Source organism: Leucopleurus acutus, assembly GCF_964270905.1.
Source record: "Leucopleurus acutus genome assembly, chromosome: 7".
Lineage (NCBI taxonomy): Eukaryota > Metazoa > Chordata > Mammalia > Artiodactyla > Delphinidae > Leucopleurus > Leucopleurus acutus.
The window spans coordinates 36,414,150-36,558,328 of record NC_139150.1 but is presented as its reverse complement, the minus strand read 5'-3'; the positions used below and the strand labels follow the sequence as shown (position 1 = coordinate 36,558,328).

At 43.3% G+C, this 144,179-nt stretch overlaps 4 protein-coding genes across 6 annotated transcripts; all 4 read left to right on the top strand.

Moving 5' to 3' along the window:
• Positions 1-12,058: 12,058 nt before the first annotated feature.
• On the top strand, positions 12,059-12,778 carry LOC309963787 (olfactory receptor 2S2-like; the record flags this gene model as incomplete). The annotated part of the gene is made up of 2 exons (XM_082842331.1): positions 12,059-12,301; positions 12,362-12,778. 2 exons carry the CDS (start codon positions 12,059-12,061, stop codon positions 12,776-12,778), a joined length of 660 nt encoding a protein of 219 aa, XP_082698457.1.
• A 10,094-nt stretch (positions 12,779-22,872) lies between these two features.
• On the top strand, positions 22,873-95,824 carry RECK (reversion inducing cysteine rich protein with kazal motifs). Of its 3 annotated transcripts, XM_082843205.1 has the most exons (22): positions 22,873-23,023; positions 32,724-32,782; positions 33,932-34,006; positions 34,927-34,963; positions 37,519-37,604; positions 39,173-39,220; positions 53,230-53,263; positions 55,024-55,113; positions 55,472-55,669; positions 65,130-65,397; positions 68,229-68,408; positions 72,631-72,843; positions 74,518-74,654; positions 77,774-77,914; positions 79,076-79,264; positions 80,777-80,899; positions 82,911-83,082; positions 88,735-88,927; positions 90,188-90,398; positions 91,594-91,667; positions 92,734-92,889; positions 93,721-95,824. In XM_082843205.1, the coding sequence occupies exons 1-22, from the start codon at positions 22,924-22,926 to the stop codon at positions 93,940-93,942; spliced, it is 3,006 nt and encodes a 1,001-aa protein (XP_082699331.1). In that variant the 5' UTR covers positions 22,873-22,923; the 3' UTR covers positions 93,943-95,824. The 3 variants fall into 3 exon arrangements, with proteins under 3 accessions (XP_082699331.1, XP_082699332.1, XP_082699333.1); XM_082843206.1 differs by lacking the exon at positions 55,024-55,113; XM_082843207.1 differs by lacking the exons at positions 55,024-55,113; positions 55,472-55,669.
• Positions 95,825-110,007: 14,183 nt separating this feature from the next.
• GLIPR2 (GLI pathogenesis related 2) lies at positions 110,008-130,006 on the top strand. Its single transcript, XM_082842392.1, has 5 exons — positions 110,008-110,076; positions 119,755-119,863; positions 120,220-120,323; positions 122,173-122,250; positions 129,419-130,006. Exons 1-5 carry the CDS (start codon positions 110,064-110,066, stop codon positions 129,577-129,579), a joined length of 465 nt encoding a protein of 154 aa, XP_082698518.1. The 5' UTR covers positions 110,008-110,063; the 3' UTR covers positions 129,580-130,006.
• Positions 130,007-134,780: 4,774 nt separating this feature from the next.
• On the top strand, positions 134,781-136,547 carry CCIN (calicin; the record flags this gene model as incomplete). The annotated part of the gene is made up of 1 exon (XM_082842242.1): positions 134,781-136,547. One exon carries the CDS (start codon positions 134,781-134,783, stop codon positions 136,545-136,547), a length of 1,767 nt encoding a protein of 588 aa, XP_082698368.1.
• Between the last annotated feature and the right edge of the window lie 7,632 nt (positions 136,548-144,179).

The window sequence follows — 144,179 nt, the reverse complement described above, 5'->3', positions numbered from 1 at the left end:
ATGATACTATACATAGAGAATCCTAAAGATGCTACCTGAAAACTACTAGAGCTAATCAATGAATTTGGTAGAGTAGCAGGATACAAAATTAATGCACAGGAATTTCTTGCATTCCTGTACATTAATGATTAAAAATCTGAAAGAGAAATTAAGGAAACTGCCATTTACCATTGTAACAAAAATAATAAAATACCTAGGAATAAAGCTACCTAAGGAGACAGAAGACCTGTATGCAGAAAGCTATAAGACACTGATGAAAGAAATTAAAGATGATACAAACAGATGGAGAGATTCCATGTTCTTGGATTGGAAGAATCAACATTGTGAAAATGACTGTACTCCCCAAAGCAATCTACAGATTCAGTGCAATCTCTATCAAACTACCAATGGCATTTTTCACTTAACTAGAACAAAAAATTTCACAATTTGTATGGAAACACAAAAGACCCCGAATAGCCAAAGCAATCTTGAGAAAGAGAAACAGAGCTGGAGGAATCAGGCTCCTGGACTTCAGACTAAACTACAAAGCTACAGTAATCAAGACAGTATGGTACTGGCACAAAGACAGAAATATAGATCAACGGAACAGGATAGAAAGCCCAGAGATAAACCCACACACATATGGTCACCTTATTTTTGATAAAGGAGGCAAGAATATACAATGGAGAAAAGACAGCTTCTTCAATAAGTGGTGCTGGGAAAACTGGACAGCTACATGTAAAAGAATGAAATTAGAACACTCCCTAACACCAAACACAAATATAAACTCAAAATGGATTAAAAACCTAAATGTAAGGCCATACACTATAAAACTCTTAGAGGAAAACATGGGCAGAACACTCTATGACATAAATCACAGCAAGATCCTTTTTGACCCACCTCCTAGAGAAATGGAGATTAAAAACAAAATAAACAAATGGGACCTAATGAAACTTAAAAGCTTTTGCACAGCAAAGGAAACCATAAACAAGACCAAAAGACAACCCTCAGAATGGGAGAAACTATTTGCAAATGAAGCAACTGACAAAGGATTAATCTCCAGAATTTACAAGCAGCTTGTGCAGCTCAATATCAGAAAAACAAACAACCCAATCCAAAAATGGGCAGAAGACCTAAACAGACATTTCTCCAAAGAAGATATACAGGTTGCCAACAAACACGTGAAAGGATGCTCAACATCACTAATCATTAGAGAAATGCAAATCACAACTACAATGAGGTATCTCCTCACACCAGTCAGAATGGCCATCATCAAAAAATCTAGAAACAATAAATGCTGGAGAGGGTGTGGAGGAAAGGGAACCCTCCTACACTGTTGGTGGGAATGTAACTTGGTATAGCCACTATGGAGAACAGTATGGAGATTCCTTAAAAAACTACAAATAGAGTTGCTATATGATCCAGCAATCCCACTCCTGGGCATAAATCTGGAAAAGATGAAAACTGTAATTTGAAAAGATTCATGCACCCCAGTGTTCATAGGAGCATTATTTACAATAGCCAAGACATGGAAGCAACCCAGGTGTTCATCAACAGATGAATGGGTAAAGAAGATGTGGTACATATATAGAATGGAATATTACTCAGCCATAAAAAAGAATGAAGTATTGCCATTTGCAACAACATGGATGGACCTAGAGATTTTCATACTAAGTGAAGTATGTCAGACAGAGAAAAACAAATATTATATGATATCACTTATATGTGGAATCTAAAAATAATACAAATGAACTTATTTACAAAACAGAAACAGACTCACAGACATAGAAAACAAACTATGGTTACCAAAGGGGAAAAGTGGGGGAGGGGGAGCGATAGATTAGGAATATGAGATTAACAGATATACACTACTATATATAAAACAGATAAATAACAAGGATTTACTGTATAGCAGAGGGAACTATATTCAGTATCTTGTAATAATCTATAACAGTAAAGAATCTGAAAAAGAATATATATATATACACATACACAACACATATATATTCATAGACATATATATACATATATATATATCTGAATCACTTTTCTATACACCTGAAACTAACACAATATTGTAAATCTACTATAGTTCAGTAAAAAAAAAAAAAGAGAAAAAGAATTAGAGGAAGAAATTGTAAACCAAAAAAATTGAAAATATAGTGTAAGAAAATGAAAGAAAGGTCAGATTGCTGGGTCCTACCTTTGCAGATGGCCTTAAAGATCAGTGTTTTGGTTTTCTCTTTTAAATAAATGCTCTCCATGTACCTCTGATGTACACCAGTCTTGGGAATCACTGATGCCATTAAACCATCTCTGGTTTAAAGGTAGAGAAACTGAGGCCAAGAGAAGTTTGTGAATTGCATGTGGACCTGAAGAAGGGGTGCTTGTTTTCTACTTGGTAATGATACAGTGTCCAAAAGAGGTTATCTCAGGATGTCAGGAATTAAGGGACGCAGAATCAGTTTTAGAGAAAGGCTGCTTTACTGTCAGGGAGTACAGAATTTAAAGCTTGGCAGAATCTTCAGATATTAAACCCATCAGGTCCTCTTCTCTAACCCACCTGTTGTTACAGGGGTCCTGTCTTCAGGAGGTGATTTCTTGGCTTCTGTTTGAACATTTTGAATAATGGTGCGAGTGCTCACGGCCTCCAGTGTTGTTGTCGGGAAGTCTGGGCTGTTAATTAGAGTTCTTCAGGGACCTGATATGTGCCCTTTTCTAACTTATCCCTTCCTCCACTGGTCCTAAGTCAGCCTCCTGGGCTCATGCAAAACACATCTGCTCCCTTGCTACAACAGCAACCTTCAGAGCTTTTGGAAACAGTTGCCTTGTTCCCCCACCCCTCCTCCCTGCCTCCTCTATGCTCAGCCCTCTTTGCATCAGACTCTTTTTTCCTCCCAGCTGGTGAAGAACTAGCTGTAGAGGTCACCCGGCAGTACCCAGGGTCCCATGTAGGCTGGGTCTGTTGCTTGCCAGTTTACCAGGGGCCAGGAGAAGTGACTGTCTTCTGGGTGTAGAGGGCTCCAAAGTGCAGCCACAGCTTGCAGTGCACAGAAGCTACAGCTACTCACAGTGTCCTTGCCTGCCCTTGGGGCTCAATGAGACAAGGAGACGAGGGCTGACTCTCAAGGCTGAGACTCAGCCCGGTACCCCAGCCCGGAGGAGATGGCGCTGCAGGGTGGGCGGGCAAGCCTTGCCCAAGCCCTGGGCCAGTACCCCCTTCTCTGTGCTCCATACTGCTCTCCAGAGGGTCCCACGATGACTCTCTCAGGAGTTTAGAGCTGGGTTGCTTTGGGGCCAGGCCCTATCCCAGAAGCAATTTAAAGTTTGGTGAGAGGCTCGGAATTTAGACTTCACCTCATAGATCCAATTAGACAATGTTGTGAAGTCTACCCAAAACTCCCCTCTCACTAGGAATGGAAACCTCAGCTTAGAATGTTCTCTAGCCAGGTAATCAGAGTTCTCCCGGGCTTTGATCACAATTGGTCCAAGAGCCAACAGTTGGCTCTGTCATTGGCCCTAAAAAGAGCCTCGAAGGGAAAAAGAGCTGGGCCTCAGTGAATTCAAACATTCCTGGGAACTTTGGACAGATTCCTGGCCACCTAGGCATCTCCTCCCCTCCACTGGGTGACCCAGGGTGCGCTCTCTCTCTCTCTCTCTCTCTCTCTCTCTCTCTCTCTCTCTCTCTCTCTCTCTCTCTCTCTCTTTCTTCCCCCCGCCTCCCTCACCCTCTCTCTCCCCCAACAGCCTGCCCTCCACTCTGAACAATCCCTATGCTACAAACATGTCATGTGTGCCAGGCCTTGTGCCAGGTACCAAAGGGTAGGGGTGAGTGGGCGACACGATGGCCAGAAGTGAGTCTTTGCCTTCAGAGAATGTCCAGCAGAGTGGGAACATCCAGAGACTGAGGCAAGACTGAGAATGTCACAAAGCTGTCCAGGGGGCTGGTCATGGGAGGAGCAGGCAGAACTAGCCCAGGGTGACAGTAACAGGGATGGAGGAGAGAGTGGCCCTGGGAGACGTTTAGGAGGAAGAAATGATAGGATTTAGAGATAGATCTGGGTGGGGACATGCAGAAGAGAGGAAAATGAACAATGGGTAAATTCCCAGATCTTGTGAACGGGAAGAAAGACCTGGAGGAAGTTAGGAGGAGAGCCTGTCTGGGCTGGTGGAGGTAGGGTGGCTACAGCGTTGTCTCTGACATTTCTGTGTACAGTTTCTCTACATCTTTGTGCCCAGCTCCAGGCTGGTTACTAGAAATAGAGATATGACTAAGAGATAGTTTCTGTGATTGAGGGAGTTTATGGCCAGTTTGATTTGTTGTATTTGAGATAATGGTGAGGTATTAATATTAATATGGGTTGCCATTAATTTACAACTGTTTTCTTAATCTTATCTAATGCTCCCCAAGCCCCATGAAGTAGGTACGAGGGATACTTGGATGTAAGCGGGTGGAAGGACCCTCCTTCGCTGGGCTGCAGTGACTCGTATTTGGGATGTCTAGCATCTTTGACCTCTGCTCTCTAAATGCCAGGAGCCTCCCCCTCCTTCACGCTTGGGCTCCCTCAAGGGTTAGGGGATGTCTTGGGGTTCATGGGGGACAGTGGCACAGTCGGTCCTCATGGTTGAACAGGCACTGGACTGTCAATCAGGATCTGAGTGGCTCCTGCTGGTCCCTCTGTGGCAGAACTCTCTGTCCCCCAACTCCAGGGGCGACTGCCCCAGGTGTGTCACAGGGACTGTCCCTGTGACTCAGCTTCAGCTCCCACAGGCCAGGCCTCTCTTCACTACCCGCTTTCTTTGTGTTACTCTGGTTTCTTCTTCCTGTTCTTCCTTCCTTACACCAGCTGCTGACTCTGTCCTGGTGTTTTGAGTTCAAGCTCGTAAGAGACAGAACTAAGGGGTTTGGTTACTCATCATCCAGTATCAGCCACCAGACAGCCCATATGCTGACTGCCCCTGGGACAGGGGTCCACTGGTCAGTCAGGTGAGTCCTGTGGCCAGGGCGCCTCGTGGTACAGAGCATGGAAACAATGTAAGGGAGCTCAGAAAGAGACTGTGATGCTTCCTGGAACGAAGCAGCGAATCAGGCAAATATTGTCTAGACGATCCAGTGTTCAGACATGAGAAATTATACACTTACCTCTCCCCTGAGTGCTTGCTGCATGAGTGGGCTCCCCTCCATGAAGGGGCAGTGCTTTGGTCCCTCTCCCTTCCACCCCTTCCCTTCTCCCTCTTCAGGGAAGTTCTGTCTCTCTGACCTTTATAGCACCTGATTCCAGCCCTGGTATTATCTCAAAATGGTGGTGGTTCTTTTCCACCTTTACAGAGAATGTGCTGTTACTCATGACTCCCAACAGAATCTCAAAGTGTTTTGATCAGGGATCTGGTTACAGACCTTATGAATCTCGTGGGGTGTCACATCCACATTTGTCCTTAGAAAGCCACAATAAACAGATGCCTCCCAGGAAATGCTGGGGTTGGTGGAGTGCAGACTACCCCTTTGGTCCAATTGTCTATGGCAAACTCACATTTACACACATACACACAAACACACTCGTAGAAAGGAGATTTCTGACACACAAAGCTTTCTCTTGGCCAGTTAAAACCCAGTATTCCCTTGGCTGGTCTGTCCAAGCCTTCCCTAGACAATGAGGAATAATGAGGAGAAGCATCTTCTGCAATACCTCAAATTTCAATGCCCTGAGACCCTACACACTGAGTTAGTAAGAAGCCTAACCCTGGGCTACTCAGTGTGACCGAGGGCAGCGTCGGCATCACCTGGGAACTTGCTAATGCAGATTCCTGGGCCTTTCCCAGGACCTACTAAATCAATCTCTGTGGGTGGGGCCCAGCAGCCTGCACGTGCACCTATATGTGTGTGCGTGTGTGCCTATGTGTTTCCAGTCTGTGTTTTAACAATTCCTCTAGGTGATTCTGATGCATGCTACTGTCTGAGAAGCACTGGTCTATCTAGACTTTTCCTAGGATTGGGGTCCCAGTTATTCCTTCTAAGGAATCCAGGAGGAAGGAGGGTGTTTTTTTATGCAGGATCAGAACAGCTGCCTGTAATTCCTCTGCTCTGGAGACAACTGCTCTTCCAGTCCTTGCTTTCCCCTAACTCTTGACTTTTGACCCTTGACTGTCCACACCCCTCCTGACCTCCTCTGGGTCAATGGTCTCTGTGGACTTACTCTCTCCTCTGCAAGCAGCGAACCTTGTTCCTATCCTCAGAATCCACTTGCTCAGAGGGTTCTCACGACAGAGTGGATGGGTCCCTAGTGGCCCAGAGGTCAAGGAAACCATGTAGATGTTATGAATTTGCATTTCAGGGGGCCCCCAACAATCTTCCGTGGCAGTACAGTTAGACTTGTATCTACAGACAGCAGAGCAGTGCTAGCATCTCCAGGGTTCCAGCCACTCTCCCTAAGTGATGGATAAGTTGATGAGTCTCCAGCTCAGACATCTCCCCCATCTCTAGCTGGAAGTTCCTCAAACACACTATACTCCAAAATGAATCCATCTTCTCCCCCAAAACCAAAAACTTGGTTGATATTCTCCACTTTGGTGGTGTCACCATCACCCAGCCATCACTTGAGCTAGAAATATTGATTCTATCCTCTTTCCCCCCTGCTATATCCAACCAAAATCTACTATTATATTTTGTACTTACCAAACCTTTCTTGAATCTCCCCATCTTCACCACGCAGTCACTCCCCAGTCAATGTTCTTATCTTTGTTTGCCTGAAGTGCTTCCCTGTCTCTTTAGACCTTGTCCTCCTGCCCCCAGTCTTGCCTCGACATTGTGCCCAGAAGGATCAACCTAAGATGCAAATTTCATCATGTCGGACCTTTACTTAAAATTTCTAAGTGCCTTCTCATCCCCTACAGGAGAAAGTCCTAACTCCTCAGGATGTCCCAAAAGATGAACTTGGGTCCAGCCCTGCCTTCCTCCCCATCAGCAACCCCTTTGTGCTCCAGCAACACTGCACTGCTGGTCACTCCTCACTCCTGGGGCTCTTTCTCATTTCTGTGTCTTTGGTTATGCAGCCCCCTCTGCCTGGGATGATTACCCACTCCCCTTCATTGGGCAGATTGACATTCCTCCATTCCAGTGGTGTGCTGGTGAATATTTAACGACTGCCATCTCCAAGTCAAAAAAAGCCCTGATCTGGAGCATTTGATGATTTCTGTGATATAAACACTCCCAGGATGGCCCATTTCTTTTTTTTTTTTTAACATCTTTATTGGGGTATAATTGCTTTACAATGGTGTGTTAGTTTCTGCTTTATAACAAAGTGAATCAGTTATACATATACATATGTTCCCATATCTCTTCCCTCTTGCGTCTCCCTCCCTCCCACCCTCCCTATCCCACCCCTCCAGGCGGTCACAAAGCATGGAGCCGATATCCCTGTGCCATGCGGCTGCTTCCCACTAGCTATCTACCTTACGTTTGTTAGTGTATATATGTCCATGCCTCTCTCTCGCCCTGTCACAGCTCACCCTTCCCCTTCCCCATATCCTCAAGTCCGTTCTCCAGTAGGTCTGTGTCTTTATTCCTGTCTTACCCCTAGGTTTTTCATGACATTTTTTTTCTTAAATTCCATATATATGTGTTAGCATACGATATTTGTCTTTTTCTTTCTGACTTACTTCACTCTGTATGACAGACTCTAGGTCTAATCCACCTCATTACAAATAGCTCAATTTCGTTTCTTTTTATGGCTGAGTAATATTCCATTGTATATATGTGCCACATCTTCTTTATCCATTCATCCGATGATGGGCACTTAGGTTGTTTCCATCTCCAGGCTATTGTAAATAGAGCTGCAATGAACATTTTGGTACATGACTCTTTCTGAATTTTGGTTTTCTCAGGGTATATGCCCAGTAGTGGGATTGCTGGGTCGTATGGTAGTTCTATTTGTAGTTTTTTAAGGAACCTCCATACTGTTCTCCATAGTGGCTGAACCAATTCACATTCCCACCAGCAGTGCAGGAGGGTTCCCTTTTCTCCACACCCTCTCCAGCATTTATTATTTCTAGATTTTTTGATGATGGCAGGATGGCCCATTTCAAGCTACCAACAAAGTCACTGAATCGGAGTTGGGAAGAGATGTGCACAATTGCGAGCCAGCGCCAGCACACCACGGACCTTGGCTCACCTCCTCCAGGAGGTCTGGCCCCTGCCTCCTCTGGGCTGCCACATCAGCGTGGGCATTCTCCCTGGCCTGCACTTCCTTCCTTGTTTGGTAGCTTTCTTTTCACATTCCTGTCTCTAGATCGTGGTTCTCGGCACATTTCTGCCTTCTACGTAGTACACACTTAATAATCGTTTGCTGGATAAAGGAGGGTACCCATTTTCTGGACCCATCCCTGTTCTGGGTCACATTCTGTCCGTGACTACCGTAAGGTCTGGGAGCACGTGTGCAGATGATAGGTTGCTGAAAGAACAGTGACTTAGATGGATGCCAAGTGAGGATTCAGGAAGAACACGGCAGGTTATTTCAAGGGCCCTAATCCAACAAGTTGAAAATCCAGAGGACAATATAGACCCCTAAAAACCACTGCGTAAGCACAGACTTGGGGTAATGAGGCTTGACTACAGCACAGGAGAAAAGACTTGGCGTCTGAGTGAGTCATGTTCTGACCAGCAGGCTACTGGACTCTGTTAATGGGATTATGATGTTCAGAGAGAAGGAAGGGAGGGAGGGAGAAAAGGAGGGAGGGAGAAAGGAAGCAGGCAGTAAACTTCCTCCAGTGCCTTCAACACAATTGGATCTTGGAGATGCAATCCCAGAAGGATACAAAGTTTCTAAACTGAGTCAACTCACTTTCCAAACTTTAAATGACTTCAGGGACTAAAATGGTCCCGAAGAACAGACTGGAATTTAAATGATCTTCTAAGGGCGATGGCCAGTTCTTTGGAGATTGCACCCTGAACACAGGAGACAGGTGGAGGGCAGAGGACTGGCTGGACCCTTCACCTGTCACACATTCCGAGCCCTCACCCTGATGTTTCCCACTTGGTAGCGCTATTTCTGACATGTGACCTCTTCCCAACTCTTAGGAAGCAGATCCTTCTTGCTCACCATGTCTCTTATAAAGGTAAGCACAGGATTTGATCACACCAAAAGTTTCGTTCATGCAGCTGCATTTTGGCCGTCAGACTTGATTGTAATGGAATGGAGTTGAAAAGGGGAGGTGGAAAGCCCTTTCACTGATATGATGTTATTCTCACAGAGTCAGATAGACCCATCAAACCTCAAATGTCTCTGAGGTCCTCTGCCCTCACCCCACTTTGTGCCGAGGGGAAAGGTCTTGCCTGGGACCCCGCAGTCCTAACCTTCTTCTCACACAGTTGTCTCTTCTTGATTGAGACTGGCGTGTGGGGTGGTGCTGTTTCTTGTTTTGTGGTTAAGAATCCAAAGTCCAGCGACAATAACGAGCCACGATTCTGGATCTCGTGGTGATGACATGGCGGGAATATCTTCTTCACAGGATCTAGGTTTTGGGGAGAGGTTGGAGGGCTGGCTGACGTAGAGTGAAACCCCAGCCTGGGACTCATTTACTGCCCCAGCACACACATCCACCTAGCAGGGCGGCACGTGAGCCATCCTCAAGCTGGGGGCCGTTGTCAGTGCTGACCAGCCTTTGTAGTCAGTTCCTGGCTGGCACATTTGCCCAAGTGAGAGATATATCTGTTTTAAGGCCCTGGGAGAAAAAGGGAGATGGACTCTTGTTTATCTTCATGCTGAAGCCAAGCTATTTCTAGACACTTGGAGGGCTGTCTGTGGAAGAGGGATTAATGTTGCAAAGGAGCAGATTTTGGCTCAGTATCAAAGGGGAACTACTTCAAAGTGCAGTGAGCCTTGCCAGGAAGTACAGCACCCCACGTCATTCAGGGAGCCAAATGCAGGCCAGAGGACTCTGAGGAATGCAGCAAGGGGCTTTCCACATTGGAAAGAGAGCAGATTGTGAAATAGATCCTACGGCCTGTTGTCAGTAGCATCAGAGCGATCGTTTGGGTTGGTAAGGATGAGGATGATATAATCACGTGTGTGTGTGTGACTATTTGCATGACTATTTCCTCTACTAGATTTTGAGCTCTTTGAGGTTACGGGCTGTGACTGTCTTTGCTGTGATCCCAGCACCTAGAATTATGCCTGGCTCAGCACAGATGCTCAATAAATATGTCCACCTGAATTGAATTATTGTGGCACTGACTTGGTCACAACTACAGTGCTGAGCACCGCCAGAGGAGCGTCTCAGCGCTCCCCAGGCAGGAAGTGCCCCCGTATAATTGAGGCAGGGGCTGGATGACTGAGAGCAGTTGAACAGATGGAGATCTGGGAAGTTCATGAATATTTTCGATACAGAGCAAATAAAACCAAATGCCCAACATCCTCAGTGTCACCTACAGTTTTTCACTGGTCCAGAATAAATCCTAGTTTGGGGAGCTCTTAGAAGTCTGAGGAGAGATTCAAGCTTCCCAGAAAGAAGGCCTGACGGAGCAGGACTCAGGGCTCTGTGAACAGTCTTAGGGAGAAGCCAGTGCCTCTGGTGAGGCAGATGGAGAATGAAGAAAAGAAGGGACATTCAGTCAAACTCTCCTTCAACTTGGCCACAGTGCACAAGAGGCTCACTTGAACCCCAAATGTACAAAAGGATCAACCGGAGGTTAAGACCTTGGCGCTGTGTCTGGGTTAATTCTCTCAACAGGCAACACCAGGGAAGAGGAACTGCAGGCTCCCACCTCCCCCTAAGAGAAGAGGCTTGATTTTCTTTTTTTTCCTCTTGGTTTTCATTTATGTCGTCTTGTCTCCTGTGTGTCTTATTCTTTTTCAGTGTGTGCCGGATGTTGTATTTGCAAAATTACTTGTAGACATGATTTAGAGACTGGGTGATATTGCCTTCCTTCAAGGTAGATTTATGTTTTGTTTTGTTTTTTGTTTTTATTTTTTCCGCACACGGGTTTCTCACTGTCGTGGCCTCTCCCATTGTGGAGCACAGGCTCCGGACGCGCAGGCTCAGCGGCCATGGCTTACGGGCCCAGCCGCTCCGTGTCACGTGGGATATTCCCGGACCGGGGCACGAACCCGCGTCCCCTGCATTGGCAGGCAGACTCTCAACCACTGTGCCTTCCTTCAAGGTAGATTTATGTTTGCTTCTGTTAGGTATTTGGGAGCATCAAAAATTTGGGACCACCTCAATCCAATTTCAGGTCTTGATTTGAAGCTGAGCTATAGCACTTGTAAATGCATGTTTCTTTCTGATTCACTCATTCCTGTGGTGCTGCCCTTTGGGTTCCCTACCAAAGGGAGGAGATTTAGTTAGGAGCCATTCACAGTGGGCCTTGCACTTCAAAACCTGTTCCCACCTCCAGGAGGCTATGCATAGTGCTTCTTGGCCTCTCAGTGGCCACCTCCAGAAGCTGCAAATGCCCTAGTTGAAACATAACCTCAAATGCTGGATATACTTCTTTGAATTCCTTTTTTCCCCCAGAGTTATGACCCTATGATTCTTTGTTGTATTATTTACCTCGCCAGTGCTTTACACAGATATTTTAAATCATTTGCCCAGTTTTCTGTGCTCTAGAGCCTGCGAGCCACAACTGCTGAGCCCGTGTGCCACAACTACTGAAGCCCACGCACCTAAAGCCCATGCTTCGCAGCAAGAGGAGCCACCACAATGAGAAGCCTGCGCACCACAACAAAGAGTAACCCCCACTCGCCGCAACCAGAGGAAGCCTGCGTGCAGCAACGAAGACCCAAGGCAGCCAAAAAAAATTAAAATAAATAAATTTATTTTAAAAAAATCATTTGCCCAGTTTTAAAAATTGTCACCTGCAGATGAGTTAATCCACATTAACTCTTCATTCTTACTGAAAACAAGTTAAATACTGATCTCTACTATATTTTTTCTAGAACCCCTTAGACATGACAGAATTGTCAGAGCTCTTCTCCAGTTGCTCAGCAGGGTGAAGATTTTTGCCCTGCTGCCCAGGCACTTTTGGAGTCAGAGAGTGCTGAGATTGACCTCAGAGACTTCCTTCAGGTGATAGATTGGAGGCACCATGGACAGGTCCAGTCAGCCCTCCCCCCTGGTGGGGTTCATTCTCCTGGGCCTCTCAGCCCACCCAAGGCTGGAGAAAACGTTCTTTGTGCTCATCCTGCTCATGTACCTGGTGACCCTGCTGGGCAACGGCGTCCTCATCCTGGTGACCATCCTGGACTCCCGCCTACACAAGCCCATGTACTTCTTCCTGAGGAACCTCTCCTTCCTGAACATCTGCTACCCAACCTCCTCAGTCTCTCTGGTCCTGGATGGCTTCCTGGCCCCCCAGTAAACCATCTCTTTCTCCACCTGTGCCGTGCAGAAGTTGGCCTGTGCTGACATCTCCATCAATGTGACCAGTCTGAGGATAACAGTTATTATCTTCCTGGGCATCCCAGTTCTGTTCATCTTTTTCTCCTGTGTGTTCATCATTGCTACCATCCTAAGGATCCCCTCAGCAGAGGGGAGGAAAAAGACCTTCTCCACATGCTCTGCCCACCTCACAGTTGTGATCATATTCTATGGGACCATTGTCTTTATGTATGCCAAGCCCAAGTCTAAGGACCCACTGGGGACAGATAAACAGGACCTTTCAGGCAAGCTCATCTGCCTCTTCTGTGGGGTGGTGACTGCCATGCTCAACCCCATCATCTACAGCCTAAGGAACAAAGATGTAAAGGCTTCTGTGAAGACCTTTGTATGTCAGAAACACCTGAGTAATGTTGCCTTGTATATCTAGAAAAATAGTATAGATGATCTTATTTGCAAAGCAGAAATAGAGACACAGATGTAGAGAACAAACGTATGGATACCAAGGGGGAAAGGGGGAAAGGTGGGCTGAATTGGGTGATTGGGATTGACATATATACACTATTGATACCATGTATAAAATAGATAACTAATGAGAACCTACTGTATAGCACAGGGAACTCTATTCAGTGTTCTGCGGTGACCTAAATGGGAAAGAAACCCAAAAAAGAGTGGATATATGTATATGTATAGCTGATTCACTTTGCTGTACAGAAGAAACTAACACAACATTCTAAAGCAACTATACCCCAATAAAAATTAATTTTTTTAAAGAAATTTAAATTAAAAAAAAAAAAAGAAACACCTATCTGAGTGACTGTCATGGAATTCCACGCTGCCAGAACACATGATCTCCAAACTCCTCAGTCCTCCTGGGGAAGTGGGAACCCAGTGTAGAGAAGGGAGTCTCCCAAGATTCATGTTGTGGACTATGTGAGTAAGACTAAAAAGTAAACTGGCCCTCCTCCCCTTGTTACATAGGCAATGGAATCTTCTATCTAAGAATCTAGAAGGAAAGAGCTTTGCATTTCTAGAAATGCTGGCTAGTTGTTGGCTTTGTGTATAACCACGGTGACGTCACATCATAGCTACTTTATGCCAATGAAATCTAAGATCCTCTGCAACCAGAAGCTGACTCTTTGTTCTTATAACTAAAAAAACAAAACTAAATGGGTTGGGATGAAAGTTCATTTAAGAGTCAGTGGCTCATAGCTGGTCCTGGCCATAGACTCAGGGACCATCAAGATTCCCAGGGTGACCGTCTGGGGACCATGGCTTGTCCTGTTTGTTCCCAATTAAGTCTGATGCTTTGTTCCCCTGGGGGTTAAGTCCAGAACCCTCAGTATTGGGAAAAGCCCATTAACATTCCAAATTATTGTATTATTACAACAGCTGCTTCTATCACTCCCAGAGAAAACAAGAGAGCTGTTCAAAGAGCAACTGGGTGGGAGAGGACAGGGAAGGATCAGCCAGGTCAGCGTAGACTGGGGCTGAACCATCCTGCCCTGTCCATCTAGAGGTGCTCTCAGCCCAGGCCAGGCAGCCAGAAACCTGCCTTCCAATTCCACCTCCAACACCATTTGCCACTGCTGAGAGCTTGGCTAAGTTTCTTTCCCTCTCTGGAGCTTAATTTCTTTGTCTGTAAAATAAGAGCTTATGGCCCATCCCTTTCACTAGACAATGAGTGTAAAAACACCTTGGGGAAAGCCCGGAGAGGAGTAGTTCATGGCTCACACCCCACAAACTGCTGCTCATTGATTAGGGATCACCTCTGGGTTCTCTCCCCATCCTTCACAGATCATGAGCAATGGCTCCAAATTTCTAAGGCCACTTAGGGCACTATTTGAAGGAGACTTGGGTGGACTGATTGTGGCTCTGGATACCTGTGTCTGCTGCAAACCCGCCATCTGGTGGACATTTCTGCAAACTCCTGAGATCAGTGCTTCTGGAACTTTAACGTGCTCCTGATTCACCTGGGAATGTTGTGAAAATGCCAATTCGGATTCATTGAGTCTGAGGTGAGGTTGGAGATTCTGCGTCTCTGACAAGTTCCCAGGTGATGCCATCTATGCTGCTGCCCTTCGGACCACACTTTGAGTAGCAGGCTCTGCAAGATGTGCGACTAGGGCCAAGGGTCTGAAGGGAGAGGCAGGGAAGCAACTCCGGCGTGTGCCAGGTCCTCCAGCATCGGCAACCGAGGCTGCTCTCTCCACTCTGGGGGCAGCAGTTTGCCCTGTGACCTCTCTTCTCTTACAGGTCTAAGAAGAATTTTTGGTTTATCAGTTTGTTCAGCTTTTCACTTGTTAGTACAGAGTGGTGTCTTCCAAGCTTCTTCCATGCTAGACCAGAAACCAGCCATTCCCACTTCAAATAGCTCTCAAAGTGCAGTCAAGTGCAAGTGCAAATAGATACAACAGTGTTAAGTGCAAAATTAGAGGCATAAATATAACAGAGAAAGAAACGGATGTAAAATTTTGCGGAAAACAAAATTGTATTTCTAAAAATTAACCAGAAAAATATTATCAGTAATACGAGTTCAGAAAAGTTAAGGAGACAGAAATAACTTCTCAAAAATCAATTGTGTTCCTACATACCATCAGTATAGAACAAAACAGAAATAATATCCTATTTGCAGTAGTAACGAGTACCGAATAATTGGGAAAAAACATAATTCCAGACATGACAGACTGTGTCAAGGAAAAAATGATGCATGTTGTTGGAGTGTAAAGGAAGGCGGAGTGACTGACCAGGGGCTTGAGAGTATAAATACAAAACAATGGCCTTAATTTCTAAGGGGGATGCTCTCAACTTGTAACAAATAGAACTTCTTTCATATGCATATTCCTGGTCTCTACCCCCCACCACAATGATTCAAATTTCACTGTGTCTGCGGTAAGGCCAATAGGAAACCTGGGCTTAGAAACAAAGTTATTTAGTGTTTTAAATTCCCCAGAAGCCAGGACTTCCTTGGTGGTCCAGTGGGTAAGACTCCGTGCTGCAACGCAGGGGGCCTGGGTTTGGTTAGGGGAACTAGGTCCCGCATGCATGCCACAACTAAAAAGTCCACATGCTGCAACTAAAGATCCCAAGTGCCGCAACGATGATCACACATGCTGAAACTAAGACCCGGCACAGCCAAAATAAACAAACAATAAATAAATTCCCCAGAAGACTGTACTCAACTACATAAATTGCTAGTGAAGAATAATTGAACGGGACTTCCCTGGTGGTGCAGTGGTTAAGAACCTGCCTGCCAATGCAGGGGACTCGGGTTCGAGCCCTTGTCTGGGAAGATCCCACATGCCGTGGAGCAACTAAGTCCGTGCGCCACAACTACTGAGCCTGCACTCTAGAGCCTGCGAGCCACAACTACTGAAGCCTGCGCACCTAGAGCCTGTGCTCCACAACAAGAGAAGCCACCGCAATGAGAAGCCTGTGCACCGCAACGGAGAGTAGCCCCTGCTCACCGCAACTAGAAAGACCGCGTGCAGCAACAAAGACCCAATGCAGCCAAAAATAATTTTGAAAATAATGATGTTAGAGTCTTCCTGCCAGATTTGAACTTATTACAAAGTAACAATTACTGAATGTTTTTAAAAGTGGCTATTTTTAAAAGTTTTGTAAAATCAGTGGTTATCAGAGATACCAGAAAATTCCAACTATAAGAATCTAATACATATGTCAGGTCAAAATTAATAGCATGAAGAAGGAAGCACTTTTTAATAAATAGTGGGACAGCAGCAACATTCAATTGAATGAAGGTTTGCCTTTGATCCATACATCACACCACACGCTACCATAAACTTAGGATGGATTAGAATTAAACATAAGACACCATCATGATTACACAAAACAAAAAGAGAACAGCATGACATATTTATTCCAGCTGGGGAAGAGGGCATGATTCACTATTCTGGAAGAGAAAGAGGGTTATCAGAATTAAAAGAGACATATTCGAACATACATCGCACAAAACTCTTGAATAATATGATCTGATCAAACAAGAATCAAACTTCTCCCACATGGAGGTTTGTTGGGTTCTGCAAGTATTTGATTTGAGTTTCTTTTATATATATGTATATATATTCTAAATGACTTTTAATATGTAGTAAGACCATGGACACATGCAAACTTACGTTTTGAGTTTTGGCACACAAGAGGCCACTACCACAATAGCATGTGTATTGTTGAGTTGACTCCTTTGCATAGACCTCAGAATAAATCTTTTCCTGCCATCTCTTCATATTTATTTTATCTTCTTTAAATGTGTCAATTAGAAAAAGTGTAATTCTGCACTGATCTTTTCGCTAATCCAAGCCTATGCTCAACTGCTCATTTATAATTGTACCAGGGAGTACAGATGTGCACTGTTCCCAATTAAGTGTTGGGCAAGGCTCAGAATCATCTGCTTGGTACATGTTCTCATCATGGTGTCATAGCCAATTGCACAATAACAAGGGAACATGTAACTGGTCACACAGTAATAATGTCACATTATAAATAGTATTGGGATTAACCATACATTTGGGGTGTTACTTCTGACTACATTTATGATAAGGAATTTGAGCAGTTATCCAAACTTACTAGTAAATCAATATTTTTTCTTATTTTTAATGTCTAACGGGCATTTAAAAAATCAATACAGTTTGTTTTTTAGAGCAGTTTTAGGTTCACAGCAAAACTGATCAGGAAGTATAGAGAGTTCCCATATACCCAGTCCCCACACACACACAACCTCTCCGACTATCAACATCCAGCAGCAGAAAGGTATCTTTGTTACAATCAGTGAATCTACATTGACACATCATCACCCAGAGTTCATAGTTTAGAGTTCACTCAGTGTACATTTTGTGGATTTGGACAAATGTGTAATGACATGTGTCCAGCATTATAGTTTTGTACAGAATGCTTTAACTGCTCTGAAAATCCTCTGTGCTCTGCCTCTTCATCCCTCCCTCCCCCTCTAACCCCTGGCAACCCCTAATCTTTTTACTGTCTCCATAATTTTGCCTTTTCCAGAATGTCACAGAGTTGGAATCATTTAGTATGTAGCCTTTTCAGATTGGCTTCTTTCACTTAGTAACATGCTTTTAAGTTTCCTCCATGTCTTTTTGTAGCTTAATAGCTCATTTCTTTTTATTGCTGAATAATCTTCCATTGTATGGATGTACCACAGTTTATTTAACCACTTACCTATTAAAGGACATCGTGGTTGCTTCCAAGTTTTGGCAGTTATGAACAAAGCTGTTATAAATATCCGTGTGCAGGTTTTGGTATGGACATGAGTGTTCATTAGTCAATATTGAAATTAAAATCTCTCAGTACTTCATTTTCAAGGTGCCATCTTAATTTGAACAAAGAGTAGTCTGAGATTGCAAGGTGGGCTAGTTCAAAAACCACGACCCTTTGCAAACTACTCATCTGTATCAATCAGGATTTTCTCTTACAGCAGGCAACCAAAACAAAATACAGAAATGGAAGCCCAAACTGTGACTGCAATTATCATACATAATTCCAGATTTCAAGTTTTTGTGTTCATCAAAGTCTCATTTATTATCTTTGAATTCTCATTTATTATCTTGGAACCAGTTAATTATTATTAATTATTATAAATTTGAACTTAGAAAATAAATGTAGCACTAAAACACAGCTTTTTTCTATTCTGTATGGCAGGACTCTAAGATTTTGTTGGAAAAAGGATTCCACTGCTAAAAAATAAAAATAATATTTTTTAAGTTTGAAAATTAATGAAATAAGCAGGCAAGAAAAGTAGAGAATGGGGACAATTTCATACTCACAAGCTCATATTTTTAGAGGGCTCACTGGAGGCTGGCAGGATATTGTACCAGTATCACAGACTAAGGTCACAATGCTAAATTGTATAACGTGTTGGTGTTGGATGCCTTGGCATTAGGGCTTCTCTCCCTCCTGTGAGATCTCAATATAGGGGTCAACGGGGCTTTCAGATACACCGATTCTGCTCCAGGTCATGGGATCCTTTGTTTTCCAAGGCCATATTCACAGTTAGTAAATCAACAGAGAACACGATGGCACTTAGAAAATGCTTGCTCTGGCTGGGCAGTTGCTTCCAAGCGACAATTTCTAGAAGGGCTGCACAAATCTTTGATGGACAGCTACTTGTCTCTGCGAGTCCCCTTCCTGCTGAATGACTAAAACTTAATCTCAGTCAATTCAGTAGGATCTCAGCTTAGTCAAGGCCTCTCCCCAACCCCCTCCCGAGTTTTGAGAGGAAAATACAGAATCAAACCCACCAACTGGGACTGAGGAAGAAGGCAGGACATCTGGTCCTCAGTTGTCATCATCAATCCCTGTTGACACCTGCATTCTCACCTGGTGTCCAGTGTATAGACCATGCAAATACCAGCTACAGCCTCCTCATTCTGATCTTGAGGCGTCTTCAGGCTCTCAGCTCCTGCCTTGCCCCTCTCAAAGGGCATAGAAAACACTCAGCTCCTCTTCTGTGTCACTTTAGGTGGGGAGCGAGGAACAGTACATACCTGCAGCCATTTCTCCTCTACACTCCCATCATGCTCAGTGCAGTGGAACTTTATGAGGTGTGTCACTTCCTTGAGTTCCATGGGAAACGAGGCTCAGATCCTCTCTTATCTCACATTCTCAAGCCTTTCTGGGGTTCTGTGTCCCAGCCCACAGTAGCCTCCCTTCTCCAGTGGCTCTCCTCCTCCCCGATCAGAGGGAGTCAAGTTGTTGGGGGATGATGGGGGTGGAGGGATTGTATTGACTGACCACGGTATTCTCACAAGTCCATTGTTCAGAAAAATATTTTACACCCTCAGCCTTTTGGGCTAGGTTCTGATATCTCAAAAGCTTTTACTCTTAAAACCACTGTCTCTGGGAATTTCAGATGTCTTGTTTTTAAAACCAAAAAGCTAGGAATTATCTTCTTTGTCTACTTCTCTACTCTAATAATCATCCCTGAGGAAATGAATGCCTTGTTCTCATGTCTAGTTTTAGTAAAGAAATTACTGGGAATATACTTAAAATATATTAATATTTCAAAAAATTGGCCCACCATATATATATATGTGTGTGTGTGTGTATACATATATACGTGTGTGTATACATATATATGTGTGTGTATACATATATACGTGTGTGTATGTGTGTGTGTGTGTATATATATATATATGACTTTATAAAGTCTTAAAGAATTCAAAATGGACCTATCCCTTATCAAGATAGGTCAATTTGTGATAAGAAAATGTGTTTAGGCTAAATAAACCCAGAAAAATTATTTCCATTAAAGATTAACTTCAGGAATTTACTATGCATAAATTCCCAAAACCAATGTATGGGGTCCTAGTTAATTAAAATCAGCAAAACTTGCCATGTTCGTAATAAAAATGTTTCTCTTCCTCTAGATACTAGAGAGAAATTTTGAGCTACATAAAGGAATGAAGAGCATTAGAAATGCTTAACATGTGGGTAAATATAAAACACATTGTTGGGACTTCCCTGGTGGTGCAGTGGTTAAGAATCCACCTGCCGATGCAGGGGACATGGGTTTGAGCCCTGGTCTGGGAAGATCCCACATGCTGTGGGAGCAACTAAGCCCAAGAGTCACAACTACTGAGCCCACGTGCTGCAACTACTGAAACCCACGTGCCTAGAGCCTGTGCTCCGCAACAAGAGAAGCCACTGCAATGAGAAGCCCATGCACCACAATGAAGAGTAGCCCCCGCTCCCCACAACTAGAGAGAGCTCGCGTGCAGCAACAAAGACCCAACACAGCCAATAAATAAATAAATTTAAAACACATTGTTTCTCATTTTATAATCTCTTATTTAAATAATTGACTACTTAAAGCAAAATAATAACTGTGTGGAAGCAAAATGTATGATAACATTAGCACAAAAGATGGGAGGGGAAAATGGAAGTATACTGGTGTCACGTTCTTACATTTGACATGAAGTATTATTATTATTTTTTTTTTTCCAGTACGTGAGCCTCTCACCGTTGTGGCCTCTCCCGTTGCGGAGCACAGGCTCCGGACGCGCAGGCTCACCGGCCATGGCTCACGGGCCTAGCCGCTCTGTAGCATGTGGGATCTTCCCAGACCGGGGCACGAACCCGCGTCTCCTGCATCGGCAGGCGGACTCTCAACCACTGCGCCACCAGGGAAGCCCAGTGATTATTATTTGAAGGTGGAGTGTAATAAGTTAAACTGTATACTATAAACCCCAGCGCACCTACTGAAAAATAAAGCAAAGAAGTAGAGCTGATAAGCCAATAGAGGAGATAAAATGAAATCATAAAAACAACACTCCAAACACTTTATTATTCTAAAAGAAGGTAGGAAAAGTGGAAAAAAGGAACAAATGGAGAAAATAGAAAACAAATTGCAAGATAGAGTTAAACTCACCCATATCAATAGTTGTATTAAATCAAAAGGATCTAAAAATTCCAATTAAAAGACAAATTGTCAGATTAAATTAAAAAGAAAAAAAGCAACCAACTATATGATTTCTACAGGAAACTTACTTTAAATATAAAACAAATTAAAAGTAAAATGATGGGGAAATTATACTACACAAAGATGAATCAAAAGATTTGATGGGGTTTATTTATCTAAAATACTGAAAGATGTTCTTGCGCTCAGGACAAAATCATTGGCCAGTAACATTTTTTTAAAGTTCCATTTTAAAGATGACCTCTAAGCATTAACCTTTGTTTAGAATGAAAGATAATTACACCAGCACTGTACAACAGAACTATGTAAACGCCAGAGTGAACCACATATGTAATTGTAAGTTTTCTAAAAGGCACATTAAAAAAGTAAAAAGAATAATGGTGGCTACATGTTGTTATACGTTTGTCCAAACCCACAGAATGTGTTAACACCAAGAATGAACCCTAAGGTAAATTATGGACCTTGGGTGATAATGATGTGTCAATGCAGGTTGATCAGTTGCAACAAACGTACCACTGTGGTGTGGGATGTTGATAGTGGAGGAGTCTGTGCATATGTTGTTATGCTGAGAAAGGGGTGTATGGGAAATCTCTGTACCTTCTGCTTAGTTTTTCTGTGAACCTAAATCTGCTCTAAAAAATAAAGCCTATGTAAAACAAAAACAAGTTTAAAAAAAAGGTGAAATTAATGTTAGTAACATTTTACATTATTGTTTTCATACTAAGTCTTCCAAATCTGGTTCCAGCACATGTCAACTTGGACTTGCCACATCTTAAGTACTCAACAGCCACATGTGGCTAGTGGCTACCATATTAGTGCAACTCTAGGATTTTTGACTCTTCTCTCCTGGGGAGGAGTGGGGAGTAAGGTGGGATGAAGTGGTAAAAGTGACTGGGTCTAAATGCTGAGAACCTCTGACACCACGTCGAATAACTGTACATCATTCTGTCTTGTAAGTAAAGAGGTGGCCTCTCAGAGGAGCAAGAGAATTGTTGCCACAGCAAATGTTTTAGAAAGATTATTGTAACTTATTCATGTTTTCCTTTTGTAAACCTAAAAGAGAGGGAATAGATACCTAAAAGACATACAAACCAATTTCAGTATATGGACATTGGTTGGAACTTGAAAAACTGTAAAAGGAAATTATGAGACAATAACGAAAATGTAAACTTACTGGATATTTAACATTAGGTATTTTAAAATGTAACGGTGGTTATGTTTTTTTTAAAAGGAAGGGGAATGGAAAAAGGTATTAACATAATTCACAAACGGAAAAGAGAGGGAGAGGAGGAGGGAGAGAGGGACCAGGGTGGAAAACGATTTGATAGCAAGTGAATCCTCTCAAACATACCCCACAGGAGCTGTGGGGGTAAGGGGTGGAGTGGGGACCCACCTCCAAATTGTCTTTTAAAAGTCGAAACCCAACCTGACATTCAAGGCTCTCCATATTTAGATACACAAGCATTTCTCTCCCCACATTTTCCTGATAGGAATAGGTACCTAGAACATCAAAGACATATTGAGGCTACACGTGCCAAAGAGCTTCGGTGGCGAATTCGGGCCTCGGGCCCTTGTCAGGGGACCGTGTCCGCGGCAGATTCCCTCCAATTTCAGGAGTTGTCCCGGGTGGCACGCCTTCTTTGGGTGTGAGGCAGCGTCTGGCAGAAAGGATTTTAAGACCATTGAAGGTACGTGAAAGGGACAAGTCCTTTTGGTTCAGCCTTGGCTTATGCCCCAGTTCTCAGGCGAACTTGCAGTGTGACCTGGAGCAGATGGTCTCTTCTCTGAGCCTCAGTGACCACATCTGCAAACCTCGGGAGGACCAGGCGTTCCAAGGGCGGTTCCAGCTCTTAACATCCTCCGACTCCCCTCTTGGAGAACGCTGGCTGCGGTACTCCGCGGCAGAAGCCGACACACAGCTGGGCCTTAACAAAGAGCCCGGGTTTCGGGCAGGTTCCCGCCCCCAGCAGGTTTTGGAAAGTCTGTGCGGCCGAGGGGCGGGGCTTCAGCACGCCGCAGCCAATCACCAAGGCCCCAGGCCGCCGGGGCGGGGCCTCCGCGAGCTGCTGCGGCGGCGGGCAGGCTGGGTCCGAGCATCCCGCGGCTCCGGACCCCCCGGCCCGGACATGGCGACCGTCCGGGCCTCCCCGCGTGGCGCGCTACTGCTTCTCCTGGCCGTGGCAGGGGTCGCGGAGGTGGCAGGGGGCCTGGACCCGGGCAGTGCGGGTGAGTAACTGCTGGAGCAGCGGTTCGGGGCGGTTCGGAGCGGCCGCCTCAGCGCTCCAAGATGGCGCGGGGCAGGGGGCGGGGGTGCCGGCGACCCCCAGACCCGGCCCAAGTCCGGTGACCCGGGGTCCGGAGGTCCCAGCAGGCTGCAGGAGGAGCTGAGGCGGGACGAGCAGGACCCCTCTCCACGCTCGCTCTCCCCTCCCCGATCTGCTGAACTGGGAGCGGTGACCCGGGTTCGAGGCCTTATTCTGTCACCCATCGAGCAGGGGCCCCCAGCTCAGCCCTTATCCCCTCACCCGGCTCGGGTCACTGTACGAAGAGAGTGAATGCCTTTGCCCAGGATCGTCGCGAGGGTCGGATAGGATTTATGAGGTGCCGCCGCCTTACCCCCGCCCTGGCCAGTTATTGTTGCTTGTTCCTTGACCCGCGGTTCAGAAAGGCCGACCTCGGGCAGCGAGCATTGATGGGCCCTGCAGCCTGCCTGACTTCTGAAGTCTCAGAAGAGAATCGATCCAAGCCTCCTAAATCCGATTCTGCTGCCGTTCGCTGTGGGTATGCTGTGTGTCCAAGACAGCGCTGGGCTCTGGCAGGAGACAGATTAAAATTCAGTAAACTGACTCTTCGGGGGCTTACTGGCTTGAGGAAAGTTTAGTTCTTGCTCTAGAGGAATTAGACCACTAGTGGATAGCAAGCTGTTCAGTGCTTATTGAGTGTCTCTCATGTGCTGGGCTTTTAGGAGTTGTTGCCATCTCCTGCTTTCCAGCAGCTCTGGCTAGGAGGTGGGGTGCAACAAGACATGAGCAACTCGAATTCAAGGCAGAAGGGTCCAGAGGAGATGAAGGGCTGTGAGTGCACAGAGGGAGAGAGATGATGGATGATGTCCACCTAGGGCAGGAAGAAAATTGAGTGACGCCCCAACTGCACTAGATATTAAAAGATGGCTGGGATTTATACATGCAAAAGTGGTGGAGAAGTGCATTGCTTACAGGGAGACACACCTAGAAAGAGCAAAATCAGCCTCAAGGTTATAAGGTAGCTTACAATGTTAAAGGTTTTTTTTGTTTTTTTTAAGTCAAGAGTATTTGAAGAAAGGAGAGGATTGTCAGGAACCTGGGGTTAGATAGTTAATTATAATTGGATTCTAACAAGCTGTTAATTAGACAAATCAAAGGAGAGAGAGAGAGAATGCTGTGTATTCGTGGCTAACTAAATCAGCTTACCTTTCTGGGTCCCATTTTTCTCATTAAGTTAAAGAAATTGAACTAAAGCACTTTCAAAGTTATGGTTCATTAGAAAATTAGTCGTCCATTCTTATTCTACAACTAGTCAATTCTGTGGGAGATAGCAGGGTAGAATATAGTTAAGAATATTTGAACAAATTAGTTAGCTTTAGTCTCTTTGTGCTTTAGTATCCACATTTATTGTATACAGAAATTCTCATAGATTTTATTGTGAGAATTGAGGTAATACGTGTATAGCATTTAGAATAGCATATAGTAAGCACTGAAATGTTAGCTCTTAAGGTTGGGAAACACTGTACACTGTACCCCTCTCTTATAAATTCACAAACACGTTAGATTCATAATAATTCGCAAGTATTCCTGTAGTAAAGAAACTTGTTGCTGGGAGAATAGAGAAATGGGGAACTGACTGCTGATGGGTATGGGGTTTCTTTTAGGGTGATGAAAATGTTCAGAATTGGAAAGTGGTGAGCACAGTTCTGTAAATGTACTAAAAACAACTGAATTGTGCACTTCAAAAGGATGAATTTTGTGGTATATGATTGTTAAAAGATAAACTGAGGCATATTAAAATGCTAAGAGTTTGAGCAAAAATTGATTTGAATTGGGCAGTGCCAAATGGGAAGTAACAGGAGCTAGGGGATTATGAAAGAGGTGGAAACAAAGCAAGGAAATATTCGATTGGTTATAGCTTGAGCAGGTGCCTTATTTGGGAAAGTCCAGGTGGCTGTTTGCGATTGATTGTCCTTAGGGTTCTGATTTCTTAACCTTGGGGCACTATAGGCTTAGGTTTTGGCTTGCTTAGGTAGGCTACTGAGGTATTGAAGCTGCCTCAGTCTGATGGCCTCCTTGTTTTATTAATTTAACATGATTTATATCTCAATAAAATTATTATGCAAAGAAAGAAAGAAACTTGCTTGCTTAAAGAACTCTTTTTTTCTTCATAACACCTAATGCACACTTTAGAAAATTCTGGGCTAGATGATTTCTAAAGGCCCTACCGATTCAAAAAGTCCATGACAATATAGAGTTTGCATTGTTTGGTAAGAAGAAAAATTCCAAGTTTGATGTAAAAGTGAGATTTGTCCCTTGTACTAAATTCTTAGGCATATATTGCCTGGTTCCTTACATAAAGGACGTTGAGTAATACAATGGACAAAGGCTTCCACTGTGGATTTGTATAAACTGTGGAAAACGTTCTTCAATCCTAAACAAAAATTAAGAACACAATATTAAATTGTATTTCATTGAAGGCCTGACTTATATTCCTGCTCAGACAGTCTTCTTTCCCATCTCCTTACCCCATCCAAAGTTGGGTACTCCTGTCTCCTCAGGTATAAAGCGTTACACAAGTCTCATCCGTTCTGACTTGGAGATTTTTGTTCCTGTTGGGGGAGAGGGGGTGAGGGAAGGAATCATTTGACTTGCTCAATTATTATTTTCTCCTGTGAAGTTTGGCCACACCCTCCTCATTGGAGTAATGCCACACTTCCTATCCTGTGTACTTTCTGGTCTCCTCAACACCCCCAGCTCTCCTCCCCAGCACCTCTAGTGTTCCCTTTGGAGGATGAGATGGAACCCTATGCTGCAGTCTCAGGATCTGTGTGTCGTGGCACCTGATATTAGCTCTGTTTACATTTAAGATATTTTCTAATAGTACAAAAGAGAGAAAGATGTAACATTAAGGGCTAGGTTTCAATAAGTTGACATTTAAGAAATTATGTAATAGTCAGCCTAGAATCCTGAAAAAGAATGTAATGAATTTTAAGTTAGAAAAAGCAACCGCCTATCTGGAGGAATGTAATAAGAAGCAGATTCTCTTCCCTAAGAACTATCTTGGCCCACACTGTACAAAGAGCTAGAGTTGGTGATAGACCAGATATGACAGTTTATTCTGGTGTGCTACTAAAAGTTTCTATCTTATATCCATAGATTTAAACAGTCTTTCATTAACCATACTTTTCACCATATGCCACTTCTGGAAGAAAGTGGGACAATATCACGGAGGTGGTTTTTATTTATTATAAATGTGTTTTTTTAAAAGAGCAAAACAGATACTACAGGGGTTTGTTTATTCAAAAAATATTTGCATGCTTACTATATGCCAGGCACTGTTCTACGTGCAGGGTTGCTGCTCTCAAGGGGCTTACTCTAGCAGAGGGGAGACAGACAATAAACAGTTAAATAAAATGATTTCTGGTAGGGTTAAATATGCTGTGAAGGAAATACATAGATGGTAGCGTAGAGCAACAGTCCCCAACCTTTTTGGCACCAGGGACCAGTTTCGTGGAAGACAGTTTTTCCACGGGGTGGGGGGCGGGGGGAGGGGGATGGTTGAGTCGGTAATGCTAGCAGTGGGGGAGCAGCAGCTGAAGCTTCACTCGCTCACGCTCCACTCACCTCCTGCTGTGCGGCCCAGTTCCTAACAGGGCCGTTACTAACAGACCATGGGCCACCAGTCCATGGCCAGGGGTTGGGGACCCCTGGCGTTGAGGGGAGTGGTTCTTAACATAGTGATGACAAGAATGGCTTCTTTGAGAAGTTAAGGTTCTGAACTGAAATCTGAAGACCGAAGGTGCTGTCCTTAGAAAAGGCCCGGGTGGAGACCAGGAAGTACAAAGGCCCTAAGGCAAGAAAGAACAGTAGGTCAGTATGGTTGCAACATAGTGAGCAGGAGAGTAAACCAGGGCTAGATGGTGCTGGGCCTTGCAAAAAGCCACGTAAGGACTGTGGATTTTATTCTATATGCAAATAAAAACCAATGGACTTCTAAGTAAGAGATAAGTGCTTTGATTTCTATTTTAGATCACGCGGGCTGCTGAATGAAAAAAAGTGATCGTAATAGGGTAGGAGTAAAAGCAGAGCTACTAGAAGCCCATTTAGTAGTCGAAGCAGGAGATAATGTCTTACCGTAGAGTGGTGGTGGAGACAGAAGAGGAGAGAGTCAAGATATATTGCTGTTGGATTGGATGCGGGAAGTGAGCGAAGGAGGCAGTAAAGATTATTTATAGATTTTTACCTTGAGCAACTTAGTGAAAAGTAATGCTATTTACTGAGGTTGAGAAGATGGGGAGGACCAAGTTGGAGGGTTGGCAGGTGAGTCAGGAAGAGAATCAAAATTTCCATTTTTGTATGTGTTTAAGATGGATATTAGGAATAACTCCCCTTGGTCCATTGCTTTCTAAACTTAATTTCATGCCTGTAAGTATTCCATTCAGCAGATATTTGTTAAGGGGTTAATAGTGCCAGACACTGATAGGCACTAGGTATATAATGTGGTAAGCAAAAACAGACATGGTCTCTGCTTTCATGGGGTTTAAGGTTTAGTGAGAACATCAGACATTAAATATCACCAAAAAGTGTATAATAGCTACACTGCTAATATTTATGTGGTTATATTAGTACATATCCATTTATATTCTAAATCTGAATGTATTTGAGGAAAAATGTGATTTAGTCAAGTAACAGGTGCCGTAGAGCACATAGATTACATGAAGAAGACTTCAAGAAAAGTATTAAGAGAAACATTTTGACCATGGACTATACCATTGGGAGCCAGACATTAATATTTTCAGATCCCTTGTTTTACAGATGGGTGTCCTATGGCATAGAATGGGGAAGGGAATTATCTGAGAGTACTGGGTATTAGCATCTGCAGGGAGGATCTGAGGAGTCATTTGCTTTAGTTGTTTCATAATTATGAATGATAATGTGTTAAGGCTCTTCTGACCCCCAAAAGAACAGAAACCAAGGTTGCTCAGGATTAGGGAGCTAGTTATATAGCATCTAACAGGGAACACATGGAAATCCAAGCATAGGAAATTGAACACAGCACAACCTCAGGAACTGCTGTGGGAACTGGAAAGCTGCCAGCAGCCAAGACTACTTTTAGAGACAGTCTCTCTCTACCTCTCATAGAGTCTGTCTGTACATCTCTTGCATTTCACACTCTCCACCAACCAGCTTCCTCATTTTACTCATGGTTTCTGCACACCATAAAACTTCCTCAGCCCCAGCTCATCTTGACCTTATAGTTGCAGAGCCCACCACCAACTGGCTGTATACCTCTGTGCCTGTGCATATGATTGGGTCCAGCTTATCTTCTGACCTGGGTCAAAAACTCATATGATGTTTGCTAAATCATGGCTTGGTCACCGTGTGAAATATGGTATGGCAGTGGTATAGTGGGAGAAATAAACTTTTTGTACTTTATTTTCTGATTAAAAAGGCATTGTATAAATAGGAAATTATTATTAACCAATGAATAAATACAAATTTTCAAGCTGAGCACTGTGCTAAATGGGTACAGGAAGTTTCTGTTCAATCTGGAGATACCATTAGTACACACATGAAATTATTAGAGTTAAGTGTTAAAGCTTCCAGTTCTGACTGGAATCGTAAGACATTAAATAACCAAAAAAGCAACATAGCCTGGAGTTGTTGGAGAAGAAAGGCTTACTAAGAGTTGAGATGAGATTTCAGCCTTGAAAGATGTTTAGGATTTATGTCAGCAGGAAAGAGGGCACTAAGCACTTCAGGCAGAAGGCTGTGTTCAAGGTGAATGTAGGCTTTCCTTGTTAAAAAGTAATAGAAGATCAGGGAAGGGGAGGTAAGAAGACGACTTGGAAAATTTAGAACTGCAATAGCAGGAAGCCACTGTAGGCCCTTAGATTAGAAGAGTGACATCATGAAAGGTCTATTTAAAAAATTAATCTGGCACTCATTGATAATAGAAGAGAATGAGCATAATTGGCTGTTGTAGCAGTGCAGTATGAGGCAAGCAATGGAGAAGGATATCCATCTGTCTAGATAAATAAAGCGGTATGACAAGATGTTAGCAGTGTTGAATCCAGGTGGTGGGTATATAAATAATCATTTTATTGTTTGGCTCTTCCTTGGCTGATGATATATTTTATGTATATACACAAACATATATATCATTGAAGGGATAAATGTGACAATTGTAAGAATGCATTTATAAGTTAAAGTTGCAGTTGTCATTTAAATGTTTTTAAAGTGATTGTCAATTTCCAGGCCGTTATAGAAAAAAACATTTGATTAGAAGTAAGATGAGATTTTTAAAATTAATGTATCTTTTTTATTTGAAATGACTGTCTTTTTTATTTGAAATGACTGTTTTCTGCTATCAACTTGGATTTAGTTTTTTCCCCTTCCATAGTGCAGGATATATATATTCTGTTCTAGTAATTCTCTAGGAATACATTAATTAGAAGGAATCTTTATTTTCTTTAGAAAAGAAAACAAGACTGGCTTTTCATTAACCAAATTGAATTACAGCTTTTGGGAGGCTTCTGTGGCAAAATCTCTTTTAACTTCAAAAATCCTATAATTCTGTGAATATTTTAGCTTTAGATTAGGGTGTGTATTTGTTTTTTTTAAATGCTGGTTGGTCTTAGAAGTTGCATTTTTCCCTTGTGGCTGGAGCATGTGCTTCCTGCTTACTTGCCTATCTTTAGTAGACATGTGGTCCAAACCAGCAGACAAACCTTGATGTTTCTAATTATTGGATGATTCTACTCGCATATTTCTAGGTTACATTAATACCTTCTTAAACCCAATATACATGGCCTTTAGTAATCAGTTTTTGGTTTTTATTAATTTTATAATTACAGACTTTTGGAATAAGAATGCAAAATATGACGCTCTTCCTTATGTCTCTAATAAGGATAACACCTGTGCTATTTATTTTCATCCTGTCAATATCAAGTGTTATTTTGAACTAATTTACCTTTATCTGCTCAGTTCCATTTTATGAAAATAACCAGAGTTTTAAACTATTCTTGAAGAGCTAGAAATTAGGTTAGAATTAAATTATAAAAACAAAACATTTCTAGAATTCACAATGTCTTCTCTTGTATAAACCATTAGGCTTTGGAGAGTTTTTTTGCACTCTAATAGTTCAGTGACCCAATTAATCCATTTTAAAAGCTCTAAAAAAGACAGAGACCTTTAATTGCCACATTAATTGCGTTTGAATCCTCTGCCCTCATTCTTAATGAAGGCATATGACTTGATATCTATTTGTAGATATTTATTTCTTAAAAAATATGCAGTGTTTAAGATTCTAGTAAGTTTTTGTTGTTTCAAAGAAAGAAAAATGTAACGATGACTAAGGTTAAAAATAAAGTGTGGAAAATGTGATGGAGTGTAGGTCCCCTAGCCTGTTCTAGAAGGGTGGCAGTCCTCTCAAGGGAGGAAATGCACTATTACAGAGGAATGCTTGGTTGGGAGGGGAAAGGGCATTATTACCAGAAGACTTCAGGCTGCTCTCTTTAATCCCATTTTGTCAGAAATTTCAGAAGACTTTTGGAAAGACTAGAAGGAAATATGTCAAAATGTCAACACACGTTCTGGCAGGACAGTGGGAATATTAGGTCATTTTTCTTCTTATTTTCCAAATTTTGGGGTTTCTTAATGAAAAAATGAATTATTTTAAAATTGTAACTTTGGTGGTCACTCCACTATAAATTTGACCTTCACCATTAAATAGGAAAAAAACAGGCCTTTATATTTTTAATAAAACCTTTCATTGTTATTGGAGTTTTAATTATGACATGTTTTATGTTTCTGTTCTAAATAGACCTTTGCTCCAAGAAACTTTTTTCCAAAAATACTTAGGCCCAAGTCAGACTCTTGTCTGCCTGACTGTTTACTTTTTGCTAAGCCTGTGCTTATTGGGACCATATGGTATCCTGAGCTATCTTTGCTCTTGATCAGCTGGATTTTCTGCCCTCGTGTGACCTTTGTTGTTGGAGGATAGTAGAAAGTGGCAACAACTTGAGCACTTCAAAAGAGCACATCAGTATCACACAGGAGACTCCCCCCCTTTTTTTCCTGCCTGTCTTCTCCATTCTAATGAGGCTGGGGACATAACAGAATCTTAGAAGAGGGGGTCGGCATGGTGTGGCATGGCAGGGGAGAAGGGGTGTTGTGAGAAAGTCTCATGAGTGATTGGGCCCTCCCTGGAGTTAGTAGCTTCTAAGAAAGCAACTACAGCCTATAAACAAGGAATTTTAAAAATTTCTGAAACTTAATGGAATTTCTATATGTTTTTCAGAATTTTAAAGTCAAATGTTTAGAACTTTAAGACAGCTTTTCCCACATAGTATTAGAAAGCCAGCCCCACAATAGTCTTTTATGAAACTAAACTATAGTGATATAATGTCACTATAATATCACTATATATCACAGTAATATCATGTACCCTGTCATTGTTTTATGGATTAACAGTGATTGGTTTTGAACTTAAAGGAGTTGGTAAGAGCTAAAGAGAACCTTTTTTATTCATTCATTTCTCCCCAATACTAATCCTACCTTCAATCAAAAAAGCTCTGCTTTCACGTATACTGAAATTATATAGATTTCATTTAAAGAGATTATGTTGCATATATATATATATATATAAAACCATTGTATTGATCTAGCTGCCTGAAATATAATATTTTTATGTCCTTGTCTCTTTTGACTTAGCAGTCTAAACAGGCACTGATCAATGTAGTATCTTTTTTTTCCAGTCAGCATCACTCTAGAATAGTAACATGCCCCTGCTGATTATCTCTATCTCCAATTTGTTAGTTTCTCTGGGCCCATAATGCTGCTTGGCAAATGTTTCCTTTTCTCTGATATTTCTCAAATTGGCATTCTGAAATGTTAATACGTGGCATGAAAAAAAGTATCCTGTGCTCTGAGAAATCTGTCTACTTAGATCCCTTTTTAGGAGATTAATGATGCATATTAACATATTAAAGCCTACATAAAATCCTACAGAAAAGAATTCTCTTTAATTTTTTAATCCTTTGTTTCCCAATTTATTTGAACATGAAACATTTTCTCTTGAGGGATAGATATTAACAATTCATGAAACAGTGTTTCATAGAACAGAAGTTTGAGAAACATTTATAGTTGCCTTCTTTATTCTCTACGATGGCTGTTCCAGACCTCTACAACCTCACCTCAAGCCCAACACCATCTCAATTCTTTTTGTTTTCAGACCTAATCTCTACTTCACTGAGATAATGGAGGCTTACATGTAACATGTCCAAAACAAAATTCACTATCTTTTTATCATTTAACCTTACATTATAGGTATAATAATAGAATATAGCCCATAGGGTAATAATGAGGGTTGAATGAGATAATACATAAAGCAAGCAGTAAAATTCTGGCATGTAGAAAGTACACAGTACCTAGTAACTGCTATTACTAAATGACAGTCTCCCCTATTAGGTTGTAAGCTTCTTGAAGGCAAAAACCACATTTTCCAACACAGCACCGTCCTTGACTTGAAATAGGTACTCAGCAAAGGTTTGTTGAGTTAAAATGGATAGTAATAGTAATAATTGTTGAATAAATGGTTTGTGTAACCATCTGGCTTAGCTTAATCATCATGTTTATTTAACAGTAGGCAACATCAGGTGTTTATTTTTTCTCCCTAGGTGCGCTGTGTTGTAATCATTCAAAGGATAACCAAATGTGCCGCGATGTATGTGAGCAGGTAAGCTTACATAATAATTGTAGAAGATATTATTTAGTATAATTGTTTTGGAGAAATCTGCTGGGCAGCACTTAAAACAAGTGTTCAGAGTTCACATCACCAATAATGGAACAAATTAACGTGTGTCTGCTGTCATGATGGAGCACAGTATCTTAAGTAGGATTCTTGCCCAAAATACATAACCAGAATCATGAGGAAACAATAGGGCAAACCCAGATTGAGGGATATTCCTCAAAACAACTGCCTGTACCCTTCAGAGGTATCAGTGTTATAAAAACAAAGGCTGGGCTTCCCTGGTGGCGCAGTGGTTCAGGGGACACAGGTTCGTGCCCCGGTCCCAGAAGATCCCACATGCTGTGGAGCGGCTGGTCCTGTGAGCCATGGCTGCTGAGCCTGCACGTCCGGAGCCTGTGCTCCGCAACGGGAGAGGCCACAACAGTGAGAGGCCCGTGTATCGCAAAAAAAAAAAAAAAAAGAGAAAGAAAAACTAACTGGAAATAAATCCTTTTTCATTGTCGTTAGCATTCATAGACTTTACAATCTTGACTATTTGCAGGTAATAATATATGTAATGATTTAAATTTACAGAGACATCAAATTACAATTGCATTAATTAAAGTTGTAGTTGGAAGTGAGCCAACTAGCCTGATGAGTGAACTTGTCAACCCCTCAGCAGCTTTATTTAAAAGATGGCTTTGTCTCTATTTTATGGAATTCTGTGGATAAGTTTTTGCTACAGTGCTATTCACAAAGTTGTTCTTCACCAATATAAAGGGTATGGCATAGTCTATTTTTCATTGTGGTCAGTTGACTAAAAGCAGTTTATAGGACAGTTTAGAATAGATTTATTGTTTTTTCTTTTCTGTTTTTTTTTTTTCCTCCCCTGTACCCTAACAGGTTAACAGCTGGTTTTCTCCATTTTTGATCATTAGACTTGCCGTATTTAGACTTTGTTGATTATTTGCCAAGCTAACCAACCTTTCAAGAAATATTACCTCACCTTAATTTAGATCTTTCCAAAGGTTTTCCGTTTATAAAGGGAAATTGGAAAATATTCTAGACAATTCATAAATCTAGAGGATAAGTTTACCTCCTCTATTTTCTTATTGAAAAAATGCCACAAAACTTTTTTTTTTTTTTGTCAAATAGATATTCTCCTCAAAAAGTGAATCCCGACTAAAACATCTGTTGCAGCGAGCCCCAGATTATTGCCCTGAAACAATGGTAGGTCTTATTTAACTGAACTATGGAAGCTTTTGTCTAATGAAGCACTCTAATGAGTTACTTTAGATTTAGCAAATCTTTCAGTGTGATTGGGGTTTGTGGTCAAAGTAAAATGTTAGATTTAACTAGGTACTTTAAAAAGATCTTCACACAAATTGCTAGATAGAATATTGTTTTTCATTGTTTATTTTATACCTATGATGTAGGTATATGACATATTCCAGTCTTTAAATTTCATTATAATAGTTTATCTGGAATTGGGAATTTTACTTATTATCATATTTTGACAATTTTATGAAAACCATAATAACTAAGTCTTACATATATTTTGATTTTTAAAAAGTTGGATTTGGGGTAAGGGAAAATGTGTGACTTCTCATTACTTCTGTCTTCCCATTTTCTGGTATATTATAGATACATTGCATGCCTGTCTGAATGTATTGCATGCATGTAACTTAAAATGCCTCTAATGCATGGGCCATCCTCAGCGTTTGGGATACTCATGAGCCAGGCTAAGAAAGTCTGAGCTGGCATGAGGGAGCCTCCTTAGATAAGGTAGCTTGGGTTAAATGGGGGGGAAGGTTGATGATCAAACAGTTCTGACTGACATATTTTCCTTTAGTCACTCAACAGGCACTTTTATCTCTGTGCTTGGAAACAGTTATCCTAGTAAGCATCCTGAGTAACCATATTTGTCCTTAGTACTCTCAGATGGAAAGATGGGAAAGCAGCAAGCAGCATTTTTACATCTCAGTTCTGTTTTTTCTTCCCTGAATAGCTGGTTGATACTCATATAGTTCTAGATCATTGATTGTGTAGACACAAACATAATCAAATTAGCTATACATAATTTCTGTAGAAATTTTCATATTTAGGAACTGGTTATCTACATAAAAGTCTTTTGGTGATTACAATTTTAGGTTGAAATTTGGAGTTGTATGAATTCATCTTTGCCAGGTAAGCAATAGAACTGCAACATTTAGCGCTTTATTTTTTGAAACTTATTTTGTGATTGTAAAATCTGTGTCATAGTCCTGAAACCTAATGTTTACCCTTGAATTTCTATCCTCTCCTTCCTGTAGACACCCAAATTTTCAAATGTATAATTAATTCTCATTCACTCAGTCCTTAATGGTACTCTTGTCTCCACTTCTACCATTCTATTGAAACTGGTCTTTGAAAGATCACCAGGATCTCTTGGTTCCTAGATCTTATGGCTTTTTCTCAGTACTTATTCTCTTTGACTTCCCTGTGACACTTGTTATGATTGACCACTCCCTCCTTGTGACCTCACCTTGGCCTTGTGACTTTGCCCTCTCTTATCCCCACCTCCCCCACACACCGTCCCCCCCTAACTACCACAGTTATTTCTGTGTGTGGTCCTCTTCCCTTCTCTCTCCACATTCACCCTGGTAACCACATTCCTTCCCAGAACTGTTATCTAATCAGCTCTGGGAAGATAACTTTCAAATCCAAGTCATTGTTCATGACCTCTACACGTCTTTACCTGGATCTATGCATCCAGGTGGCATCTGAAGTGCCAATTCAAAACCAAACTCATCTTATAACTGCTTTCTCTTGTGAATGACACTCTAGACTGGAAGCCCTCAAGTCATTATCTCTGATAGCTTTTTCTTTTTAGCTCATTGACTCTCTTCTTGTAAAATCTTGCATCTATCCTCACTATTCCTAGTTCAAGCCTTTATGATTACACCTTTGGGGTAGATTATTGCAATAACCTTGTAACTGGTGTTTCAATACACCATAGCTGTCCTCCCCACCCCCTTCAAAAAAAATCCCTCCGGGGATATCCACTTCCATCGGAATAAAGGTCAAACTCCCTAGCCTGGTATTCATGGTCTCCTAGGATTAAAGCTCATTTTCCAGTCCTGGTTAAAGCCAGTGCCTTGAAAAAAAGGGACTATATCTTATGTTTCTCTGAATTCTGAAGGCTCTCACACTGTCTGAAGTTTTCATTTCAAACAAAGTGGACTATTTGCTTCCTAGAATTGCCCACGTCCTTGCTTGTTCTCCCAGTTATCCCTCTCCCTAGTGTCTGCAATTATATATATGTGTGTATTGTTCCTATCAAATTGTAATCTCCATAAAGGGATAAATCATATATTTTATCTATCTCATAGCCCACAAAATACCTAATAGAGTGCCTTGTACATAATAGGGGTTCAGTGAATGTAAATGCTTGTTGAATAATTTAATATTTTCTAAGAGGCACTGGATATGTGAAAACAGCAGTAAAATGCATTATGGTGTAAAAGTTCACAGAGTTTATGACCTACATTGATTCCATTCAAAATTCTTTCTAGAATATGAGTGATTCTGAATAGCAAGCAGCAAAGATTGAGAGGAAGCTAACTATACTAGGCAATGGGACTAGATGGGAGTCTGTTGCCCTTTATACCATTAAAACATGTAGGGTTATAGAAGCTTATGATATGCAGGATTTTTAGCCAGTTTTAACAATTGGGATGGTTTATGATTATATTTTGAGAGCTTTGTCTGTCCATGGGCCATTTGTTTGCTTTGGTTTGTTTTTTAGCAGAATACTTCTATTTGTTATATTAGGTCTTAGTTTCGTGTAGAGAACTATGTTACATATTGCCTTGAATCCCTGACATTTTTAAAAAATGGAAATAATAATCTAATGTACATGTGGATTTGCAGATCTATGTATTATATGGAAGCAGCATAAAGCATTTCTTAAAAGAGATAAGAAGGAATTTGCAGCATTCCTACAAGTGAATCTTTTCTTTTTTCATAATTATTACTTATATCTCCTAATTTTATCCTAGGAGTTATTCATTGACATTTATGATTGCAAAAAGGGATCTGAAAATTGCATTAGAACACTTTGTAATTTTATCACCTTTTGGTATCACTGTAATTTGGTTGGAGAAATAGAGCTATGCATAAATTGAACCAGAATAGTCATTTTGCCCCACAATAAAGTATACCCATCAAAGTCAGTCATGGCTCACAGGAGATGTTCCTGTCTGTTTACTAAGTATCAGTTTTTAAACAGCATCATGTGTTTTATGATATTCTAGGTATTTAATATTTTGAATGGTGGAATACAATAATACTCATGCCCTTTTTTGTTTGTTGGCTTATTAAGTTAAATTGGAATCCTTTCCTCTTCTGGTTCATAGTCCAAAGGTGAAGAAAGCCTCTCATTGCTTTCCTTAGCCTGTATGTCCTCTAGAGATTCTGTTTACCTAAGAGTGAGAATGAGCTAAAGAGAGTTTAGGGTGGGCAGGGAGAAGAGGGAAAAAAACAAAGGACCTGGTAATTATGCTGTGAGGGACCCTGAGAAGACTGATAGCATTGAGAGTAAGGGTGGGAGGAGGGGCTTCATACTTTGAGACCCTGCTATCTAAGCTAGCTTTCTTATGGACACCTGCTTTGACTTGTAGTGGTATCCATGAACCAGTTTGGCACTCTATTTGTGTTTGTCACTACTTATGACCAAAACATTCGAACATTTTCTTTTTAAGGTGTGTTTAAGAAGTCTGATGGCTGGGTTGGCTTAGGCTGCTGTGAACTGGCTATTACCTTGGAGTGTCGACAGGCATGCAAGCAGGTAACACTTGGCAATCAGGCTCTTAAGCAGCATGGAGTAAAGTTTCAGTTTCGGCTGTGTCTTGGACCTAGCCTACCTCATATCTTTGGAGAGGTGACCCATAAAAGCTGCAAATTTAGCATTTCTTACATGGACCATTTCCTTTTAGACATGCTGCCTTTTCAGTTATGGCTGTTGCATGTAAGACCCTCAACCTTCTCTTATTCTTTCTTAACTTCTATCTGCCACACAAAGAAAGAATATGATAGGAATCAAGGCCTTTTGTATTCTGCCTATGGTCATGCTTAGTCAGTGCTGAATGACTCCAAATGGTCGTGTAAATTTCAGGCATGCTTGGATGAGAGCAGTTGACACAGTTGGCTTATTTTGCTTTCATCTTCCCTCTGTCGTTCATCATGGGTTTACTCTGGGTATGTTCTTTTATACATTCTCTGCCCCTAAGGTGAGCCTGACTCCTACAGTGAATTATGACTTCTCTTGATTTGATATATCTCAGGTCCAATTCAAGTTAGGCCCCTGAACTCTTCCTCACTGTATATTTTTCATAGTGGTTCCTCAGAGTGCTGTGGAAAAACTGGTCTCCTGGCTCCTCATACTCCAAATGGTGGGAGTATGGAAAACTGGGAAATTTAAGTGTCCCTAAAACTAAATGGGAAAGCCTTCTCTTATTTTCTCCTTCTAGTGACTGGTCTCTAGACAGGAGTATATGAGACATGGTGATGCCTTCACTTTCATACAGACCACTGAGCCACACTCTTTGGGCAGCACATAGCCTAGCTATCTGCTGTTCTCCTCCAGGCATTGAGATGAAACTGAGTTATAGAGCATTTGAGCTGTAGTACATCTAGTGGGCCACAGACTAGTTGCCAGTCCATTCTGCTTCTTGCTTTCCCTGTCCTCATCAGCTGGTCTATTCAGGATTGCATGAGCCTAGGTGATAGAACGGGAGGAAATAGAACAAGGAACCAGAGTCCATGGCTCTGGAACTCCGTCTCTAAATGAGGATTACCATCATGTGGAAGAACAGCCACCCCTCAGCAGATTTGTTTTGGCTTGTTTTTTATAGAAAGTGTATACTTAAATGTAGTAAATAACTTTCTATTTTTCTGTCTGTCAGTTTCCTCATCTGTAGAAGGAATAATATCTTCTACATAAACTTGTTAAGAAAATTACATAAAAATAACTTATTAATTGCCTGGCATTGCCTTTCACTCTTTAGTTGTCTCCTCTGTTATATATGGATCTTGGCTCATATGGGAACTTAAAACATGAAGGGTTAAAGAAAAAGCAAACTATAAATGCCCTAGCAAAGCTTCACAAGAAAATTCACTGCAGCAGAGCTTCAGAGCTTCACAAGAAAATTTGCTACAGAATGGAATTCAGCTTAAAAAAAAAGTCCTCTGATTTACATTTCCTTCAAAGTTATCTAGTTTCTGAAATAACAAAAGGACTGTGTCATTATGTGAGATTAAAGCCATAAAAGTGAGAGTGAAATTCTAGCATATCTGGAGCTAATGTTTGTTTAATGTGGATTAAATAAATTAATGCAGAAATTTGTTATTTTTTAGGCATCTTCAAAAAATGATATTTCCAGAGTTTGCAGAAAAGAATATGAGGTATGCATTTTATCTAACAAATTTGGATAGACTAATTAGATGTTATCAGAATTGATAAAATCACTCAAATTTTAAAAATGAATTCATCGTTAAATAAATTGCCTTTTACTTTACAGAAAATATGGCGCTGAGAAAAATGTCATTTACCTTTTTTTAGAAATGTTATAATTTTAATTAACTTGTTGAAATTAAACGTTAATTTGAAAGAAATGCCTAAATCACATATACAGAGGATTTAACCTATAATGTTTTCATAATAAAGCAACTGGTTGTATCCAAGGTTGTAAAATAGTTTTTCTTAGGTTCCATATCCTCTTTTGCCCCTTTTCCTATACCTTGATCCATCCAGGTATCCACTTTTATCAACTACCTCTAATTGGAAGAAACAAAATCACATTGCTAGTGTGAGTAGCTTCAGACTTTCCTAGCATCTTACATTTGGGGGGGAAAGGTACATACCAAATTACAAAGGCTATTAAATCTGAAGGACTCTTGTCTCCCAATGGTGGTGTTTCAAGCACTGTGGTATCTAGATTGGGTGTGGGGGGGAACAGGTTGTGGAGGGGCAGAGGTAGAGGAGGTATTTCACATCAGACAAATATGTACAAAAGATTGTCCCTAATGTGATAGAGCTCCTCACTGGGACTACATTGTTCAGTTCCTAGAACTTCATTGTTAAGTATGACAATATTATTTTTTATAGTGTAAGACCGTGTAATTAAGAATACTTAAGCACATATGCCTCATTCATCATTTGTATGTATAAACATTGAGATTCCTATTGCTTTTAATAGTCTGTATTCTCTTGGAGAAGAAAGATAGAACAACTCTCTTAACTGCTTCTAGATTATAGTTCTAATTTTTTTTTCTTTTCTCAAAGCCTGTAATTATAGCTCTCGATTAATATTTTGGAATTGGAAAAATCTTATTTATCCTTTGTTCCTTTGTACTATTGCTAAGTTATATCTGTTTCTCTGAAGACAAATTTCCAAATTAACTGCAACTCTTCTCTGTTCTTATTGAAAAGAGCCTTTCTACAAAGAAGTAAAAGATCTTTCTTTTTTTTCTTATCTCTCTACCTTTGAAATAACTAGTTTTAGTTTTTCTTGAACAAAGTGGCTAACTGTGATAATTCCTTCTTTTCTCCCACATGATGTCTGACACTGTCCATCTCCTGTAGCCTGTCCTCCATTATTTTAGTGTGCTTCCTTCTCTTGTCTGGATTTCTGCATTGCCCTAGGAAGTCTGCCAGTATGTGTTGATGAAGGACGGGACAGGAAAGGTAAGAGAGATAAACACTGTCCTATGAGAGAAATACTAAGAGTAGTTTACCTTTTCCAGTCTATCCTCCCCTATTTGGCCTAGAATTAAGCAACTATCTTCCAAAAATATACATGCCAAGAAGGTTCTTTCGCATATATATAAACGTAAAACATACATATGTAATACATATATGTAAAGTATACATGTGTTTTATATATATATGTGTGTTTTATATATATATAAAACTGTACAAATTATTCAAGATAATTCAAGATTCAATTTGATTTTTTATGTTATTTAGAAATAAAAAGAGAGACAAGAGCACTTTAACACAGAAAGAAGTTTCTGCATTATAAGCCCCAAATAACAGTCACTCTCACTGAATTGTTAAAGTCTAGTCTAGACATAATGGCTATTTGTTATAAAGTGAATTGGGTAACATTGGTGTAGTGCAACCTATTTTAACTGGATTAGTTGCTTATCAACATTAGAATAATTTATAAAACTAGGCTTTTGGTACCTTTTCCTTAACACTGGAGTGGTCCCTGGAAGTGAACTTCCAGATGTGTAAGCTGTTCCTTTAGGCTTACAACTTTACGGGTTAACATTTACCCTGAAGGATGGTGTTGTGCAGTTTGACTAGAGATTCAGAGAATGAGCGGTTATATTTGAAGGAGCTAATGTTTATCTTTACTGATAAGCTGCTGCAGAATCCCCTTCGAGGGAATTTCCTGAGAAATTTACTTACATGAATAAAGTTTAAAATTTTTATGCCATTTAAGATTGTTTTGTTCCAACCAAGCTAAGATAAACTAGTGAAATGTAAAGCATTTTTATGTCTGGTTTTATAGTATCTGGTTTCTTTTCAGGCAAATCAACAAATATTTATTGAATAGTGAGAGGCAGTTTTATTACATTAGAAAGAAAACAAACTTTCGGGAATTCCCTGGTGGTCCAGTGGTTAGGACTCCATGCTTCCACTGCAGGGGACATGGGTTCGTTTCCTGGTCGGGGAGCTAAGATCCCTTATAGCTGCGCAGCATGGCCAAAAATATATAAATAAAATAAAATTATCTTAAAAAAAGAAAGAAAACAAACTTTGAAGTCAGACCTATGTTAGAATTATGGTTAAGCTACATATAGCTCAACTTCAAATACTAAAGAATTATACCTGAGTCAAGATAGTTAAAATATGTACTGAACATGCAAGAACTCAAGGAAATTGGAAAGCAGACTGAGCATGTTGGAAGTTAACAGGGAAAACTTTGCAAAAGAGAGGCCTGAAAGGATTGGTATAATTTGGGTCAGAAGACTGGATCAACAGCATGTTAGCAAAAATGCACATGACTGAGGTGGGGGGTGAAAAAGAAGATAGGCCTATTTTGGGCTGAGAATCTGCTTGGAGAGGCAAAGTGGGACCAGATCCTGGAAAAATGATATTTTGGGGCTCAGCCCATTATTTAGTAGAGGGAGATGATAAAGATTCTGTGATAGGAGACCAACATAACAAATAAAAGTCCAATATTTTAGAAAGCTTCAAGTGTTAGGTATGTGCAGGCTAAGTTTTAGATCCCCCAAGTTCCTCTAACTTAGCTAAAAACAAATAAGGCCCACAACTAGGATGATAGCAATAAAATCGAGTATTTGGGAATAAATCAGAGATTTGAAGGTAGAGTCCATCATTCAGGATTTGTTATAAAGGATTGAATATAGGAGATGATGTTCAGGGAAATATAAAAAACAGTTAGTGAATTGGGAGATAGGACTAAAGAAGTTATATGGAAAAGCAGCGCAGGATAGGCTGAAAGAGAGTTTAAGGAACATGGAGAATAGAGGAAGTATTCTAATTGGAATACTCAAAGAAGAAGAAAGAATATGGGACAGAGGCAGTGTTTAAAGAAGCCCAAGAAATCTCCAGCAGGATTTTTTTTTAAATCCATACGTTACAGACAGACCTCATAGCCACAGGTCTTAAAAGCAGTCAGGAAAAAAGACATTGTCTTCAAAGGAGGTCAACAGCTGATTTTTCAGTAGCAATAGAGGAAGCCAGGAACAGTGGAATGATACCTAAACTGTTCTGAGAGAAAATAACTATCATATCCAGCAAAAATATTTTTCAAGAAAGAAGGCAAAATTAAGGTATTTCCATACGACAAAAACAGAGAATTGCCAGTACTGGACCCTTGCTAGAAATCCTTCTTTAAAGGAATTTCTAAAATATCTATAATTATTTGAGATGCAAAGGAAAATGAGAACAATAAAAATACAAAGTGACTAAGTTAAAACACACACAGGTTGTATAAAACAGTAATAATTTATTATTGAGTTTAAATAAAAAGAGAGAAAATACACAGCAAAGATAGCATATATATTGGGAAGGGATTTTAAAGAAATTGAAGTATATTGTTAGGTCTTTTTAAGTGTAAAAACCCATATCTCAGAGGTAGTTAGGAATACCAGACTAAAGATGAGGAGAGATCATGCCCAAAGTCAACCATGAAGTAACCCTTGAACGTTGAGAGTGAAAGAAAGCTTTATGAAAGAAAAAATATAGAAAAAATAGAAAGCTGATTTTGAAAATCATTTTTAGGGAATGGAAAGAGAAGGAGCCATGTACTGATCTGACATTCAATGAGAATATTAGATTGAGATATTCCAAGAAAAAGAGAAATTCTTATTAGTGAAAGTGTTCAAAGCAAAGATTTACTGGATAAATACATTGTGGAGGGGATTTCTGCAATGGATAGGCGATTTGGCTATTCTCCCATCTTTGCAGTTCTCTTATTCTGACTCATACCTATGAAAGAGTACTTCCTTCAGAAATTGAGAATACTTCTTTCAGAATCACACACATTTGGTTAGCGCTATCAAAATCAACCAGTGGCTTGATAACTCCATCACAGATGTGTTCAAGTGTCATGGGCATGCTTGGTTCTAGGTTAGCCATGCGTTTTCACAGGCTTGGTCTTGGCCCGTCTAGAAGTATTTATCAGGCCACATGCACTCATGGATGTATGATACTAGACCAGGGATGATATTTAAAATATTAAACAACTGGAATGACCGGCACCAACAATCAGAACAAATGCTGGATATAAACTAGAGCCATACTAGTTTAGCCATACTAGGGCAAATTGGCTGATTAGAGCTAAAGTAAAAACTTAATCATGTTTTCCATGAGGTGTGAGACGTCTAGTGTAATACTTTTTGCATAGTCTTTGTCTATAGCTGGCTGAAAACATTTTCTTCTAGCCACCAAGACGGTGGTTAAAAACAAAAATTGGTTGTTGATAGTGATTTTCTTGAATGTCAGAATAAACATCAAGATGATATGAGGCTGGTGTATTTCCAGAGACCTGGCAGTGTCTGTAACATGATGAGACAAATTTTAGTTTCAGGTTCATAAACCCATTTCATACCTTTATGTCACACCTTACCTGCCGTTCTCTAACATAACGGCCATAAATATATATACCTTTCCATTTGCTGCATGAGCCACTGAAATACAGTGTTGCAAATTTGTCCTCAGACTTTTGTGCTTTTACTTTTTTATTCCTTCTTTCACAGATCCTTCTCTGCGCTTTTCTTTATATTGTTTTCAGAAATGTGATTTTCAATTCTTCCTAGCTTTCTTCAGTCCAGTTATTTGATGTTATTTCATTAAGGAAGTTGAGAAACTATGAAGGAAAGTCAGTAGGAGATATTTTTGTGAGGACTTGCTTTTTTTTTTTTTCTTTTTAAGCTTAATCCATTTAAGTTTTAAACTAAACTGTTGCTAAAGAAAACTAAAATAATGTTCTGTCCTGGGGCTCTGGTTCTCTGAGAATGCGGAGATAAAATTAAGACTCTGAGGATATTAAAAAGAGGCTCTAAGAACCACAGAAACAAAGATGGTCAGCCTTGTGAGTGCCAGGCTCAGTTCTGTCAGCACTATCCTATCAACACACAGCTAAATGCATAAGAGTGCAGGTATGTGTTAAATTTTATTTTTTGAATATTCACATGTTCAAAATTCAAAACAGTATACAATAAAAAGTCTCTTTCCTACCTCTTATACCACAGCCACCCAGTTCCTAAGGTCACCAGAGATATTTTATGCACATAAAAGTAAATATGTGTATGTAGTCCTCTTCTACCCTTCTGTACACAAATGGTGGCTTACCACACACTTTGTGGTACCCGTGGATGCCAGTGTTTGGTGCATATTTATGTATGTCTGTATGGGCTGTCCAGTGTATCCTCAGGAAATGTCGCAATAAAATGTTCTGTTTTAAAGATTTCTATGTTTTAATTTTATTTTGTTCCTTTTCTCTCAAATTAACCTTGACTCTAGATTTACTACCAGAAGCATAAAGGAAAGGGATGAAAAAATAGCCCTAAAAATTTAGACCTAGGAGGGCAGGGATGTAGGACCAGCAGGATTCTCTGGACAGCTAGAGGCCTTCTGTGCCTCGGTGTGATTGGATCTGTGCCACAGTAGTTCCAGGAATAGAGTAGACCTTCTTACATGGCAGATGACAGCCTAGGCTTTGGACAGTTGGCTTGGGGATTTTAGCAAAAAGAATCATGTGGTACTTTGCCTCAGCAGAGCCTTCAGCACCTAAATGTAAAGCTTCTTTTAGTACCAAGGAAACTCCAAGAATTGTCAGAATATGGTAAGTAGAAGACTGTGAATGGGAGGCTTTGTAAATGGTAAAATGCTGTACAGGTATGCTGTATCAGACTAGATATGAGCCGTTACCTGCAGCTGATGAGCTCCAAAAAGAGCGAAACCTATTAGGTCCTGCAGTACTGGCTTGAGATAGTATAAAACCTTGATTACGTTCCATTTGTATGTTGTTTTGTTCTGTCATACTTTGTACTGGGGAAGGGAATAGCTCCCATTTAGTCTCCTTGAGCTAGTGTATTTCCTCTGCAGTCCATTCTTCTTATAAGTCACCTGAATGAGATCATCCCAAAAGGGAAATCTGATCAAGTCTGATTAGATTGTGACCTGGTCTGATCCAAATGGCCAGGTTTTTCTCCCTAGGCAATCTCATCTACTCCCATAGCTTTAATTGCCCCAATATGATGACAACTCCAGAATCTTCTTTGCTAACCTCTTTTTCTCCTGAATCACTGCTGGATATGTGTTCTTTTGATGTTCAACTGACATTCCAAGTCAGCCAAACTGACTGTTAACCTTCCCTACCTCTTCTTCCCTCCACCCTACTGCTACACAACACCACACATACACACATCCCCAAACAAAAACTTACCATTTTTCTTGCATTTCTTGCTTGGTTGTTTAAGTACAGTCCTCCCAGACACATAAACTAAAAGCCTAGGAGGTGTTGTCTACTCTTTCTTCTTTCTCACCACCTCCCACAGAACAAAACAAAAAATAAAAACACTGGCTATTAAGCTCTAAAGATTTGCCTCTGGAATATGTCTTAAATTGGTCTCCTTTCCAGATCCTCAGTTACTGCCTACCTCAGGCCTTTATACCACTTTGGGGGACAACTACAATAGCTGCCCAACTAGCTTTCCTGTCTCTAATTTCTCCTCTTATTTACTATCTCCACTTCTCCTAGGGTGACCTCTTTAAAGACCAAATATGGTCGTATCACTCCCTTCCTTGAAACTCTTCAGCGGCTCACCTGTAAGATACAGTTCATGTTCCTCAGCCTGGTATACTTAAGCTTTTCTCGACCTAGCCCCCGACTCTTCCCTCCTTGACACTTCAGCAGCTTACTGCTTATAACTTCCCAGATTACCATGTGTTGTATTTGTTAGTTGTAGTTGTACCACCTGTTGCCCTCCTGGAATTCCTGTTTCCTGAATCCATCCTATCATCCCCATCCATTAGTAGGCTGGAGCCAGCTCCTACCAGCTAGGGAGAACTGGTTGTTAAATATTCAGGAGTTTGGCAAGCCAGCTTTTAAGTTGAAAAGCAGCTGTGATGGGGGTATTTATACCACACATATCAGCAAATATTACAAATCAGAACTCCCCTTCACCCCCACCCCACCCCAGCATGCCATAACCCCTACTGAAATTCTGGCTTAGATGGTTCCTCTTTAAAACCTTTCCTGCTCAGCCCTCTACCGTCACACACACAAAATTAGTTGCTATTTATAAACACTTGACATGCTTTATTATAGCATTGGTCACCGTATAGTGTAAGTCTTTGTTTTCAAGTCACTTTTTAATGCTAAAGTCTTGAGTTCCTAGGACAGAGTCCATTGTCTCAATTGTCTTTGCATGCATGTCATTCCTTCATTCCTTCAACATTCATTGAGTTGATACACTTAATATGTATCAGGCACTGTTCTCAGAGTACAAAGATGGAAGGATTTAGCCACTGTCTGTAAGAAGTTCATAGCCTAGTCCATGGGAAGAGAGAAATTCAAATAGTCCATTACAATACAGTGAGACAAGTACGTTGCTAGAAGTCTGTGCAAGACACGTTGAAGCCTGGAGGAAAAAACCCTTCCCAGGGTAATGGGGAAGTCTTCACAGAGCAGGTAAGACTTAAAAGATGAACAAAAATTTGTTGCCTGTAAATAGGTGCTACAGTTAGTATTTTTATAGATAGAATTTTTTAATAGAAAGTTTTCCCACTCTGGACAGTACATAAGGTTCTTTGTTTCAGAGTAAATAGCAGTTTTATGCGAAAACCCTGTGTAAATGTCTATGAATCAGGCATTCTTTGAATGAACAGAGAAAGCACTGAATACTGTATCTGTAATCACAATGTTGTGTAGCAAACCATCCCAAAACTCCATAGCCTAGAATTATTTAATAATAATTTATTATTTCTCATGCATTTAGCAGGCCTAGCTGCTTCTGGCTGGGCTCACTTGTGCATCTGCAGTCAGCTGGCAAGTCAGCCAGGGTCTGGCTGGTTTAGGATGCCCTTGGCTAAGTCAGCTCAGCTCTCCTCTATGTGTCTCTCCCAGCCTTCTAGCAGGCTAGCTAGCTCAGGCAGGTTCCCATGGTGGTGGCAGGGGCTCAAGAAAAGAAGTGGAAACATGCAAGTATATGTGCAGGTCTCTACTTACCTCATGCTTGCTACTGTCCACTTAACTAAAGCAAATCACATGACTAAGTCCAGAGTTAGTGTGAGAGAAATAGATACAGGGAAATGTAAAAAATTGGGGCCATTGCTGCAGTCAGTTTGCCACAAACACATACTCTGTGTAAGCTGTGTTCTAGACCTTATGTTACTCTGCAGGTATTACTTGCCAGTGAATTTGCTTCCAGCTGGTTGGATGCTCTGGGTGATAATGAGCAAACTTCTCTGAGCAGTCTGGACCTATTAATCTTATCTCAGTTTTGGGTTTCATTTGTATCCCACTATTGAAATGACATTTATTATTTGGGAGGCTGAAGAGTCATTTGTTTAGTGATATCCATGTCCTATTAAACTCCTTTACATATTCTAGTCACTTAGATTTTTTTTTACTAAAAAGCCATGGTGTCCACAACAAGGAGAAAATACCTTGTGGAGGTTTAAAAAACATGTTTTTAAAGGTCAGTTATTGGGGAATTCCCTGGTGGTCTGGTGGTTAAGACTCGGTGCTTTCACTGCCATGACCTGGGTTCCATACCTGGTCGGGGAACTAAGATCCTGCAATCTGCATGGCGTGGCCAAAAAAAGAAAAAAAAAGGTCAATTATTTAATCTCTCCAACTCAGCATTTTTTTTTTTTTTTTTTTTTTGCAGTACGTGAGCCTCTCACTGTTGTGGCCTTTCCCATTGCAGAGCACAGGCTCCGGACGCGCAGGCCCAGAGGCCATGGCTCACGGGCCCAGCTGCTCCGCGGCACGTGGGATCTTCCCAGACCGGGGCATGGACCCATGTACCCTGCATCGGCAGGCGGACTCTCAACCACTGCGCCACCAGGGAAGCCCCAACTTAGCACTTAATAAGCTAGATTCTTCATGCAAAACTTCAAACTGGGAGAACTCTCAGTCCATCTGTGAAAAGCAAACAGATTTTATTTATTGAGCCCTTAGGAACAAAGCAGCCCCTTTTAACTAGTAGCCTTGGGAATAGGAAACATTAATAACAGTTCACAGAATGTACTCTTTTGGGTCTTTGTCCAGAAGTGACTAAAATATCCAAGATTCAAACCTGGTTTTGTTTGTTTTTAATAAGATTCATGTGAAATGTTTGTTTCATTTTCATCATCCTCATCATTGGTGGGAAAGGGAAGCTGGAGGGACCAGCAGTAGTAAAAGGGCAGTGGACAGAGAAAGTATTGAGACAAGTGGACAAATGGAGAAATGCCAGAAGGGGTCACTGAAGTAGAAAAGTGAGTGGCCAGGTCAGAAAATAAATCTGCAGAGCCAAGTTCTGAGCAAGAGGTTAGAGCTGCAGAGTCTACCTCGCAGATGGACCCCAATGGCTCTTCCCCCCAGAAGGAAGGTCAGTGTGGCATAAAGGATCACATAGGGTTCCCTTGACTTTGATTTCACTCTGTATATTAGTTTTTCTGCTAGGTGTGCCCACAGGTGGGAGGGCTTATTGCAGTTCTCAAAAACCATTTTAGGTAGGGCAGGGAACTGGCTAATGAAAGCAGCTGCCTGAGGAAAGATTTCATGATCAAAAATTTTTAAGGGAAATAATAATACTTCAAGAAAATGATTTTTTTCACAATTTAAGATGTTGATTTAAAAAATAGACTTAAAATAGGTTACTCTATGGACATAAATTCAACCTTGCATTGGCTGCATTCAGAATAATAATCCAAAGTCTTCTCACAGGATAGTGTCATGGGAGAGCACTGGCAGAGCAATCTGGGTTCTAGCCCCGCCTTTGCCCTTTGCTTACTGTGTACATCTCTATCCAGCTGTATAGTGAAGGCTTTGGGACTTGAAGGTCTCTTGCTGTCAACGCTTACATACTGACATGTTCTTTGGGTCTCTGAGGTTTTTGTAGATCCTAACCTCAGTTACACTGTAATTTTGATTTATAGAGTAAGATGAGTGGGGTGAGGGAGCTGCTATATGGAGTCACATTGAGTATTAATATTGGTGGCAGAAGATCAGAAGAGGCTTGGGGGCTTCCCTGGTGGCGCAGTGGTTGAGAGTCCACCTGCAGATGTAGGGAACACGGGTTCGTGCCCCGGTCCGGGAAGATCCCACATGCCGCGGAGCGGCTGGGCCCCTGAGCCATGGCCGCTGAGCCTGCGCGTCCGGAGCCTGTGCTCCGCAACAGGAAAAAAAAAAAAGAGGCTTGGTATAAACCCAACTGAGTATAAACCCTCAGTTACTGCCTACTTTTGCCACTAGATGGCGATCAGACATTTGAAAGACTTAAGAATTGACTAGCTAAGACCCTGATGGACCATCTTAAGAAATGAAGAAACTGTCAGCCAGGGCTGTAACTCATGTGTGTCTTAAGCCCTGTCAAACTAGTCAGCAGTAGTTTTAGCAGTGAAAAGGTAGAGTTACCTATAGTTTATAGCTTAGGTAGAGTTACCTAAGGTTAAGAATCTTTTATCAGAGGGGGATATGATAAAATCATGATGCGTGTAAAGTAAGCAACAGAGAATTGATGAATTCATCAAATACCAGTATACTTGAATGAAGGACCATTCTTTTTTAAATTTAATTTCATTTTTTACTGAAGTATAGTTGAATTACAATGTTGTGTTACTGCTGTACAGCAAAGTGACTCAGTTATACATATATATATACATTCTTTTCCATTACGGTTTATCACAGGATATTGAATATAGTTCCGTGTGCTGTACAATAGAACCTTGTTGTTTATCAATTCTGTATATACCAGTTTGCATGGTATATATACCATGCAACCCCAAACTCCCAATCCAACGCTCTCCCACCCACCTCCCCCTTGGCAACCGCCAGTCTATTCCCTATAAGGACCATAGTTTGAAACCTTAAAACTGGTAAAGATAAAGAAAGAGATGTAAAAATGGTGTTAACACTAGAGGTGCTGCCACGTGGAAATACAAAAGTTTTTAGTTCAACAAGTTAGAGTAACGCTATGCATGCAAGGTCTATCAGTGAACATTAAGGGAAACGAGAAATGCTTAGGGAACATCTCTGAGCTCTGGATGTGACATCAAGAGAGACAGCTGAGCCCTTCTATATCAGCGGTTAGCAAACTTTTTCTGTGAAGAGTCAGAAAGCAAATATTTTAGGCTTACCAGCCAGTTTAGGCTTACTGTCCACTCAACTCTCCTATTACAGTGTGAGGTAACCATATACAATATGTAAATGAATGGGTGTGACTGTGTTCCAATAAAACTTTACTTACAAAAACAGGCAGCGGGCAAGATTTGGCCTGGGTGCCATAGTTTGCCAACCCATTTGTGGGTGAAAGCTAGGGTCCATAAGTAGTTCTCCTTTCTAGGCCTCAGACTCTAGCTTCTGTCAAACAAGTTGGGTTAGCTGATCTCTGACATTTTTCAGATTTTGTGTCCTTTAGTACCTCTCTCTGAAGCTAAGTGATCCACAAGGCTGACCCAGAGTGATATTTCTTTTATTTTTAAGATCAAATTAAAAAAAAAATCAAGCTTGAACAAATTTGTAAGTTTCTAGAGCAGAATTTCTCAACCTTGACACTATTGACATTTGGGGCCGGATAATCCTTTGTTGTATGGGAACTGTCTTATGCATTGTAGGATGTTTAACAGCATCTCTAGACTCCTCTACCTACTAGATGTCAGTTCAGTAGAACACCCCAACCCCCCCGTGTTATGACAACCAAGAATGTCTCCAGACATTGCCATATGCCCCCTGGGAAGCAAGATTACCTCCACTTGAAAACCACAGCTCTAGAGACTTTAAGAGTAACTGGAAGAATAACAAAAATGGAAATCAGGCCATGTAACCCAGGACGGCCACCAAGATAATAAACATACTTCTTTAGGAACAAGGCCAAAAAAGCCAAAACCAAGAGGAACCAAGAGGAACCAAGAGGAACAAGAGGAACAACCTGCATGTTAGAAAGAGAATCGCAGGGAATTCCCTGGCGGTCCAGTGGTTAAGACTCCGTGCTTTCACTGCTGAGGGCCCTGGTTCCACCAGGAAACTAGAATCTCACAAGCCTCTCAGCTCAGCCAAAAAAAGCAAAGCAAACAAAAAAAAGAAAAGAGAAGGGCAATGAGAATTTTATTCACCCAGTTAAGAGGGGCTGGAAAGTTGGTAGCAGATGACTTTTTTTTTTTTTTGGCTGCACCAGGTCTTAGTTGCCACGTGTGGGATCTTCAGTTGCTTGCAGCATGAGGGCTCTTTTAGTTGCGTCATGCGGGATCTAGTTCCCTGACCAGTGATCGAGGCCGGACCCCCTGCATTGGGAGCTTGGAGTCTTAACCATTGGACCACCAAGGAAGTCATGGTAGCAGATGACTTTTTAATAGTGATTTAGATCATTTTATTGAAAGTGTTCCTGAAACCATTGAACCAAAATAGAGGGCTACCTATAATGGGTAGCTGAAAAGTCAAACTAAAACAAAGAAACATGGATGAAGAGAAATATAAAAAAGACCACTATTAAAGAATACCAAGAATATTTACTTTTCACTATTTTATATTATTTGATGAGATCTCTAACAGAAAAAATTCATACTGGGTGAATTCATTAGCCCTTATCTATGGGTCCTGGGTATTTTGTTTTGCTTTGGATAAATCAAGTGTGGTTTATTCCTACAGTAGAATATTATTTAGTAGAGAAAATGCAGTACAGCTGTACACAACTACATAGATGGATCCTTTGAAGCTAGGTTTTAAGTGTCAGTAAAGCTGATCCTTTAATAAGTCTAGATCACGTAGCCAGCTTGGAAGTTAGTTGCAAATAAAAGCCAAAATCATCTCTATTCATTAGTAAGGGTGTACTTGTTTTCCATCTACCTTTTATTTATGCCCATATTCTTTTAAGAATTTATTCTCTTCCAAGTGTGATATTAATCATAGTCTACAAGCCCTGATTATCCAAATAGCATTGTACAAGGAAGTTTTTGTTTGTCTTGTTTTGTTTATTTTCCTTACAGTGACTTTAACACAGTGTGGTATTTTCTGAACAGTGATCTAAGAGATCTAAAAACATTAATTCTAGTCTCAGATTCTACTTTTGACTTGCTCTGTGACCTGGGGCAGTCTCTCCCCTGCTAAGGAAATGGTTTCTTTATCTGTAATGTGGTAGAGAGATTCCCCAACTCTGGCCCCAGGATGGCTGCATAAGAATCATCTTTGAGGCCTTGTTTTAAATTTAGATTTCTGTGCTTCATTCCCAAATTCCAATTCTGTAGTCTAGGGTAAGGCCTAGGAAGGCCAGGTGTTCTAGTGCATGGCCAGGTTTGAGAACAATTAGAGGTGATCTCCAAGGTCCTTTCAACTCTAAAATGCAGTGGTTATATGAAATATGTATTTCCCTAAATAACCTTTATTATATTATTTTCTGAAAGCTTTTTTATGTTCTACAAGAAACAATTGAGATTACTACATTGTACTTTCCCCACATACACACATTGGTACAGCTTTACATAAACTTGGTTTGCTATAATGTGGTCAGCTTGTGGCTTGGGTGATAATCTTGATCCCCAAAATGTATTAGAAGATGGTTTCTCTTTTCACCAGAATGCCATATCATAGTTTCTTTGTTTTTAATCTTGGATTTAGAGAAGGATTAAATAGTTTGATATCCTGATTTCCATATAACTATAAAAGTGGAATAAAATTAGAAATTCTATGTGGTTGTTAATTTCTGTTTTTTTTTCCTTTAATTTACAGAATGCTCTTTTCAGTTGCATTAGCAGAAATGAAAGTAAGTATATTGTTGATGGTTATACAAGCAATCCAAAGAGAAAAACATGGTTTACAGAATATGATTTAGCTGTTATAAATATTGCCAAAACTCTGACATTATAACTTAGGCTGTTACTAAACCGTCTGTAGGAATGTGCACAGCAGGATTCTGATAGGCTCTTTCCTCTGGAGTGTTTGGGCCATTCATGAATTCTAACAATTCCCATGTCCTAATTACAGATTTACAAAGCAGATATCAGTGCTGGGTGTTTTAGAGGAAGATCATGCCCCACTTGGATAAACAGGAAGTTGAGCACTCCCACGTGATATAAACAGAAGTTGAACACTCCCACGTAATATAACGTAATATAATTGCAGCACTAGCTGAGGGCTGCCTCTCAGTTCATTCAGCAGATATTCACTGACTACTTGCTCTGTGCAGGGCAGATGCACACCTGTGGGGGACACAACCTGTACACAAAGAACTCTGGGACATGGTGGGTATGGGATAGAGTTACTGATAAGGTGCTGCGGGAGTTCAGAGGAAGGAGGGATCACATCTTGCAGGGGTGCTTAGAGGTGACTTCATGGAGTTGGTAGCTGAACTGGGCCTTGAAGGATGGAGAGATTGGAGGAAGGGAATTCCAGCTGAAGGGAACAGCGAGAGCAGTTGGAGATGGGGAAACACATGTGAGGAGTAAAGAGTTGTTAGGTGAGCTTGGCAGTGGGGTGTATTAAAGTATAAGAAACATTAGCTGTCTGTACTTTATCTTCTACTCTTTCTAACTGGGGTTTAGTTCAAGATTTTCCAGATAGTCTTTAGCACATAATCCTATATCCTCCCACACTGAGGAAGCCAGCCTAATTGGGGCATCAGAAGACAGGCATCTTTGTCCTATTCTCACTTGTCTTCTCTGTCCTCAGCATCCCTCACCTCTGCCCCCAGTTTTAGCTTCATTGAGGTTGACAATGATAAATGTAGCCATTAATGATTGTTCTTTGTGATTAAAATGAACAATTCATCATTGAACAATGTAAGTTTGTTAGTAATTTCAAATCAGAAACTTAGCTGGCACAATAGGTATGAAACAGTTTCCTTGTCCAGGAAAGAGGCTTGTCTTGCTATCAGTGTAGTCCTACTTTAGTTCATTTGTATATGATTTTATCATTATCATTATTTCTGGAAGTCGCCTGAGTTCCCTGCTCATTCCTTGGTCTGTGGAATCCACCAGAAACCTGATTCTGGTTCCTCTATAACCATCCCTAATTATTATCAGAGGTTTCCTACCTGCCATTTTCTTAACCTTTTCCAGCCATACCTCTACCCTTTTGGCTCCCTTCAGCCTCCCACAGACCCCTTAGCCTCTCCTATGAGGACCTCTTGTTCTTCATTATAAATCCCACATCTGCACCCCCAGCCACTCATCCTGCTCTTCCCAGATACCTTAAATAGTCCACCTTGATTTTTAAAAATACATACATCCAGAATCGTTTATTCCAAATGTGAGTTTTACTTTTCAGTGTTGAAGCAATCATATCAGTTTTGAGGTGAGCACTTTCAATTTAGGCATAGTCTTGGAGATTTTCAAACAGTATAGAACTTTAGGGATTTTGTTTCAAGATGGACAGTTATATAATTTGCAAATTTATGAAGTGGTCCTGATATCTCTTGGTTTTTACTGGTCCTATTTTATAAATGTGAGGTATTTGGGGTTTTGTTTTATTTTGATATGTTTGATTTGTTTTGCTTTGGTTTGCTTTGTTTATGAATCTCCACAGATCCAACGTGGAAGGAAGCTGTTCCAGTGGTTCTCAGCATGGGTGCTATTAGCATTTTGGGAGACAGTTTCGATTATATGAGACTTTCCTGTATGTTGCACAGCCCTGACCCCCATGTGCTAAATGCCAGCAGTCATCCTTAAGTCATCATGAAAACCAGAAACACTTCCACATGCATCCAAATTCTCCCAGGGGCTGGTACTGCTCCTGCTGAGAACCACTGCACTATAGACTATAAGTTGACAAATAGTGACTTTCTCAGACCAGTGAGCACCTGAATGTCCCCATGGCCATGCTTATAGTAGTGCTGACTTTAGCTACGTGTCTTCTATGGCATGGTTTTATTTCTGAAATTCAAAAAGACACATATTGTTCCATCATTATTATGATGATTTAATGTTAGCAAATAGCTGATTTCATTTCAATGTAATCTTTTTTTTTCCCCTAGTGGGCTCAGTTTGTTGCAGTTATGCAGGCCATCACACAAACTGCCGAGAATACTGTCAAGCCATTTTTCGAACAGACTCTTCTCCTGGTCCTTCTCAGATCAAAGCAGTGGAAAATTATTGTGCCTCTATTAGTCCACAATTAATACACTGTGTAAACAATTATACCCAATCTTATCCAATGAGGAACCCAACAGATAGTAAGTAAAAGCCACATATTCCTCTCATTTCAATCTTTGGTAAAATAATTTGTAAAAAAAAAATACGAAGTAAATTCTTGAAGATATCTACAGTCTGGGTCATTTGGGAAATACCAGGCTTCCTTTGGTCTTTAGATTTGGCAGACTGGACATTATCATCACAGCTAAAAGATGCTGAGAAAGACAGGGCTGTGAAGGGTATGAAGAAACAGGCACTCTCTATTCTGAAGTGGGAAAATTCACTGGTATGGATACTTTAAGAGGGAAAATTGGGTTATGCCCATGAGACTTTCAAATAATCATACCTTTTAATCTAGCAATTCTATTTCTCAGAAATTATCCTTCACAAAAACTCACAAATTTTCAAAAATACATCTATACATATAAAGGATGTTTACTACAACATTGCTGGTATAGAGAAAAATTTTAAATGACCTAAACATCCACCAATAGGATATTGATTAAAGTTGATTAAATAAATTATATATCTGTATAATAACTACATTATACAATCAACATACTGGAAGATGTATTATGTAAATCAATGAAGTTAGAACACTCCCTCACACAATACACAAATATAAACTCAAAATGGCTTAAAGACTTAATTATATGACATGATACCACAAAACTCCTAGAAGAGAACATAGGAGAAACATTCTCTGACATAAATTTTAGCAATATTTTCTTAGATCAGTCTCCCAAGGCAAAAGAAATAGAAGCAAAACAAACAAATGAGACCTACTCAAGCTTATAAGCTTTTGCACAGCAAAGGAAACCATAAACAAAATGAAAAGACAACCTGTGGACTAGGAGAAAATATTTATAAACAACACGACCAACAAGGGCTTAATTTCCAAAATATACAAACAGCTTATACAACTCAATATCAAAAAAGTAAACAGCCCAATCAAAAAATGGACAGAAGACCTGAATAGACATTTCTCCAAAGAAGACATACAAATGACCAGCAGGCACATGAAAAGATGCTCAGTATTGCTAATTGTTAGAGAAATGCAAATCAAAACTACAATGAGTGAGAGGGCAGACAGCAGAAGCAAGAAGAACTACAATCCTGCAGCCTATGGAACAAAAGCCACATTCACAGTAATATAGGCAAGATGAAAAGGCAGAGGGCTATGTACCAGATGAAGGAACAAGATAAAACCCCAGAAAAACAAGTAAATGAAGTGGAGATAGGCAACCTTCCAGAAAAAGAATTCAGAATAATGATATTGAAGATGATCCAGGACCTCGGAAAAAGAATGGAGGCGAAGATCGAGAAGATGCAAGAAATGTTTAACAAAGATCTAGAAGAATTAAAGAACAAACAAACAGAGATGAACAACACAGTAACTGAAATGAAAAATACACTAAAAGGAATCAATAGCAGAATAACTGAGGCAGAAGAACAGATAAGTGACTTGGAAGACAGAATGGTGGAATTCACTGCTGCAGAACAGAATAAAGAAAAAAGAATGAAAAGAAATGAAGACAGCCTAAGAGACCTCTGGGACAACATTAAACACAACAACATTTGCATTATAGGGGTCCCAGAAGGAGAAGAGAGAGAGAAAGGACCCAAGAAAATATTTGAAGAGATTATAGTCGAAAACTTCCCTAACATGGGAAAGGAAATAGCCACCCAAGTCCAGTAAGTGCAGAGAGTCTCATACAGGATAAACCCAAGGAGAAACACGCCGAGACACATAGTAATCAAATTGGCATAAATTAAAGACAAAGAAAAATTATTGAAAGCAGCAAGGGAAAAACGACAAATAACATACACGGGAACTCCCATAAGGTTAACAGCTGATTTCTCAGCAGAAACTCTATAAGCCAGAATGGAGTGGCATGATATACTTAAAGTGATGAAAGGGAAGAACCGACAACCAAGATTATTCTACCCAGCACAGATCTCATTCAGATTCGATGGAGAAATCAAAAGCTTAACAGACAAGCAAAAGGTAAGAGAATTCAGCACCACCAAACCAGGTGTACAACAAATGCAAAAGGAACTTCTCTAAGTGGGAAACACAAGAGAAGAAAACGACCAACAAAAACAAACTCATAACAGTTGAGAAAATGGTCATAGGAACATACATATCGATAATTACCTTAAACATGAATGGATAAAATGCTCCAGCCAAAAGACACAGGCTTGCTGAATGGATACAAAAACAAGACCCATATATATGCTGTCTACAAGAGACCCACTTCAAACCTAGGGACACATATAGACTGAAAGTGAGGGGATGGAAAAAGATACTCCATGCAAATGGAAATCAAAAGAAAGCTGGAATAGCAATACTCATATCAGATAAAATAGACTTTAAAATAAAGAATGTTACAAGAGACAATGTTACAAGGAAGGACACTACATAATGATCAAGGGATCAATCCAAGAAGAAGATATAACAATTATATATAATATTGTAAATATATATGGTGCACCATAGGAGCACCTCAATACATAAGGCAACTGCTAACAGCTATAAAAGAGGAAATTGACAGTAACACAGTAATAGTGGGGGACTTTAACACCTCACCTACACCAATGGACAGACCATCCAAACAGAAAATTAATAAGGAAACACAAGCTTTAACTGACACAATAGACCAGATAGATTTAATTGATATTTATAGGACATTCCATCCGAAAACAGCAGATTACACTTTCTTCTCAAGTGCGCATGGAACATTCTCCTGAATAGATCACATCTTGGTTCACAAATCAAGCCTCAGTAAATTTAAGAAAATTGAAATTGTATCAAGCATCTTTTCTGACCACAATGCTATGAGATTAGAAATCAGTTACAGGGGAAAAAACGTAAAAAACACAAACATGTGGAGGCTAAACAATACGTTACTAAATAACCAAGAGATCACTGAAGAAATCAAAAGAGGAAATCAAAAAATACCTAGAGGGCTTCCCTGGTGGCACAGTGGTTAAGAATCCGCCTGCCAATGCAGGGGAAACGGGTTCAAGCCCTAGTCTGGGAAGATCCCACATGTCATGGAACAACCAAGTCCGTGTGCCACAAGTACTGAGCCTGCACTCTACAGCCCGTGCTCTGCAAAAAGAGAAGCCACCGCAATGAGAAGCCAGTGCACCACAGCAAATAGTAGCCCCCTCTCACCTCAACTAGAGAAAAGCCCAGGTGCAGCAACAAAGACCCAGTGCAGCCAAAAATAAAATTAATTAATTTTTAAAAAATCATTAAAAAAAAACCCTAGAAACAAATGACAGTGAAAACACGACAATCCAAAACTTATGGGATGCAGCAAAAGCAGTTTTAAGAAGGAAGTTTATAGCAATACAAGCCTACCTCAATAAACAAGAAAAATCTCAAATAAACAATCTAACCTTACACCTAAAGGAACTAGAGAAAGAAGAACAAACAAAACCCAAAGTTAGTAGAAGGAAAGAACTCATAAAATCAGAGCAGAAATAAATAGAAACAAAACAATAGCAAAGATCAATAAAACTAAAAGCTTGTTCTTAGAGAAGATAAACAAAATTGATAAACCATTAGCCAGCCTCATCAAGAAAAAGAGGACTCAAATCAATAAAATTAGAAATGAAAAAGAAGTTACAACAGACACCACAGAAATACAAAACATCCTAAGAGACTACTACAACCAACTCTATGCCAATAAAATGGACAACCTGGAAGAATTGGACAAATTCTTAGAAAAGTATAGCATTCCAAGACTGAACCAGGAGGAACTAGAAAATATAAACAGACAAATCACAAGTAATGAAATTGAAACTGTGATTAAAAATCTTCCAACAAACAAAAGTCCAGGACCAGATGGCTTCACAGGTGAATTCTATCAAACATTTAGAGAAGAGCTAACACCCATCCTTCTCAAACTCTTCCAAAAAATTGCAGAGCAAGGAACACTCCCAAACTCATTCTATGAGGCCACCATCACCCTGATACCAAAACCAGACTAAGATACTACAAAAAAAGAAAATTATAGACCAGTATCACTGATGAATATAGATGCAAAAATCCTCAACAAAATACTAGCAAACAGAATCCAACAACACATTAAAGGGGTCATACACCATGATCAAGTGGGATTTATCCCAGGTATGCAAGGATTCTTCAATATATGCACATCAATCAATGTGATAAACCATATTAACAAACTGAAGAATAAAAACCATATGATCATCTCAATAGATGCAGAAGAAAGCTTTTGACAAAATTCCACACCCGTTTATGATAAAAACTCTCCAGCAAGTGGGCATAGAGGGAACCTACATCAACATAATAAAGGCCATATATGACAAACCCACAGCAAACATCATTCTCAGTGTTGAAAAACTGAAAACATTTCCTCTAACGTCAGGAAGAAGACAAGGATGTCCACTCTCGCCACTATTACTAAGCATAGTTTTGGAAGTCCTAGCCACGGCAATCAGAGAAGAAAAAGAAATAAAAGGAATACCAACTGGAAAAGAAGAAGTAAAGCTGTCACTGTTTGCAGATGACATGATACTATACACAGAGAATCCTAAAGATGCCACCAGAAAACTACTAGAGCTAATCAATGAATTTGGTAAAGTTTCAGGATACAAAATTAATGCACATAACTAATAAGAACCTGATACATATTTTAAAAAACTCAAAAATTCAGAAAAAAGAAAAAATTAATGCACAGAAATCTCTTGCATTCCTGTACACTAATGATGAAAAATCTGAAAGAGAAATTAAGAAAACACTCCCATTTACCATTGCAACAAAAGTAATAAAATACCTAGGAATAAACCTACCTAGGGAGACAAAAGACCTGTATGCAGAAAACTGTGAGACACTGATGAAAGAAATTAAAGATGATACAATCAGATGGATAGATATACCATGTTCTTGGATTGGAAGAATCAATATTGTGAACATGACTATACTACCCAAAGCAATCTACAGATTCAGTGCAATCCCTATCAAATTACCAATGGCATTTTTTACAGAACTAGAACAAAAAATCTTAAAATTTGTATGGAGACACAAAAGACCCCAAATAGCCAAAGCAGTACTGAGGGAAGAAAACGGATCTGGAGGAATCAGGCTCCCTGACTTCAGACTATACTACATAGCTACAGTAATCAAGACAATATGGTACTGGCACAAAAACAGAAATATAGATCAATGGAACAGAATAGAAAGCCCAGAGATAAACCCACGCACCTGTGGTCAACTAATCTATGACAAAGGAGGCAAGGATATACAATGGAGAAAAGACAGTCTCTTCAATAAGTGGTGCTGGGAAAACTGGACAGCTACATGTGAAAGAATGAAATTAGAACACTCCCTAACACCATACACAAAAATAAACTCAAACTGGATTAGAGACCTAAATGTAAGACTGGGCACTCTAAAACTCTTAGAGGAAAACATAGGAAGAACACTCTGTTACATAAATCACAGCAAGATCTTTTTTGATCCACCTCCTAGAGTAATGGAAATAAAATCAAAAATAAACAAATGGGATCTAATGAAACTTAAAAGCTTTTGCACAAAGGAAACTACAAACAAGATGAAAAAACTCTCAGAATGGGAGAAAATATTTGCAAACAAATCAACGGACAAAGGATTAATCTCCAAAATATATAAACAGCTCATGCAGCTCAATATTTAAAAAAAAACTCAATCCAAAAATGGGCTAAAAACCTAAATAGACATTTCTCCAAAGAAGACATAAGATGGCAAGGAAGCACATGAAAAGCTGCTCAGGGGCTTCCCTGGTGGCGCAGTGGTTGAGAGTCCGCCTGCCGATGCAGGGGACACGGATTCATGCCCCAGTCTGGGAAGATTCCACATGCCGCGGAGCGGCTGGGCCCGTGAGCCATGGCTGCTGAGCCTGCGCGTCCGGAGCCTGTGCTCCGCAACGGGAGAGGCCACAACAGTGAGAGGCCCGCATACCGAAAAAAAAAAGAAAAAAAAGCTGCTCAACATCACTAATTATTAGAGAAATGCAAATCAAAACTGTAATGAGGTATCACCTCACACCAGTTAGAATGGGCATCATCAGAAAATCTACAAACAACAAATGCTGGAGAGGGTGTGGAGAAAAGGGAACCCTCTTGCACTGTTGGTGGGAATGTAAGTTGATACAGCCACTATGGAGAACAGTATGGAGGTTCCTTAAAAAACTAAAAATAGAATTACCATATGACCCAGCAATCCCACTACTGGTCATATACCCAGAGAAAACCTTAATTCAAAAAGACACATGCACCCCAATGTTTATTGCAGCACTATTTACAATAACAAGGTCATGGAAGCAACCTAAATGCCCATCGACAGACGAATGGATAAAGAAGATGTGGTACATATATACAATGGAATATTACTCAGCCATAAAAAGGAATGAAATTGGGTCATTTGTAGAGACATGGAGGGATCTAGAGATTGTAGAGACATGGAGGGTACATATATACAATGGAATATTACTCAGCCATAAAAAGGAATGAAATTGGGTCATTTGTAGAGACATGGAGGGATCTAGAGACTTCACTCATACTGAGTGAAGTAAGTCAGAAAGAGAAAAACAAATATCGTATATTAACACATGTATGTGGAATCTAGCAAAATGGTACAGAAGAACTGGTTTGCAGGGCAGAAATAGAGTCACAGATGTAGAGAACAAACTTATGGACACCAAGGGGGGAAAGTGGTGGGGGATGGGGGGTAGTGTGATGAATTGGGAGATTGGGATTGACATACATACACTATTATGTATAAAATGGATAACTAGTAAGAACCTGCTGTATAAAGAAATAAAATACAAAAATAAATTTTAAAAATAAATAAAAAAAAGAAAACTACAACGAGAGAAGGAAAAGAACTACACCTCACACTAGTCAGAATGGCTGTCATCAAAAAGTCTACAAATAAATGCTGAAGAGGGTGTGGAGAAAAGGGAGCCCACTGACACTGTTGGTGGGAATGTAAATTGGTACAGCCACTATGGAGAACAGTATGGAGGTTCCTTAAAAAACTACAAATAAAGTTACCATATGATCCATCAATCCCACTCTTGGGTATATTTCTGGAAAAGATGAAAACTAATTTAAAAAGATACATGCACCCCAATGTTCATAGCAGCACTGTTTACAATAACCAAGGCATGGGGCTTCCCTGGTGGCACAGTGGTTAAGAATCTGCCTGACAACGCAGGGGACACAGGTTCGAGCCCTCGTCCGGGAAGATCCCACATGCTGCAGAGCAACTAAGCCCATGTGCCACAACTACTGAGCCTGTGCTCTAGAGCCCACGAGCCACAACTGCTGAAGCCCTCGTGGCACAACTACTGAAGCCCCCACACCTAGATCCCGTGCTCAACAACAAGAGAAGCCACCACATTGAGAAGTCCGTGTACCGCAACGAAGAGTAGCCCCTGCTCGCCGCAACTAGAGAAAGCCCATGCGCAGCAACGAAGACCAAATGCAGCCAAAAATAATTAAATAAGATTTATTTAAAAAAAAAAATAGTCAAGGAATGGAAACAACCCAAGTGTTCATCAACAGATGAATGGATAAAGAAGATGTGACATACACACACACACACACACATACTCACACACACACACAATGGAATATATTACTCAGCCATAAAAAAGAATGAAATAATACCATTTGCAGTAACATGGATGGAGTGGAGATTATCATACTAAGTGAAGTAAGTCAGACAAAGACAAATACTAAATGATATCACTTATATGTGGAATCTGAAAAATAATACAAATGAACTTTTTACAAAACAGACTCATAGACATAGAAAACAAACTTATGGTTACCAAGGGGGAAGGGGAGTGGGGTGAGGGATAAATTAGAAGTATGGATTAAGATGTACACTACCATATACAAAATAGGTAAACAACAAAGATTTACTGTGTAGCACAGGGAGCTATATTGAATATCTCATAACAACATATGGAAAAGAATAAAAAAACCCAACATATATATGTATAACCGAATTACTTTGCTGTGCGTGTGAAACTAACACAATATTGTAAATCAACTATACTTCAATACAAAAAAAAAAAAGATGTCTGTTTACAGAAGTCCAAGATGTAATAAGCAAAAAAAAAGCAAGTTTCAGAACTAAATGTGTATAGTAAGGTACATTTTTAGTTATATACCTATTTGTTCCACATTATATGGATGTGTAATGTTTGAATTTTACCAATGAAATTTATTACTTTTATAATAAAAACATCAATATAAATGAGATCCTGATACTTTTAAAAAATTAGGGCCTCCTAATGAACTTGCATGTTATGGGGTCTTCAAAATCTCAACTTTGGAAAGCCTATAATCCACTTTGTTCATTTAGAGATGATCAGACTTTAAGAACTGACTAATTAAGCAAAACTGGCAAGAGACTTGTAAGACTCAGAAGCCAGATGCCAATGTTTTGATTTACACTGGGATATTGAACGACTTGTTTTTGTAAACTCAAAAGCAGTGCTATGTGCCTTGTTTGGCCAGAATCTAAAGCAGAACTCTAAGGCTTATGACATTTGTGTGGTTGTGTGATGAAAATCAGAGGGTGAAGCATTTGCCATGATAACCTTCATTCATTTTAAAGGCAGATCTGTCTTCACTGACATTTAGGCTATAGAGAGGTGCTGCTGAAGCAACGTTGATAGATAGCAGCTCAAAAAAAAAAAAAAAAGGCGGAAAAATGTTTTAAGGGTAGAACAACCATCTCAATGTCTGTGCTAATACATAGGAAATCCGGAAAAGAAAGCTACAGACAGATAACAGATATGCCTGAATAAGCTTCTTAAGAAGTCAAACTCCTAAGAAAACTACTTCAAAGAAGCCCTCTGAATCCTATAGACTGGTTGAAACTGTTCTCTTGCTTTCTGATTTTTTATAGAAAAGTAAAGGCAGAAGCAAACTGATATCTTGTCAGAGTTTTTAATTGTATTATTTAAATTACTACTTAGATTAATTCATTTGCACAGATTTGTAAAAGCTTTATATCCCAGAATGTAATGAAATACAGTATTTGTGGTTATTGCTATTAAAATTAGTCACCTTTCTCATTATGTCAAGAACATAATCCCTTTTAGGTAGCTGTTTCTAGCATGAAATAATTTCAGTTTGATCTACAATACCCTTTCCAGGAACATAAAATGCCTTGCATGTAAGGACCTCTTAGGTGTAAGAGGACCTTTCATTTATCTAGGAATAGTGCTGGAGATCCCATGATTGGGCACAGTGGTGAATCTGGGAATAAATACCTAGTCTACCTTTAGCTTTTCACTTATTTGCTATATTGCAAAGTAATGGAGAGAGAATTTGGTAGGCTTAGTATCCTGGAGAAATTGACATGACTCAAGAGTAGTGACAGGTTCCAGTACACCACTGGGTCCTTCTGTCTGAGCAATGCATGACATAAAACCAGCTAATTAAGCCACTTATATTCTGAAAATGTAGGTTTATATTGCTGTGACAGAGCTGAAGATCATGCTTGCCAAAATGCCTGCAAGAGAATTCTGATGTCTAAGAAAACAGAAATGGAGATTGTTGATGGCCTCATCGAGGGTTGTAAGACGCAGCCTTTGCCTCAGGATCCACTTTGGCAGTGTTTTCTTGAAAGCTCACAATCTGTTCACCCTGGAGTCACTGTACACCCTCCTCCCTCTACAGGCCTTGATGGCGCTAAATTGCACTGTTGTTCTAAAGCAAACACTTCAACGTGTAGGTCAGTACCTCATTTTCCTTTATTAAAAACAGTAGAAAATAGCATTTTAATTAATGAATTTAAGTCTAGCAAATGTGTGTTATGTTCTTGCACTGTGTAGTCTTAAGAGTCTAGAAGATATAAAATCATTCTTTCATCCAGCAGATATTTATTGAGCATGATGTATATATAGAACACTGTTTTTGTACATTGAGCTAAAAGCACTGTGTTTTGCGGTGTGGAGGTTTAGCATTGGCAGGGCAATAAATATTTAAAGATGATGCAATATGAATTCTACCCTCGAGGTTATCGTCAAGTAAGCTTACAATTTAGGAGATGTTTTGACCAGACATCTAAGGGATATTCTTTTTGTTAAATTGTGAAACTTTGAACTTAATCACCTTTTTGCATGTGTTGGTGAATAACCTGGGCTGGCACTTATATCCAAAGTTAGACAGCAGTGTATTGGCATTCATTTGGATGATACACTTAGAGATAAAAAATTGGCAATACTATTTGTGTAGGTTGGAGGAAACACAATCTAGAGATAAGAATAAATGGAGATAAGGTAAAGGTTTAACACAGGTGAAACAGAAGTTTGCTTTATTAGAGATATTTTGGGTGAAAAGGTACCACATATTACTAGAATATCCTGAAATGAATATGACATACGAGGAGTGAAACGATCTTTCCTCTGGTTTCTAAATTGGATGGACTTTAGCAAAAACTTGTGCCTAGAATAGCTCATCAGACTTTATCAAAGATATGAAAAAATCTGGAAAACATCCAAAGAAAATTAACAGAAGGGCTAAAAGAGAAGTTAAGTTGGCCCTATAATTCAGGAAATTGTATTGCTGATAGGAATTAATAAATGTACATATGGGAGGGATGCTGAGTACTTCTTTGAATGTCTACAAAAGAGTTTATGCCCTGTAGTCACTGGAGATAGGACTGGCTGTGTCATCCCAGAAGAATTTCAGTAAGAAATGTGGCACCTCTTACCTTGATGTAAGGTTTTATGGTTTACTGAATGCTTTCACTTTCATCTTGTTTCATCCTCATGAAACCTTACAAGATGACTGGTATCATCTTATGACTGATGTCAATTTGTATAATTCTTGTATATATATAGAAAACTAACTCTGAGATGTTAAACAATCTGTCCAAGGTCATTCAGAAAGTTAGGACTAAAGAAAGGACTGATTTCCAGATCAAGGTACCTAATGGATTTTTTTTTTTTTTTAATTTTTTTTTATGGCTGCGTTGGGTCTTAGTTGCTGCGTGCAGGCTTTCTCTAGTTGTGGCAAGCAGGGCTACTCTTTGTTGCGGTGCGCGGGTTTCTCATTGCTGTGGCTTCTCTTGTTGTGGAGCACAGGCTCTAGGCACAGAGGCTCAGTAGTTGTGGCACGTGGGCTCAGTAGTTGTGGCTCACGGGCTCTAGAGCACAGGCTCAGTAGTTGTGGTGCACAGGCTTAGTTGCACCGCGGCGTGTGGGATCTTCCTGGACCAGGGCTCAAACCTGTGTCCCCTGCATTGGCAGGCAGACTCAACCACTGCACCTCCAGCGAAGTCCCTACCTAATGGATCTTGATATCAGCTTTCTCATCCCCATCATGTGTAAGCTCAATTGAGAGCAGGGACTTTGTCTCTTTTATTCACCACTGCATTTCCAGTGCCTTCAACAGGGCCTCACACAAAACAGGCACTCAATAAATGCTGGTAGAGTGAATGAGCAAACTTATAAAAGTAAAGATACCCTCCTCATAGGGGTAATTATGAGAGTCAAAATGTGACAGGGGTGGAGAATTTCTGCTTGTGATTTTGCATATTCCGGTAGTATTAAAATTTTATATTATGTGTTACTTTTTTTGACACTTTTATTACATTTATAAATGTTAAAAATTAAACTAATGAATATGATGTGTGAAAGCACTTTGGAAATGATACTGATGTTATTTTAGCTTTATATATGCACTGAAGTTGCTTTATAATCATCGAGTACTGAAATAAAAATGCATACGTACTACAATAGTGTGTATATATATAGTATATATTACTATATACAATAGTTTATAGCAGCTTTGGAATTCATAAAGCCTTTACATGTAGGCTATCTTGGTATATCTTAAGGAATGTAAGTGGCTTGGGGATACTTTTTCAGGGAGAATCCAGTGGACCCTAAGTCTATAATGCTTTTTAAAAGGAGTCTGGGGCTTCCCTGGTGGCTCAGTGGTTGAGAGTCCACCTGCCAGTGCAGGGGACGCGGGTTCGTGCCCCGGTCCGGGAAGATCCCACGTGCCGTGGAGCGGCTGGGCCCCTGAGCCATGTCCGCTGAGCCTGCGTCCGGAGCCTGTGCTCCGCAACGGGAGAGGCCACAACAGTGAGAGGCCCACGTACCGCAAAAAAAAAAAAAAAAGGAGTCTGAGGATCATGTCACAGTTTTGCCTCCTGTGATTGAAGTATAAATATAGTGGACTATATCTTTGTGGAGGCAACACCATATGCTTTACCTTACTTCAAGTAAAGGTAAAAGAGAGATCAGAAATATAAAGGGGAATAATTGTGCCAAGAATAAGGATGTACAATACTATAATTAAACATTAAATTTAGCACTGAGCTTTCTAGAAACCATAGCAAAAAGGAAAGAGATGGATAATAAAGCTAACTTTTTCATATAAAAGATGACTTTTTCAGGCTCTAAATTCTAGAAGATAGATCTTAGTCTTTTGGTTTTTGTACTTTTTTTTCGTTTATGTTCTAAAGTACAGTTCATAGAGTTCACGTTTTATGCAAATCAAATATTTATTCATTTGGCTCATCTGTACGTTTCTTCATTTGTTCTTTTGTTTCAGGGAACTGTGCACTAAACTTTATAGCATGAGCTGGGGCAATACACAGAGTTGGCAAGAGTTTGATCGCTTTTGTGAATATAATCCAGTGGAAGTGTCCATGTTGACCTGTTTAGCAGATGTTCGGGAACCTTGCCAGTTGGGCTGTAGAAATCTTACTTACTGTACTAATTTTAACAACAGGTAGGAGCAAATTACTATACGTGGAATAGAAGTATTTTATCATTAATTGCCTTGTTTTTAAATAAGTGAAAAGATCATTTTACTCTGATTTTGTTCCTGCTAAGTTAAAAGGAAGTAGTATACCTTTATCATTTCATCTTTAAATGCTATATTCTATCTTGTAAATCACCCCTGGGAAAGGAAGCACTGTAACAAAGTCCCTTCTAATCTCGAGATACTTCAAACTTCTAGAACTCAAAGAGTCTCCTCTGCCTTTAGTCTACCATCTTCCCCTCTCCCTTCTGCTGCACCACCAGTGGAAATAATTCACTGCAGAATAAAACACTGTGAGCAGTTTGCTCATCCAAATGCCCTCTTACGGTCAATTTGTGGTTTTTTTGTTTTTTTGTTTTTGTTTTTGCGGTACGCGGGCCTCTCACTGTTGCGGCCTCTTCCGCTGCGGAGCACAGGCCAGGACGCGCAGGCTCAGCGGCCATGGCTCATGGGCCCAGCCGCTCCGCGGCATGTGGGATCTTCCCGGACCGGGGCACGAACCCGTGTCCCCTGCAATGGCAGGCAGACTCTCAACCACTGCGCCACCAGGGAAGCCCGGACAATTTGTTTTGAAAGACCTTCAGATTGGTTGAAGTTCCCACTCAGTGAGTCCCCTATTTCATACAAAAACTTTCTTTACAGAAGCAATTTGAATAGGTGTTTCCCTGAGATATCAGTTAAGGTATGAAAAATAAGGGCCAAGAACTGAATTAATGGCTGAAGAAGCAATGAAGAAAACAGAAAAAGGGCATCCAGAAGCATAGAGAATGCCATATCAGAGAAGCCAGAGAGGGAGAGTTTCTAAAGAAAAGGGGACTGGCTGGTTTTATGAGCTGCAGCCCAGAGATCAAGAACACAAAAAGGAAGAGAATCATTCAGTTGAGGCAGAAGGAAGTTCAGAGGATACTCACCTCAAGCTAACACACATCCAATCCTCTTAAAAGTATTCAGATTATTATTTTGAGTAAGAAAATTGAGGTATCTTTACAACTAGTGTTAGCCAATAAGGACCTGGCTTAGAGGTTGAGCAAATTTGAAGTCTATGAAATGTTTCAAGTTAAATTTGCACATAGTTCTAGCTTCTGGTCATGGTGGAGCAGTTTGTATCAGACTGCCACTCCTGTCAGTACCAATTATGAGCTCTGCACAAAATATAAAAACATAATTGTTTTGAAGGCATTTGAGAGTGACCAAAAGCAGGAGGAAGTACATCTCATGAAAGATAGAAGCCACACTGAGTGGGGGCCACATTTATCCAGTTTTTTCTTCATGGGCACTCTCAGTCCCCTGGCATGGCATATAGAATTCAAGCAAAAACCAGCAGTCTTGGGCTGAGGAGTTAAGAGATCACAGTTTGGGGCTGCCAGAGTGGCTGGATATGAAATTGGAAAATCTCAGAAAGGAGGGAACCACAAAAGGAGATGCCCCAACAATCTGCATACAAGCTCCCCTTAAATCCTTGAATTTAACAGAGTCACAGGGTACAACTTTAACATACAAAAGCCAATTATATTTCTGTATATTAGCAACAAACAATTAGAAAATGAAATTTATAAAAAAAATTTACACAATTGCATCAAAAATATGAAATACTTAGAGATTAACAAAAGATGTGCAAGAACTCTACACTAGGAACCAGAAAACTTTGAAGAGAGAAGTTAAATGGAGAGAAGTACCATGTTCATGGATTAGAAGACTCAATATTGTTAAGATGTTAATTCTCCTGAAACCAATCTCTAGATTCCGTGCAATCTCAATCAAAATCCCAACCAGCTTTTTAAAATAGAAAGTGCCAGACTAATTCTAAAATTCATATGAAAAGACAAATAACCTAGAAGAACTAAAACAATTTTTTTAAGGAATAAATTTGGAGAACTTACAGTACATGATTTCAAGACTTATTATAAAGCAATAGAAATTAAGTCAATGTAGCAATTCCCTGGTGGTCCAGTGGTTAGGACTCTGTGCTTTCACTGCCGAGGGCCCAGGTTCAGTCCCTGGTCAAGGAACCTAAGATCCCACAAGATGTGTGGTGCAGCCAAAAAAGAATAATAATAAATTATATAATAATAAATAAATAAAAATTTTTTAATTTTAAAAAGAAATTAAATCAATGTAATATTGGCATAAGTTTAGACAAATAGATCAATGAGAAAATAGGCAAGAATAGACCCACACATATAAATTGATTTTCAACAAAGGCAGCAAGGCAATTCAGTGCAAAAAGAAACATCTTATCAACAAATGATGCTGGAACAACTGAATATCTGTATGAAAAAAATAAAACCTTAACCTCCATCTCACACCATCCACAAAAATTAATTCAAGATGGGTCGTAGAACTAAACATAAAAGCTAAAAATAAAAGCTTCTAGAAAAAAAAAATAGGAGACTATGTTGATAGCCTTGATATAGCCAGAGATTTTGTAGGCAGGACACAAAATACACTAATTATAAAAGAAAAAAATTAATGAACTAGAGTTCAACAGTAAACATTTTTGTTCACCAAAAGACACCATTTAAAATTTGAAAAGATAAGCCACAGTCTGAGAAAAAATATTCAATATATTACACATGTACACACACACACACGTGCATTTGACAGAGGTCCTGTATCCAGAATATATAAATAACTCCCACAGCCTCATAATATAAAGTCAAACAACCCAATTAAAAAATGGGCAAAAAATTTTCAAGACACTTCATCAAAGAAGACATCAAAAGAGCCACTTAGTATATGAAAAAGTGTATTACCATTAGTTATGCAAAATGCAAATAAAAACCCCAATGAGATGCCTCCTCATACCAAATAGTTAAAATTAGAAGACTGACAAGCATGTAAACCAACTAGAAGTTTCATACATTGCTGGTGAGAGTGTAAAATGGTATGACCACTTTGGAAAACAGTTTGGCAGTTTCTTAATAAGTTATGACCCAAAAATGCCATTCATAGCCAGGGGAAAGAGATATGAAAACTAGAAACAACCTTAATGTCTATAAAACAGTGAATGAATAAACCAGCATTTCTCAAAGTGTGGTCTGCGGTCCCCAAAACCCCTTGAGATCAAAACTATTTTTATAATAATACTAAGATGTTATTTGCCTATTTCACTCACATTCTCAAAAGAGTGAAGAGTGAAGTTTTCCAGCTGCTTTAAGACATGATACAGCAACAGATTGAATGTAGGAGCAGATATGAAAATGCAGCTGTCTTCTATAAAGCCAGACATTAAATAGATTTTCAAAACTATAAAACAGATCTACCCTTCTCACTAATTTTTGCTTTAACATGTAATGGGTTTATTATCATTTTAAATGAATAAGTACTTTAAAAATCTCTCAGTTTTGATTTACAGTGTGATGGGTAGGGGTGGATATAACCCACATAAACAAAAACTTTTTGAGAACTTAATAATTTCAAGAATGTAAATGAGTCATGAGATCAAAAAGTTTGGGAACCACTGAGATAAACCAATTGTGGTACATTTATTAATGGAATACTACTGAACAATAAAAAGAACAATTTGTATGTATAACAACATAAGTAAATCTCAAGAAGATTATTTAGCTAAAGACACTAGACCCAAAAGAATACATATAGTATGATTCCATTTATATGAAGTTCTACAACGGGCAGAATTAATCGATGGTGATCTAAGCACAGATGGTGGTGGCCTCTGGGGTGCAGTCAGCAGGGAGGGCATTGACTGGACAGGGACACAAAGGAACTTTCTGACATGATGGAAATGCTTCTTTATTGATTTGGATATGCCTGTGTAAAGGTACATGTTTGTTAAATCACATCAAACTAACCATAAAATCTGTAAATTTTATTTTTATAAATAATACCTCAATTTTTAAAACTTGGACTTTAATATTTATTTTGTGAAATGAAAGAAATGGTATAGTTGGAGATGGTAGTCCTGTCCACAGTGTTTTAAAGTTTTTAACTGCCTCACAAAAATCTGTATTATAAAGAAAGATTGCAATCAGAGTCTTAATGCTAGTGTCTATGTCTACATTGAATTTTCATATATTCAAAGCTGACAATCTTTGATAGGTTGTATGTACTTTCTTCCTTAAAAAAAAAATCAGATTTTCCTGATGCATTAGCATGTCAAGATTTTACATGTTGTTTCTCTGTAGAAAGTAATTGCCTCTTGATTCCTTCTGGACTTTTTTCTCTTCAGACCAACAGAACTTTTCAGGAGTTGCAATGCTCAGTCAGATCAAGGAGCCATGAATGACATGAAGCTGTGGGAGAAAGGAAGCATAAAGATGCCATTTATCAACATACCTGTTCTTGACATTAAAAAGTGCCAGCCAGAAATGTGGAAAGCAATAGCTTGTTCACTGCAGATTAAACCTTGTCATAGTAAATCCCGGGGAAGTATTATTTGCAAGTAAGTTTCTTTCATCATAATGACTCTCTGGTTTTGGTTCAGACCTTTCATGATCTCTATCCACAGCCTATCTTTAGTTTTCTTTCCCACCACTTCCTTTTGCCCATCACCCCCACATGTTAAATGCTTTTCCTCCTCTGCTGAAAATACTCTTCCATCTCCACTCGCCCACTGCCTGTCCTTCTTAGCCCCTCTCAAATACCAGTCATTCCTATGGAATCTTCCCAGATTTCTCCAGCTGATAGTAATTTATCCTTACTACAAATTTCTGTAGACCTTTATTTGTACTTCTCTTATGGAACTTAGTTCAAGAAACATTGCATATCTTCAATGCACAATTCTATTTGTATATTTTAATTTGTGTACTTGTTTTATATTCTGTTAGACCTTGCTCTCCTTGAGGAGTTTATTCTTCTTTGTACCTCTCTTTTCTTATCTCCTCTCTCCTCTCTTTCTCCTCTTCAGGGATTAGCATAATCCTAATATGCAATAGGTATTCCAAAAATGTTTGATGAGTGAAAGACTTAGTAAATATAGTCATTAGGGCCTGTTCCTAAAACATTTTGTGAATGGTTTGCTTAAGATCTAGGATAAAGTACAAGGACCTACTGTATAGCACAAGGAACTATACTCAGTATTTTGTAATAACCTATAAGGGAGAAGAATCTGAAAAAGAATATATATATATATAAAGAAAAAGAATATATATATATATATATATATATAACTGAATCACTTTGCTATACCTGAAACTAACACAACATTATAAATAAAACTATACTCCAATAAAAAAATAAAATCTAAAAAAAGCAAATAGGAAGACAAAAAAAAAAAAAGGATCTAAGATAAAGATGAAAGCTGCTGTGGTGGGTGAAACCAAAAGCATTAACTACATAGTAATCTGTGTCAGCTGCTCTTCGAGCATCTTTTTTTCCAAAACCAAGGTAATATCTAGCCCTTAAGGTGTTGGTATGTGGCTCAGTGCTGCTGGGCACTTGATGACTGACTGCAGATTATTTCAACCTTGAATAGGGTCCGGATCTGTTCTCTGACATGACTTGAGGGTGGGCTGAGTAGGGGAGAGATGAGGGGTAACTACTGGATGACAAGCAAGAGGCAACAAGTGGGAAATTTATAGACTCTTAGCACAGAAATTTTATAGATGTCAAATCCCTATTGAAGACAGAAAATTTTAAAGTAGTGGATTTTCCAGTTGTTATAGGCCAAACACCTTAATGTTGATAACAAAGCAGATTTTTAAAAAGAGAACGGCAGGAAGGGAGTGATAGAAGAAGAAAGGAAGAAGCAAGCATGCATAAGGTCCTGAGACAATGTATGATTTTGCAAAGAGCAAATCAGATTAGCCTAGGTTCATTTCCTTTCAAAGACAGTGAAAAGCCACACTGATGGTAGCAACAGTAAGTATGAGTGTAACATTTGAGCAAGGCCTTTGATCTCAGGTCGGAGAAAGTTAGGCATGCTTTGATATGGTAATACATTACTTACTCCTCAACTTAATAAGGTCTGCTATCACTCCTATTCTCTTTTGTCATAGTTACACCTATAAAGTGTGAAACATTGTTGAGTTATGAAAACTGAAACAGAATTGATATTGGCTAGACAACGTGAGGCAGTTCCTCAAACCCTAAATTTGTGTGTGTTTTCCTTTTCAAGATCAGATTGTGTGGAGATTCTGAAGAAATGTGGGGACCAGAACAAATTCCCCGAAGACCACACAGCTGAAAGTATTTGTGAGCTTCTGTCACCTACAGATGACCTGGAGAACTGTATACCTTTGGATACATATCTCAGTGAGTACTTTGGTTTTTTTAATTTCAAAGGCTTCTCCCTTCTGTCTCTGCCCTTGTTGTTTGCTTTGGATGAGTATCATTCTGTTAAGAATATGTGGTTTAATGATACTACCTCAACTGCAGACTCTTATTTGCTTGGCCTCTTTGGCTCAGGAAAGAATTGTCATCTTTCTCTCTTTTCTTTTTTTAATTTTTATTGGAGTCTAGGTGATTTACAACGTTGTGTTAGTTTCAGGTGTACAGCAAAGGGAATCAGTTATACATATACATATATACACTCTTTTTTAGATTCTTTTCCCATATAGGACATTACAGAGTATTGAGTAGAGTTCCCTGTGCTATACAATAGGTCCTTATTAGTTATCTATTTTATATATAGTAGTGTGTATATGTCAATCCCCCCATCTTAAAATATGTACAGAGAAGCAATTATTATATCAGTCTGAGGAGGTAGTGAACTGTTATCAATCAGGAATTCTAAGTGGTGAATCAGGGGCCAGCATACTCAGATAACCAGCTCTTTATCATTGCCGTCTCCTTGCCATGATTTGACCAAGAAGTGGAATTTCCCCTAGGGATTCTTCAGCTTTCTGTCGTCGGAATATCAGTGGACCTGAGCCAGGTGTTGGCTTGGACTTATCCACCAAATAGGGGGTAAGGAATGATGGTCTGGGTTAGTTCATGAAAAATGGAATTTTTCTGTGCCAAATACTCCTGCCAAGAGCTAGAAGAATAAGTTGGTATCTTCTTGAGGGATTCTGGAGCTAAGCTTCCAGGCAGGAGGTGACTATGTGTGGTGGAAACCAGGGATTAACAAGTAGGACTCATACACACCATGTAGTTAGGGTAAGGGAAGTGTTTAGGCTGCCACCAGGGGGCATTAGTGCCATGGGCTAGCTGGAAAGGCAGTGAGTTCAGCTCCTGCTAGCTTTGTTTTCCTGTGTTAGAGAGGATTAAGTTCAACTGCAAATAACAGAACAGATAGAAGCAAAAGAAAGCCCAGAAGTAAATAGTCCAGGGCTGTTATAGTGGCTCCATCATCAGGAACCTAGCCTCCTTTTTCTTTCTCCACCATCCTTAGTGCTTGGCTTCCATCATCAAGGTTACTTCATGTATTTATCGTCACAACATGACTACTGTAATTCTAGCCACCATATCCTAGTGTAAGGGAAAACCACGCCTAATTGTAAGGGAAACTGGGAGAGATGTTTTTATCTGTGGGCCCATTGCCATCCTGCTATATATAGCAGAAAATGTCTGCTATATTTTCTCAAGACAAACAAACTGTGTCCCTTAGCCTTAGTGACCAGTATAGAAAACAAGAGAGCATTAGACTAGAATCATAGGCAGATCACTTCTTTGAGTCTCAGCTTCCCTATTTATAAAATGATTGGGCTGGATGAGATAAACTCCAAGAGCCCTCTACCTCTGTTAGCCTTAGAGGGTGAGTCTGGCCTAAAATCAAGTAGGCAAAATGAATGTATTCACAATCCTGGATGCTATTAGAGCAGTCAAATATATGTGTAGAAGGAAACTTTTTCAGTGGGAGGAAACTTAAAGAAATGCTTTTGTTTAAATTTCAATACTCTTTTTAAATATCACACATATAGTTGGCCCTGCATATCCACAGGTTCCGCATTTGCAGATTGAAAATATTCGGAAAAGAAAAATTCCAGAAGGTTCCAAAAGGCAAAACTTGAATTTGCTGTACACCTGGCAACCATTTACATAGCATTTACATTTTATTTACAACTATTTACATAGTATTAGGTATTATAAATAATCTAGAGATAGACTTCCCTGGTGGCGCAGTGGTTGAGAGTCCGCCTGCCGATGTAGGGGACACGGGTTCGTGCCCCGGTCCGGGAAGATCCCACATGCCGTGGAGCAGCTAGGCCCGTGAGCCACGGCCGCTGAGCCTGCGCATCCGGAGCCTGTGCTCCGCAACGGGAGAGTCCACAACAGTGAGAGGCCCGCGTATCGCAAAAAAAAAGAGAAGCCACCGCAATGAGAAGCCCACGCACCACAACGAAGAGTAGCCCCGCTCGCCGCAACTAGAGAAAGCCCACGCACAGCAATGAAGACCCAACACAGCCAAAAATAAATAAATTAATTAATTAAATTAAAATAAATAAATAATCTAGAGATGATTTAAGCTATACAGGAGAGAGTACTTAGGTTATATGCAAATACTATGTATGCCTTTTTTTTTTTTTAATGGTTTTATTTATTTATTTATTTATTTATTTTTTGGTACACGGGCCTCTCACTGCTGTGGCCTCTCCCGTTGCGGAGCACAGGCTCCGGACGCGCAGGCTCAGCGGCCATGGCTCACGGGCCCAGCTGCTCCACGGCATGTGGGATCCTCCCGGACCGGGGCACGAACCCACGTCCCCTGCATCGGCAGGCGGACTCTCAACCACTGCACCACCAGGGAAGCCCCTGTATGCCATTTTATATAAAGGACTTGAGCATCCTCAGTTTTTGGTATCCATGGAGGTCCTGGAACCAATCCCCCACAGATACTGAGGGATGACTGTATATTAAATGAGATTCTTCCTTGGTCATTGTTTAACAAGAAATATAATCATGGTATAGGGTCCATCTTACCATAATAAATTATCATCATTTATGGTGAAATGTGCTAAATTATCCCTCTTAGACATAAGCTATTTGACTACCTTATTGAAAATATACCTGTTACTTTCCATCCCCTTACACTGCTTATTATTTATTGTTATCTGACTTTTTATTTACATAGATACACACACACACACACACACACACACACACACACAATGTCTATTTATTGTCTATTTCCTGATCAGAATGTAAACTCTATGTTAGAGATTTGTCTATTTTGTTCACTACTGTATCTCCAGTACCTAGAACCTTGCCAGGTGTATTGTAGGCACCCAATAACATTTATTTATAACAAATGAATGAATGTATGTTTATGCTAAATGCACAAATGATCAAGGAATCTGAGTATTTTAATAGCTTACTAGAATCAGTCCTCATGAGCTGTCCATTTGTTCCAGATGTCATTAACTCAGACAATTTACAGACCTCTGTTACTCTTTTGGGTTGGTTAAACTGATCTGTTTTTGTTTTTTCAGGACCAAGTACTTTGGGTAACATTGTAGAAGAAGTGACTCATCCCTGTAACCCAAATCCTTGCCCCGCTAATGAGCTCTGTGAGGTAAACCGGAAAGGGTGTCCGTCTGGTGATCCCTGCCTTCCATACTCTTGTGTTCAAGGTAAGAGGTAGATGGGTGGGGTGTGGGGTGGGTATGAGTACGTGCCTCTGCTGTTTCTTCATAGGAGTTATCTTTGGAATGAGATTATTTTCTAAATTATGTTTTTCTATAATGTTCAAGGTTTTTCCAACATGTATTATTTATGTAAGCAGAAAAAGACAAAGACAAATGTAATTTTCAATAGTCATTTTGATTGTAACCTAATTTCAATCCAAAACCAGACTCTCATAACGAGTCATAGGGTTCTTGACAACAAAAGAAGAAAGACCCTTGGGCCAGCTTTTTGTACTTTGTCTTCTATGCTGTAATGTTTGAGAAGATGTACTGCACATTGTTCGTGTTTTTTCTTTTCTCTCCTTTAAAACATGGAGAAATAGCATTCTCAATCGGATGTGTAATTATCTTCATAAATTTAATGTTGTGCTGAAATGCACATGATCTTAAGGCTGAAAAATTTTTATCCCATAGAATTTTTATGGTCTTTATCTCTCTGTGGGTCCCTTTAGAATATAGTTGCTTTCTTTTATCTATTTCCCAATTGAAAATGTTTCTTTATCGTGTTAGAATCAACATTTTTAAACATGTGTGAAGTAAAAAGAAACAAAAGATTAAATAAGCATGATGTCTCAAAAGACCATGTATAATATTTGTGTAATGCTATAATATATCAGCTATAGCATCATAATAAATCTTGTTAAATTTGGAAACAAATGTGTTTTCCTTAAGTCCAATCAAGTATTCAACTTTTCTTTGAACTTAAGATGTACTTGTATTCCATCACTAAAAGTTTTCTGACCAAGATTATTCTAAAACTAGTCAGTCGCCATACTCCATTTTAAAAATATCTGTGATTTTAACATACATTTGATAAGCCTAAAGAAATAAAAAACTACATATCTGATAGCATTTTTGTACAGAACTATTGCTAACTTTGAGGTACATGTCCTTTAATCACCACCATCTCACAGAACATGGAATTTTTGTTTGAGAGGATATGTTTTTGGCCAGTGAACCAAAGCAGTTCCTTAGTTTAGTGAAAGTTCTATTACATAATCTTCAGTGGCCACACAGTACCTATAAGACTTGTGTGAAGTGTATCTAATGTCATAAAACAATATCAGAGAACAATACCAACTCTCTCAGCTAATTTTGTCTATACAGGTTGCAAATTGGGAGAAGCATCTGATTTTATTGTCCGTCAAGGGACACTGATCCAAGTGCCATCATCTGCAGGGGAAGTTGGTTGTTATAAAATTTGCTCATGTGGGCAAAGTGGACTCTTAGAAAACTGTATAGAGATGCACTGTATAGACCTTCAGAAGTCTTGTATTGTTGGAGGAAAAAGAAAAAGTGAGTCTTGAACTGTTTTTGTTTTTAACATGCGATTAGTTATATTAATTTTGTAGGGAGAACATTGGATGGGTTCTCACCAGAAAGTAAAGTCTACAAAGCAGATATTCCAGGGAAGTATTTTTCAACTATACAGAACATGAGGACTTCTAAGGAACCCTCTTAGAAGCCTCATCAAGAAGGGACTAATAGCTAATAATAACTAACACTTGAACTCTTAACTGTGTGCCAAGCACTATGCTAAGTCTTGGCCTGTGTTATCTCCTTAAATCCTCCCAGTTGCTCTTTGATACGGGTGCTATTGTAAAGAAGCTGATGGTAAGAGAGGTCACCCACCTAGTAAGTGACCAAAGCAGAATTCAGTCCCAGGCCTATTCGACTCCAAAGGCTTTGCCCTCCACAGGCAAGGACACAGGTCTGCCCCTCCCCACCCCTTCCTCAACAGTCTCTCTCCCCTCTGCCCCTTTCCCAGAAGTAAAACTCAGAGTTTGACGTCATGCAAAGCAAACTGGGGGATGGAAACTACACTGTTGATTCGTGGTTGCGAGAGAGCACATTAAAAGGTGCCCTGCTTTATCATCTTCTCTAAAAGTCTAAGAGTCTTGCTTTCTCACTGTTTCCTTAACCATCTTTTGCTTATAGCCCTAATAACTGTTCATATCAATATATAACCTCAAAAATTGTGAAAAAATACCACTTTTGAGAATGTGTTCCCCACTACACGTGCTCATTCTGCTACCCTTACCTCTATGTCCATCCCCCTACCCATCAACCAGAGTAGTTCAGCTTTCATATGCCTCTTGCTTTACTCTTCTGGGTGAGATTTTATTTTAAGAAGAGTACTCTTGGCTAAAAAGGGCTTGCAAATTTCTGCTTAGACCAGCAAGTCAGGTATTCATTGCTTAGTCCATATTCTAAAATGTAATGTATGTACCTTGAATCACAGAAAACATCTGAAGATAGACAAGTTCATTCCTTCCATAAGCTTTCACTGATTAAATGCCTATTCTCTACAAAAGAACATACTAGTGCCTTGTGGAGCTGAAACTGGGGTGAGGGATTGAGGTCATGCTTTGCATGCTAAGAAGGGAGAGAATTTGAGCCACAAAAAGGAGCAGACCAAATGTATGTACTTTAAGGAGCTAGTCATTTCTGCCAGGGCATCAGGAGAGTCTTCAACCCAAAGATGGCATCAGGACTGGTCCTGGAAAGATGAATAAAGTTCCAGAAGGAGGAAAGGAATGAGCACTTGAGGCAAAAGAGGTAGCCAGGAACATTCTCAGAGAATAAGGAGCAGTCTGGTGAGATGAGCACATTAGGGGTTTGGAGGGGTATGGTGGGAGGTAAATACAAAACTATAAGTATTACAAATTTAACTCCCTAGTTTGTGTACTCAGAAGTCGTCTTTCAAGAATTTCTATTTTAAAGCTCTTTAAACTATTACATTTTTTAATTTATGATTTATTTATAAATGCATTACATAGACCAACATTTTATTTCTCTTTCTCTCAGGTCATGGAACTTCCTTTAATATTGACTGCAATATCTGTTCTTGTTTTGCTGGTAATTTGGTGTGTTCTACCCGCCTGTGTCTCAGTGAGCACAGCTCAGAAGATGACCGTCGTACCTTCACAGGTAACCATGGTCACCCAGAAGCTGCCCTCATCCCTTTGTACTCATGTTCCCTTCAAGGCAGCTTCTCTGGTCTTGCCTTAACTGCAAATTTTCACAGTAAAATTAATACATAACCTGAGAGCAAGGTACTTTCCTCTCTGGATCTGTTGCCTCCTCTATAAATTGAAGGCATTAAACTAAGTGGTTTCTTAGGGTCCTTTTAGAGTTCCATGAATCAAAAAGAGCAGGGCCAGTGATTGGGATGGTTTTAGTTAAATGTAATTTTTCTACTTGCTAAAATACCTATTTATCCCTACCATTATGGTCTAAAGTGTCCATGTACTTTCTAAATTTGCTTCTGTTTTAATGTTTTTATTACCACCTTCTTTCTTGTCCTACCTTGTCTCACTGAATTCATATAGGTAGGGACCCCTATAAACAAAGCTATAGGTAGGAAAAATAAAGAGTGTTTCTCCCAATCTACTATATAAAATCTAGAAGTTAGATGTATCAAGTCTCGCTTGGGAGATTTCTGGAATGTTGAAGGGTGATAACAAAAGCAAGACAAAGACAAAGGTGGTAAACGCCTTACATAGATTCCTTCCATTCATATCTCCTTAGGGATGGGGAAAAACAGGAAAGTAACTCAGGAAATTATTGTAATTTTGAAACTTAAGAATTTTTGTGAACAATCGGTCAAGAATACGACTTTCTTGACTTTCCTTTGCTTTATGCTGCTGGTATTATGCTCACACCAGCTGCAATAAGTGAAAAACCTAGCTCGATGGGATGCTCTTTTCTTGAGAAGAAGCTACGGTTGTCAACAGCAACAGCACAGTGGCTGGCATCTGCTGGTATCTGCTTTTTCCCAAATCTGAAATACCTTTGATTCTGGGTGAAGAGGAACCAGGTAGCTGCCCTTAATCCATTTCTTGCTGCTGCACCAGCAGCTTGATTCTCCTTCCATGGAGTTGGTATTACACATGGAGTGGGGTAGGAAGAGAATAGAATAGGGTTTTACCAACCTTGTATCTCCAGCCCATTGGAAATAAAAAGGAGATCAGAAATAAGAAGTGAACGGCAGACTGATGAGGAAGTAGAGGGAGGACTAGCTCCACCCCATCCTCTATCCACCCTAATGAGTACCAGCCTTTGCTGCTTTATTCTTCTGTTGTTGTTGTCCTTTATTTTTATCCTTTGTCTGCTTGGTCTGATGAGGACAATTCATTCTGCTTAGAGAAACAGTTAAAATGATGTGGGGATGAAAAATGAACTAAGGACGTAGACGGAAGACTTTTATTTATTTACTTACATCTAAGTGTTTTGGGAAGTTGAACTTTACAACTAGCAGAATGCTTCTTCCCTGTAGTGTGTAGCCCCTCGTGTCCTGGGATAAATTACATTAATGACTATTTAGCTAGCAGACTCTAAGGAGATTTTACTGGCCACAAAGTATACCACATTCTGGGGGACTCAGAGAGTGCCCCAGTCCACACAGGACTCAGAAGGAGATGTTCATGAAAATTCTTAAGTCTCAAGTTACAATAATTTCCCAAGTTACTACCTTCTTGTTCTTCCCCCTCCCTAAGGAGATGGAAGGAACCTATGTGAGGCATTTACAACCTTCATTATTTGTCTTGGTTTTGATATTATCCTTTAACATTCTAGAAATCCCCTAAGCCAGAATCAAACATCTAAATTTCAGATTTTATATACCAGATTGGGAGAAACATTCTTTACTTTTCCTACGCATAGCTCTGTTCGTCTCTACCCCTGGAATCAAGATCCGGAGGCCCTCAATTAGCTGGCAATAAATGGAACAACAGAAAGCCGTTATGCAGACAAATGGCTTTTCAGAACCTTGCCACCTTTAAAAACTGTCAGAGATTGGAAGGATTTTTTTTCTGACTTATTAAAATTGTATTTTAACATGAGACCTCTGCGTGCTTGTTAGTGGTTTGCCTTAATTAGGAAACATGAGGGGAAGGGGACCGTACAAATGCACCTTGTTGAGGCACTCTCCTCCCTTCAGGTCTGCCCTGTAACTGTGCAGATCAGTTTGTCCCTGTGTGTGGGCAGAATGGACGCACTTACCCCAGTGCCTGCATTGCTCGCTGTATGGGCCTCCAAGACCATCAGTTTGAGTTTGGATCATGCATCTCAAAGGATCCATGTACTCCTAACCCCTGCCCAAAAAACCAAAGGTAAGTCAAATGCCTCCTTATCTTTTTCAACTGAAGGTCACCACTTACTCTATACCAGACAGTGAAAATACAAAGATGAATTAAGGTGGTCTCTGCCCTGAAAAGTTGGAGTCTAGAGGGAAAGATCCAGGTAAAGTTGCTTGGTAACATGCTTTGATTGGGGGCCCAGAAGTTGAGCAGTTTACACAGCCTGGGGGAACCTGGGAAAGCCTCTAGAGCATGTGACAGTCGGCTGGAAAAACGAGGAGGAGACTGACAGCAAGGTTTACGGTGGAGGAAAGGTGGTGCTGGTGAAGGCAGAGAGAGTAACAGGAGCAAAGATCTTGGCTGCTGGAAACGAGGAGAGAGCGTGGTGTATGCCGGGAGCTAGAGCAGTTTTATAAGACTGGAACAAAGTGTGAGGCAAGGAGAGGTGGCAGTTGAGACAAGAGAAGTAGATGCATTCTTGTTACTAGCTACTTATGCCTGATGGCAATAGGAAACATTCTACTTAAAACCTACCTCCATTGTAGGGATGGGACATGAGAAATCTCTGGAAGTGTAACTTCAGTATTTTATGAAGTTGTTTAGGGGCTCCTTTCTCTGCATTTTCCTCAGGAGCTCAGAGTGCAGTTGACCTTGCCTTAATGATGGATTTCTGCCTGTGGTGGCTGCAGGATGAGGGTCCTGATGATTCACTTAGGTTTCAAGCTTCTAGAACTGGAGTTTTCACTGACTACCGCAGAGAGCTGAGCAGGACATGTCCCAGTGCCACAGTCCTTGCCTTATGAAGGTTTTGTGGAGAACAAGCAACTGCTTCTCCATCCTGAAAATCCTGGTGCAGCATGAAGGGAAGGAAAGATCTTCTCGTGTGTTAAATTTATTTTAACAAGTTTAAATTCTCTTTTAGCAAAGAGAGTTGGTCACCCATCTAGCAAAGTTTACATCATGAAAACTAAGCCCAGAGAGTTGCTATAGAAAGAAGACAGGGTGCTATACATAAAGAAACATGATAAAAAAATAAGTCAAAAGGATAATATAGTTGTGTTAGGAGGTAGAATTGAGGGTTGTTTTGGTATTTGTTTGTTTCCCTCTATTTGCTAACCTTTCTGAATAAGGTTGGCTTGCTTTTATAATAAAACAATAAAATCTCAAAGTGGAAAGGGCTGGCTGGGTATAATACAAAATCAATATAAAAGAAAAGTTTGAAAAATGCAGCTACATGAAAATGAAAATTTTCTGCATGGTAACAAACAAATGACAAACTGAGAAGAATCTCAGAGAAAGGGCTGATGTCCTTACAATATAAAGAACCCCTACCAATCAATATGAAAAAGATGAACAACCTAGTATAAAAATGGGCAAAGATCAATAACCAATAGAAAATGGACCAGGAATGTAAACATAGGAGAAGAAGTACAGACGGTTCTTAAACACTTGAAAAGACGCTTATATTAGCTGGCGGGGAGTAACTCTAGCTACTGTATACAAAATATCAGTGCTTTAACATAGTAGAAGTTCAAATACAGTCCATTTGGGTGTTCAGCAGGTGGCTTTCTACATGTGATTCAGAGACTTAGGATCCTTCCATCTAGCAGCTCTGCTCCTACAGCCTCTAGTCCTCCTCTGTCCAGCAGACAAGAGAAGGGAGATGATGGAGGTTGCTCTTGAGAAGCTTTTATAGGCCAGGTTAAAAATTCATCTCTACTTCCAGCCACACTCCATTGTCTAGAACTTAGTCATTTGGCCAGAACTACTGCCAGGGAGGCTGGGAAATGTAGTCTAGATGTATGCCCAGGAAGAAAATTAAATGAATTTGATGAATGATCATCTAGCCAATCTACCACAATGCTTAACCTTTCTCATATTAAGAGAAATGTAAATTAAAGTAGAACTACAATTGTGTACCATTTTCTGTCTACCAGATTGGTAAAGGTAAAAAGTTTGATAACAAAATGTAGGGAAGTAGGCACTCCCATACAAGAGGATTTTGGGGTGAAGATTGGTACATCCTCTTTGGAGGGCAATTTGTCCAAGGCTACCAAAATTTTAAATGCACATACTTTTTGAGTCAACATATATAAATGCTTATTCTTACATAAAATATCTCTGGAAGAATAAATAAAAATTGATAATAATGGTTGCCTCTGGGGAAAGGAATTAGGTGGCTGGGACACAAGGAGTAGGAAGGAGATTTACTTTTCACTGTATATGATTTTGTGTCTTTTCACTTTCTACATGGGCTTGTATTATCTGTTCAAAAACTAATTGTTTAAAAAACAAAAAGTTGAGAATAAATAAAGTTATAGTCATTCATCAAGTATCTACTGATATACCAGGCATCTTTCTAAACACTAGGACACAATAGTAAGCAAGACAAAGTCCCTGCCCTGATCGTGTTTATTTTAATTTACCCCCCGGAGTCTCAGCCTTTCCTATTGATCCTCTTATTTCTGTATGTTCATATTGGTAATGTTTTTCCTTCCAAAATTACCAAATTTCTCCTGATATTCTTTGTTCTCATTCCTTCAATGTTAATAGATAGTGAAGTTCTAAATGTTCTTCTTTTTCATTATTTCTCTTCAAATGTCTTAAATTTCTGTAAAATTATTACTACATGCATTCTAATTTCTTTCTTCTAGTTTTATTGAGAGAGAATTGACATATAGCACTATATAAGTCTAAGGTGTATAGCACAATTATTTGACTTACATGCATCATGAAATGATTACCACAATACGTTTAGTGAATATTCATCATCTTATATAGATACAAAATTAAAGAAATAGAAAAAATTTTTTTTCCTTGTGCTAAGAACTCTCAAGATTTATTCTGTTAACTTTCATATATAGCATTCAGCAGTGTTAATTACATTTATCATGTTGTACATTACATCTCTATATTATAACTAGAAGTTTGTATCTTTTAACTACCTTCATCTAATTCTCCCTCGCCTCACCCTTTGCCTCTGGTAACCACAAATCTGATCTTTTTCTATGAGTTTGTTTGTTAGTTTTGAAGTATAATTGACCTACAACTCTGTGTTAGTTCCTGGTATACAACATAGTGACTCAGTATTTCTATACATTTTGAAATAATAGTTTAGTTACTGTCTTTCATCATACAAGGATATTGTTGTACGTAGTTATCAACTATATGCCCCATACTGTACATTTAATACCTGTGATTCCTTTCTTGTGCAACTGGAAGTTTGTACCTCCTAATCTCCCACACCAATTTCTCTCCTCTCCCCACTCTCCTCCCTCTGGCAACCACCCGTTGGTTCTCTGTATCTATGACTCTGTTTCTTTCATTATGTTTGTTCATTTGTTTTGTTTTTTAGGTTCCACATATAAGTGAAATCATACAGTATTTGTCTTTCTCTGTCTGACTTATTTCACTTAGCATAATACCCTCTAGGTCCATCCGTGTTGTCACAAGATTTCATTCTTTTTTATGACTGAGTAATATTCCTGTGTGTGTTTTTGTGTGTGTGTGTGTGAGCACTCGCACACACACGAAGTTTCCCTTTCTCTACATCCTCACCAAGACTTATTTGTTGTCTTTTGGATAATAGCCATTCTGACAGGTGTGAGATGATATTTCATTGTGATTTGACTTGAATTTCCCTGATGATTAGTGATGTTGAGCATCTTTTCATGTGCCTGTTGGCCATCTTTATGTCTTCTTGGGAAAATGTCTATTCAGATCCTTGGCCCATTTTTTGATTGGGTGTTTGTTTTTTTTGACGTTGAGTTGTATGAGTTCTTTGTATATTTAGGATATTAACCCCTTATCAGATATATCGTTTGCAAATATCTTCTCCCATTCAGTAGGCGGCCTTTTGATTTTGTTGATGGTTTTCTCTGCTGTGCAAGAGCTTTTTAGTTTGATGTAGTCACATTTGTTTATTTTTGCTTTTGTTTCCCTTGCCTGAGGAGACATATCTAAAAAATATTACTAAGACTAATATCTAAGAGCATACTGCCTTTGTTTTCTTCTAGAAGTTTTATGGTTTCAGGTTTTACATTTAAGTCTTCAATCCATTTTGAATTTATTTTTGTGTATGGTGTGAGAAAGTAGTCCAATTTGATTCTTTTACATGTAGTTGTCCAGTTTTCCCAACACCATTTATTAAAGAGGCTGTCTTTTCCCCGTTGTGTATTCTTGCCTCCTTTTTCATAGATTAATTGCCCACATAAGAATGGGTTTCTTCCTGGACTTTCTATTCTGTTCCATTGATCTATGTGTCTGTTTCTGTGCACTACCATACTGTTTTGATGACTGTGTAATATAGTTTGAAATCAGGGAGAGTGATACCTCCAGCTATGTTCTTCTTTCTCAAGATTGTTTTGGCTATTCAGGGTCTTTTGTGTTTCCTTACAAATTTTAGAATTATTTGTTCTAGTTCCATGAAAAATGCTATTGGTATTGTTATAGGGATTGCATTGAATCTGTAGATTGCCTTGAGTAACATGGCCATTTTAACAATATTAGTTTTTCTAATCCATGAGCATGGCATATCTTTCCATCTTTATGTGTCGTCTTCAGTTTATTTCATCAGTGTCTTATAGTTTTCCAAGTACAGGTCTTTTACTTCCTTAGTTAAATTTATTCCTAAATATTTTATTCTTTTTGATGTGATTGTAAATGGGATTATTTTTTTAATTTCTCTTTACGTGCATCCTAATTTTAAATCCCATCAGAAGAGGCAACTACATTAGTAGTAGTGATGGTGGTGGTGGTGATTTCAGTGCAGGAAGCTTATCTCTGAAAAGAATAGAAGCAATTTCCTTTGAAATTATATGATGCTAATACATGCTTCTCCTTTTACTTTATAGACTAATATTTGTGTATCTTATTATTTCAAATACCCAGTAAAAGCTAAACATTTTAGTAGGTCTTATCTTGTTATAGAAAATTATAAATACCCTTTATAGAAATGAGGGAGGCAAAAAGAGTCTAAAGAAGAAAAGAACCATCCTCCCTAACCCCTCTGAAGAAGTTCAGGGATTGAGAATGGAGCAAGGTTCAGGTATTACTAGGAAAACCCAGTTTCAGGGGGTGGCATTCTCTCAGTGATTCACTACCAGCCAGCATCAGGTCCTCAGCCTTGTAAGCACAGAAACCTGAAATTTTCAGCACATACTGTGAAGCCTTCTCTTAAGATAGACTCATATTAGCCAAGCTGATAATTAAGCCTCTGAAAAAGCTCCATTTATTATTAACGAGAAGGCCTCCAGCATTGGGCCCCAGCCCATTTGATGGCTTCATATGATGCCTCTTCCACCCCAAGCATACTTTACTCCTGCTCTCGGGGTCCCCTGCCCTCTCCCCCAGCACCACAGGGTTTCAGGCATCACACCTTTGCTCTGCTGCTCCCTCAGCCTGGCAGGCCTTCATCCTCCTGGTTCTACCTCCTCCCGGTGCTTTCTCCAGGCTCCCCAGTCAGAATGACTCATTCCCACGATCACTTGGTGTGTGATTTTCTACCTGATAGCCTGCTTTACATGCACGCTCGACTCCCCACTCTCCATAAGCTCTTGGGCACAGGGACTGTTTCTGATTGCTCTCTTACTTTCTCCTCAGCCTCCTGTGCCCCGTCAGTGCTTTGCCGGCCCCACCATGGTCCCTTACGACACTGGCTCATGGTGCTGCGTTTGTGTTTTTCAGATGCATACCCAAACCACAAGTCTGCCTGACAACTTTTGATAAATTTGGATGTAGCCAATATGAGTGTTTGCCAAGACAGCTCACCTGTGACCAGGTCCGAGATCCTGTTTGTGATACAAACCACATGGAGCACAGCAATCTCTGCACTTTGTACCAGAGGGGGAAGAGCCTCTTATACAAAGGCCCGTGCCAGGTACCACTGTTTACCTGACAAACCCAAGTACACTGAGCATGAAATCAGCTTATGATCTTTTACACATGAATCAGCAGTGAGACCCCTTCAGGGTCTGCTGTGGATCCCGTCAAGTCTAGAGCACTCAGTCCTCCACCAAAAATGAGCCATCCCGAGGCTGGCTTTTCCTCCTAACACTGGAGGGCCCCCTTGCTCATGTGTGAACCTTTGCACATCTAGTGTACAGAGCAAGAAGAGGGAGGCTTCTTGCCGCCAACCATTAGGAAAAGAATTTAAAGTCTCACACCCCTGGCATTGGTCAGCAGCATCTTCACTTCCCCTAGTTCTGCGGGCCCTCATTAGAAAACAGCCCAGGAAGGATGCGAGGTAGAACAACGAAGAAAAGAGCTCTCTCCCCACTCTTCCCACTGAAGTCCCACCTGAGGTATGAAAAGTGACTGAAAATTTCTCTGAAACTTAATGTTGTCTTACATCAGTTTATCTTTCAGTCTTTGAGGGTCCTGAAATCTGTATTCATGTTAAAAATAACCCCAAGGACAACCCCACTGAGGCCTCCCACAGTACCACTGATCTATGGGCTGGGCCCTCTGCCTGGGGGAAGCCCAGCCTTGGGCCAGCACCCCCTGCCCACAGCTGGCTGACACCAGACATGCTGGCTGCTCATTTCCTGGTCTTCATGGTCGGAAAATCCCTTCAGGTCATCCCCCTGGGCTTGTTTCCCCTCAGAGATCATGTTCCAACTGCACTGATACCTTTACTCTGAATTCCCAGTCTTCTCTTCCTGTTGTTCCCTGTTCCTGGCTTCAAGTTTTCGCTTCCATGTTCCTGACCTACCTCATGGAGCCAGTCTGTCTGCTCTCCTGATCTCTCCACTCTTCCCTCTCCTTATCCCGTACCCAGCGTGAAATGATAAGGCCTCTGAATTTGCATGAAGATTGGTCTTGTTTTCTTCTAACAGGTTCTTCTGGAATAACGGAAGTCTGGAGGGAGGGAGGATTTTTATCTCATATCAGTTCACAGAGAATGAGTACCCAAGTCCCAGAGAGGCTGAGAAAAGTAATCTCTTCAATTCATCTTGGGACAGCCCTATTGCCCCCAGCCCCACCCCATGTTTAGCAACCTCAGGAGCTTACTTCAGAGGGTCCAAGAATTTATACTGTCTTTCTTCCTTCCTGAAAATAGGGAGACCTACTCTGCACTCTTGGTTAGGAAAAGTGCACCACAGAGGTTTACAGGCTAACTGTGCTTTCTTGCCCTCAGCCCTTCTGCAGAGCCCCAGAGCCCATCTGCGGGCACAACGGGGAGACCTACAGTAGCGTGTGTGCTGCCTACTCGGACCGGGTGGCGGTCGATTACTATGGGCCCTGCCAGGCTGTCGGGGTCCTCTCTGAGCACAGTTCTGTCACTGAGTGTGCTGCTGTGAAGTGTCCTTCGCTCTCAGCGACCGAATGCAAACCCATCATCCCACCCGGTAGGCTGGCAGTATTTGGGGTGGGGCAGGGGTGGAAGTGGGAGGATTTGCGTATCTGTCTCCAGAGAGTGAGTCACTGAGAAGAGAGATGACTAGTGTGTTTAAACTTTTCAGAAAGTCTTGACTCCAGCTGATGCTGATTAGATGCATTACTCTGGGCCAACCTTAAAAAGCTGTGGATCTGCCTTAGACATCATCTGGTCTGGTGATTTTAAAACAATGTGGAAAACTTTTTTCAATCCTGCCTTAAACACCAATAGATAAACAGCAATATTTAATTGCTAGAATTATGGTCATTAGTTCAAATGCATAGTGTTTGCATATTATAAAGTTAATGAATAAGGAATTGGTTACTAATGAATGAATAATTGAAGTAGTTTTGATGAACACAAACATTTGAAATTGAGAAAAACAGAAGATGGTTGTTGTCTTAGATTGGCCTTAGCATCTAATTTAATTGTTTTGGTTGCATAGAATCAAGAAAGTCTTGTTTCGTACAGGCTATTATAAGTGGTGACAGTTTTCAAACAGCTTACCTTACAGTCTCATACTCTTCGGTTAAACAGAGGTGTCAGAAGAGACTTTATCCCAAGTCTGCACAGAACAGATTAACCTGGAGTCTAACAAGTTCATTCCTCTGTCCATGAACTCAGCAAATGTTTCTTGAGCTTCCACTATGTCCTAAACGCCTTCTAGGCACTGGGGACACAGCAGTGAGCAGAACAAAGCCTCTTTCCTCCTGGAGGCCACGGTCTGACATTTTATTATGGTCTAACAGTTTAAAATAATTTTTAAAATTAAATTTGAATTAAACACTCATGGAATCCCTGAAACACTTGCTCCTGTGTTTCGCAGACAGGAAACACTTGCCCGGGATCACGCAGTGAGTTCTGAGCAGGGCAGGGTCTAGGCCCTGCCTGTCTTGAAAGGCCAGCTCTCCCTGTGCTGTATTAAACCACAGCTGCCCCACCTGAGAAGTAGCACAGGAGGAAAGCAGGGATGGAGGAAGGATTTCGGTAAATGTATAGAGTATAAGACTCCAGGTTGGTCAGGGAACATATCTAAAAGTGCAGTCATCAGGAAGGACTGCTGTGACTTTCCCAGCACAAAATGAAGGGCTGGTCATTTCACCAACTATTATGAATTCTCTTTGTTTCTAATTCTGAACACACATAAAATGGTTTCTGTTATACAGGTGCTTGTTGCCCGTTATGTGCTGGGATGTTAAGAGTTTTGTTTGACAAAGAAAAACTGGATACTATTGCTAAGGTAGGTTGCTTTATGTGCTATGTACTGTTGAAACCTTATCGATAAACCTGTCAGTAGTCCTACAGACAGAATGAGTCATGTCATTTATAGATGAAGAAACTAATTTGCACAGGAGCAACTTGCCCAAGGCCGTATAGTAGCTCACAACCAGGAGAACTGGGGTTTGAACTCAAGGTGTCTGGCTCCGTCCTGTGCTCCTTCCCTCTACAGCCTGGCTGTGTGGTGACCTTGCTCTGCAATCCATCAGCCCGGCCCTTTCTCAGAAAAGGTCCCCTGCCGGCAAAGTCGAGGCAGATGAGGCAGCCAGGGACTGGTCACGCCCAGATGGTCTCAAGGTTGCCAGCCCTCACATGGTCCCCATGCCTCCGGGGGCTGCGTCCAGAACCGGCCACATTCCTCTGATGGTTTTGCCTCTTTCCCTTTGCTGTATCATCACTTTTTCTGCTTGCTGTTTTAGAGACTCGTCTCTAGAAATGTAGCAGCCAACACCTGCCACTACCTAGAAAATTATGTCCATTTCTATGAAAACACCTGTATTTTTACAGGAAGGCTTTAATTATTTTCCTGTGGCATCCAACTCAGAACTGTCCCTTAAAAAAGTGCTCCTGGGGCTTCCCTGGTGGCGCAGTGATTGAGAGTCCGCTTGCCGATGCAGGGGACACGGGTTCGTGCCCCGGTCCGGGAAGATCCCACATGCCGCGGAGCGGCTGGGCCCGTGAGCCATGGCCGCTGAGCCTGTGCGTCCGGAGCCTGTGCCCCGCAGTGGGAGAGGCCACAACAGTGAGAGGCCCGCGTACCGGGAAAAAAAAAAAAAAAAAAAAAGCTCCTCGTGAGAGTGTTTATTTCAGCCAGAAAACTCAGCAGTCAGAAAACAAAAACAACAAACCCGTTGGAATGGGCTCTGTGGATATTTTAGAATTCAGCCAGCAAGGCCCTGTTGGGGCCCCGCACTTAGGGGTTCCTTGGTTAAAAGAGCCTCTGTGGCTTAGGCAAGATGGCAAGGCAGCTTAGGCAGTAATGAGGAATTCTTCTTTTTTTCAGGTAATGAACTTTTTTCTCTCTCTAGGTGGCAAACAAAAAGCCAATAACCGTTCTGGAAATACTTCAGAAGATCCGCATGCATGTGTCTGTCCCACAGTGTGACGTATTTGGATACTTCAGCATCGAATCAGAAATTGTGATCCTGATCATTCCTGTGGATCATTATCCAAAAGCTTTGCAGGTGGGGTTCAGCACATGTTGTGCAAGCATCCTGTTACTTTCAAGTATGGAGGACTTGGGAGGGGGTGAGGGCAGGAGGAAGGAAAGCATGGCAGTCTCTGAGGGGCGGAGCTGCACTAGGTTAGCAGTGGCCAACAGAACGCAAAGGAGTGGCAGAGGGCAGAGGTTGAGATGCTGTGACTCAGAGCGTGCAGAGATGGAAGGCATCTGCTCATCATCCAGACGAGGAGGCGGCTGAGGCCCAGGGAAGGCAGGGACTGACACAGGTCACGCAGTAACAAAGCCAGGACCGACTCCTGTCTCCCGAGGGCTGTGCCCCCACTGGGGAGGAGGAGCCCACCAGCGCTGGTCTTATGGGCCAGCTCACAATCTAGAGGTGAACTTCACTCAGGAGGCCCAAGTTTCAGTGTCAACATAGTGAGGGCTCCAGTGAAGGGGGTGAATACAGCCGTTTATAAACTGCCACAGTTAGGAAGCTCATTAAGTCTAATTGCTTTCCTCCTGATGTGTCGGTGGGCATTGAAAGGCCACTCCCTGTGACTATGTTTAAGCTTGAAAAGATAACTTCTAAGCATGGAGAAGGGGTGAACAGGATTGTGGGAAAAGAAAGGGCAGTGGCAGTGTGGGTCATGGCTTTTTTCATTTGATTTCCATTGATGCAGTTATTTTTTGTGTAATAAATTGAGACTATTAAAATGTTACTTTGGCTAAGAAAAGAAGGACAAAGAGAAAGCGTATTCCTGGTGTTAGGATATTTGTGGAATTTGTCTGACTTGACCTTTTCATGGATTCTGTGATTTTATATTAAAAGAATCTGATTATCCTCTCCCAGATTGAGGCTTGCAATAAGGAAGCAGAGAAGATCGAATCCCTTATCAACTCCGACAGCCCTACCCTGGCGGCCCACGTCCCTCTGTCCGCCCTCATCATTTCTCAGGTGCAGGTCTCCAGCAGTGTGCTTTCGGCCGCTGCCAGGGCCCAGCCTCCCTGCCACTCCCACCTCTTCCTCCTCATCCTGGGTCTCGCCTTGCACAGGGTCTGGACACACAACTGACTGCCCATGAAAAGTGCAAAATATTCCTCGATCTAATCTTTCTACTTTGGAAAAGACGTACAGGACTGCTGGTTTATAGTTGAATAGTGGCCAAGTCAAAGCACTTGTCACCTCTAACCTCTATGCACCACACAGTATTTTCTTAATCACCAGTGTTAGTAAGGGTTTTGTTTTGTTTCTACAAATGTTACAATACGTTCTTCCAAATACTGATGAAAAGAGGATGTCTCCTTCTGGTGGATCACTGCCTTACAATTTACATTTTGCTCATTAGATGGGTCCCCCACTCTAAAACAAATTCTATATCATTGGTAAATGAGATGATCACATTGTAGAAATATAACTCACTTTACTGTGGGCTTCGTATCACAAAAACTTCATTTCCAAGTTCTTTTTAGTATTAAAGTGCCCCTAGAGTGTGTGTTTGTTTACAGATATTCCCTACTCTGTCTAGAAGTGAGGGGTCAGAGCAAAGAGCCACTGCTATTAGAGTATGAAATAAAGATAAGGCATCTTTGGAATTATCATATAAATCATCAGGCAAATTTAATTTACAGAAATCTAATTCAGGAATCCATTTAATGTGGTAAGCAGAAGCAAGCTAAGTAAATGGCACTCATAATATATTGTAAGTGACAGTCTCAGTGGTTCCTAGTGTGTGTCTGTGACTTTTGTGAAAGGGAGAAGTTATATCCCATCAAAGCGACTTGTATTATGCATTTTTATATTAACCAGATGTATATTCTTTGGTATCATCCAAGTTAAATTTAGAGTTTTTAAAGATCGACCTTTAAACCAATTGCTGCTACTTATGTAATTGCCAAAAAGTGAAATAATTAGTAGTTCGTGTAAATAATACATGATTTTTCTATTTTATTATGAAGAAGGTGAATAGCCATATTTGTAAAATGACAATCATGTGTGTTAACCCAGTACTTTCCGTTCATGAAGACACATTTGCTTTTTGTGATATGCACAGTGTAGATAAGTGTTCTGTTTGACTTTCTTTTTTGATATAGAATTATAAAGAATTGTGGTTTATATATTTAAAAGTGTCAATCTAAGTTTGAAAATGTTTGCATGTTGTCTAAGAAATTGAATACTTTGAATGTGTTTCACAGTTTGAAATAAGCTATTCAGTGTAATACTTCTTGTTTATATGCACCTAAGCTTAGATTTTACATGAAGTGTTTTTATCAGTGTTATATGTACCTTCTGAAAAATATAAGGATATGCATATTATACCAAAATGTTGTTTAAAAGTGGGCACTTAGGGCTTCCCTGGTGGCGCAGTGGTTGAGAGTCCGCCTGCCGATGCAGGGGACACGGGTTTGTGCCCCGGTCCGGGAAGATCCCACATGCCGCGGAGCGGCTGGGCCCGTGAGCCATGGCCACTGAGCCTGCGCGTCCGGAGGCTGTGCTCCGCAATGGGAGAGGCCACAATAGTGAGAGGCCCGCGTACCGCAAAAAAAAAAAAAAAAGAAAAGAAAGAAAGAAAAAAAGTGGGCACTTAAAGCTTTCAAAATTTCTCAGTGGTGATGTAGCATGTTTGTTGCAATTGCTTTTTCTATATAAATGTCTTCAATGCAATATACTGGAAAGCTTTTCTATTTTAATAAAATAATTTTATATGATTATGTATATTTCCAAGCAATGTGCACATTTTAAATGAAACCACTGATCACTCTTGGGCAAGCTATGTCCTTTGCTTTGGAATAAGAAGTTATGGGAGTGTTATTACTTCAAACCTGGGAAAGTGGAGCAGATGGAACAGAGCTGGTCAGAGCAGACCCAGGCACGACCAGAGGCCAGGCTGTGGCAGAAAGTCAAGTACAAAGACCCCAGCTTTAGGTCTTCAGGGCAGAGAGAGCTTCAGGCCCTCCAAGACCAGGAACAGACTAGGGAGTTCTGCTCCCCACTGCCTCGGCCCAATATTCCAGCCCCAGGATATGTCCTGGGAAAAAGGGAACTGGTCAGCAGGCCCGAAAGGTTCTGTCAGTCAGCAGAGGCTAAAGCCCCAAACCTCCATCTTGCTCCCATCACATGTCTGCTGTGGGTCAGTTGCGCTTCTTCTCTATACTGTCTTCGCTTCTGGACCCACCCAGTGTCCTCACAAAGAGAAGAAGGAGACGAAGAAAACCACAACTGGCCCTTAGGTCTCTGCTCAGAAGTGACACTGTCGTTTCTGCCTACGTCTTACCAGCCCAAGCAAGTCACTCCCGAGTTCAAAAGGTAGGGATTTGTCGTCTTCTGGTGTGTGTGTGTGTGTGTGTTGGCAGGAGGCAGTAGGGAAGGAGCTGGGGGTGGGACCATGAGTATTTTGAACAATTATACAGTATACTGCAGAGGCCCTTTCTCATCAGGATAGGACAATAGCCAGGACTGACTAAATTTCTTATTATAAAAGCAGTAGAGGGGCTTCCCTGGTGGCACAGTGGTTGAGAGTCTGCCTGCCGATGCAGGGGACACGGGTTCCTGCCCTGGTCTGGGAGGATGCCGCGTGCTGCGGAGCGGCTGGACCCGTGAGCCATGGCCGCTGAGCCTGGGCGTCCGGAGCCTGTGCTCCGCAACGGGAGAGGCCACAACAGTGAGAGGCCCGCGTACTGCAACAACAACAATAAAAAAAGCAGTAGAATGAGAGAGGTGCTTGGGTTTGGGGGAGAGGGAATATCAAGGGAGGAAAAGATCTAAAGGTTGGTCCTGCCCTGAGGACACAATCACACAATTATGAGAACTCTGACGATAGATAGTCACTGGCCAAACAAGCCCAGTGCTGGTCAATTCAGGCGATGGTGCTCCTCACTGGCCAGTGGCTGTGGTGATCACAGCCAGGCTGCCTCATGGACAGGGTGTCAGTGGCTTCCTGGCCTTGAAGCAGGACAGAGCCCCTGCTGGTTTGCTCTGCCCAAGTGTGTCAGGCAGGCTAGCAGAGACCCTGTGGGAGTCAGAGGGGCTGTGGGAGAGAGAGAAATGAGGCCCATGTGCCCCTGTAATTCTGCCAGGGCTTAGTAGCGGGGTGGGGGCCTGGAAGTCCAGGAGAAAATGGTTCTGCAGGATGGGGACAGTTTAGCAGGTGAGGTAACTGCATGAAAAGGGGACTCCAGAGAAAGATTCAGAGCCTCCTATGGCCATGGGTGATGAGGCCAAGTCTCTAGGAAACAGATGAGATGGCCCCCTATCCAGTCTACAGGAAGTAACTGGACAGGAATGGACCCTAGGAGAGTCATAGGCCTGGCCTGGGTCACATGCTCACCTCTGTGGCAGAGAAGGAAAATCAGGAGAGCTTCAGCCCCACCTAAACCAGATGGAATGGATTTCTCACAGGAAACAGCTCAGTTCCTAGAAGAAACCTTCTGCTAGATGTGTCCTCTGGGGTGTGTGCATCTCTCACAGGCCGTTAGCCCCCAAACCAATCCAGCCTGGGAGCACACAGCTATGCCTCGCCCTCGGGCCGGGCACACACCTGGAGCTGTCAAACTGTCAGCCACCAGAGCCCAGGAACAACCAACAGGGTCCCTGTGAGACTGACCTATTGAAAAAGGGAATTATCCAAAGTGATTGATAATAAAGTAATTGTTATCCACAGAGCAAAAGTGCCAACAAAAAGGAGAGAGTGATGAGTGCAGAAATTTTAAATCAGTACAGAAAAGAAGCAAGCCGACTTGGGGAAGATTCTGCTTGCCTCCTGGGTGCCTCGCTCCAGAGCAAGCTCTATCAGGGAGCTTCCCAAGGGCTCCAGGACCCGGGACCCGGGCTTAGGACTTGATTGTCGCTGGATGACACTAAACTGTGAGTCCCTCCTAAGTCATTTTTCTGTAAACCAGGGACGGCCAATGCATGTCATTCATGCCACCAAATCGTCATTTGAGGGCTCCGTCATGGTCTCCTGGTGGTTGTCTCCGCTCCAAGCCGAGCTTCAAGCACAGCGTTCTGAGCGAGGAAAAAAGGGGATGAGAGTCGTGGTGCCTTCTTTTCCTGCCAGCGCCTCTTACGAGTAAGAAAAAACATCTCTCAGAAATCCCTCAACAGTTGTCCCTTGTATTTCCTTCAGGATCAGGTAATATTCCCAACCCAAGTCAGTTGGCCAAGAGGAGTAGGATAGCCGTAGCTGGCTAGTCAGGGGCTGCACACACTGCTGCCCCAACCAAGTCGAGGTGCAGGAGGACAAGAGTAAGATGGTCAAGGCCGCCAGCAGCATTCGCCTTAAGATAAAGCCAGTTTTTTACAGTCTCAACTTGTTAGAGTACAAATATGAAAAGTTTTGTTTTTCCAGTAATTGCCCCTGGCTGTTCTAGTTGGACCCCTATGTCTAACTAGGTAGTGGAACCCCAGAAGAACGGCTGGCTGATTTCGTAACTTTAGTGCTTTCCTCCAGTTACTTAAACAGCGTCACTTCATTTCTCAGGCCTCTGTCCTGGTTATCTTAAATCTTCAATCCCATATCCAATGCGAAGGCCTCTTCCACCTCCTCTGGCCTAGATGCTTGCTTAGAGTAGGGGCGTGGCAGGGATGGTCTTTTTGCATCCAACAGAGGCAAGGCTTACTTCTCAGTGCGTCGGTGAGCTTATCATGGTGTCACTAGTGGCGTCAGTCACAGACGTTAGGATGACTTCAGTACAAACTGTGGGACATTAGTTTCTAGTAAGAAAACTTGTCAACCAAGAGCTGAGTGGTCTTGCCCTCAGCTATGGTTTGCCTGTACAAGACAGGAATAGGTAACCTAATTGTACAATGTGTCATGGGAAGTGTGAGGAGAGGGAGAGAAAATCTAATAAGGAGCAGACAGAAGGCTTCCCAAGGCGCTTGATTGGAGCTGGGCCTGGTGGAAACAGGGATGCTCCGCCAGATTGCTTTGAGGTGAGGCATTCTAAGTAGAAGGGACGGTTTAAGCAAAGATACAGAAGCAGGAGAGTCTGGGTCCGTCCCAGTGGCAGCACATTGGAGCTGACAACTTGGGGAGGGGTGGTGAGGGGAGGTATAAGGCAGGTCATGTGTGCAGCCTTGAATGCCAGACCAGAATGGCACCCAAAGCCTCTGGCCTTGCCTTCCCCGCTATACTGGCTGACTGGATAGCTCTGGTGTACGTAGGACCGTGGCCATCCAACTTCAGTGTCCAGAGAGACCTTCAAGATCACCCACTGATCTTGTTATGGGGCTGTGCTCCCTTCCCCTCTGTCCTGTGAACATCCTGGACTCTACGGAGGAAACATTAACTGAGCCTGGCTCGGTGCCAGGCTTCCCCTCGGCCTGGTACCCTCCCTCAGGGTTCAGCCTGGGTCTGTTTCAGCTCCACCTTTGGAAGAAAGTTAAACCTGCCAACAACGCTGATAGTCTTGACACAGAATCCATAGAAGACATTTTCTTTTCCTTCATTTGATTGAATGGTTTTGCTCTAGCCCTGGCTGATGGGAGTCGAACCCACACATTCCCACAGAGGGAACTGTATTTCTCAAAGGGACCAGAGGCCCTGCTCCTGTCGCCCTCCCTCCCAGCTGCATGTGAGCTTTGCCAGGCGAGGGAAAGGGAATGCTGAGGGATCATTCCTAAGGAAATTCCTTTCCCCAGTCCAGCAATCTTGGAGCTGGGGAGCAGACATCCATTTTGTACACAGAGGGCAGTAGGCCCAGAAAGCAATATTAGCCCAGGGTCACACTGCGAGTCAGGGCAGAGCCAAGCCTGAGGCCAGCTCTGGGCTTTCCCCAGCACAAGGCAGCCGGGCAGGATTTGTGCTTCTCAGGGATGGAGCCAGCCACGCAGGAGAGCTCCGCGAAGGTGGACACCAGGAGTGGCCCGAGTGAACTAGGTTCAGCATCAGGTCGGGCTGAAAAGGCAGGCACCTGAGTGGGGTCTGACAGGTCCAAGGAGCAACAGGGATCATAAACGTAACAGACACAGCTCTCCTGCCCTTTCTGTGTCAGAAAACGGTACAGAGAGGGCACGTGCTGAGTCTAAGGTCTGGTTAGGTTCTCAGGAAGTTAGGCTGGTGGCGGTAAGGGTAAGGCAGGAAGCCTTCACGTGGGAAAGCGTGTTAACACCCCTGCCCCCAGCTCCACCCACTCTTTCATTTTTCCTAAATGAAATTCTGTTGTTTTCTTAATGTAAAAAATAACCTGTGTGCGTTCCCCCAAATACCTGGAAATATAAACAAAGGAAAAAGTCACCCTCAATGCTCCTTCCTTCCCCTGCCTCTACAAATGAGCGCAGAATCCTTCTAGAGCTGTCTCTGTACCTAGTTGGGGCAGGGTCCTTCCTCTGTGTGCGTGGGAACGCAGGTGGTTACCCCAGGACCATGGTTTCACATCTGGGACGTTGCCTGCTGGTTGGCACTTCCCTGCCTAATGGTTCGCAGGTGGAAGCTGCATCTCGGCCAGAACCTCGCCGGGTCATCAGCTGTCCTATGCCTGAAGCCTGCCTCACTGTTTCCCTGGACAATCTCCCTCTGACCTCTGCTGGAGATGTGAGCCGCAGTTTTACTAAGGAGTCATGGAGGCATTTATGTTGGTCAAGACTCAGCAGGAAAACAGGTGGCCTACCCAAATCAGGATAATTTGAGGAAGGCTTAATAAAGGGACTATTTACAAAGGTGTGAGCAGGATTTAAGAAACCACAGGAAGAGTGCAGGGCATGAGCTATAACATGGGACTGTTAGCACCCCTTGGCCCAAATCAGTGAGGTTGTTACCAGAGCCCAGGGGGAGTGCTGCATGGAGCAGGCGTCCTGCCCCACCCTCAGGTCTCCCCCTGTTGCTGAACCCTGTCAGAAGCCAGAGGACAAGGGGGCCTGCTGCAACTATACAGGTCAGCCTTCCCAGCAGAGAGCAGGGCGCAGAGTCAATTTAGGGAAGGAAATGGAGCGAAAGAAGACACCAGCACAATAGGGCAATGCCAAGTAAGAGAACGGGAGATGTGACAGTATCTGCCCCCTCATTCCAGTGCACCTCCCTCTTGATTTAAACTTTCGGAGGGGTCCCGCTGAGCACGCCTACCTTCCTGACCTCACTCAGCCTCCTCAGTTCCTCTCTATCCTCCTCTCACAGCCCTTCCTCATGCCCACATTTCCCAGACTCTCTCCCCAGCTCCCCGAGAATCCCCACCCCTCCACGACCTAGAAAGGATCCAGGCCCTCTGCCCCTTCCTGAGTCACACAAACGCGCTCCCAGCCTGTAGCGCTCCAGACAGGAGCAGAGTTACGGGCTGTGCTTGTTCAGACTATGGCAGAACACTTCCCCTCCCAAGCAGAGGACCAGGCTTCAGGATCCAGCTCACCTTCCCCATCAGCAAGGAGCTGCCCAAGAGCAAGTACCCTCCTCAACGTGAGTATTCATTTTCTTCCTAAAGCAGCCCAGGCTGTCGCATGTAAAGAAGGGACAAAATCCTCGTAATAAAATGAATTTGATCATGTGTCTAGTGAAATAAGTCTATACTTGGGTGCTTTTAAAATGGGTTGCTGGGCTTCCCTGGTGGCGCAGTGGTTGGGAATCTGCCTGCCAATGCAGGGGACGTGGGTTCGAGCCCTGGTCTGGGAAGATCCCACATGCCGCGGAGCAACTAAGCCCGTGAGCCACAACTACTGAGCCTGCGCGTCTGGAGCCTGTGCTCCGCAACGGGAGAGGCCACGACAGTGAGAGGCCCGTGCACCGCGATGAAGAGTGGCCCCCACTCGCCTCAACTGGAGAAAGCCCTCGCACAAAGACCCAACACAGCCAAAAATAAATAAATAAATTTATATATTAAAAAAAATAGGTTGCTGGCTTTCTGGGGTCTCTATTATAACAGCACTAATCCCATTCATGAGGACTCTACCTTCATGACCTAATCACCTCCCAAAGACCCCACCTCCAAATTCCAGCATATTGGGGGATTAGGTTTCAACATATGAATTTCAGCAGGACACAAACATTGTCTACAGCAATACAGTTATCAGTAAGAAGGGATTTTCCTTGAAGTCCCTTTATTTTCAAATCAAAGAAGTATCAAGCGATAAGTCACGGGGACTTCCCTGGTGGTCCAGTGGTTAAGAATCCGCCTTCCAATTCAGAGGACACGGGTTTGATCCCTGGTTGGGGAACTAAGATCCCACATGCCGCGGGACAACTAAGCCACAACTAAAGAAGCCCGTGTGCCGCAGCTAGAGAAGCCTACGCACCGCAATGAAGAGCCTGTGTACCGCAATGAAGAAAAGACCCAGTGCAGCCAAAAAAAAAAAGTCACTATCTATAGACATTTTTCTCAGCCCTTTGATGGTGAAGCTTCTCTCTTTACTGGTTTCCAAGCTCTGGGCAGAGAGTCGGGTGTGTCCCCTCTCTTAAGAAGGGGATACAGTAAGAGACTCATCTAGAGTTTGGCTCCATTGATATGCTGTGGCGACTGCTTCTCTCCCTTCCACCTTACCTTCCTTCGCTTATCCAAGTTTGACAGTGATGTCATCTAACTACAGCTTTTCTTTCCATCTGGAACACTGAGAGATGAACTTGGTCTGTGTGTTAACAGGAATACTGTACTACAAATCAGCAAAATGTAAAATCTAGCAAACACTCCATGCTTGGTTATATCTTACATCTATTATCTCATGGAACTAGTATAGCTTAAGCCTTGTGTATCATGCTCTTCTACTGACGGTTCCCACTGGAAGAATTATGTGAAAAATGACCAAGAAGGTTCCTAGACCATTTTCTCAAGATTGTCCAAGGATTCCTTTCGCACAAGCATAGTGGTCAAGTGTTTTAAATGAATTACCTCATGCAATTCTCACAACCTCTGAGTGAAATAGTATTATTAATATCATTTACAGTTGATGCAATTAAGGCTTGAGGAGATTAAATAATTTCTCCAAGGTCACATGGCTGGTAAGTAGCAGAGTAGGGATATTTTGAACTTAGGTCTAATTCAAAGCTATACTCATATTTATTATACTGTGTATTTTCCTCTAAGTACAGCTTTGGCGGCATCCCGTATATTTTCTAACAACAATAACAAAGACAGCCTAACCCAATAAAATAAGGAGATTTTCTGCCAAGGTTTTTCTTTCCCCCACTTTTCTAGTTGCCATGGCCTTCTACCCATTGAACTATTACAATGAATTTTTTATTCCAAATAACTCTGCAGATCAAGACCCAAAGGCTGAAGGGCTTAAAGCATTATACATATCTTAAACCATAGTTTAGGGAAGAATTCATAAGAATATAAGACTTTAGACACTGAGAAAGGCTAAATCATGGAGTGCAGCACACTCTGGGCAAACATTTAGGACAGAAACAAAATTTCCCTTTCTGAAAAGGGAGATATGGTAGACATCTTCTGGGTTTCGGCTGCTCAGCATGTAGAGAAGTCTCTGTATGAGTGTAAAAGATCTTGTCTCTAACTATGGAAGCTGAAGGGGGGCAGACATTCCTCTGTTCTCTTTCTGAAAGCTTGTGTGAAGGCATGTGACTCAGGATCAGCCAAACAGATGCTCCTGCCCAAGAATCTGAGTCTGGAAGAGTTGACCCAGAGGTGTAGAGAGGGGCCAGGAAAGGTTCTGGATTGCTTGAATATTTACCCCCAAGAGACTAAAACAGATGTGACTGAGTTTCTGTCAATATGCAAGTTTAAGTTTTCTACCATCAGCAGAATTTGGACTAGATCTATACAGAGAAAAAGTTGCCTTATTACATATCTAAATTGGGACTGTGAAATATTACACACACAAAAATAAATGATTTTTAAAGCGTGCTTTTAAGTAGCATCTCATTTAATTTAAAAAAAATCCTCTAAGATAGGTATTACTGTCCTTCATTTCAAGCACCTGGATCACAATCAGTCAGTGGGCAGCAGAGTCAGAACATGGATTTGGGCTACATGACTTCAAGTCCATGCCCCAGGCTCTTAACTGAGTATTCTAATTGCCATTCATCTCTGAACACCTGTTTTGACTTCACCTTTCTGTGCTCTAGGAGGGATTTTAAAATTTTTCTAAATAGCTCAAAATTTTTCAGTTAATATTTTGTTAAATTTTAGTGTTATTATATTGTGTTCAGAAAATTTAACTGAACAGTTTTTACTTTCGGGAATTTATCATGGTTTACTTTACGGCCTAATATTTGGTCAACCTTGTATTTGTTCCATAGAAATTTGAAAATAATGTTATCAAATAGAAATGGTCTTAATACAAATTAAAAGACAGATATTGTCAGACTGGATAAAAAGAAAGACCCAACTACATCTTGTCAACTACAAGCTGGCCATTTTTTTTTTTTTTGCTGTATGCGGGCCTCTCACTGTTGTGGCCTCTCCCGTTGCGGAGCACAGGCTCCGGACGCGCAGGCTCAGCAGCCATGGCTCACGGGCCCAGCCGCTCCGCGGCATGTGGGATCTTCCCGGACCGGGGCACAAACCCATGTCCCCAGCATCGGCAGGCGGACTCTCAACCACTGCGCCACCAGGGAAGCAAGCTGGCCATTTTTAATGTAAAGAAACAGCTGTGTTAAAAGTTAAAGAATGGAGTGGTGGTAAACATTTCTACAGTGCTTAATATTGTCAAGAAGTGTTCTAAGTACTTCACATGTATTAGATTTAGTGTGAACAATGTTGCAATAAAGCAAAAAGTACACAGTTTTTGCCTATGTGTGCAAATTTTGTCTTTTGTATACCAGTCAATATATACAACCTTCCAAATAAGTCAATATCAAGTTTTATGCCAATAAGGCTATAATTCTATAAAACACTAAAGCAAAATGGTGTTTTGCTATGTAAAACAGTAGTCTTCTGGGTTGCTGAAAGAAGGAAGAAAAAGTTAAAGGATGGAAATTAAATGAACCTACTAACACTAATTAAAAGAAAGCTAGGGCTTCCCTGGTGGCGCAGTGGTTGAGAGTCCGCCTGCCGATGCAGGGGACACGGGTTCGTGCCCCGGTCCGGGAAGATCCCACATGCCGCGGAGCGGCTGGGCCCGTGAGCCATGGCCGCTGAGCCTGTGCATCCGGAGCCTGTGCCCCGCAATGGGAGAGGCCACAACAGTGAGAGGCCCACGTACCGCAAAAAAAAAAAAAAAAAAAGAAAGCTAGAACGACTATATTGATTTCAGACAATGTAGAGATTTCACAGGAAGGAGTATTGCCAGAGATAGTGTCCTTGCATAATGACAAAGGAGTCAGTTTATCAAAATGATACATGAATTGTCAATATTTGTGCTCTTTATTTGGAGCATTACCTTTTTATTTAAAGGCTCAAAGTACATGAAGCAAAACTGATTAGAATATAGAGGAGAAACAGACAAATTTACAATTATAGCTGAAACTTTCAACATCTCTCAATATTTGATAGAACAAGTAGACAAAAAATCAGTAAGGATATAAAAGACTTGAACAACACTATAATCAACTTTATCTAATTAGCATTTGTGGAATATTCTACCCAATAACAACAGAACACACAATCTTTTCAAGGGTACACAGAATATTTACAAAGATAAGTCACATTCTGGGCCATAAAACAACTCTCAGTAAATGTAATAAAAGATTGAAATCATTAAACAATATTGTTTCCCAAATATTTAGAAACTAAATAGCATTGGGTTTTGTTTGGCTGTGTTGGGTCTTTGTTGCTGTGCGCAGGCTTTCTCTAGTTGCAGCGAGCAGGGGCTACTCTTCATTGCGGTGCATGGGCTTCTCTTGTTGTGGAGCATGGGCTCTAGGCGTGCGGGTAGCACGTGGGCTCAGTAGTTGTGGGACATGGGCTTAGCTGCTCCGCAGCATGGTCTGGGAAGACCAGGGATCGAACCCGTGTCCCCTGCATTGGCAGGCAGATTATTAACCACTGCGCCACCAGGGAAGTCCCTAAATAACATTTTAAAATAACCCATAAGTCACAGGGAATAAGTCATAAGGGAAGTCAGAAATTATTTTGAACTGAATGAAAATGAAAACACAACATATCAAATTTGGTGACATGCAGCTAAAGACAGTCTTAGAGGGAAATTTATAGCACTAAATGCTTATGTTAGAAAAGAAGAAAGGCTTACTCAGACTTCCCTGGTGGTGTGGTTAAGAATCCACCTGCCAATGCAGGGGACACGGGTTTGAGCCTTGGTCCCGGAAGATCCCACATGCCGTGGAGCAACTAAGCCCATGCACCACAATTACTGAGCCTGTGCTCTAGAGTCTGTGAGCCACAACTACTGAGCCTGTGTGCCACAACTACTGAAGCCTGCGCGCCTAGAGCCTGTGCTCCATAACAAAGACAAGCCACCACAATGAGAAGCCGACGTACCTCAATGAAGAGTAGCCCCCGCTTGCCGCAACTAGAGAAAGCCTGTGGGCAGCAACGAAGACCCAACACAGACAAAAATTAATTAATTAACTATTTTAAAATAAGAAGAAAGGCTTAAAATTAGTGACCTCAGCTTGCACCTTAAGAAACTGGAAAAAGAAGAACAAATTAAACCCAAAGTAAGTGTGTGTGTGTGTGTATATATATATATATATATACACATATATATTTATAAAGAGAAATTAATGAAATTGTAAATGGGAAAACAATAGTGAACATCAATTAACCCAAAAGCTGTTTTTCTGAGATCAGTAGTACAGTTGATTCTCCTTACTTGCAGTAATTATGCTTTACAACGTTGCCGGGACACTGAATTAGAGAATACTGAAACATTGCTCCTAGAGAAAGTACAGGGTTAGGTTCCTGTGAGCTTCTAGTCACATTTTTTTGTCTGACAATCAATAATAACCCTGATTTATGTGTGTCTCTGTTTAAAGACATTCTATTTAATATATACTGTTGATTCATCAACATTGGACTCATGGCCAATAGCACTATACCTCATGCCTGGAAGAAACTTATCTAATGTACCTTTTCTTCTTAAGGCACACCACAGCCTTCTTGCAGTTAGGAACACTAAACAGCACTTCAGCACTTCACTTGGGGGTCATTTTAAGGAGGAAAATCACCACCACCACCACCACCAAGAAAAAGTTACCAAAGCTCACTCAAGAAGAAATAGATCATCTGAAAGTTTCTATATCCATTAATAAAGCTGAATTTATCATTTAAACCACACCCCCAAAAAAGGACCTCCATGCCTAGATGGCTTCATTGATGATTTGCAGCAAATATTTGAGAAATAATACTAATTCTATACAAACTTCCAGAAAACAGGAGAACCCTTTCCAACTTATTTTATAAGGCCAGCATTACCCTGGTACCCAAGTCTGAAAAAGACATTACAAGAATAGCAAACTAACTATAGACCAACATTCTACAAAACATATCTGAGAGGGATTAAAGAAGATATAAATAAACGGAAAGATATACCATGCTGGTGGATCAGCAAACTCAATATTGTTAAGAGGTAACAGTTCTTCCCAAGTTTATCTATAAATTCAAGGCAATCCCAATCAAAATCTCAGCAGGCTATTTTTAGTTGTTTTGTTTTAAAGTAATTGACAAGCTGATTTTTTAATTTACATGGAAATAAAAAGGACTTAAAAGGAACAAAACAACCTTGAAAAGAAAAAACGGGGAGATTTACACTATCTGATTTCAAGACATTATAAAGCTGTAGTAATCTAGACAGTGGGATATTAGTAAAAATAGGTATACAGATCAATAGCATAGAATAGAGAGCCCATATATATATATGGCCAATTGGGAAAGAATAATCTTTTCAAGAAATTTTATTGGAGCAATTTGATATTTATATGCCAAATAAGAAAAAAAAAAGAGAGAGAATTACAACCCTGACTTCACACCATACACCATAATCAAAATGAATGTAAGAGCTAAAACTGTAAAACTTCTAGAAGAAATATAGAAACTTTTCATGATCTTGGAGTAGGTAAGGAGTTCTTAAATAGGACATAAAACAAACAAAAAATAACTTGGGTCAAACACTCTTTCCATATGACTTTTGTTGCCATATCTCTTTTCTCTGGGGCCAGCTAGGCAGCGACTCCCCCTCCAACCAGCCCAGGGCCCTTGGTAGGGGGTCAACTTTGGCACTGACATTCAGCACACTGTCCCTTCCCCGTGCCTGCTGCTAAAGCCAGCTCTAAAGCCCACAGCATCCCACCCTACACAGACTCCAAAGATGCCACTACTTACGATCCTGTCCCCCACCCATTCTCAGGCTCTCACCTCTAGCTCTCAACTCTATACAAGGAGATGTGAGTGAAACTTGGTCCCCACAAGGGCTTCTGGCTGCGTGCAGTGAGTGGCTCCACTGTGCTCAGCTATCTCAGCCCATGCACCACCTTGAAGTTTTGTTTACCATGGAAACCACCTTCTAGAGATTCTAGAGGTGACATGGAATTCTTCCTACTGGGTTCATTTGGTCATTTCAATGGAGATCTGTTGGCAAAATGGGAGAGGAATTGAACAGAGGGAATTAGACCCCCACCTAGCACCAGAAGTCTCTTTGGATTTAGAGTGGGCAGCAACTTGGTCCCCTCTGATGCTGTTTGAAAGTATGAAACTACAGTAAATGTATTTGCCTGACGTAGGGGAGGGAATAAAGGGCAGTGCCCAGCCTTGCCCTACTGGATATTTGAAACCCCTGATGTTAAAAAGTCTACCCTTAAGGGACTTCCCTGGTGGCGCAGTGGTTAAGAATCCACCTGCCAATGTAGGGGACATGGGCTCGAGCCCTGGTCTGGGAAGATCCCACATGCTGCAGAGCAAACTAAGCCCGTGCACCACAACTACGGAGCCTGCACGCTGCAACTACTGAAGCCTGCGCACCTAGAGCCCGTGCTCTGCAATGAGAAGTCCGTGCACCGCAACGAAGAGTAGCCCCCCGCTTGTCACAACTAGAGAAAGCCCACGTGCAGCAACGAAGACCCAACACAGCCCAAAAACAAAAGAAAAAAAAAAAAGGTCTACCCTTATAATAAGTCAGTTCACTTCAGTGCCCACTCATTGAAAGGTCTTAAAATTAGCTTCCTTCAATTAGGGTTTACTGAGCCCCTTCCCCAATAAGGAGTTACTCTGGGGAATCTCACACAGGTGTCCCAGGCTATGTCTTTATTCCCCACTCTTCTCACACGGGGTGGGGCTGTGACTGAGACCAAGTCTCCCCAGTGCCAGGTGTGTACTGACCACTGCCCCAAGGCCAGAAAAGGTCAGGACCTCTGGAAGTTGAAGGAACCCATATGCCCTGAGGGAAGGGTAGGACTTGAATGGGCAGAGATGGGCCAGCAGCCCATGCTGACAGAACAGCCTGAGGAAGGCAAGGAGGCGAGGAATCTCAGAACATGTTTGAGGAATATCAAAAAGTCTACTTTGGGGAATTCCCTGGCGGTCCAGTGGTTAGGACTCAGCGCTTTCGCTGCCAGGCCGGGTTGGATCCCTGGTCTGGGAACTAAGATCCCGCAAGCCGCTTGGCGAGCCCTCCCAACCCCGCAAAAAAGTCTAGTTTGACTTCAGGGGTGGGGGATTTGGCTTGGTGTGACAGGCAACGAGGGACAAGAGGACAGGTCAGAGCGGGGCTGCAGGAGCCTCCCTGGGACGGCCACGCAGGAGGGTTGGGGAGTGCCCATCTCCCACCTGGACTCGCACCAGAGGGTGTGTGCTGGGGAGAGGACGAAGATGCCCTTCGGAGCCCGGGGTCACTGGGGAGGGGAAGGCGGCATGCTCTGGGCCTTAGGGGTTTGTGGGGGTCAGGCCGCGGCGGGAAGAGCACCGACCCCTGGTGACGCGGGTCGGAACCGACCCTCACACCTCGACTGTGAGCCCCGCGGTCCCCGTAGCGCATCAGTTGCTGAGCATCTACCAGGAACAGGGTGAGAGGCGTGGGCTTCCCTCTGCATCCCCATTCAGTGTCCCGAGAGGGACAGGTATCCAGTATGCCCTGGGCTCCCCGTCCGCACCCGGAGAGCCCTGAGCGGTCGCTGGGGTCCCCATTCTGGGCAAGTTCTCGGGAGCAGGGCGAGAAGGCGCGCGGTGCCTCCTCCAGGCAGCCGGCGGCGTGGCCCCAGGCGCCTCCTCCTGCAGCTGCCGCTGCCTTATAAGGCGGGGGCCGGGCCGCGCCGGGGGAGGAGCTGCGGCCGCCCGGCCTCCTCCTCGGCTCTCGGAGCGGCGCGGGGCCGGCAGGGAGCGCAGCGCAGCGCAGCCGGAGCCGAAGAGCGCGCGGAGCCTGCCATGGGCAAATCAGGTGAGCCCGCCGTGCCAGCCGGGCCGGGGTGCGGAGATGGCTCGGAGCCCCAGGCTCCGGGGTCTTCACTGTCACTCTTCCCGCGGTGGGCTGGATCCCCGGGGAGCGGGTCGACAGCCTCCGCCGGGGTGACACGGTTCCGGCCGCGCTCCGGGACCACTGGGTGCGGGATGGAGGGGCTCGCGACGCGGGCGATTTCCGGGGCAGCCAGGAAGCCGGGGTGGCCGTCGGGCCCTCGGGAGAGAGGGAGGAAGGCGAGACCGAGGGAGGGTCCTCTGTCTGCGAGCCAGAGATTGCGTCAGGGAGGGCCTCCAGGCGCTGATGGGATTAGCGCTCAGCGTCCGGCCAAGGCGTGGCTTTTGCTTTGTTTCAGGACAGGGTTAGAGTTGGAAAAAGCCACAGAACTGTGACAGCCTCTCTTCCTGCAAAACAGCTTGCCCCGACCAACCCTCCGAAAGACAGCTCTGAGCATCCTTTTCTTCGGTCGTTGTCTCTCCTCCTTTAAGTGCCCCTCCACCCCTACCCGGTGCCAGACTCAGTCAGGCTACACACGGTCGCCAACAACGGCTTCCCCTTTCTCTCTGACCTGTCGCGGCCCATCCTCACCAGGTGGCTGTCCCGGTGAAGTGCCGTCATTCCCTAACACCTTCCATCCCATTGTCTGCAGGTGAAAAGAGTACACATTCTTCAGCCCCTTTCCTCCCCCTGCACTCAGCTGTGCTCTGGGCATAGCTCTTTCGCTGGGTTCCCTTTCCCAGCGCTCACCACCACCACCAGCACTCCACCTCTCCCACTTCGGTGAAGTTGAAAATCCTCCCCGTCTTTCTAGGCTCAACTCCTGTGCTGGGAGCCCACCCCGATTTCCCCACCTGGTGTCTTCTTTGTTGCAGCCCTCCCAGCAATCAGGTTGGGACACTACCCAGCCAAAGATCTGTTTCCCACAGACTCCTCACTTTTGGCAGCCAGGAACCATGTCTATCTCAGCATAGTTCCTGCCTCACAGGAGGCTTTTTAATGAACAGCTTTTGAACAGAGTTCAAAAGTCCTGCTTCATGGGAAGTTGAGATTGTCAGCCTCAGATGGGTAAGGCTTGGTCTCTTCTTGAATCTGTCCTCAAGATCTGGACTTACGAGGTACCAGTGTTGGGAGTAAGTAGTTTTCTCTGGCATTGGTCCTAACCTGCCCTTATCTTTAGTTACAGGTCTGGCTTTCAGCCCTGGCTCTGCTAATCACTTGCTGTGTGATCTCAATCAAAGCCCTTTCCTTCTCTGTGCCTCAGTTTCCTCATCTATACAAGGAGGATGGCCTATATCATCCCCAGGGTCTTTTACAGTATGGAAAGGTGACTTGCAGTTAAAGAAGAATGTGATAGGTGGCAGGTGTGGGTAGAGGAGGGCGGGGACACGAGCATGGAAGATGTGAGAGGGCACTTTGAGATCCCTACTTGGGAAATCAGTTCCTTTCTCTATAGATTAGGAGAAAATCCACAAATTCTCTACAGCCACATTTTAATCAGTTGTTTCTGGCTTCTTCCCTAAGAAACAGTTTTCCAGAACTGCTGGGTGCTTATCTTCCATTTGTTCATTCATCCCTCTCCCCCTCTCTCCCTCCCTCCATCCTTCCTTCCCTCCCTCTCATCCTTCCATTCCACCATCTATCAGCTCTGTACCAAGCTGTGGACCCAGTGCTGCGGAGGGCATGGCCCCTGCCCTCAGGAGTGTTCATGTGGATTATGAAATGCACCATAAAGCGGATTGGGGGGATAGACAGGCACCACATGGCTCCAGTAAGAGGTGGAAAGTGATCTAAGCCACAAGACAGGTACAGGTGAAGAGAAGTGGGAGCTCAGGGGAGGGGAGAATCTCTGCCCAAGCGTCCAGTGAAGGCTCCTGGAAGAGGTGGTCAGACCCCAGAGTGTCTTGGAACTTTGGACTTTTTCCGATGGGACCTGGGGGGACCATTGAAAAGCATCGATCTCAAAGCCGCAGGACTAGAGCTGTTCCAGGGTGGAGGGCGGATCAGATGGGAAGAGGGTGGAGGTGGGCGTCAGGGAGAGGCTGCTGCAGTTACTCAGGCAAGAGATGACAGAGACATCTAAGGGACTGGAGAGGAAGCGGGGATGGATTTTTGAAATGGTAGCCTCGAGCAGACTTGGTGACTAACTTGCTGTGAATAAGAAGGAAAGGTCAGCGGTATGAATCTGGGTGCAGGAAGGTGATGACACCTTCCAGGACTGGAGGTGCAGAGTCGAGCAGGATGGTGGTGGAAGACAGGTTAGAGGTGGTTCAGGCAGTTTCCATCCCCCTTCCCATGCCCACCCTCCACATATACCCAGGGACCTTTCAGAATGCTGGCCCTTAGCCACATGCATTTTATTTGTCTTCCCCCCCCCTCCCCCCGCCCCGAAGACTCTGAGCCCCCTGGATAGTATCTGGCTCCCCTAAGGGTCCCCAAGAGAAAATGACTTTTCTGGGTGACACGGGCCCAAACCTTGATATTCCAGGCCGCCAGCCTGAGGCTGTCTGTGCCCAAAAGACAGGCGGCATCACAGATGTTTATCCACCCAGGGGCTTTCTGTGGTTCCACAAAGACCTTCATAAGGAGCCTGCCTCTTCTGGGCCTCAGTTTCCTCATCCCTGCATAGGACCCCATTTCTTTTTAATCTTCAACCTCAGATATACCCCAGAGCTGTTGGGGTAGCGGGCATTGCTGGAAAAGTGTCACATAACCAAAACAGCTTAAATTCCAGGAGTCACTTGGCCCAGTGTTCAGAGACTTCCAGGTCCGGCCACTGGCCCTGGTCTCCTTGCTGGGCTTCAGTTTGCAGCCGGGCAGAGAAAGGCAATGGCCTGGGGCTCAGTGAAAGCCTCTAATATAGTCCCTAATAAGAGTGATCACCAATTATTCTGCTCCTGCTGTGTGCCAGGCTTGGAGCTGGGTATTTCACATGTGTTACTAACTTTCGTAACAGCACTGTGAGGCAGTTGTTATCAGCTGAATAGATTTACAGAGGTTGAATACTTCGCCCAAGCTCACACCCTGACCAATAAGTAGACAAACTAGGATTTGTACCCAGCTCTCTGACTTCCCAGCTGGGTGCTGTCCCCTCTACCACAATGACCACTTGTCATCCTGTTTCTCAGCCTGGACTCTGGCCCTTAGGGACATCCACACACCCTCTAATTGTCTGTAAGAATCTTCTTATCCCTTGACGCACATCTCCCAGCCCCAGAGGTTATCAGAGCAGAAAGACCTTCAGGGACCAACTAATCCGAATTTTCTACTGAGCAGGGCCCTCACACCTCTGCAGGGGGAGGCCATGTGGCCAGGTCAGTCCCAGCAGTACCATTTTCATCTGTTGATTCCAAAGAAAGGTTCAAAGAAAGGGTTTCCCTGCCTTGAAGCTATTTTGAAAACCACAGATGTCATCCTTCCTTCTCACACAGGTGGGGACTTGTCCAGTGCTGGCGGGCAGGCCTGAGGGGTGGCAGGCAGGGCTGGAGAGGGGACCACCTGTCTGCTGGTGAGAGCAAACGCTCTCTCTGCCCTGGCTTCTTCAGCCCTTCAGTGACTATTGCCCGTCACAAAGGGGCAGCCGATACACTGGGACATCCTTGTCATTCTTGCTTAGGGAAAGGAAGATGTATGTAAGGTGGAAAGTGTGTGAGATCCAGGGCAAAGGAGGGACATTCTTAGATCTGGCTCTAATGTGGACTCACTGTGTGACCTCAGGCAATTCACATGTCCTCCTAAAGACCAAAGCTTCCTCCTCTGTAATGAGAAGAATCCTGTCCTCAGGGTTACCCAGTGATGGTGTGAGAATCTCATTCATTTGTTCTTGTGCTCACTTACTCAGTAAATATCTGAGCTCAGAGGTACTGAAAGAGGTCATCAAAGGCCAGGTTAAATACCAGCAGCCCTGCTCCTGTTAAAGGAGGGAAGGGATCTGATGGGAGCAGTTTCCCCCAAGGCCAGGAGGAACTTTGGACTTTAGCTTCTTTAGGAGGCTAAAGGTTCCTCTGCCCAACAGTAATGATAATAATTATAGCTGACATTTAGTTGAACTATAGTTGTTCACTTTGCTCCAGATCTGTTCTAAAGCATTTACGAATATTAATTTATTTAATTCTCACAACAACCCTGTGAGGTGAATACTGTTATCCCCATTTTGTATATGGAATCAATGAGGCACAGAGGGATGAAGCAACTTGTCCAAGGTCACCCAGCTAGTAAAAGGCAGAGCTGGGATTTGCCTCTTGAATTTCCTGGAACCCAAGCTGAAAAGAGCTACTCATCTGGAACTCATTGCTTTTTTGTTTGTTTGTTTGTTTTTTGAATTTTATTTATTTTTTATACAGAGGTTCTTATTAGTTATCTATTTTATACATATTAGTGTATATATGTTTGTTTGGGTTGTTTTTGTTTTTCTTTTTCTTTTTGCGGTACGCGGGCCTCTCACTGTTGCGGCCTCTCCCGTTGCGGAGCACAGGCTCCGGACGCGCAGGCTCAGCGGCCATGGCTCACGGGCCCAGCCGCTCCGTGACATGTGGGATCTTCCCGGACTGGGGCATGAACCCGTGTCCCCTGCATCGGCAGGCGGACTCTCAACCACTGTGCCACCAGGGAAGCCCATATGTTTGTTTTTTTAATCAACTTTTTATTCTTTCTTCCTGATAAACTAGCAAAACCAGCTTTGCCCCAAAGGCTTTCTAGCCTCTTGCCAGGGGACCAAACAAAACCAGCTTTGCCCCAAAGGCCTTCTAGCCTCTTGCCAGGGGACCAGAGGGGCCTGTCCATAATTCCTGCCTTGGCCCCTGACGGTCCTGGGCCTCTCTGGTGGGGAGTCTGGCGAGGGTTGAGAAATGAGTCAGCTGGGCTCTGGGAGGCCTCCGAAGAGGATGGATGCTGAGGGAGGAGCCCGTCGCAGCCACCAGCTGTGAGGGAGGAGGGGCACGGACCTCCTTAGATTCTTTATTCAACAGTTAGAAGCTCTGCCCTAAAGAACCTTCAAGAGCCCCCAGTCCAGCCCCACCCAAGATGCCTGCACCCTCCAAGCGGCAGAGACCGCCCTGGCCAGCCGCCTTCCCTCAGCCGCAGGAGCCAGGCCCAGGCAGCCCCTTCCACCTTTCAACAGCTCTGGCCTTAAGCCCCAGGTCTGCCCCCTGGAGCTTCTACTCCACAGCCCCTGATTTTCCTCTGGGGCCCCTCACGACGGTCTGTCTATAAAGGCGTTGGCACAGAGGAGGCTCTTGAGAAATCTTAGTTCTTTTCTCCTCTTCCTTCTTCCTCTTCTTTCCCCTCAGAGATTTGAAGGCGGCTGCCAACCCCACTAGGCTGATCCTCCTCCTGGGACTGGTGGCCCTATCTTTCTCTTCTCAATGATTTCCTCTGTCTCGTGACCCTTGGGGTGGGGTGGGGTTAAGGGCAGGGTTTCTCTCCTCGTGGGCCTACCTCTGGACCAGTTGTAGGAATGTGGACAGGTTATTTCCTTCTGGAGCCTCAGTTTCCTCATCCAAAAAATGGGTACAGTAGTGGAAGCTCCCACAATGGTGGTGAGAAGTAAATCAGATCTTGCACAGGCCTGGCACCTAGAATGGCTGGCCATCGAGCAGAAGAAAGGTCCTCCTTCATTCCAGGCTGGTACCCTGAGGCTGTGTGACTTCTGAGCCTCAGTTTACCCTCCCACAAAATGAGGGCATAATCCCTCCCTTCTTCTCCCCCCACAACCATGGGGTGGCTCTGGGGACTCTCCCTGCATCAGGCAGGGATGGGTGGGTTTTCTCTGACTCCTTTTTTCCTTATGTTTATCTGCTCTCAGGTTTCTCTACAGAAGTGAGGTGTGCCTCTTTCTGGGTGTGGTCATCAGTGGTATCTTGCTTCCCTGAGGTTGAGGTTCTGCTCACAGGGGCCGCCTGGACTGGGACTGGCTGCCGTGGTGAGAGGGGACCAGTGAGTCAGCCAGGGGTGTGGTCATGGGGCCGCCAGGCCTCCCAGCCAGGGGCAGGGAGAGAGGGCACCCCTCCTGACCCCTTCCTAGGAACCCTGGCCCAGGGCACTGGCTCTGCTGGGATCAATGACTGGCTTCAGCTTCTGGGCTACAAGCTTAGGTTGGGCGCAGGAACTTTCACTTTTGTTTCACTACTTCCCACATTCTGGGAATGCAGTGACCTAGTTTTTAGCAGCCTTATGTCCCCTCTGCCAAGGAGACTGCAGGGCCTGAGCACTCCAGAGTCCAGTGTGTCTCACCCCAGCACTCAGAGCTGTCTTTAAACGGGCTTCACCTTAGCGACCCGCCCATTCCCCTTATCTCCACCTCCTCCACACAGCCCCGGGATACACCAGGTCCCTTCCACACTGGCCCTTTCTGCGCTTTTGCCTCCTCATTACCTCCTCCAGGGAGCCTTCCCTGATACATCTGTGGTCACCATTGCCCATGCCACTCAGTCCCATGCATCTCCCGTAGTGTCCCACCATGGCCTGCCTGGGACATAGGAGCTGGAAGGGATATTAGTATGGGCCTGGCCAGGTCTGTCACTCAGATAGAGACCTTCTGCCACTTTGTGTGTATCCACACCTGCCCTTGCATGGACACATACACTTACCTTGATCACTCGTTAGACAAGCTATGAACTCCTGGAAGTTTGGGGTCAGTCGGTCATCTTGCCTCCTCTCACCCCTACCCTGATGGGACCTTATGGGATCTCAGGGTTGGAAGGGACTTAAAGGTCATCTGACTGGGTCTTCAGTGCCTGAATCCCTCTGAGAGGCATCACCTGCTTGTTTGTCCCCAGTGCTGGAGAGCTCACTACCTTGCGAGGTAGCCTTTTCAGTCTTCAGAAAGCGTTCATGGAGAGAAAGATCTTTCCTAGGCTGAGCTGAAATCTGTCATCCTGGCTTTTCCACCCACTGGCCCCAGCTCTGCCCTGTGCGGCCCCAGAATTCAGCAGGGCCCTCTACGGTGTCTTCCAAAGTCTGATCTTCTTCTGTACTTGCAACCATCCCTTATAAGACCACCTATCCAGCCCCTCCTTCACCTCATCACCACCTCTGAACACACTTCAGATTCTCACTGCCTCTAATGCAAGGTGGGGCCTGGGCTGGGTGAAGCATTCCAGCTGGACACTGGCTTGTGCAACACATCGCCCCGGAGCCTGTGGGTTTCTGGCTGCCACGCCACCCAGCTGACTCCTTAGCGTGTTGTCAGCGAGGCCCCAGTGCGGTTCCCGTGAGTTGTTGTGGCTCCCGCCACTTGCACCTGAGATATTCTGGGTTTTCTTTTTTGCGGTACGTGGGCCTCTCACTGTTGTGGCCTCTCCCGTTGCGGAGCACAGGCTCCGGACGTGCAGGCTCAGCAGCCATGGCTCACGGGCCCAGCCGCTCCGCGGCATGTGGGATCTTCCCGGACCGGGGCACGAACCCGTGTCCCCTGCATCGGCAGGCGGACTCTCAACCACTGCGCCACCAGCGAAGCCCCTGAGATGTTCTTTAAAAGCCTCTGTGACTCCATTATCCACAGGAACATGCTAAACCCAACATCTTTTTTTTTTTAAATTGTAAAAAACACATGACATAGAATTTACCATCTTAACCATTTTTTAGTGTAGTGTAAAGTATATTCACATTGCTGTAAAACAGATCTCCAGAACTTTTCCATCTTGTAGATCTGAAACTCTATACCCATTAGACAGCATCTTCCCTTTTCCCCCCTCCCTCCAATAAACCCCAAATCCTTGTCTTTCGTTCCAACAAGGGCTTGGCCGGCCTCTTGGCCACAGAGGCCTGAGACTTCAGGTGGTAGCTCCACCCTCTGCCTTGTGCCCAGTTACCATCATCAGGGTTTTCACCTCCACGCCTTTGTCACAGCATCTCCGCATCTCTGCCTGTCAACCCAGATCTCCCAGATCCTGGCATTCAGCACCCCTCTCCCACCCCTGTCCCTGTCTCACTCCACATTACTGTGACTGGACCCCACTGGACTGCCCTGCCGGGCCCTGGAACGTTTGAGGTCAGGACCACTCGCTGTCCAATATTTTGGAAACCCCTTGGAAAGCTCGACCACCACTGGCATAGCCTGCAGTTTCCTTCCCTCTGCTGGGTTGGTGTCTAGCCCAAAGCTCCGGAGGGCAAGCCCTGGGTCTTCTTCCCTCACATCCCCTCAGAGGCCCAGTGGGATTCTATCTGAAGGCCCAGGAGACCTGAGGGATCTGGCTGAGGGAGGGGAAGAGGACCCCTGCTGCTTCATCTCCACGGCCTCTGGGGGAAGACAGCAGAGGAGGAGAAAGGTGGCTGGTGAAGGTGACCTAGGCTAGTGGACAGAGTGGTGCTTCTTTCATCCTCTGGTTTACACCCTCCCTGCCCATGGCCAGGCCTCAGGGGCAGGCTCCCGCCAGAGGGGACTAGCTCAGTGTTATGGACCCTCTGTGGCCATCGCTCATAATTCACCCAGCTCACCCGCCGTTTCCATGGTGGAGGGGGGCTGGGGGGGGGGAGGGGGGGGACTCCCAGATTCCTAAGGCTGCACTCTGCGCCTTCACAATCTTAGCCTGGCCAGCTCCTGTCCAGACATCTGTGGGGCCTCAAATCAGGGGTCGCCTTCCTGGTCTCCCAGACCATGTTAGGCTGCTTTTCTCTGAGTTCCTCTTGACCTGTGCTCACCTGCACCTTGGCCCTACCACACTGTTGGCTAGTGTCTGTTTACAAGGCTGTCTCCCTTCTGTGTGTGAGCTCTTTGAGGGCAGGACACGGCTGATTTGTCTCTGGACCCCCAGCGTACAACATGGGACCTCGCCCAGAGGAGGCACTCAGAGAGCAGATGTACAGAGGGATGGGCTGGGATTGGATGGATGATGGATGGGTGGTTGGACGTTGATGCTTAGATCATGAATCAATAGGTGGATGGATGAGTGGTGGAGAGATGGATGGAGGATGTGGGATGGATGGGGTTCCATTTCAGATCCGAATTGAAGGGACCTCTGTCCACTACTGACCTGGCCTACCCTTGGCTTCACCACTTCTTGGCCTTGCTTTTTCTGAGGTTGTGACCCAGTTGGACACAGGCTCCACCTCTTCCCTCACCTGCAAGCCTGAGCCCAGCTGATCCCACCCCACCACCACGTTGTTTCCCACACTCTCCCCTCTCTCTGCTTCCCAATGCTGTCCTACCCTGGTTCGTCCTCTTCTCTTCATCTGTCCCTCTCTCTCGGGACAGTGCAGGCACCCCTCAACCCCAGCCAGGCCTGTTCTCTCTGGGCTCCCACCTCCAGCCCTTGCCAGTCCCCCTGACCATGCACTGTAGGTCCGCTCTGAGCTACCCAGTCTCCTTCAAACATTTTCTTGCAGAAGTCCTGCTGCTTCCTGTCCTGCCTCCCACCATCTGCTCTGCACCTCCAGCCCATCCCCCACTCAGCAGCCAGCAGGGTCTTCCAGAAACACAGCTCTCCTCAGCTCACTCCCCGCCCCCATTCAGTCGCTTCCCATTGCCTTGGATAAAGATCCAAATGCCTAACATGCCCCATGGGGCCCTGCGTAGTCCAGGGGGCATCAGTGTGCAGAGACCGGGGCAGCAGCCTGGGCACGTGGGCTGAGGTTTGAGCTGGGCTTTGCTCTGAAGCCTGCTGGCGTACTTTCCGTGGCTCTTTTCTCCACGCTGAGACAGTCTCCATCTTGAAATCATTGCAGCTTCCAAGCAGTTTAATGACGAGGTCCTGAAGGCCCACAATGAGTACCGGAAGCAGCATGGCGTCGCCCCGCTGAAGCTCTGCAAGAAGCTCAACCGGGAGGCTCAGCAGTGAGTCCCCCCGGGGCCCCGGGCAACTCGGGCCCTTCCCGGTGCTGCCCCTGCTGCAGTCCCAGATGGGCTCTGGAAGGCAGGAGGGACGTGGGTTGGGGGGCAAATACAGCCACACTTGAATAACCACTCTGCCACTTACCCAGGCAGGTCCCATTGTTCCTCTGAGCCTCAGTGTGCTCCTCTGTAAAATGGGACTGGAGTGGGGGCTTAGACGAGTTGCAGGTGTGATGCTCCTGATGGCCTCGGCGAGCCCAGGGCAGGGAAGGAAGTTCAGCCACACCAGGTCAGGGCTCCTACTCTGGGGGCTTCCCTGGGCCGTACTGGCTCTAAGGAAGCACCGTGGACTCCGGCAGGTATTCAGAGGCCCTGGCCAGCACGAGGATCCTCAAGCACAGCCCGGAGTCCAGTCGTGGCCAGTGCGGGGAGAACCTGGCATGGGCATCCTACGATCAGACAGGTGAGTCGTTTCTCGGCTCCCCCGCTCCTGCCTGAGCCGGGCCTAGGACATCCAGCATGCACGCCCCTCCTGGCCCCAGCGCCCTCCGTGGTGTTGTCGCCGTGATGCAGCCACAGGCCCAGAAAAAGGGAAGAGAACCCCAGAGCTGTCTGTCTGCTCCCAGGAGCTGACTGCAGTTCACCACAAGGTCTCCGATGGCCAGCTCAGGGCCAGGCCTGTGCTGGCTGCCAGGGACACAGAGATGAGTCAGACTGCCCAGCCCCACCCCCCTTCCAGAAGAGCTCCCAGCAGAGGAGTGAGGGCGGGGAGACAGACAGTTTCTGTGCTGAGTCTCAGCCTGACCCTGCAGGCCCTGAAGCATCCCCAGCCTCAGAAGGGTTTTACGTTCCTCACGTTTTTCTGAAAATATTTACAGTGCTTGTGTATTAACTTTCTTCACGAGAAAAAATGCAATAGAGCTTTTTTCCGTGCTGGAAAAAGTAATAATAATGGGAAAGACAATTTCTCATCCAAGGTCACAGCCTGGAATGGTGATCCCACCACACTGACCAAACATTCTTGAGCTTCCTGGCTCTGACAAGGCTGTCGTGGCTTTTTAGGAAAAATGCTGGAGAGAGCTACCTCGTGCTCTGAAGCTTTCTCCAAACTCCCGCGGGAGAATGACTGCTCCCTCCTTGGCCTCACATTCCTGGGAGTTCCCCGGGGAGGCCCTGGGAGTCCTCTTGGTTTCCCTGGGGCAGAGTCCCTCCAGGAGAAGTGTGCACTTGCTCCCCGGGAAAGCAGGAGCCTGAGGCCCGCAGCCCCTCCCCAGGCTCAGACTGTGGGCCTTGGCGGGGAGAAGGGAGAGGGGTGGGAGAGAGCCGGCAGGAGCCAGGGCTCCTTGCGCTGGCTCCCTGTGTGGCTTTGAGCAAATCTGCTACCTTCCCTGGCCCCAGTTTCCCCATCTCTACAGAGAGGGGTTGGGTAGGACATCTCTAGGGCAGTGGTTCCCCACCCTGGCTACACACTGGGATCTTTTGTGGAGCTTTCAAAAAATACTAGTGCCTGGATCTCTCCTCCGGAGACCCTGATACAGTCAGCCTGTGGCAGGCCCCAGGCATCAGTAATTTTGAGCAGCTCCCCAGCTGCGGCCGCTGTGTAGCCACTGTTCTCGAAGGACTTGCTTCTCAAAGTGTGGTCCACGGATGAGCAGCAGCACCTGGGAACTTGTTAGAAATGCAGACTCAGGGCTCCACCCTAGAGCTTCCAAAGTCAGAATCTGCATTCTAACAAGAGCCCCAGGTGATCGGTGCACTCATTCAGGTTCAGGACTTACTGCTCTGAGGTCCGAGGCTCCTAGCTCTCTGGCCCTGAGATCAGCCGCTCCCAGGGAAATGCTGTGACCAGTGGATGCTCCAGGGGAGTACCCTTCTGCCTGCAGTGGAGACCCTGACTCACCGGCCCAATTACATTTCCTCCTGTGGGTGTTTCAGGAGCCAGACTTGCGGTGGGATGAAGGTGTGGTCTCCCGGAAACTCAGAGCATCATTAGAAGCCCTTGGAGTACATTGCATTCAACCCGATTGTACAGAACGGGGCAGGCCTTGCCCAGGATTACACAGTGAATTAGTGTCAGGGCAGGGACACAGATGCTGGTCCCCTGACCTCAGGCCAGGGCTCTTTCCAACCCCTAACAAGGCCCTCCCTGCAGCCTGGATGTGCTCATGGGCAGGAGTCCCCATGTCAGCTCGTTGGTGCTTTATGAGACGTCTAACTGTGGGATGGGTGCTTTGGGGTTAATGGGAGGAGATGGAAGGAATAGGGAGTCGGTTGATTTTGCTGCTGAGTTTTAAACTTTCTTTTCCCTACAGGAAAGGAGGTGGCTGATAGATGGTACAGTGAAATAAAGAACTACAACTTTCAGCAGCCTGGCTTCACTTCCGGAACAGGTGAGTGACATGGTCACACCAGTGACCCGGCCCTGGGCTGGGTTGCAGTTTGGGTCTGACTTCAGAGAGGAGCTAACCCTCTGAAAATCAATTATTTCTCTCCTGTTTCACCTCTTCCATATTTCTGTGATTTGACTTTGCCCAGAGGGCAAAACCCTCTTTCCCCAACACCTCTCCCAACACACACACACACACACACACACGCGCGCGCACACACGCGCGCGCGCGCACGCACACACACACGCACACGCACACACACGCACGCACACGCACACACACGCGCGCACACACACACACACACACACACACACACACACACACACACCTCCATCCAAGAGCACCCAAGCTGCCGATTCCTGTCCCACCAGCTCAAAGCTCTTCACCTGACTGGAGTGTGATATAAGGAGGCTGTGGATTTCAAAGGTCGCTGAGTGTTTCTCTCCAGGAGTGATGCCTCAGCGCTTTTAACCTGTCATCCCGCTTCTGCTCCAGCCTGCTCCCCAGCGGCCAGAATATTCTAAGACCCTTTCTGCCCACGCTGCTCTCCTGATTAAGCTGCCAGTGGCTTCCTGGGGCCGTTGAGAAAACGGCCAAGCTGCTGGCTCTTCTGGTCTGAGCTCCCTCCTCCCCCCACACCCTCACATCCTTCCTCTCTGCACCTCACTCCTCACAGCCTCCCAGGCATTCTCCCTTCACCTTTATACTCGAGTTTGTCATTCAGGAGAGCCTGGAATGCAGAAAGCTTGGATCTAGTCTCAGCTCTGGCACTGTTAGTTGTGTGAACTAGGGTCGACTCCCTGTTCTTCCCTGTCGCCAAGGGAGAGGGGCAAGGCGGAGGCCTCTATGGGACGTTCTGAGAGCCGGTATTTAGATGCAGGGAACTGGCCACGGGACCATCAGCCTTTGCGTAGGCCTCCCCGGTGAGCAGTAAATGGTTAGCTTACTAAGCCCCGGGCAGCCGCTCCAAGCTCTGGGCTCCCCCCGCCCCTCAGCAGCAGTCACCAGGCTCCTGTCTTTCCTCAGGACCGACTCACATGCACCCGGGGCCCAGGATGGGCTGGAAGGGGCTGTGCATTTCTCTGACCAGAAGGCACCAGGGAAACTGGAAAGGGGGTTCTCTGTCCACCCCCCATTCCTCTACCCCACCCCATCCCACCCATGGATGGAGCCACTTATGGCTTCTTACCCTCTGGAGGCTTCTTCAGAAGCAGGAAGTGACATGTTCTCAGAGCCAGTCACCGTTTCCTGTGGTTTGTGCTCACCCCTTTGGGCAGGGGTTCTTGCAGTCGTGTGGGGAGAGGTAGAAGCGTCTGCCCTGCGGGGCAGGACAAGGAGGCCACTGTCAGGCCCTGAGTGAGAATTGCTGGTTCTGTGGCAATTAGATTTGAGAGGTGAGGGAGGGAACAGTGACAACCTCCTACCAGTGATTAAGGACGTGTAGGCAGAACCTGGTCTTCTTTTCATCAAGATCAGTGTCCAGAAGACGTTTTATTTCACAGCGTCTGGACGTCCTTTTCCGTTGAGCAAGATTCTTGGGCAATCAGACATGTGTCAGAGCAAGTGATTGGCGTTGCTCGTGTGTGCACGCCACTTGACAGTGAAAAGCATCTCTGCCTCCATGGCCACGTAGCCCTGCAACACCATTTGAAGGTGGGGCTTTATTCCACCCGTTTGCAGAAGAGAAACTGAGGCCCAGAAAGGGGAAGAGACTCCTGTTTACCTTCTGTCCTCAATCTGATGCTTTTTACATGGCCCCTGCTCCAAGGTGGGAATCTCTCAAGTGTCAGAACTGGAGATGGGACTCAACTTTCCGTGACCACTGACCCACTGTGATCCTGTCTGTTGCCCCACATCTCCCAGCCCTAAAGAGGAAAACCCCAGAGCCTCCAGGCCCTATGCCATCCCAGGTGCCAGTGGACAATGCCTGGGTCACACAGAGCCTGATCCTCAGACAGGAGCACAGCTTTGGGTGGTGATATAAGCGGGGCTCGCAAGACCCTTAAAGATGCTCAGGCCCATCCCCCATGAGTCAGCCTCCCCCAGAGCTGCTTCTTGCTGCACCATGGTTCAGGGGTTCCCTGACCTGAGTCCATGTTGCAGGTGCAAAGGCCTTTGAAATATCCTATAATCTGTCCCTACCGCACCCCACCTGGGTCAAAGTCTTGTGATGAAGGACACAGTTCTATGCTTTGTGCTGAGCGGAGAAAAATAGCTTCCTGCAGTCCCTTTATGTTTTCTTTTAATGAGTAGGCTTTGTTTATTCTGAATAAATAATACTTTTATATGACATGAAATTTGCAAGCTGTATAAGGTGGAAAGTCTTCCTTCCGTTCCTGGCCTCCAGCGCTTTCCCTCCCAACCAGTAATACCAGTTTTTTGTGGATCATTCTAGAGATGTTCTGAACCAGCAGTTGTGTAAATGCTCTCTTTTCCCTTTTTTATACTCTGGTGTCAGATAGATGATCTGTTTTGCACTTGCTTTGTCCACACAGCAGCTTGGCAGAGATTGTTCCGTATCAATACAGAAAGAGATTCCTCTTTCTTATGCATTATTCTCTTGCAAGGATGTACTGTAACTTACTCAACTTGTTTTTCAAATGCATATTCTAGGAAGTTTGGGTCCGTAGCAGGAAAGAGGATGTGATCCCTTTAGGAAAAAAAAAGAAAAAGAAGGAAGCTGTTAGTAGTTTAGGGTTAGAAACCAGTGTGTATCTGATGGTTGCTAAGGAAGTCGTGTCCTTTAATTCATCTCTAAATACCCAGGCTTAATTATCTCTGCAGACAGAAACCTCTCCAGTCAGAAGAAGGATTACTTAGTCTCATCTATTTGGAATAGGCTTCCACGGGCATTCACACTGCTGGTGCGCATGTGGTGTCTGTAATTATTTTCTTGGCAACCAGTGGATAAATGGCAGCTCTTCCTTGTCTGGGTGACAGAGAGAGTGGGTGGGTCAGTGGCCAAAGCATGTGGTCTCTTGGAGAAAAGCCTTGTATGAAAAAGGGCCTGAGCCTTAATGAAAAGACAGTCTAAGGGACTTCTCTGGCAGTCCAGTGGTTAAGACTCCATGCTTCCAATGCAGGGGGCTTGGGTTCAGTCCCTGGTTGGGGAACTAAGATCCCACATGCCTCAGGGTGTGGCCAAATTTAAAAAAACAAAAGAGAAAAGAAGAAGAAAAGACAAGACAGTCTATAGAAGCAGTGACACCTGCTGACAGCCTGGAGATGGGAAAGAAATGTGACTCAAAAGTGTAAGAACCCCCCAAAAAAAAAAAAGTGTAAGGACCAAGGGTGAATTGGAAAGTAGTGTTTCTTCTTTTCTGAGGTGAGAATCAAAGTGTATTGAGCAGCAGTTAACATGAGGTTAAGGATAAGTGGTCAGGATGCATAATCGTACTTAGTGTTTGTTTTCTTTTAATTCTTGCTTTGATTGTATCGCATCAACCCTACTGATTAGTGTTTATGTTTGCTTATTTTCATAAAGAATTTAGTAAACTCAAATCTTTTAGGGATGTAGACAAAGAAATAAAGTGTACCTAAATTTCAAAATTATAAAAATGGAGTTCATTTATAGGGGGAAAAAACACAATTTAATTAATGATGGTTTATTTAGTCCTTACCAAATACAAGACACAATGGGAAATATCAACTCTGTCTCTTCCCTGAATGGAAGAGTGTGGGTACCAGCCTGTCTCTTTCCTTCCTTCCTTTCTTCCTCTTTCTTTCTCTTTCTTTCTTTATTTTGTGGTGAAATACACTTAACATAAATTTACCGTTTTAACCATTTTTAAGCATACAATTCAGTGGGATTAAGTACATTCATGTCGTTGTGCACTCATCACCCCCATCCATCTGCTGAACTTTTTCATCATCCCAAATTGAAACTCTAAACCCATTAAACAATAACTCTTATCCTTTCCTACCACCCCCAGCCCAAGCCTTGGTAACTACTATTCTACTTTCTGTCTCCATGAATTTGACTATTCTACCTATATAGGTAAGAATCCTACAATATTTATCCTTTTGTGTCTGGCTTATTTCACTTAGCATAATACCCTCAAGGTTCATCCATGTTGTAGCATATGTTGGAATTTTATTTCTTTTTTAAAGCTGAATAATATTCCATTGTGTATACATACAACATTTTGTTTATCCATTCATCTGTCGACGGGCAGTTGTTTTCTTTCCCCCTTTTGGCTGTTGTGAATAATATTGCCATGAACACTGGTGTACAAATATTTGAGTTCTGCTTTCAGTTCTTTTGGGTGTATGCCTAGAAGTGGAATTACCAGATTATACGGTAATTCTGTATTTAATTATTTTAGGAACTGCCATACTGTCTCCCACAGTGGCTGCACCATCTTACATTCCCATCAGCAAAGCAAAAGGGATCCAATTTCTCCCCATCCTCACCAACATTTGTTATTTGGTTTTGTTTTTTAAATAATTTCCATCTTAATAGGTATAAAGCGGTTGCCCTCTTTCTTTCCTAACCAGCCACTGGAAGCTTAGCTACTCTGATCACAATTTTCCTCCTTCCCTCTGTCTCTTCCTTTCTTCATCAGATATTAATTGGGCATCTACTATGTGCCAAGCCCAATGGTCAATAAGACAGATATGGTGCCTGCCCTCAAAGAGGAAATATAATATCTTTGGGGTTGTTTTCGAAAATGAATGCCATTCTGTGACATGGCAGTAAATATCCCATTGACCTGTCAAAGGATCTCTATGAGAAAGGTGCAAAGGATGAACTCCCAGTCTCTACTCCCAGGAGATGAGAATTTATGGTCATTGAGCAAAGAGTATGTTACAGCATCAGCTCTTTGACCCCAAAGCAGGAGGGGAGTTAGAAGCCAAGCTATGTTAGCAGTTTGAAAATACCAGTGAGCGAGGGGCAGGCAGCCTGAACAGTGAGAGAATGATGCTGGGAAGCTTTGGCAAGCCACAGAAGCACCTGGAGGGGCAGGCAGTAGCTTGAGAAGGAACTGGGCTATTTGGCTCAGAACAGAGGGAACTGAAGGAGGCTCTAACTTGTCAAGGTCTCAAAGAGCTCAAACTGTAGAAAGCCTGCATTTCCAGTGGTGGCAGAACTTAGTCCAAGATGGTTCTTCCATATGCTTTTCATTCATTCACTCATGCATTCCATTCATTCATTCAACAAAGGTTTATTTTACATTTTCCATGTGTCAGGCTGTGCCAGGGCACTGCATGTACTTTGATGAATAAATCAATTTGGTTCCTGCCCATGTGGGGCTCATGACCTAGTGAAGGAGCCAAACAATTAGCAAATAATCAGATACACCATTGCAAATGGTAAGAATGATACGAGGGGGAAAATGGTGCAATAAGACTCAGGGGAGGGAGGTGTTCAGGAAATAAGAGTGATTGTGAAAGGCCTCTCTGAAAAAGTGACTTTTTTTTTTTTTTTTTGCGGTACGCGGGCCTCTCACTGTTGTGGCCTCTCCCGTTGCGGAGCACAGGCTCCGGACGCGCAGGCTCAGTGGCCATGGCTCACGGGCCCAGCCGCTCCGCGGCATGTGGGATCCTCCCGGACCGGGGCACGAAGCCGTGTCCCCTGCATCGGCAGGCTGACTCTCAACCACTGCGCCACCAGGGAAGCCCCTGAAAAAGTGACATTTGGGCTGACACCTAAGGGACAAGAAAACGCTGGTCATCAGAAGAGCGTTGCATACAGCGGCCAGTGTGTGCAAAGGCTTTATAGTCAGAAATAACCGGATGTGTTCAAGGAATGGAAATGAGGCCACTGGGGCAAAGCATTCACTCTCGTTTTAGGTACGACTAAACAATGGAAGGATTTTTAAGCAGAGAAGTAAACAGATATGACTTATGTCTCAAAATGATCACTCTGGCTATGTCAGTGGAAAGTGAATTGAGGCAGCAAGGGTGGCTTCTGGAGAGCTAGGCGAAGGCTGTTGCAGTGGTCCCAAGTGAGAAAAGTTTGCGGTTGAGACCACAGTTTGGGGAGTGGATGGACTAGAGATGTATTTTGGAGTTAGATTCTTCAGGATTTTTTTTTTAACATCTTTATTGGAGTATAATTGCTTTACAATGGTGTGTTAGTTTCTGCTTTATAACAAAGTGAATCAGTTATACATATACATACGTTCCCATATGTCTTCCCTCTTGCGTCTCCCTCCCTCCCACCCTCCCTATCCCACCCCTCTAGGCGATCACAAAGCACCGAGCTGATCTCCCTGTGCTATGCGGCTGCTTCTCACTAGCTATCTATTTTACGTTTGGTAGTGTATATATGTCCATGCCACTCTCTCACTTTGTCACAGTTTACCCTTCCGATTCTTCAGGATTGAATGATGGGTTGTTGTGAGGAAATGAGCAGGAGGGAGGAATACAGAGCCACCCTGAGGATTTTGTGCACAGAGGTACCAGACATGGAAATGGGAGGGACCAAAATCAAGAGTGAGGTTTGGGCAGGTTAAATTTGAGAGGCCTGTGACTCATCCAAGTGGAAATGTCAAGTAAGTAGTTGTGTTTGGAACACAGAGGAGAGATTTGGGCTGGAGAAAGAAATTTGGGAGCCAGGGAAAGATGAAATCGCCTGAAGAGTGCAAAAAGAAAAGATAAGAGAGCCCAGGATTGAGCCTTGGGAAATGCGGGTCCTCTAATATTCACAAGTGAGATAGAGGAGGAAGAGGAAGAGGCAGTGACATGGGAGGAATGCCAAGAGAGGAAACCAAAAGAGGAGAGTCCTTTGAAAAGCGGAAGAGTCGACTCCATTAATGTTCCTGAGATGTCAAGTAAGATGAAGACAAAAGGTGACCATTGGGAAGGAACATGGAGATCATTGGTGACCTTGAAGAGTACAGTTCGGGGGGAGGGGTGGAAGCAGGTGCCAGGTAGGGTGGCATCCTAATTGTTGGGGTCTCTGGGCTTTGCCATGATCTCTGGGAGACCATGAAACCTTTGGGCATCAGAGAGTGAGATGAGTAGGGTCTTTGTGGCTGACTGAGAGGACCCGATGCATTAGAAAACTGGTCAGTGTTTTGTGTCTCCTTCCTCTGATTGGTGGCTGAAGAACAAGCCTCTCACAGCATGGCAAGACGGCACAGGGGTTCAAGAGTCCCTTGCAACATCATTCTCCAGGCTTTGCTAACTAATCTGTTTCCCTCTCCCCATGACTGCTCCCCTACAGGACATTTCACTGCCATGGTATGGAAGAATACAAAGAAGATGGGAGTGGGGAAGGCATCTGCAGGTGATGGGTCCTCCTTCGTGGTGGCTAGATACTTCCCAGCAGGGAATGTCGTCAACCAGGGCTTCTTTGAAGAAAATGTCCTGCCTCCAAAGAAGTAATTTGCCCAATGTAACGGGAAGGTGGCAGACGTAAGAACTTGGATTTGAAGTGCCTAGAACAACAAAAACTCAGCTGTGTGTCTGTCCCTGTGGGTGTGTGTGCTTGCTGTGTGATGCTGTGAGTCTCTTGAGCGCACACTTGGTTTTACAGTTCTGCATGAATTCATTCTTACCAAAGAAATGAGCATATGAAGCCTTTACCTTGATGGTTCCCTAGACTACAATTATTTGGACTTTGGGGCGGGGGGGGAATCAATTTTTAAACTTTAAAAAAATTTTTTAAGCAAACTCCTTTTGTACCTTTCTTACTTATAATATCCACCCCTGGACTTTCTGTATTCCAAATGTTTGTGATGCTGAGAAAATGAAGTTCATTTTATGTGACCTTCATGCATTGTAATCTACTTTTGGTAGATATTTAAGAATATTAAACCCTCATTAAATGTGACACAAGATACAGCTTTAAACACATAAATATAAAGCAGCTTCCATCGGAAACACGGGGTAGGCAGGGGCTCCATTTCACAGAATTAGTGAGATTTCTCCGTTGTAAGCCATGATGTCATCTGCACGCCTCCTGGAATTCTCTGGTGGGATTGCCAAAGAACAAATGGAGAAAAAAGCTTTACTTCCTTGCATTTTTCTACCTTCCACCGCCCCTTGTCCACCCACCACCCTCCCTTTTTTCTTAAAATCCACGGGCATTTCAGAGTTCAATACGCCCCCCAGCACCACCTTGGTTTCCAGGGAGCTGGGCTAGGCCTGCGATTCACCCATCCCCCACTCAGCCTGGTGGCCCAGGGCCTGTTCTGGGAGAAAGCCCCTCACACCGCCTGGGCTCTTGGCCAAGCAGCCTTGGAGGATGAAGTCAGTGAGCGTGGGGGTGAGGGTGAGCTCACTCAGGGCCCCCGGAGGAAGCCCTCCAGCCTCTGCCCTCCCCCCAGCACACAGGGTGGGAGCCCGGGGCGTGTTCCTGGCAGCTGTGGCTGCAGCTGTGTTGCTGCTCCCTCCAGGAATGTGTGACAGGCCCAAATGTTCCAGGAAGATGTCTCCCATGCGGGGGCTTAGCGTCGCTAATTTAGTTCTGTGTTTTGCCTCAAACTACACAAAGTCCTCTTGGATAATGACTTCACGTGGTCCATGTGGGAGGGACCAACCCAGGTGCCAAGCTGTGTGTCCCTGAAACTGTGGCATCTCCAGGTGGTGAGATAGGCAGGGCTGGGAGTCTGTACAGCCCAGTCTTTGAAGGTCTCTGTGGCACTGTGAACACAGGCTCATTCTGTGCCCTTCATTTCACCCAGGGATATTGATAAAATCTTTTTTGTGTGTGTAATATCTTACTCCCATGTGATTCATGCCCGATTCTGTATCAGTGACTAAGGTAATCCATAACTCTGAGTTCCCATCTTAGGTAACTCAAGATTCTGAATACCTCCAACCTCTCCCCTGTAGACCGTGCTCCTTAAGTGGCTCTGTTTCGAATCACGTGACCTACCATCACACAGCTGACTGGTCTAGAGTGGACATGTGATCCAAGGGCAGCCAATCCCTAGGCTGGCCATGGACTGGGAGTTTGAGCCAAGAAATATGGAGTGAATTTACCAGTGGAACTGAAAAAATACGGATGCCACGAGTTTGAATTAAGGCCACGGCAAGCCAAAGCTATGTGCAAGCCCTGTTATGAGTTGGAAATATATAGAAGTGAGAAAGCCAGTTGTCAGAGGTATAAAACAGGTGGAAATACGGAAAGACTCTTCTTGACCTTTCTAGTTCCAGGCCAAATCTGTATCTTTAAAACATACCCTTCATTTTCTTCAGGGCTTCCCAACAAGTGGATATATCAGCTGATGGTCCCCAGAAGATTAGAATATTAGAGTCCCCTCCCTTAGGGAGTTTCCGTGAACAGATAATGCTGAGCTGGGCAGGAAGCTGAGGATGGATGGAGTAAAGAGACCCAGCTGAGGGCCTTGAGGTGAGGTCTTATTCTGGCCACACCTGGGCAGCTACCACGAACAACACAAACTCAATGACCAGTCATTGAATTTCCTGGGGCTCCTAGGGACACACTCTACCCAATACACACATACATAACGAGGTGGTGGACACTGGCAGGCTGCCAGCCTCTTTAGGCTGGAGTCTGTTTCCTCAGTTGGCTGGAGTAAGGAACAAGCTGACCAGGGGAGATTTCCAGGCTGAAGACAAGCCAGACAACAAAGCTGGCTGAGCGGGTGGGCACAAATCTAACTTCTTTCATGGATTTCTTAAAGATGGCAACTCCCACAAGTTCAACAGGAGGAGAAGACAAGCCAGATTGCCGGCTCTCCTTTGCAGCCAGAGGGCAGAGGAAGGAGCTGGGAACCCTGGCTCCCAGCCCTAGCTCTGCGAACTGAGTTGGACGAGCCCCTTCCCCCCTCTGGTCCCCAGTTTGTCCATCTGTACAAGGTCTGGCACATGGAGTTAAGTCTACTGGATGCTCTCAGGTCTCCATGACAGCCCATAAGCCCAACTTTCTTAACTGGAAAGAAGCATCTGATGAAAGACCTTCCCTCCATGGTGTTCTGGGACCTGAAACAAAAACAGAGGGGCATGGCCACCTCCTCCACCAAAGTGGGTGTGCGGGCAAAGGAGTGGTGAAGCACCAGGGCCTGACCCTGGGTGGGCAGGCCTGGAAGCCAATGGGAGTGACAAGTGTCTGACAGCAGCACCAAGAGACCTCATCCTCCTCCGCCTGAGTCACCGCTGCCTCTCGCCGCTCCTCTCCAGAGATCAGAGCTGGAGAAGCAATTAGAGCTCAATTATCCTCACAGGGAGAGAACGGACCAGGTGGAACTCACCTCAGCCACACAGCTAGTCTGTGGAGGGGCTGAAAGCCACGCTTTGTTCCTTTGGGGAAAACAGAAAGTCTTAGTCCTGTGCAGACACATATCTCCAGAGACTGAGTGCCTCTAACCCTGAAGACATCAAGGTGAACAAATTCAGCATTAAAAGGTAGGTACTTTAAAATAATTTTCGAATTAAGAAAAAGCCAGGTCTGGAATGAAAGGATGAGGGGGAGACAGTGAATGATAATGAGAACTTGACTACACGAGGGAGGGAAAGACCTGGCAGGCTCACATTCCCCAGGCTGCAATGGCAGTTTTCCTAGCAGGGACGCTAAGGACGGCCTGAGGGCCAGGACTGGGGCTCAGGGCCCAGGTTGGAGGAGATCAAGGACGCGGCCCGAGGCCAGGTCCTCTCTGCACGACCACGCCAAGGCCGCCAGGGTCTGCGTGTTGAGCCCCTTCCTGGGGGCCCCCAAAGGGGTGGTCCGGGTGGGGCCCGCAGGAGCCGCCCCTCCTTCGTGGGAGGCTCCGACTGGTCCTTATCCCCTCCTGGGTAGAGCCGCGCCTCGGGAACCCCGAGGGACCCACGCCCGCTCGGAGGCGGGGAGTGCAGTGGACGTGAGAGCTGGCCGAGCCCGCGAGCACCCCACCCCGCGGGGCGCCGAGGGGGACGCCCGGTCTGGATGGCTCCTCTCTGGCCGCCCGGCCCTGCGCCCGCGGTCTGGGGCTCAATGCCCCCTTCTGGAAAATGGGCACAGTTGTGTTTTGTGTTGATTGTAGGAGGCCCGGCTACAGGGAGGAGGGGGTGGGGGGCGGTGCGCCGCTCCCAGGCGGGAGATGACCCTCTAGCGGCACCGCGTGGCTGAGGGAGCGCATGGAGCCCGGCCGGAGGGGATGGGGATTGCAGACTTCCCAACCACTGCAAACTGGGAACCACCACAAGGGTTTTCGAAGGGAGCAGCCAGCCAGGGACGCCGGAGTTTGGCGAACTGGTGTAATATTAAAGTAATGGCGGCTAGCAACTATTGAAGGTTTGTTACGAGGCAAACACTGTGCTTAACACTTCTAGTCCTTTTCTCTTGTAAACTCGTATTAATCTTTTTTTTAATTAATTAACTTATTTATTTTTGGCTGCGTTGGGTTTTCGTTGCTGTGCGCGGGCTTTCTCTAGTTGTGGTGAGCGGCGGGGGGCGGGGGGCTACTTTTTGTTGCGGTGCGCGGGCTTCTTATCGCGGTGGCTTCTCTTGTTGCGCAGCACGGGATCTAGGGTGCTCAGGCTCAATAGTTGTGGCGCACGGGCTTCGTTGCTCCGCGGCATGTGGAATCCTCCCGGACCAGGGCTCGAACCCGTGTCCCCTGCACTGGCAGACGGACCCTCAACCACTGCGCCACCAGGGAAGCCCTCTTATTAGTCTTTGAAGCGGGTACTATTATTATTCCCATCTCACAGAGGAGGAAACTGAGGTTTAGAGAGAAGTCCACACTTGATGGAGAGAGCAGACCCATCACAACCCCCAATATTTTACAAGCTAGAGACTTGGAAATGTGGAGAGAATGTCTCAGTTTTCGGTGGAACTGAAATAATCAGGGCTTTGAAGGCCCCCCCCCAGTATGCAGCTTACTCCTGTGTCCCTGCTCCTGAGAGTGGCCTCTGCCTCTCCCTCTATTTTATAAAGAATGGTATCTGTAACCACAAAGGTCAGAAGCCAAAGGACAGAGCTTTTCTTCTCTGATATCCAGGAGCCTTGGCAGAGGAATGTGCTTTGGGGCTTGAGAATCAGAGACAGAGGAAAGCTGAGCATCCTGGAAGGGTGGGAAAAATCCTACATTACAGAAGGCCTGGGTTCCAGGCCCTGCTCTGCTTCCAACTGGCCATGTGATCTTGGGCAAGTCCCTTCTCTTCTCTGGGCCTCAGTTTCCCTCCTGTACAATGTACATTCTTCTAGATGATCTAATAATCCCTTTCCTTCCCCCCACCCTCAGCCTTCCTAACCCTCTCCACACCATCCCTGCCCAAACTGGCTCTGACATTCCGGAAGCAGCCCTGAACTGAGTTTGAAGGTCCCAGGTGGGAGTTGTGACCCATCTCTGAGTTTCCTCCTGAGTTCTCGGCCCTGACACTAGGCCCTCACAGGGCATCTGGCCTTGGCAGCTCAGGGCCATCAGAGGGGAGAAAAGCCCTGTGCCTCTGAGAAAGGCCTCTGGGGGCCCTGCACTGTGATGACCTCATCCACTCTGTGACATCATCCTCTCTCCCACCCCCACTCCTCCCTGATCAACTGCTCTGCAAACAACCATCAGTCTGAATCCCAAAGGCCTGAGAAAGTCTGTTCTCCAGTACCTGCTGCAGATCTTCTGCCTCAGCCAGCAAGAGGCGCCATGAAATTGGAGTTCACCGAGAAAAACTACAACAGCTTCGTGCTTCAGAACCTGAACAAACAGAGAAAGCGCAAAGAGTACTGGGACATGGCCCTGACTGTGGACCACCATGTCTTCTTTGCACATCGCAATGTGCTGGCCGCGGTCTCTCCACTGGTGAAGAGTCTCATCTCCAACCATGACATGAAGACCACTGATGAGCTCTTTATCACCATTGACCCCAACTACCTGAGTCCGACCACGGTGGACCAGCTCCTGGACTACTTCTACAGCGGAAGGGTGGTAATCTCAGAGAAGAATGTGGAGGAGCTGCTTCGTGGGGCCCAGTATTTCAACACACCACGCCTTCGAATTCACTGCAGTGACTTCCTGATTAAGTCCATCCGCCGTGCCAACTGCTTGCGCTACCTCTTCTTGGCTGAGTTTTTTGAGCTCAAAGAGATATCAGACTTGGCCTACTCGGGCATTCGCGACAACTTCCACTACTGGGCCAGTCCTGAGGCCTCCATGCAGTTCATGCGCTGTCCACCTGTCATCTTCAGCCGCCTGCTCCGAGATGAAAACTTGCATGTGCTCAATGAGGACCAGGCTCTCAATGCACTCATCAATTGGGTATACTTCCGGAAGGACGAGCGGGAGAAGTATTTCAAGAAGTTCTTCAATTACATCAATCTTAATGCTGTCTCCAACAAGACGCTGATGTCTGCCAGCAACAAGCTGACAGGCATGGAGGACAGCTCAGCCCACGCAACCCTGATTGAGAGTGTCCTTCTGGACCGCAGGCAGGAGAGGCCAACCAGCCTGCTGAGCTACCAGCGGAAAGGGGCCCTGCTTGATTCGGTGGTCATCCTAGGTGGCCAAAAGGCCCACGGCAAGTTCAACGATGGAGTGTTTGCTTATATCATTCAGGAGAACCTGTGGTTGAAGCTCTCAGAAATGCCCTATCGGGCAGCAGCACTTAGTGCCACCTCTGCTGGTCGCTACATCTACATCTCTGGTGGTACCACTGAGCAGATTTCAGGGCTGAAGACGGCTTGGCGGTATGACATGGATGACAACTCCTGGACCAAGTTGCCCGACCTGCCAATTGGGCTTGTCTTCCACACCATGGTGACCTGCGGGGGGACAGTGTACTCAGTGGGTGGGAGCATTGCCCCAAGGAGGTATGTCTCTAACATCTATCGCTATGATGAGCGCAAGGAGGCCTGGTACCTGGCAGGGAAGATGAGCATCCCTATGGACGGCACAGCCGTGATCACCAAGGGTGACCGGAACCTGTACATTGTCACTGGGCGGTGCTTGGTTAAGGGCTACATCTCCCGGGTCGGGGTGGTGGACTGCTTTGACACCAACTCTGGGGACGTGGTCCAGTGTATCACCTTCCCCATTGAGTTCAACCACCGGCCCCTGCTCTCTTTTCATCAGGACAACATCCTCTGCGTGTACAGCCACCGGCAGAGTGTGGAAATCAACCTGCAGAAGATAAAGGCCAACAAGACAACTACCTTAGTGCCTCTCTTGCCCAACAACTGCCCCTTGGATGTGTCCCATGCTATATGCTCCATTGGAGACAACAAGGTGTTTGTATGTGGAGGTGTCACCACAGCCAGTGATGTCCAGACAAAGGACTACACCATCAGTCCAAACGCCTACATGCTGGACCAAAACGCAGGTGAGTGGAAGACCCTGGCCCCCCCACCAGAGGCCCTGGACTGTCCTGCCTGCTGTCTAGCCAAGCTACCTTGCAAGATTCTTCAAAGGATTTAAATGGCTTTTTAAGTGGGAGAATAAGTAAATGCATTATTATTCACAATTTAATGAGAGCGAGAAAGAGAAGAAGATGGCCTGTTGGTTCCTTCTTAGTCTTTGTTTGGCCCTAAAGGTGGAGATGCTGGGCTACAGCTACCCCCAGTGGGGGGAAATTCACGGCCACTCTGTCACTGGAGGGATCCAAGCTGAGGCTGGAAGAGTCCCTGATGTGTGGGATCAAGGCATCTCCTGGGTAGTGGCTCCCAGTAGGTGGAAATTCAGGGCTACTCCGTCACTGGAGAGATCCAAGCAGAGACTGGAAGGGAATCCCTGGTGGGTGAGATTGAGGCATCTCCCAGGCACTGGCCAAGGTGATGTCTGGAAGGCCCCCTATTCTATACCCCTGTAGCCACCTTGCGGGCATCTGCTAGACTGACAGTTAAAGCATTTACTTAGAGTTGTGAAGCCTCAGACTCCTCCAACACTCATTTCCCTTGAGTCTGCCTAGGAAGGCAGGGGAGGGCCAATCTCAGGTCTGGGAGAGGAGCCTCCCGGACTGGGGAGAGGGAAGGCAGTGTGAGCCAGGCTCAGGGATGCGGGCAAAGGGAGTGGGGTTGGGATGGGAGGGGAGGCAGGGTTACTTGGCTGTTGTGTTTGGCCACGCAGCTATGGTGTGTTTGTGTCTCATTTGTGGGAAAGTTGGGGGTTTACTTACAATTGTTTCCAGTAAACAAGGTTCATTGGGAACTTTCTCCAGAAATACAGGTTCTGAGGAGCTGGGGGTGGAAGAGAGGTGAGTAATGCGAGAGAAAAAGGAAACTGCATCTCTGTTGGAGAGAAGATTGGCAATAAGGTGACGGGATGAGAGACAGGATGGTGTAGCAGTTAGGGGTCTGGACACTGGGGACAGATGGCCTGGTTCAAATACCAGTTCCATCACTTACTGGGTAATCCTGGGAAAGCTATTGACATCTCTGTGCCTTAGTTCCCTTATCTGTAAAAGGGGGGACAATAAGAGCGCCTACCTAACAGGGTGATGTGATGTGCAAAATGCCTAGGACAGTCCCTGGCATATATTAAAGTGCTGTGGGAGTACTTTTTAAAAAGAAAAAAAAAGAGGAGTGAGGCAAGGGTCTAGGTTCTTGGGTCTTTATATTAAGTTAGGTTCCATAAAATGTTCTTTGAGACTCCCTACCTCAAAGTTTTAGTGAGCTCTCCTCAATTCTAACTCCCTCTTACCTTTCATTCGTGTACTTGCGTATAATCCTCAACAATTTAGAAGAAACTGACTCAACGATGGACGTCCTCGAACACTATATATAATCCTCATTCACCCATTCACTCGTTCATTCATGAATTTACTTGTCCACTCATCAGTTCACACACACACACAAACACACACACACACACCAGTCACTGAGGCCTCTCTGTGCAGGTCCCTGTGCCAGTGTGTATTACACTTACAGCATGGCTCATTTTGGACTCACTACATACATAAAGCCCCACAAAGCTAGTGGCGACTGTATTATACAGTGCAGGATACTTTACATATCCTCATGGTTCAAATTTGCTCCATCCCCTGCCTTTTCCCACTCAGTCCTACTCCACCTGCCTCGAAGCATCTTCCTGACTTCACTGACAGGTGGCCTCCCTCTTCAAAGCCTACCCCTCTGCCCAAGTCTTACTTTCCTCCTTGCAGGCCAGGACCTTGGACGTCACAGCTGACACGCTCTCCCCTGGAACTTCTCCCACGTTTCTCACTTCTCCAATCCTGGGCAGCCCCCGCCTCTGCTCACTTCATTGCGTCCCCCAGCTGGAAGAACAAGGTCTTAGAGACCCACGCAGCTAAGCCCAGCTGCCCCGTCAGCACCCCAGCAGGCTTGGCTGACCCCAGAGTCACCTCTTATGACACCAGATGCCATTCCCTAGTGCTGATTCTCCAACCTTCTCTGGTGTCCTGGGGCCCGGCCCTTCCTTTCTCTTTCTTCTCAGCCACTTACCTCTCATTCTGCCACCAGAACTCCAAAGAAATAGAGGTCAAGTTACCTAGCACCATAAACAACCCGTTATCCCCCAGAGCTTCTGCTTCTTTTCTGCACCTCAGAGGAAGAGGTGTCCTTCCATGATTCAAAGCTGACCCCTCCCTGTCTCTCTTTTTTTTTAAAATAAATTTATTTATTTTAATTTTTATTTATTTATTTTTGGCTGCGTTGGGTCTTCGTTGCTGCGCGCAGGCTTTCTCTAGTTGCGGCGAGCAGGGACTACTCTTGTTGTGGTGCGCGGGCTTCTCATTGCGGTGGCTTCTCTTGTTGCGGAGCACGGGCTCTAGGCACGTGGGCTTCAGTAGTTGTGGCTCATGGGCTCAGTAGTTGTGCACGGGCTCAGTAGTTGTGGCGCACAGGCTTAGTTGCTCCGTGGCATGTGGGATCTTCCCGGACCAGGGCTCGAACCCATGTCCCCTGCATTGACAGGCGGATTCTTATACCACTACGCCACCAGGGAAGCCCCCCTCCCTGTCTCTCCATTCTGTGACCTCACAACTTTTCAGGCTCCCCAGTGCCCATCTCTCTCCACATCCCCTTCCTGATGTCTTCTCTTCATCCCGTAAAGGTTCTCCTATCAAGGTTCTCCTTCTCTGAAAACAAACCCTCCTCAGTTCTGAGGTCCGCCTCTTGCTATCTGTGCATATCTCTCCTCAGCTGAGCTTCCTAAATGTTGCTTCTGCTCTCTGGCTCCAGACCAATCTCTAACCCACTCAGTCTGGCTTCTGTTCCCACCATGCCACCAAACTGTCTCCTGATGACACTGTCCTCTGTCTTTTTCTCAGCATTCTTTCTTTTCCTTGCAGTACTGGACAGTATTGGGCACTCCCATCTGCAGCAGAATCACTAGAGTGCTTGCTAAAATGGGAGATGTTTAGCATAGTGGGATTATAATTTGATATATTAACCAATGTGGCCTTTCCTTCCTCCTTCCCACATTAAAATTAGACCATGAGGCTGAAGCATCCGGGTTTATCACCTTGAGGAGGCTGACACAGCTGAATGTAGGAATCAGAGTCCAATTCTTTTGTTGCTAGGGGAGCTTTAGCAATTCATAGCAGAGATTATGGTCTTGAAAGACATGACTTTTGTACTGCAATCCAGGTCTTCAAACTGGGGTACATGAAGTCTTTCCAAGGGAAATTCAGACATTCATAGTTTTAAGGGAATCAGTTTCCAGATCCTCAACTTTTTCCTAAAATTGACCTGAGAATACACCTGTGCTGGAGATTTCATTCTAGCTCCCTTTTCCCATCTTCCCTTTCAAAATTATCTGTCAAACATTTTACATACACACACACAGAGCAAACTTTAACCATCCCAAATCTTCCCAGGATGCACTTCCCCGGATGCCACATAAGGGTATAAACTGGTGTCAGTGAAGTGTCGGCAAAGACTCCTTTCATCAAGACACCAATATCCAAAGAAGGGTTTATTGTATTTTTCTGGCTTTTCTAGACAGTGTTTCTGCTAAGGTGTGAAATCTGGTGTTAGAAACTGGGGTATTTTGGTCCAAGTTGGGTTTTTCAGAAATGTTAAATAGCACAATGGTACGATGACATATTTTTAAAAGCTTTATTGAGGTGTAATTCACATACTACAATTCACCCATTTAAAGTGTAGAATTCAATGGCTTTTATATATTCACAGAGTTGTACAATCATTGCCACAATCAATTTTAGAACATTTTCATTGCTCCAAAAAGAAACCTTGTACCCCTTACCTGTAACGCTCCAACCCCCTCATTTTCCCAGCCCTAGGCAACCACTAAGCTACTTTCTGTCTCTATGGATTAGCCTATTCTAGACATTTCATATAAAATACGACCTTTTTTCTAGCTCTCACTTAGCATAAGGTTTTCAAGGTTCATCCATGTTGTGGCATGTGCCAGTACTTCATTCCTTCTTACAGCTGAATACTATTCCATTGTGAGGTTATACCACATTTTATGTATCCGTTTATCAGTTAGTTGATGGACGTTTGGGTTGTTTCCACTTCTTGGCTATAAGAATAGTGCTCTATGAACATTTGTGTACAAGGTTTTGTGTTCACATATGTTTTCATTTCTCTTGGGTATATACATGGGAATAGAATTTTTAGATCAAATTTTAACTCTATGTTTAACCATTTGAGGAACTGCCAGACTGTTTCCCAGAGGAGCTGCATCATTTTACATGCCCACCTACAATGTATTAGGGTTCTAATTTTTTAGTGATTTTTTTTTTTTTTTTTTGCGGTACGTGGGCCTCTCACTGTTGTGGCCTCTCCCGTTGTGGAGCACAGGCTCCGGACGCACAGGCTCAGCGGCCATGGCTCACGGGCCCAGCCGTTCTGCGGCATGTGGGATCTTCCCGGACCGGGGCACGAACCCGTGTCCCCTGCATCGGCAGGCGGACTCTCAACCACTGCGCCACCAGGGAAGCCCTCACCAGCACTTTTTATTATCTGTCTTCCCAAATATAGTCATCCTAGTGGGAGAAAGTAACATCTCATTGTGGTTTTGATTTGTATTGCCCTGATGTCTAATGATGCTGGGTATCTTTTCAGGGGCTTATTTTTTATTACAGTTGTTTAATAACCTTGCCTCTTCTGTGCTCAACTGTTAGGAGAGAAAGTATTACTCTTGAGGAAGAGTTCTGTGAAGTCAAAACAAAGATAGCATGGCTCAGAAACATGACAGTTGTAGTGCATTATTTCATTCAGTCCACAGAATCATGACAAGTCTCTATGTATTCTTTCATTCAGGCCACAGAATCATGACAAGTCTCTATGCCTTCCTACCTAGCCATCTATCTTAGAATATTTAAGATTTTAAAAAGTATGTTAGAAAATATCCACTACCAAGCATGTCCTCTCTGCATTTTCACCATTCTCAGTATTAAGAAAGCACTCCCATTCTCCTGGGTCTATTTGCATATTTGGTAGCATTTAAAGGATGACATAAAAAGTTCCACATTTACTTACTTTTTAAAAAAATTTTTTAAAAAATTTATTATTTAATTTATTTATTTTTGGCTGCATTGGGTTTTCGTCACTGTGCGCGGGCTTCTCATTGCGGTGGCTTCTCTTGTTGCGGGGCGGGCTCCAGGCACGCGGGCTTCAGTAGTTGCGGCTCATGGGCTCAATAGTTGTGGCTCGCGGGCTCTCCAGTGCAAGCTCTGTAGTTGTGGCACACGGGCTTAGTTGCTCCGTGGCATGTGGGATCTTTCCGGACCAGGGCTCGAACCCATGTCCCCTGCATTGGCAGGTGAATTCTTAACCACTGCACCACCAGGGAAGTCCCCCACGTTTACTTTCAAAAGAACAGTGTTATATCTTTGAGCAAAAGTAAATATATCAACTGTAAGTTAGAACGCTTATTGGGAATTCCTTGGCACTCCAGTGGTTAGGACTCCGCCCTTTCACTGCTGAGGGCCCGGGTTCAATCCCTCGTCGGTGAACTGAGATCCCTCAAGCGTGCAGCATGGCCAAAAAAATTACAATTAAAATTTAAAAAATCAAAACAATATTTGGGACTTCCCTAGTGGTCCAGTGGTTAAGACTCTGTGCTTCCACTGCTGGGGGCATGGGTCTGATCCCTGGTCGGGAAACTAAGATCCCACATGCCGTGCAGTGTGGCCAAAAATAAATTTAAAAAATTTTATTATTAGAATGCTTTATTCAGACTTGTAAGAAACATTTAAAACCTTTTTTATTAGGGATATAACACACATAGAAAAGTGAAAATACATAATTGTATAGCTTAACGAATTATTGTAAATATCCATGTAACCACTATTGAGTTCAAGAAATAGAATATTGCCAATACCTCAAAAGTCTCCTATGTGGCCCCCTTCCTGATTATATCCCTTCTCTCCCCTCTGACCTTTATGATAATGCCTTCCTTGCTTTTCTATATAGTTTACCATCTAAGTAAGCCTTTCTAATACACAGATTAGTTTAGCCTGTCCTTGAACTTTACATAAGAGAATTGTACAGTGTGAATTATTTTGTGTCTGGCTTCTTTCAGTCAAATTGTTTTCACAGTTGATCCATGTTGTTATGTAGGTGTAGTTCTTCCCATCCTTCTTCTGTATAGTTTTCTGTCATATGAACATATCCTTTCATTTATCCAGTCTCCTGTTGATGGACATCTGGGTTGTTTCCAGTTTGGACAATTACAGGCAATGCTATTCTTGTAAATGTATCTTGGTGCACGTGTACTCAAGTTTATCTGGGACATATACCTAGCAGTGGAATTGCTGTCTTCATTTCTAGATAATGCCAAACTATTTTGCAAAGTGATTGTGCCAATTTACATTGCCATCAGCAGTACATGAGAAGTCCTGTTGTTTCTACATGCTTGCCAGTACTTGGTATTGTCCGACTTTTATTATCGCCGATCAGATTATGAAGTATTATCTCCATGCAGTTTTAATTTGCATTCTCTTGATTGATAATTATAGGTCAAGCACCTTTTAATGTTTATTGGACATTTGGATTTCCTCTTTTGTGAAATCTTTGCTTTTTTCTATTTGGTTGACTATTTTCTCTTTTTGACTTGTTGGAATTCTTAATATATACTGGATATGAGTCCTTTACCAGTTTCAAATGTGGTAAATATCTTCTTCCACTCTGTGGCTTGCCCTTTCACTCATAATGATATATTTTAATTTTAGTTAGTCTGATTTGTCTTTTCATTTTTAGTTACTGCTCGTGATACTTGAGGAAACCATTCTCTACCCAGAGGACACAAATATCCCATATGGATATATAATTGTCCCAGTACCAATTTTCCCACTTCTCTGCAGTGCCACCTTCGTTGTAAATCACATGTCCATACGTGGGTGGACATGCTTATGAGTTCTCTTATTCCATTAGTCTATCTGTCTGACCTTATGCCAATACCACAGCCTCCATTTCTATAGCTTTAACATATCCTATACAGTTTAGAATTCATTTGTCAAGATCACCCCCAAAAAAACTTTTGGGATTTTGGTTGTGATTGCAATGAATTTACAGATCAATTTAGGAAATTTTCATATATTTAGAATATCAGTTTTTAAAATTCACGGACTTGGTATGTTTCCATTTTGGTGAGCCTTCTTTAATTCCTCTTAAAGTTTTATACTTTGTAGAGGTCTTACACAACTTTTGTTAGATTTATTCCTAGGTACTTGATGTTTTAAAATTAACAAATATTATTAAAATATATATAGTTATGTATATTATATTCTTTTAAAAATACATAGTATTCTTTTAAAAATCCATTTCCTCTTTTTATAGTCTATAGAAATACAGTTGATTTCTGTATATTCATTATGTATTTAGCAGATTGTAGGAGATGTTTAGATATTCTAGATGTGAGCCCTTTATCAGTTGTACATGTGGTAAGTATCTTCTCTCCGCTCAATATGAATCACAGCTCTAAATGTAAAATGTGAAACTACAAAACTTCTGGAAGAAAACATGGACAAAATCTTTGTAACTGGGGGTTAAGCAAAGATTTCTTAAATATGACACCAAAAGCATGATCCATTTAAAAACTGGTAAATTGGACCTCATCAAAATGAAAAACTTTTGCTCTGGGAAAGGCACTGTTAAGGGGATGAAAAGACAAGCCACATAT

Bases quoted from the DNA above. Each gene is read 5' to 3' on its own strand.
- RECK (XM_082843205.1), top strand. From the start codon at position 22,924: ATGGCGACCGTCCGGGCCTCCCCGCGTGGCGCGCTACTGCTTCTCCTG. The intron at 79,265-80,776 runs GTGAGTCTTGAA...TCTTTCTCTCAG, and splicing joins TGTTGGAGGAAAAAGAAAAA to GTCATGGAACTTCCTTTAAT. The intron at 90,399-91,593 runs GTAGGCTGGCAG...TCTGTTATACAG, and splicing joins CAAACCCATCATCCCACCCG to GTGCTTGTTGCCCGTTATGT.
- GLIPR2 (XM_082842392.1), top strand. The intron at 120,324-122,172 runs GTGAGTCGTTTC...TTTTCCCTACAG, and splicing joins GGCATCCTACGATCAGACAG to GAAAGGAGGTGGCTGATAGA. The intron at 122,251-129,418 runs GTGAGTGACATG...GCTCCCCTACAG, and splicing joins TGGCTTCACTTCCGGAACAG to GACATTTCACTGCCATGGTA.